At 42.3% G+C, this 144,179-nt stretch overlaps 1 pseudogene; it reads left to right on the top strand.

Annotated features, from left to right (window-relative positions):
* The first annotated feature begins 8,998 nt into the window (after window positions 1-8,998).
* LOC138847923 (high mobility group protein B2 pseudogene) lies at window positions 8,999-9,969 on the top strand (annotated as a pseudogene).
* The last annotated feature ends 134,210 nt before the right edge of the window (window positions 9,970-144,179 follow it).

Genomic DNA, 144,179 nt, shown 5'->3' with positions numbered 1-144,179 from the left:
GAACCAATGGAAGGAAGACCTTTCTGATTTCTCACTGTATATAACTCTACCTGTCAAATAAAAAAATTATTAGTTTTTCATAAAAACTGCAGTATTGAAAAAGTTCTAAAATCCCTCTAATTCTAAATCTCTGTGACTGCTAACTCATTAGCACATATTGCATTCCTTACATCTGGGTAATCATGACAATTCACTTTTAAATGATTAACAGATCTGCTGTTATATATAAATACATGCTTTTCCGAAAATCATACAATAAGCAGGCTACATACTTTACTTCAAGTAAAACTGCCATATCCAGTCCTACAATTGTAAATAAGACAGTTTCAATTGTTCAGCATTATCAATTATAAATTCCAATCGTGTAGCAATACTCATAAGAATTTAGGGGGCCGATGATGTGGAGTAGCAAGTAGAGCTGTGGCTTGCAGTGCTGACATTCCAATTGGGTGCCAGTTCAAGTCCTGGCTACTCAAATTACTATCCATCTTTTTAGGCAAGTAAGACTTACTATCCAGCAGTAGAGGATGGCCCAGGCCCTTGGGCTCCTGCACCTGCATAGGAGACCCAAAAGAAGCTGCTGGCTCCTGGCTTTGGATTGGCAGAGCTCCAGCCATTGTGGCCAAATGGGGAGTGAACCAGCGGTTGGAAGACTGCTCTCTCTCTCTCTCTCTCCTTCTCTGTGTAACTCTGATTTTCAAGTAAAATAAATGAATCTTTTTTTAAAAAGGATGAAATAAAAAGGAAGATGAAGATTACAAAATTGTTTAATTTTTTTAATAAATATAAATTTCCAAAGTACAGCTTTTGGATTACAGTGGCTTCCCCTCCCCCAAAACATCCCTCCCACCCATAATCCTCCTATTTCCTGCTTCCTCTCCCATCCCAGAAGATTACAAAATTGTATGAAGGACATTTGTACAGTAAACAAATATACTGATTTCCAATGCAATATTTGAATACTTGAAGCAGGAAGGCTAAGTACTTCTTTGCCAAAATAACATGTTTTCTCCAGTGTAAAACCCATTTGCCATCCCAATACACAAAGGGATTTGGGGCAAGAAGGAAAAAAGAAGTCCACACATGCAGAAATTTTAAGCAAAACGAAATAGAGAATGTATTTAGTTTCGTGTAAATTACATGAGAATTAATAGTATTCTACCAATTTGCAACAAATATTTTTAACTTTAATGAATGAATGAATTTTCAGTTACATAGCAGAAAACTTCTACCCTCTCCCATAAAACTGAAAAAGAAACTTTTTAAAAGTAAAAACTGATGAAAGAATTCTGCAATACATGTTAATGTTAAGTAGCCCAGCAGAGTTTGTTTAGAAATACAAACACACACACAGAAAATAAATACATTAAAATCTTACTGAATAGTCCAGTAATAGTTCAGGATCCAATATGTGTGCAAAAGATTCTGGATTTCCCAGTCACTTTGTATAGGAAATGATGTGCTTTGCTATGTAGCATGTACCTTTAGATTCCTGAACACCTCCACTTTGCTTCTTACCCTGAGTCCCAGCAAATACAGGAACACAGCTGTTGAGACATTCATTTTCTGGATTTGGGAATATCAAAGAATTAATGAGTATAGAAAGTTGTACAGCAAAGACCAAGAATATCCAAGGGAGGTCAGGAAAATCAATTGAACAAGTCAAAATACTATGAATGTATACTGAATGCTCTGTTTTTAATATGTCTTACTTACCTAAAAAGACATGAGGACTATTGCTCTCTCTCTTAATACAACTAAGGAGAAGATATCACCAATGCTCAAGAAAAATGAATACACAGCAGAGCTAATACAAAATCCCAAAATTCCAAAATAGAAAAACTGGATATGCACTCCTTACACACACCCTGAAGTGGCAATGAAGTAGAACAAATCTAAAATTAGAAAAAAATTCTTTTTTTAAAAGATTTATTTATTTATTTGAAAGTCAGAGTTGCACAGAGAGAGGCAGAGAAGAGAGAGGGGTCTTCCATCCACTGGTTCACTCCCCAGTTGGCTGCAATGGCCAGAGTTGTGCCAATCCAAAGCCAGGAGCAAGGAGCTTCTTCCAGGTCTCCCACATGGGTGCAGGGGCCCAGGACTTGGGCCATCTTCTACTGCTTTCCCAGGCTTTAGCAGAGATCTGGATCCATATGAGCTGCCAGCACTGCAAGTGGTGGCTCTACCCACTATGCCACACCACTGGCCCCGAAAATTCTTGTCAAATTAAGAACATTTAACCTTTGTTTTACAGTGCATTATTAAAATATCTAAACTGGGGGAATACATAATTTCTTTCTTTAGAAATCAGAAGAGAAAAAGAACACTTCAATCCTACTGTGACACCACACAGAAGGAATGGAGAATCATGATCTCAATTAGCCTAGGGACAGAATAAAAGGGAGGGAAATAGGAACAACAGAATTAAGATGAATAAGCTTTGACAGCTGAGGGAATCTGAATGTAAAGAAAAGGCATGCAGTTAACTGAAACAATAGAGATAAGTCTGAGAGGAAAAAACATTGTTAAGTCATATTAATGGGGCCAGAGCTGTGACTTAGAAAAGTCAAAAAAAATCTAAAATTTGTTTTTAAATTATATAATTAAAAAAGATAAAAAGATGTTCAATCTTAAGTCTCTACAGCATAAGATATACATCAATTTTCCCAGGTTCTATTTGCATTTATTAACAAAGTTTCATGGGTATAATCACTAAAGTGGCTCCAATAAGTCTTTTTATAAAAATTATTTTTTATTTTGACAGGCAGAGTGGACAGTGAGAGAGACAGAGAGAAAGGTCTTCCTTTTTCTGTTGGTTTACCCCCTAGTGACCGCTGCCGCCAGTGTGCTGCGGCTGGCACATGGCGCTGATCCAAAGCCAGGAGCCAAGTGCTTCCTCCTGGTCTCCCATGCAGGTACGGGGCCCAAGCACTTTGGCCATCCTCCATTGCACTCCTGGGCCATAGCAGAGAGCTGGACTGGAAGTGGAGCAACTGGGACAGAATCTGGCTCTCCCACCAGGACTAGAACTTGGTGTGCCTGCACTGCAGGTGGAGGATTAGCTTATTGAGCCATGGAGCCTGCCTCCAATAAGTCTTAACCTGGGATGCAACTAAATTTAACAAGGATACTCAATAGGAATTTTAGAAGAATTCCAAAATATGTATCAGAATAAAAATAAATACTTTACTTGGTACATCTCATTTTAACTATACTATTGTCTAAATTTCCAAATGTCAGATGTACTAAAAAAATCCCCAAAGCAGCAGAGTTGGTCCGACATGATGAGGAATAAAATAAAGAAAATGAGAATTCGCAGATCCCAGATTAAAATAGCCAAGAAGGCCCAATAAAGAAAACTCAATGTCTTCATACACTAACACTTATTACCTCAGATTTATTTAACAAAAAGGTGATTATTCCAGCTACATCCCATTAGGTAGCCCAATTTTACCTGCTAAATCCATTTAAAAAAAGCACCTCATGATATATTACTAAAATCATATTGCTATATGTCATCCACCATGTCCACTGTACCTTATACCTAATGTTAACAGATCTGATGAAAATAAGTAGATAAATGATGTGTCTTAACCAAGTGTGGGAAATGTCTTTTGTTCAACGTTTTTCCAAAAAACCCTCAGTCTCAGTTTGCCTTCACATTGAAAAGACACTTCTGAGGTTTACTAATCAGTCCAGCTTCTTTGGGCCTCCCTCCAATGAAAGGGGCTAAAATCCATCAAAATAAACTCTAGGCACTGTCCTTGTGCTCCCAGTGACTTTTTCACTCTAGGGGCTCACAAACCTTCTAAATTCTTTAGATCACCTGTGATGTCCATTAGTTCTCAAAGACTATGATGCAAGTAATTTCCCCTCTTGGAACCTTGTTATTAACTGTGCTGTATGAGAAATGAAGTCTCCTACACACCTTGTGCTTACGATTCTGCAAACCATGTTGCCTGCTAGGACTTTGGCCATGAATATAGGACAGCAATACCTGAACATGATTACTGAGATCTCCTTAATAAAGGATAGACTGGGGCCAGCACTGTGGTGCAGTGGTGTAATCCTTTACCTGCAGTGCTGGCACCCCATATGAGCACCAGTTCTAGTCCCCATTTCTCCTTTTCCCATCCAGCTCTCTGCAATAGCCTGGGAAAGCAGTAGAAGCTGTTCCAAGTGCTTTGGTCCCTGCCAAAATGTGGGAGACCTGGAAGCTCCTAGCTCAGATTGGCCCAGCTGCAGACATTGCAGTCATTAGGGGAGTAAATGAGCATATGGAAGACCTTTCTCTCTGTCTCTTCCTCTCACTGTCTGTACGTACACCTGTCAAATACGTAAATAAATTCTATATATATATATTTACATTTATTTATATATATTTATGTATATAAATATATTCATATATAAAATATATTATGCTTTATCATATAATATATTATATAATATATAATAATTATAAACAGATAATATTATATAATTTATTATAACTATTATATATATTATACATATATATATATATTATTGAGATCACTTTAATAGCCAGAGTGTGGCCAGGTTGAAGCCAGGAGCTCCTCCTCCAATGTGTGTGGCAGCAACCCAGGCACTTGGACCATCTTTCATGGCTTTTTCAATCCATTGGTATGGAGCTGGATCAGAAATAATTATATATTTATATATAAATAAATTCATATATAATATGTATATATAATTATATATTATATATTTATGATAATTATATGTAATTCTATATTATGTATAGAAATTTATAATATATAAATATATATATGATGGATCAAAATGCGGCATTCTCCATTTGGCAAAAGAGACAGGCTCCAATATCTACTGTCTATGTCAGTATGTCAGTATAATGCAGGAGGTAACCCCTCTACCAAATAAGAAAAGCTATTTCAGTTCAGCTGGACATCATTCTGCTGACTGTTGACCTTATTACTGTTAGTCTGGATGCTTTCATTGGTTGCAATCCAGAGACCCAATTTTCCCATAGATATAAACATCAGCAAACATGAAAATTTGGTAAGAAAAGCTTAAACTGAGAGTTATGATTAATAACTATTTTAACAAAATTTCTCAGAACCCATCTAATCCAAACCTTGGACAATTGGAAGGCATTGTACTTGGCCCACCCATAATTGAAATGGATTCTAAATCCTTCAACTGCAAGGAGAGTATCATAGACATTAATGCTCCAAACGGATCCAGTTCCCTGCTAATGTGTCTGGAAAAGCAGCACAGGGTGACTCAAATATTGGGGCTCCTGCACCCATGTGAGAGACCTGGAAGAAGCCCCTGGCTCCTGATATCAGTCTGGCCTAGCCACAGTCATTGCAGCCATTTGAGGAGTGAACAAACCAGGAGGAAGATCCATCTCTCCCACTCTCTCTTTCTAGTGCTGCCTTTCAAATTCATAAATAGACCTTTAAGAAAGTCGATCACTTCAATAAATTTGTCATTGCTCAGTCATGATGACTTTTACTACCTTAAGTTCTTTTTCAAAAGATTTATTTATTGGAAAGGCAGAAAGAGGAGCTGGTGGTTGTGGTGCAGTGGACAAATCCGCAATCTGTTATATTGGCATCCTGTATGTGCACCAGTTCAAGTACCAGCTATTCCATTTCTGATCCAGCTCCTTACCAATGGACTGAAAAAGCAGGGAAAGTTGGCCCAAGTGCTGGGATGCTGCCACGCACATCGGAGGAAAAGCTCCTGGCTTCAACCTGGCCACACTCTGGCTATTAAAGTCATCTCAAAAATGAATTAGGTGGTGGAAGATTTCTGTCTCTCCCTCTCTCTGTAACTCTTTCAAATAAGTAATTAAATATTTTAATATGATAAAAAATGGCAGAGAGACACAGAGACAAAGAGAGAAGGAAAGAGAAGCAGAGAGATATCCCATCTGCTGGTTCACTTTCTATGTGGCTACAACTGTGCAAGACCAGGTTTCAAGTCCCCATTGAGGTTACAGTTCTCCAAATTAGATGACAAGAAGGAAAGAATTTGAGCTATTATCCATTTCTTCCCAGGGATATTAACATGAAACTGATTTGGAAGTGGAGTACCCAAAACTCAGATTAGCACTGCAATATATGATGCGGGCATCTGTTGTGATGGTTAACAAATTGGAAAACCTAGAGGAAAAATCAACAGATTCCTGGACATACACAATATACCAAAATTGAGTCATGAAGACACATAGAAAAGCTAAACAAATCAAAAACCAAGACAGAGATTGGATGAGTAATAAAGACCCTCCCAAGAAAGAAAAGTCCAGGATCAGACAGCCTCACTATTGAATTCTACAAGTCTTTTAAAGAACTAATGCTTCTCAAACTATTCAACACAATTGAAAGAGAGACAATCCTCTCAAACTCCTTCTATTAATCTGACAATGACTCATTCTATCATTTATTTATACATAATGTTGAGAAAATCAGAAGTATTTGTTAGGACTTCTGCTAAAATGCACTAGATTTATAATTTTTAAATACATCTTTCCTAGATGTAATGCAGTCCTTTGCTACTTTAGAGTATCAGAAATTTAAAATGTTGGACTGGTGCTGTGGTGGAGCAGGTTAACACCCTGGCCTGAAGCTCCAGCATCCCATATGGGGGCCGGTTCAATACTCAGCTGCTCCACTTCTGATCCTGCTCTCTGCTATGGCCTGGCAAAGTAGTAGAAGATGGCCCAAGTCCTTGGGCCCCTGTACCGATCTGGGAGACCTGGAACTAGCTCCTGGCTCCTGGCTTCGGATCAGCACAGCTCTGGCAGTTGCAATCAATTAGGGAGTGAACATCACATGGAAGACCTCTCTCTTTCTCTCTGGCTCTCCTCTCTGTCTGTAACTCGACTTGTAAATAAATAAATAAATAAATCTTTAAAACAATTAAGAAATTTAAAAAGGGAAAGGTTTTTAAAAAATGTATTTATTTATTGTGAGGCAGAGTGACAGATATAGAGAGGAAGAGAAAGAGAGGTCTGCTATCCACTGGTTCACCCCTAAATGGCCAGAATGGCTGGAGCTAGGCCAATCTGAAGCCAGGTGCCAGAAGCCAGGAGTCAGCAGCTTCCTCCAGGTCTCTCACATGGGTGCAGGGGCCCAAGCACTCAGGGCATATTCCACTGCATTCCTAGGCCATTAGCAAAGAGCTGGATTGGAAGTGCAGGAGCAGGGACTCAAACTTTTGCCCATGTGGGATGCTGGTGCTGCAGGTGGATGCTTAATCTACTATGCCACAGGGTGGGCCCAGGGAAAGGTTTTAGGAAGACATCTTTCATGTAGACTAGGCTGCAATATTGCAAGGTAAGGTTTAGCTTTTATTTCCACACATCAGTTTTCATCTTTTAGCAACTATAAATACTGAATATCATACATATAGACATAAATATAGGTAACTGCAGATTTTGTTGTCATTCTTTCTAATTCTCTTTTTAATGTCTGCTAATAGGCCATCTTATGGATTATTATATTGATGTTACCTGTACACAACCATCAGGCATTTCCACTGTTGAATGTGTTTATGTGTACAGGTAGTTTTGTTTGTGTGTACATGAATGCACATTTGATGGAGATAGCACTGACAGTAATAATGTGAGAAATCCTAATGCTGATTTCAAACTTTCTATCCTCCGCAGAGATGGCTGTCATTGAAGTAGACCACAGGGCCCCATTGCTGTTGTGGACTGAAATATGCCTCCCTAAAACTCAAACACTGAAGTGCTAACCACCAACATAACTCTACCTGAAGAAAGTGCTTTTAAGCAGATCAAATGATAGATGTGTCTGTCACATCAGAGAAGGGCTTCTGGAAAAATCGAGCCTATTAGCACCTTGATCTGATATTTTCAAGCTCTACAACTCTGAGAAGTAAAATTCCATGATTTACATCATATTCTCTGTGGTATTTTCTTAGCAAATTAATATATCCTCATTTCTGCTAGCATTTTCTGCTGTCATCTAGAAGGTCCTCGTGATTAGCAGAGAAATATAGAAAGTAAAAACTATGATTTTAGATTACCAAGTATCTACTAACATAAAAAAGATATCCCAGAAGCAACCTAATACCATCCTGCAGGACCCAGAAAAAAAAAAAAAAAAGGAATGAGTCAAGATGCAGGGCAGTAGAAAAGTGAATAATGAAAGATCACAGCAGAAGTAAATAAGGAAGGGTTTGATGCTGTGGTGTAGTAGGTTAATGCCTTGTCCTGCTGTGCATGCATCCCATATGTTGTTGCTAGAAGACCAGGTTCTCCACTTCCAATCCAGCTCCCTACTAATGCACCTGGGAAATTGGTGGAAGATGGACCATGTTCTTGGGTGCTGGCACCCACATGAGAGACTTGGAAGAAGCATCTGGCCTTTCAAATAAAGAAATCTTAAAAAAAATAGAAGCAGTGTTAGCACTGTTGGAAAAACAGACACATAGTTCAATGGAAAAAATAGGCAGCTGAAATAAACTGACTTTTTTACAGCCAACCCCTATTTAATAAAGGAAAGAAAACAAACAGGAGAAAGAAGAATCCCCTTAGCAAATGGTTTAAAGGAAAGTGATTATCCATATGTAGAAGCCTGAAAAGATACCCCAACACCTCATACACTATGTAAAAGCAACTCAAGGTTAATTAAAAGTCTAAATATAAAACCAAAACCTTGAGAGCTTGTTTTGAGGTTCTAGCAGGGGAGCGCAGCTACTCATATACCCTTGACCGAAGACCGGTCCTCCTCTAGCGGGGAAGGTCGTCCTCTTCGACCCAGCACGCAGCTTCGGGAGGGACGCACATGGAGTGGTGAGGGAGGAAGGGGACACCCGCCTAGCCAGCCAGATCAGCCGAAGCAACCCTGGCGATCAATGGGGTGACAGATGTCGCAGCCAGATCGCCCTCACATCCTGAGTTCACGCCGGAGCTGAGGAAAGGAAGCAATGCTGTCGGATCTGGCCGCTCTGCGGGAGTCTGAGGAACAACTCACACCAGGTGGCCACCGTTCCGTCGTCATGGGTAAAGGAGACCCCAACAAGCCGAGGGGCAAAATGTCCTCCTATGCCTTCTTCGTGCAGACGTGCCGGGAAGAGCACAAGAAGAAACACCCTGACTCTTTGGTCAATTTCGCAGAATTCTCTAAGAAATGCTCGGAGAGATGGAAGACCATGTCTGCAAAGGAAAAGTCCAAGTTTGAAGATATGGCAAAAAGTGATAAAGCTCGTTATGACAGGGAGATGAAAAATTACGTTCCTCCCAAGGGTGATAAGAAGGGAAAGAAAAAGGATCCCAATGCTCCTAAAAGACCACCATCTGCCTTCTTTCTCTTTTGCTCTGAACATCGCCCAAAGATCAAAAGTGAACACCCTGGCCTGTCCATTGGGGACACTGCAAAAAAATTGGGTGAGATGTGGTCTGAACACTCAGCCAAAGATAAACAACCATATGAACAGAAAGCAGCTAAGCTAAAGGAGAAATATGAAAAGGATATTGCTGCATACCGTGCCAAGGGCAAAAGTGAAGCGGGAAAGAAGGGCCCTGGTAGGCCCACAGGCTCAAAGAAGAAGAATGAACCCGAAGATGTGGAGGAAGAAGAGGAAGAAGAAGAAGAAGATGATGAGGAAGAGGATGAAGATGAAGAATAAATGGCTATCCTGTAATGATGAGTGTGGAGTGTGCGTGTGTGCTCAGGCAGTTGTTTTGCTAAGAATGTGAATTCAAGTGCAGCTCAATATTAGCTTCAGTATAAAAAAACTGTACAGATTTTTGTATAGCTGATAAGATTCTTTGTAGAGAAAATACTTTTTTTAAAAAATGCAGGTTGTAGCTTTTTGAGGGGCTACTACATACAGTTAGATTTTAAAGCTTCTGATGTTGAATGTTCCTAAATATTTAATGGTTTCTTTAATTTCTTGACTTGTGTATGGTAGCACAGCAAAGTTGTAGGAATTAGTATCATTTGTAAATTTGGATTTTTTGTTAGGATGTTGCATTCTGTGTTGTTTTTTTAAAAAAAAATTTGTAATAAAATTATGTATGTTAAAAAAAAAACCCAAAACCTAAGTAAACATATGAGAAACTGTAAAACATTAGCAGAGACAACAGTTTGCGTAAGATTCCAAAAGCACAAGTAACAAAAATAAAATATACAAATTTGAGCATATCAAATTAAGATACATCTTCACAACAAAGTAATCAACAGAGTGAAGATACAATGGACGGAATGGCAGGAAACATTGAAAACTCTGACTATGACAAAAGATTGATAGCCAGAACATACATATATAGAACTGGAAAAACTCCAAACAAGAAGCAAAATGTACACGTAAGAAATGGGCAATGATCAGAATAGATGTTTCTCAGAAGAAGAAATCTCAATTGTCAAGACATAGATGAGCATGCCCAATATCACTAGCCATTAGGGAAATGTAAATCAAAACCAATAGCAGACTCCATCTGTGGGAGAAGACAATGCTTGGGTTTTCATTTGTGCAACAAGTGGGTTTAGAGGACCCTGTTCACCATTAGAGGGCAGAGTCTACATGGAAGTAAAGAATCCTTAATACTTTCCTAATGGGCTTGTTGAATTCTTGACTAGTGCCTATTACCTTTGCCACAACCTTTCCAGTCTCACTACTTTCCTTCTTCTTCCTCTTCTCTATAGCTTGCAAAAACAGTATATCTTCTATATACGGAGGATACTTTTGTTTTGTTTTATTCCTTCTGTCTCATGATGTTCCTCTAAGAAATCACAACCCTCCAAATATTCATTCATTTATGCAGTCTGCAGTTTTCATGGGCTACTACATGGCAAAGTACTAGGTTAAAGGAAAGGTATAGGTCAGGAACTGAGCAAAGTTCACAATTATGTAGTATTATCTGGGGAAATGAACCTGATGGAAGACATCTCTCTCTCTCTCTCTCTCTCTCTCTCTCTCTGTCTCTCCTTCTCTCTCTGTGTAGCTCTGATTTTCAAATAAATAAATAAATTTTTAAAAACTAACTAAATAAATATACTAATAACCTGGTGGCAACACCTTTCTATCAGAACATGTGAAGCACTCAAACACAGTTTGTCCCAGAAAGTCAGCCATAGTTTTCAAGGGCACATCTTCTACTCCATTTGTGGACATCTCTGTGTGGAGTAAGGGGCACTTATTTCTTCCCCTCTTCTTTCTTACCACTCTCACAGTTATAACTTCTATTGATGCTTCCACAGAGCAGTCTTTATGAAATTTCAGAACTAATATCCTCCCATTTCAAAAATGTCATGGGTTTAACCACAGAACCCAAAATAAGACAAGTAACTGGCCTTCTTAATTACACAGTGTGGAAAGTAAGATTCTCAGTGGATCACTGGGTAACTGTAAAGTACTGGGCAGAGAAAAAGATGTTACTTATCTGTATTTATGATGTTGTAATTCTCCACTTTATGCAAACTCAGATTAAAAGGGCTCCAGTTAGTGGGCAACACTGTTGCATAGTGGGTAAAGCTACTGCCTGCAGTGTCAGCATCCTATATGGGTGCCGGTTGGGATCCTGGCTGCTGCACTTCCCATCCAGCTCTCTGCTGTGGCCTGGGAAAACAGTAGAAGATGGCCCAAATCCCTCATCTCCTGCACCCACCTATGAGACCTGGACAAAGCTCCTGGCTTCTGGTTTTGGATCCAAACAGCTCCAGCCATTGATTTCTGTTTCTACCACTCTGTAACTCTGCCTTTCAAATAAATAAATAATTATTTTAAAAAACAGCTTCATCCCAGAAGAAGCTCCTGGCTTCAGACTGGCACAGCTCCAGCTGTTGCTGCCAATTGGGGAGTGAACCATCGGACAGAAGACGTCTCTCTCTCTTTCTCTCTCTCTCCTCTCTCTGTGTAACTCTTTCAAATGAATAAATAAATCTTTAAAAAAGTAGCTCCAGTTATTGACAACACAGTAGACTTGCATTAATTTTAGTTCCCTTCTTATTTTGCAAAGGGATCAGTGGCAGGTCAAAACAGTTGACAGCCTTGCTAACAGGAGAAGAAATAGCTGAAGACAGAAAATGAAAAGCAGCCAAATACATCATCAAAGAAAGAGAAGTGGACCCCATCCAACACAAACCTTTAAAAGTGGATGCTCACAATTAACGAGTGAAACAGCTGCCCACTGAAATCTTATCTAGGGAGGGAAGATGTCCTAAGTTCTGCTTCTGTAAACTCCAGTCATAAATCTATCCTAATAAATCTGTCCCCGGCATCTCTTTTACAAACATACTGGACCCACTGACCATTGGAAATGTGGACCTAAGTCATGAAGGCTGCCATTTAAACCCACCAATGCTGTAACAGCTAAGAAACTTGAATTTGATGCACAATTCTCAGGAAATCATTCCAGCTGAGCCTAGGGCCATTAATAGAAACTCCTTGGATCCTCCACTGTCTCTGTGCCTGTTTGAAAGAAGGGAGTTTTCCCACCCCAGGTTTCTGGAACAGCTTCAAATTCCACATTGGAAAAATCTGATAATTAATATGAGAGGGATCAATGCACACTTCACACTTCTCCCCACCAGGAAGATGAGGTGCAGGATGAGAGCAGTGGGGCAGATCCTAGTCAGATCCTCCTGCCCACCCCTCTGCTGCCCCAGGCTCCCTGCTGAAGGCCACCCAGCCCCACCCTGCAGGAACCAGCCCAGGAAACATCAAGAGGCCTGGCCAGACTGCATTCTGAGACCACCCACAGTGGGAACCCAGCTTATTTAACTGTGGAGAGCTGGAGTCTTTCTGCCTTCCTTCCCTGCGTGTGCATGTTCCCAGAATGCTGCCCCCTCTCTCCTGTAACCACTAAATAAAGCACATTAGGGACAGTTTGGGTGAGGTCCTGCAGGAGAGATTCCAGGCACTGGGAGCCTGGGAAGTGGAGGTGGGAGACAGAACAGCCCGGGTCCCAGTCCTGACCTCGGGGGAAGCTGCCATGATCTATGGCTCCCTGGCACCCACCCTTCTCCCACACGTGTCCCCGCCCCTTCCTGCATGCCAAACCTGCAGCAGAAAGTCACTGGAGCAGGTACCCTTTCTTCTGGACACACGGGGAGCGATTCGGGGAGTGGCGGGAAGAGACTCCCTGGTAAGTGGGACCCACAGGTGGAGGATGAAGAGGGAAGATGCAGCAGGAGGCAGGCTTGGGGTGAGCACTTGGAAACTCCCTGGGATCGCACGTGCAGAGCAGGAGATGCAGTAAATGCCAGAGAAGGAGAAGCACAGCCCCCAGGGCTGACCCTGATCAGGGAATGAACTCCCTCTGTTCCAACTCAGGCCCCAGGGAATGGCAGCAGCATGCGCATGTGCACAGGCATTCAGAAGGCATAATACATCCGAGCTCCTGGGAACTCTGGGAAATGGAGTACAGGCCGCAGCATCCCTAGAGACACCAGCTGACCCTCCCAAAGGCTGTAGTCAGGGGTGGGTGCCCACAACCAGAGGGCCTTTGCTTTTATTCAGTCACTCCTTCCTTTCCTTCCCCCCACCAAAATCTCAGGGATCAGTTGCTTTCTTCCTTTCCTGAATCAAATCTGAAAGAATGACACTCACTGCTGCTAACTGACCCCAAATCCTGGCTCCCTCATAACCTCTGTCTCTTCCAGAAAAATCTTATTTACTACTTTGGCCCTAGAAATCATAAATGACTATGATAGAATTTAGCTTTTAACAGAGGTGTAGAAGGCATGGTTTAATATCCAGTTTTGAGAATACAATTTTCATTTGTGTTTTATTGATGTTTATAGTTCTTTTAAGATTTATTGATTTATTTGGAAGTCAGAGTTACAGAGAAGGAGAGGCAGAGACAGAGAGAGAGTGAGAGGTTTACCATCTGCTGGTTCACTCCCCAATTGGCAGCAGCAGCACAGCACCAACCCCTTATAGTTCTTTTCAAATCATTTTAAACTGTCTTTTTATTCATCTAGTACAGAGACAGAAGAATGGACACAGAGCTAACATAGCTGTGTATTCAAAGAGACAGGTTAAGGGTTTAAATGCCTTATATCATAGCATTTATACCTTAGATTAATTCTGGGGACAGTATTATCTGGAATTTACAAAATAGAAACTGAATGGAAAGAGCTTAGAAAAGCATGGTGTTTTTTAATATCATAAAAAAGTCTAAGTTAAAGGCCAAACAAGGGGCCAGCACTGTGGCATAGCATGTAAAGCACTGACATTCCATATGGGTGGAGGTTGAACCCGGCTACTCTTCATTTGATCCAACTCTCTGCTATGGCCAGGGAAAGCGGTGGAAGATGGCCCAAGTCCTTGGGCAGCTGCATCTGTGTGGGAGACCCAGAAGAAGCTCCTGGCTGCTGGCATTGGAGCTGTACAGCTCCAGCCATTGTGACCAATTGGTGAGTGAACCAAAAGATGGAAGATGCTTCTCTCTCTCTCTCTCTCTCCCCTTCCTCTCTGTGTAACTGTGACTTTCAAATAAATAAATAACTGTTTTTTAGAATGTCAATCAATATATAATACTAGCTTAAAGATATTTCTTTTGTCTTGTGTCTCAGTTTTTAAAATCTGATTTATCAAATGGAAAAATGTGAGAGATGAAGAGTACCTACAAAAATAATTTACTGTAATTATTTACTGTAATAATTTACTGTAATGATGTACTGTAATTTACTGTAATAATTTACTGTAAACAACCACATAGGATTATAACTTGTCTAGAAAACAAAGGAGATTCAAAGTTGCTATTTTTCATGGTTATTTGTTCTTATTTTTAATATCAAGATAGTATACAAATATTATGCACTACTAGGTATTTGTGTGTTGTTTGATATGTTTTATTTTTTAATCAGAAATTCAAAGAGATAACTGGGTAACATGGAGTTCTGTGTTTCTGATTACTTCTCTCAATTAGAGATCATGGGATTAGAGTTAGTGCTAGATTAAGAATGCTTCAATCTTTATCCACTGACTTCACACCAGCATTTACTATGTTAAACAATATTCTTTGGGTAGATGGCTCTTTCTTGCCAGACTGTAAACTTCATGGGGTCTAGAAACATATTTGCTTTGACACTAAAACTCAGCATCTTGACAGTCAGTCTTTTAGTTGAATAAATACATGATATACAAAATAAATATTTCTGCCCCTCAAGAACTGCCTAAGAGAGAAGAAAATAGAAATCAATTTGATGACTCTCAGTATTAGGTGAATATATAATTTGTCATTCTGACATAAGCCTTGTCATAAAAAGGGCATATGAATAATCACACAGAGTTGAAATGTATGAACACCTAGGGCCAAGTGGATTAAAAGTTCAGCCTAGCTATGTAAGGCATTCCATGTCAACAGGAGAGGAAGGAGGAAGAGGGGAGGGAGTGTAGGTGGGAAGGTGGTTACGGTGGGAAGAATCACCATGCTCATTACTTAGCAGCAAAGAGAGAATCTGTGATCATTTGTTGCTTAAGAAAGGGTGATAGGCATTATTTAATTATAATGCAGGCATCAGTGTTCTTCTGTCTCTGAAATAGGAAGTCTATAACTCAGAATTCCTTGCTGTTTCATCAAAAACAATTCAAAACAAAAACCTAATTAAGCATAAGTGGAAGTTGTGCGTTAGAAGTCTATTCTAATCTCTAGGAGGTTCAGGGGTTGGAAAATTCATCTAAAATCTTGCTGAAAAATGTCCCACACATTTTCCATAAACACTACCCTTAAGCATAGGCTTTTTTTTTAAAAAAAAGATTTATTTATTTGAAAGTCAGAATTACAGAGAGAGGAGAGGCAGAGAGAGAGAGAGAGAGAATCTTCCATCTGCTGGTTTACTCCCCAATTGGATGCAATGGCCAGAGCTGAGCTGATCCAAAGCCAGGAGCTAGGAGCTTCTTCCAGGTCTCCCATGTGGGTTCAGGGGTCCAAGGATGTGGGCCATTTTCTACTGCTTTCTCAGGCCACAGCACACCTGGATTGGAAGTGGAGCAGGCTGGACTCCAACCGGCGACCATATGGGATGCTGGCACTGCAGGAGGCAGCCTTACCTGCTATACCACAGCACCAGCCCCCATAAGCCCTATCTTCTGCAGAACCAGCACCCCAGACACCAGCCACCACATGGCATCCCATGGCACATTCAACCCTGGCAATGTTCTGCAGCTCTTGCTCCTCTCCACTTTCACTGGAAGAATCTGCAACTCCTTTTTTCATGCAAGTAATTCTGATTCAGATGATGCCCCTGACACAATTGGCTGGCAAGTGCCATGGCATGTGTCCACGGCCTAGCTAAATGCAAAGCTGGAACATTTCACTGCCATGGTGAGACACGGACTCCATCTAATGAAGTAGGGGATTTTTCAGGGAGTCTAGAGAATCAAATATGACAAAATGACAAATCTTAACCAAAGAGTGCTGTGGTACAGATGAAGAGAACCCAAAATGTATTTTTCTATCTTTTCTTTTCTGAGTTAAGTGCCTAAAAACAAAGCCAATGAGGGTTAAACAGACCCATTCTGAAAATTCCTTAACATCTTCATTTTCATCCAAATTAATATATTACTTGAAGGAAATAAATTTTACATAAATGAAAATGCAGCACCACAGACAATTGTACAGAACATAGCCCTTCAGTTAGCTTCAAACCATCTGGGTCCATTAATGTGTTCTTCCAGAACCCAAGCTGCAGTACAATAGAACCACAGCCTCTGACATTCCTCCTCCACCCTGATGGATCTTGGGTTTTCCTCCCACCTCCCCTCTCCTGTGAATACATCAGTAGCAGGACAAATGGAATCCAAAGATACGATGATATTATTTAACATGGAATAAACATAGTGTTTTAGTCAGTACAATCCTCAATACTACAATAATAATTCCGAGTTCACTGACTATGAAACTAAGAATATGAAATCTATTCCTAAGTAATCACACCATCGAGAGCTGAATGTAGACTTTCAGAGGGAAAGAAACAAAGAATTGTGTAGACATTGTATCTCTATAATAGAGATTTACCGCTGTACTTTATAGACAGTACACCATGTTTGTATTTTCTTGTTTTTTTTTTTTTTTTCAGTCTGGAATAGTTTATTACATCCAGCTTGTCACTTTGGAAATTTTATGATTAGACACTAATATACAACAAATTTTGAATCCTTACAGACAATATACAGCACCCTAGGCCCTCCCAAGGGCAAAAAACAGACCAAGAGCTCATAGACTAGCTGCAACTGCAAGAAGCAGATGAAGATATCGTCAGAAAGATGCATATTCCTGCAGTGTGGCTGCTGAGCAGTTCTGCCCTTATGGATCTCATCTCTGTTTCAGATCATTAAAGAAAGTTACATGCTTTCTGACATTTCTAAAGATTTCAATAATGAGAATCTAATATATGTTCACTATGCTAAGAGCTTCAGAACAGCCCAAAGATGTGGGCCATCTATTGCTTTCCCAGGCCATAGCAGAGAGCTGGATCAGAAGAGGAGCAGCTGGGACTAGAACCGGAGCCCATATGGGATGCTGGCACTTCAGGCCAGTGCTTTAACCTGCTGTGCCACAGCACTGGCCACAACGTAGTATTTCTAATAGAAGAGATGGTTAAGTCATTAACTCCTCTAAAATACAAGTTAAGTATTAGCTTTGAAACTCTGATTCATTCATGAGAAAAACAAAAGGTTAATTTTCACTCTTTGCTTCTGGGTATGTAAATTTTCTTCTAAGAAATTAATCATGACTTTTACATCTCAGACCCTATTATGAGTAAGTAGAGAATATTGTGGGGTCATACGCTCATTCTATCAAAGGAACATTTCTCCAATTAAAGAAAACATTATGGGCATCCCATATGGGCACTGGTTTGAGTCCTTGCTGCTCCACTTCTGATCTAGCTCCTGGCTATGTCCTGGGAAAGCAGTAGAAAATGTCCCAAGTGCTTGGGCCCATGCACATGCATTGGAGAACTTGAAGCTCTTAGCTCCTGGCTTCAGATCAGCGCAGCTCCAGCCATTGCAACCATCAGATGGAAGACCTCTCTCTCTCTCTCTCTCTCTCTCTCTCTCTCTGTGTGTGTGTGTGTGTGTGTGTGGGTGTTTGTAACTCTTTCAAATAAATAAACAAATCTTTAAAAAAAAAAGCCAGGGGTCAGGGAAATTTCATCCAGGTCTCTCACTTGGGTGCAAGACTCAAGGATTTCTACCATATTCTACTGCTTTCCCAGTATGTTTTCAGAGGCCTGCATCAGAAGTAGAACATGCAATGGTGCCCATAGAGGATGCTAGTGCTGCAGGTGTTGCTATAACCCATTTTGCCACAGTGCTGGCCCCGTAACAATTTTTAATTCCTAGGAATTAACAGGGAAGAAAGAAGTATGGCAGGATACCTTTTTTAAAAAAAATATTTTATTCATTTGAAAAAGTTATATGGAGAGGTAGAGAGTGAGCTGATCAGAAGCCAGGAGCCAGGAGCTTTTTCTGGGTCTCCACATGAGCAAAAGGGCCCAAGGACTTGGGCCATCCTCTACTGTTTTCCCAGGTGCATTAGCAGGAGGCTGGACTGGAAGTGGAGCAGCTGGGACTCTACCAGCACTCATATGGGATGCCTGTATTTCAGGCCAGGGCTTTAACCTGATGTGCCACAGTGCTGGCTCCAACAGGTGACCTTTTACACTCAATAATCTCTTCTTGGTATTGGCAGCAGTTTGTAATTTTTTTTTATTTGCCTTCTTCTTAATCTATATTTTTAAAAAAATTAGAAAAATTTCCAGCATCCTGAGAACCTCCATCACAAGGGCATACAATCAGATGTTTGTCCAGAAAAGGGTGGTGTAGATGCAATGTGGAAAATGCAAGGTGAGTTGATTCATCTTTCTCAGGCTGTGGTTTCCATGGGCAACTTTTACAACCAACTGCCTTATTTGTTCCTCTTCCACAGAGTGGAAAACACGTTAAGTCATCCTATTTAGCCAAAAGCCAGTGGCAGCACTTCAATATGTCATCAATCCAGGGCCAGCATTGTGGCACAAAGGAGTAAGTTGCCAACTGCAACAGCAGCATGCCTTATGGCACTGCTTTGAGACTCACCTCCTTCACTTCTCGTCCAGCTCTTTGCTTGGGAAAGCAGCAAAGATTGCCCAAGAGTTTGGGTTCCTGCACCCCCATGGGGGACTGGGGCAGACTTCCAGGGTCCTGGCTTCGGCCTGGCTCACCCCAGCTATTGTGGCCATCTGGAAGTGAGCCAGCAGATGAAAGATAGATCTCTCTCTCTCTCTCTCTCCTTCCTTTTACATAAACATACATTACATACATAAATGAAGATGCATCAATGTAGCAACTTTTTGAGGAAAAGTCTTCTGATTATTGCAGGTACTGTCTCAATGCATAAAAATGTTCAGAAACAAAAATTATAAACTGATTTATATTTATATTTCTCAACCACATATTTTTCAGAAAAAATTGTCTGCCACTCAGCATCAGGTATCAGTCTGAAAGCATTCATTAAAAAATCAAGTAATTTAACTAAACACAAAAACCTCTAGTATAGGCTGCATATAAACCAGTGGCTTCCATGGGTATACACAGATTGATTTTTGTTAATTTACAGGGATCACTGCACTTCCCTGGCACGGAGCTGTCTGAAGAGTTTAAACACTGATGGGTGTGGCATTATTTCTGATATTTGCTTATTATCCAGAGTGCATTTATTCAATATCTATCATGAACTCCACACTCTATATATAAATCTATTTCAAATATGTTGATATTTAATGGTACTTACACACTTAAAAACTGAGCTAATCCTCCTAACTTCTCTCTGGAATAGCTATGCCTTTGACTTTGCCTTTTTTCACACATATGGAAATGCATAATATGCTTCTGTATGGTACTTCAGAATTTATAAAAGGCTTTTCAGGTAAAATTTACATAACATCATGTGAAAGTGGCCAAAGGACACAGTCTTCTCATTACAGAGGGGAGAGGTATGAAGTCACTCTCTGAACAGTTACTCAGATTCTGTCATTCAGGTTCAGAACCTTATTAGGTATCAGATACACATCTAGATTTTTTCCCTACTGTCTCTTTGTCACAATTCCCAGCTTATGAGTGAACTTCAGTCTGAATGAATGCTAATATTCAAGGTTCTAAGTGAAAAAATTACTGAGGTTTGTATTGGTGAGGAAAGCATGTATCTAAATGTTACTTGTATTTAATAATAAGTATTGAATCATGAAACTGAATATAAGATTATGCAAATTTTTAAGATGAAGAGCATATATTTAAAACCACATTCTTACATTTTGCAAACGTGTTGAAACAGCTTACTGGAGCATGTGTTTGGCATAGTGGTAAAGCCTTCCACATCCCAGTCAGAATGCTCAGGGCTCAAGCCCTAGCCCTGCTTCTGCTTCTGGCTTCCTGCTAACAGAACCCTGGGAGGCAGCAGCTGATGGCTCAAGTACTTGAGTCCCTGCCACCTGTGTGGGAGACCCACACTGAGTTCCTGGCTTCAGCCTGACCCAGCTCTGGTTGGTGCAGACATTTGAGGAATGAGCAATAAATGGAAGGGCTCTCTCTGCCTTGCAAATAAACAAAAATAAATATACAGACATTTACTTAAGGTGTCTTGCTCACTTTTAAATGATTTCCCTTTTCACAGTAAAATGCCTAACTGTCCTCTTTAGTTACAATGCATGTTTTGCTCTCCATGTCCACTCCTGAGCTCCAAGTACTGGCAGCTCACCCTAGCATGCTGACTGGTTCCAATGTTCAAGTACTCATCTCCCATTCTCTTTTGGTGGGTCTACCGGAACGAAAGGAGAGTATCTACAGTAGTTAATATCTTACTGTTGCTCTTGCTGTCCACCTGCAGGCCTGAAGGATGATCAGCTGAATACACACTGTGATGTTCTGGACGTAGTTTCCAAACTTCAGTCACTTTGCAGCAGAGGGACTCTGTCCTCGTCAATCACCTGAAAGCCTGCAGGAGTAGGGAGAAGCTGTGTTTGAAGAATTCACAAATACAGTGCATTGAAGCCAACCACTACCACCCCCACCACACCCCTACTTCAGGGTTCTGGCAAATCCCAAACCAGGAGTTTGGGACCAGCAGTGGTTCAGGAGGTGACCTCAACTCCTTACTCTGAACAGCTCCAAAGTGCCTGGTGCACCCAGTGGGAGCTCAGCGCCTCGACCTCCCGCCCTCCTGCCCTTGCCACCAGGACGCCCAGCTCCCAGAGCCTCCAGGAGGCCTGCAGCAGACCCGCAGGTCCAGGCGCACTGGGTTGTGCATCCAGAGCAAACCCAAAATACAGGCCCAGCTCAAGTGTCACCTCCCCACAAAGTCTCTGTATCCTACTCCCTCCCGGAAGGCTGCGGGCCAGCACTCAGAACTGGGAGTCGCGGCATTTGGGGTTCACCCATGCTCCCATGAAGGAAGATGCCCCCGTGGGAACCCCGCTCCACCTGTGGGCAGGGCTGGGGAAGGAGGGCTGAGTAAGCCTCCACCCTAGGACTGCAGCCTGGGAAAGTCCAGGGCCCCAGCGCCCTTGCCGGGCATGGGGTCTCACTAAGTGTGCTCTGAGCCAGGGCCTCAGCCATCAGCAGCTCTCTTGCTTCCAGAATCTGCTGCAGGACAGCTCAGGCTCTGCCCAGCGGGGAACCTCGGGCCAATCCTTCTTGCCCTGGGGCAGGACCAGTGCTGCCAGACCCGCCCCATGTAGGCTGGCTATAAAGGCAGTGGTCATTGTTGGGCAGCTGGTAGTTGCCACCTCTCCCGCTGGCCCTGCTGGCTGAGGCTTGCAGCACGTGCTGCACTTGGGGAAGTAATGAAGGCCAAGTCTCATCAGGAAAACCAAGTGCGCGGTGCTGATTTACTCACTGACACAGCATCTGTGTGGTCTGCATGGGCAGACAGGGGGAAGGGTTTCGTAGGAGGGCGCTGTTGGCACACTGGGCCGCATGCAGCTGCCTGCTATAGGCATCCAGGGCAGCAGAGTCCTGCAGGGTCCCTAGAGTCCTGGCCATGCTGTGCCTTCCATCATCCACCCTCCTGCACTGATGCTGGGGGAAGTGCTTCTGCGGTTGATATCTCATTTGAATCCATGGTCATTTTCTCATGATGGGATGATCTCACACAGTGACAATGATGGGACAAATCACTGTTCTGCAGCATCTTCCTACCAGGAGCATTGCAGGTAGACAGGGGGCCACGGGTGACCAATGGCACCTCCTGTGCATGGTCTCTGGCCCATCCAGGACTAAAGGTGGAAAGGGAAGGAGAGGAGCTGGCTCAAGGCAGTTCTGCTGTGGGTTCCATCAGGTGCAAAATGTCTCCCGATTGTGGTTAACCTTCCAGGGAAATTGTCTCCTTTTGTGGGCCAGAGACAGCATCTGCTTTATTAGCTGTGCAGTGTATTGATAATTAAAATTTGGGCAGTCCTATCTTTAGTCCTCACAGCGTAGTTACATTCTGAGGAACTGATGAAACTGCTCAGTACTTCGGGGCTGAGTGTAATATTAGGTGGGTAAGCCTGTTGTTGGCTTTTGGTTTATAGCTATTGGGTGACTTTATTTGGTAAAAATGCATTCAGGCTCAGTAGTGTATTCAAGGATGACCACTTAGTGAATTGTCTTTTTTTTAAGAATAAGAGTATTGAAGACTGGGTTGAGCTACCTATGGCAAAACTCCACCATTCCTGGGAAGGCCACAATTGGCAAGAAAAGCGGGTAGCAAGCTTTCATCAAGTAAGTTGAGATTCCTGTGTTTGCAATCTGAAGAGCTCACTGCTGAGCTGGGAGGGGGACTGCTCTGAGCACAACTCATTAGAGAACTGCTCTTGCAGACCTTCCCTGAAGGAGGCACTGTTGTGGTCAGAAGCATTCCAGGAGCTGCTGGCCAGCAATTGTGAATTAGGCTTGAATTGAATCCATTGCAAGTATCACAAGAGTGCAGAAAGGCTGTGTCCTCAAATGAGCAGCTCACCAAGGAGAATTTGACTTAACCTAGAAGGTCTGTTTATCTCCACTTATTTCGCAGCATATTCATACCAGGTGGGGAAGATAAATCAGCCTTCAGCTCTGCAATGGCAGTGCTCTTGGTTGAGGCTGAGGATGCTTTTCATTGCATGCAGTGTTTGCAAGAGACTTAGTTCCCTGAGGATTTATGCCTCTCCTGTAAATACATTTTTGGCACTAAAACAAACTGAAGTATTTCTGTTTTAGTAGTATGGAACCAATGAAGTATTTTGCCTACAGGCATCTTTGTCTTTAAAGAGCTAAATCCGCAGGATTACAGGATTGAGTAAAAACGAGAATAGCTAATCCTAGTACTAGAAAAGTACAAGGGATTATTTGATAATTAGCTTCCTCATATTCCTCATGTTTCTTTTTATTTTTCTACCTGCTCTTCCCTACATATAGATGGTCTGGCTGTATTGGAGGCTTTTCTAAAAACTGAATTCTGTGAAGAAAATATAGGCTACTGGCTGGCTTGTGAAAACTTCCAAGAAAGATCCACCCACCCCAGAAGCCATCCTTATATGCAAGAAAAATATATACACTCTTCTTAGAAAAAGGCCCAAAAGAGGTAAGACACAATTCCTCATTTCAGCATAAAGAGTACACTCTTGACATCAAGATGCAACAAAAGAAGTAAAGACATAAGACTAAAGCAAGGGCCAGGGAATCAGAAAAGCTTCCTCTCCTGGTGTCCTGTCTTTCAAATAAGTCTCCCCAGACCTGGCAGGTGGAGCTCATCACACATTACCGCTTCTAATTTTCACTTTCAAAGAGCAGACCCCCCTTCTCTAACAAAGGATAATGAGTGATCATTGTTTCAGATGAACATGCTTTCAAACCAAAACTCTTATTATCCAAAATATACAAGAAGCTATGACTCCCAGCTTTACAACTGCCTGGAAAAGGGTGTATTACTTGATGGAGAATAACTTTTTGAAGTTGTATTTATTTGCAAGGCAGAGTTACAGAGAGAAAAAGAGAGGGAAAGACAGAGGTCCATCTGCTGACTCACTCCCTAAATGGCCACAATGGCCAGGGCTGGGCCAGGCTGAAGCCAGCAGCTTCCTCCAGGTCTCACATGTGGGGGCAGAGGACCAAGTGCTTGGGCCATTCTCTGCTGCTTTACCCAGCAAGGAGCTAGGGAAGAAGTAGCGCAGCTGGGAGTCAAACTGGCATCCATGTGGGATGTTAGTGCTGCAGGCAGCAGTGTAACTTGCTATGCCACAACAGCAGCCCCCAGTAGTAACTCTTATCCCTGGTCTTTCTTTTGAGTCAGAATGCTACCAGGATTTGTGTTGAAAACCACAGATCACCACAGAACCCCATGAGAAGAAAAAGGAGCCGCAGAGTAGAGGACATGTTCTGTTTCCTAAGGCAGAAGTTTTTGACTGCCAGAGACGAACATTCAGTTCAGCCTGGGTGTTTGGGAAACATCCCTCACAACTGTTGATTCCAGTTCAGGTAGTAAATCAGGAAGCTGGTGACTATCCAGGAGATGCCTGTATGAGAACAGCTTCCACCACCGTGAAGACACAGGCAGGAAATACATGGTCTGAGTGGGGTGGGTCTCACTGGAAAAGCAGGACTCTGAGATGGAAGATAATGCAATGGAATGCTATTGTTCCAGACTCACTTAAAATCAATAGGTCTGGGATTCTGTGGCCTTAGCTACCTAGCTCTACATCTTTCCTTAAATCCATCCATATTACCACATGGTTTTAGTTCTAGGTTTTAAGTCCAAACTAATGTAACATGTTTATTATGTAGAATCATCCATTCTATTGTTGTGTATTGCTGAAGCTGAAGTGATGTTTGAATTGTTAAATGGTATATAAAATAGTGAGTGCTCATGTGTAGAAAACCACAGTGGCTGTTCCAGTGCCAAAAACTCTTGAAGGCAGTTAAGCTTTGAAGTGGTCTTTGAATATTTGAATACATTTATTTTGATAACTAATGTCATTGAATACTCAGAGTCCAGGTGTGAGTTGATTTGATTTTGGTAACTGGAAATATGACCAACATAAGATCTTTGTAGTAGAGAAGAAGCATGCATTACTGAATCTGTTCAGGGATCACAAAGTGACCTGAATTGACCAGTTTGGGGTGGAAATCCCTAAGGCACGACTGGGCCTGGGCCGGGCTGCTGTGGGTGGGGCAGAAGGAGAGGGGAGATGCCTGGGACCTGAGGGCCAAGGCTGCAGGTGTTCCTATTGGCCCCTGGTCACCCGTGGGGCCTCAGCCCCTCTCACAATGGAACCGCACATGCACCTCAGATCGTTTTTACCCCTAATTCCACTTTAAAGAAAAGTTTATCAAGGCTGGCACCATGGTTTGGGGGTGCAACCAGAACTGCAGGGCCTGCATCACAGTTGCTGATTCAAGTCCCTGCCGCCCAAATTCCTGTCCCACTCCAGCCAACAGGTGCAGTGGTGATGGACAGGTGCTTGGACCCCACACCACATGGGAGAACTGGAAGGGGGCTCATCGGCCTTCAGCCTCACCCAAACATTGGGGGATCAAACCAGCAGATGGAAGACCCCTGTCTCTATGCCTTTCAAATAAATCTCTTAAAATAAATAAAAAAGAAATGCAAAAATAAAAAAGAACCAGCTAAATAGAAGTGAACTGTATGGAGACAAACACCAATATTACATTACTCAACTCTCCACTGCTCCAATGAACAAAGAAGACAAATAAGAGGGATATAGGCCTCCCCTTTTTTGTTATGCTTCCCTTGGTTCTAACTAGCATGGGCTTCCAGAAAATGCACAAGGAATCCATTCTCTTCTGTGGTCAATACATGATTTCAGAATTTTCCTTATTCATTTGCCTAACAGATTTTGATTATGTTACTCTAAGGAAAGGGAAGGCAACACAACTGCCCTTTTCCCCCATTGTTAAAATCTATTATTTATTTGAAAGGCAGAGTTACAGAGAAGGGGTAGAGACAGATCTTCCATCTGCTGGTTCACTTCCCAAATTGACCTCAGCTGAGCCAATCTAAAGCCAGGTGCTTCTTCCAGGCCTCCCACATGAATGCAGTAGTTCAAGCACTTGGGCCACCTTCTGATGCTTTCCCAGGCACATTAGCAGGGAGCTAGATTGTAAGTGGAGCAGCTGGGACTTGAATCAGCACCCATATGGGATGCTGGCACAGCAGGCCATGGCTTTACCCACTGTGTTGGTACTGTGTGTGTTTGTGTGTGTGTATGTATTTTTATTTCAAAGACTCATTTATTTATTTGAAAGGCAAGGTTAGAGAGGGAGAGACATAAGAAAAGAGATCTTTCAACCTCTGGTTCACTCCGCAAATGTCCACAACAGCAGAGGCTGGGCCAAGCCAAAGCCTGGAGGCTGAACAGCAGATAATCTTTAGTTATTAATTTAAAATGAATAGGCTGTAGCTGGTGCTGTGGCATATAAGGTGAAGCCACCACCTGCAGTGCTGGCATCCCCTATGGGCACTGGTTCATATCCCAGCTGCTCTGCTTCTAATCTAGCTCCCTGCTAATGTGCCTGGGAAAGCAGCAGGAGATGGCCCAAATACTTGGGCCCCTAAATCCATGTGGGAGAACTGGAAGAAGCACCTGGCTTTGGATTAGCCCAGCTCCAGCTGCTTGCAGCCACGTGGGGAGTAAAACAGCAGACAGAACATCTCTGTCTATTTCTGTGTCTCTCTCTATAATTCTGTCTTTCAAATTAATAAATAAATCTTTAAAAAGGGTTTATTAACATATACTATAATCCAATCCAGGAACAGTAAGAGAAGCATTAAATATTGCTACCTACATTTTTATTTATTTTTTATTTTTTAATTTTTTAAACTTTTATTTAGTAAATATAATTTTCCAAAGTACAGTTTATGGATTACAAAGGCTTCCCCCCCATAACTTCCCTCCCAACAGCACCCCTCCCATCTCCCACTCCCTCTCCCATTCCATTCATATCAAGATTAATTTTCAATTATCTTTATACACAGAAGATCGATTTAGTTTATATTCAGTTAAGATTTCATCAGTTTGCAGAACACAGAACATAAAGTGTAAAATACTGTTTGAGTACTAGTTATAGCATTACTTCACATTGGACAACACATTAAGGACAGAGATCCCACATAAGGAGTAAGCACACAGTTGTTCCTGTTGTTGACTTAACAATCTGACACTCTTGTTTATGGCATCAGAAATCTCCCTGGGCTCTAGTCATGAGTTGCCAAGGCTATGGAAGCCTCTTGAGTTCACTGAGTTCGATCTTACTTAGACAAGGTCATAGTCAAAGTGGAAGTTCTCTCCTCCCTTCAGAGAAAGGTACCTCCTTCTTTGATGGCCTGTTCTTTCTACTGGGATCTCACTCACAGAGATCTTTTATTTAGGTCCTTTTTTTTTTCTTTTTTGCCAGAGTGGCTTTCTGCTGCTCCTCCGCACGCGGAGGAGCCACACCAGACCGGACGCTTGTTGTTCCCTTTTTTTACAAGTCCTTTCTATAGTAAAGTAAGAATAAGTAAACAGCAAACTCCCAAAGCAAGAATGAGTAGAGAGAAGTGAGAAAGAATGAAGTAACGAACTTCCCCGCGAACTCTCCAATGCACTCTCCAACCAACCCACACCACCATGCCGTCTCTCTCCTCCTATATAGTCCTCTCCACCAATCCGTGCTCTGCTACCCACACGCCGAGCGCGCCGCTCTCCTCCAATCAGGAGCGGCTCTTGCAGCTTATCAAGTTGGTAAGGGGCAGCTGGGTAGAAGCTGTACGCTCCTCTCCCAGCGCCACATTGTGGGAGAGCAGATGCATAGAATAAGTCTTAATTCCAGTAACAGTATAGTCCGAGTTGCTCCCCACAGATCCCCCTTTCTTTTTATTTTTTGGCGTTGATACGCGCCTGTGTAAAGTTCAGCGTGATCTTCATGCTATTGACTGTCTTGTTTGTCGTGCTACTTCAGAGTTCGTTGAAAAATGTCCCATATTCAAGATCCCAGGGATTGGTTATTCATTGTTTTTCTTCCTCAAATAGAGTTTTTTTCTTCTAGCTCTTCTGTTGGTAGGTTTACCAACCGAATTCTTCTCTCAGGGGTCCATATTGGTTGTGCCGCACCTTGTGGAAAAAAACAAATGGCGCCTCGTATTCTTCTGAGTAAGGGGAACGGGCCTTTCCATTGGTTGTCCTGTAAATCCTTCCACATTACCCACTGTATTGATTCCTTATCAGCTGATTGAGCATGCATTTCTGCAGGTGTTTTACCATTCTTTTTCTTGTTCAAAAAATTAATTGTATAAAGAGCTAGGGCCAAGGCATCCTTGTTGGATGTGGCCATTTCCCCTATTCCCCCTTTTTGTTTAATTATTAAATTTTTTAAATATAAGTGAGTGTGTTCTACCACAGCTTGCCCTTGTGGATTGTATGGAATACTGGTAATATGGGAGATTCTGAATTCTTTCAAAAATGCAGCAAAACGAGTTGATGTATACGCTGAGCTGTTATCCATTTTGATCACATGAGGAACTCCCCAGGCTGCAAAAGCCTGCAAGCAGTGTTGGATTACTTGTTGTACTCCTTCTTTATTCATGGCTGTGGCCATGACTACACCTGAATATGTATCTACAGTGACGTGAACACAGCTTTGTCGCCCAAAAGAGGGGATATGTGTAACGTCCATCTGCCAGATATGTCCTGGTTTAAGGCCACGGGGATTGGCTCCCGCAGGAATCTTTGGAACTATGATAACAACGCACTTTTCACAGGATCTAATAATATCTTCTGCTTGCTTGCGGGGAATATTAAATTTAAAACTTAAAGTGTGGGTGTTAACATGCCATTTAGAGTGATATTCTTTAGCTTGTTCCAAAGCGGTGCATGCAAGCAAGAATCTTGAATAATGATCTGCCATCATGTTTCCTCGAGTAAGTGGGCCAGGTAAATTAGAATGAGCTCTTATGTGGCCTATGTAAATAGCATGCTCTCTTTGATTTAATAACCCCTGAATTTCACTTAAATAAGAATAGACTGAGGAGGATTTAAGAATAAGGCACTGTGTAGCAAGCATCTGAACTGCATTCACCACATATGCACTATCAGACAAAATATTCATGGGTGCGCTCTCTCTCTGCGTAATACTGTTGTGATAATAGCTAATTCTGCATGTTGTGGAGAAGGGGATGCTGTTAAGACAAAATATCGTTGATTGTTAAATATAGCTGCTCCTGTTCCGCCTTTAGCTCCATCCGTAAATATGGTAACTGCCCCTTGAATTGGATCCCTTCGCACCTTCTGCACCCGTTTTATTGAAACCTGTGTGCAGAAGTTAACAAATGGATGGTGAGGGTAGTGATTGTCAATCTCTATTTGTAGAATGAGAACTATGTATGCCCATTGCCAGCATTCCCTTGTAAAGGCTTCTACTGCCTCTTGAGCAAAGGGAACTACACATCACTTTGGAGTCTTCCCCGCCATTTCTGTCGCCTTTTTTATTGCTGTTAATATCAAATCAGCCACCGCTATGCCTTGGGTGTATAGTACACGCGGTGCATGTGAATGTGGGTATACAAACAACAAGGGTCCTCCTTGCCAAATGACTGCGAAGGGATACAGCTGTTCCATAAAAATTAATATTTCTAGGGCTTGTTGTGGATCACATCTTTCCATCTGCATTGCTTTAATTTGTTTTTCGATTTTCTGTAACGCCAAGCGGGCTTCTTTTGTCAATCTACGAGGGGAATCAAGCTGGGCATCTCCTTCTAAAATATTGAATAATGGCATCATATCTTCGGTGGTTAATTTACAATAGGGCCTCAACCAATTTAAATTGCCACATAATTTTTGGAAGTCATTAAGGGTCTGCAACCCATCTATTGCAATTTCAAATTCTAATGGGGTCACCTTTTCAGAAGTTACTTTAAGCCCTAAGTACTGTACTACTTCCCCTTTTTGTATCTTCTCTGGCGCTACTTGTAACCCAACTTTTTCCAAATATAATAGCAGCAGCTTATATGCTTCCATAAGGTGACTTTCACTTTCAGCCGTTATTAACAAGTCATCCATGTAGTGTAAAATTTGTACTTTTGGGCACTGTTGTCGAACCAGCTCTACTGCCTGGTCAACATATAGCTGGCATATGGCAGGACTGTTAGTCATTCCTTGGGGAAGCACCTTCCATTCGTATCTTTTGTCGGGACCTTGATGATTAATGGAAGGTACAGTGAAAGCAAACCTCTGAATGTCTTGTTCATGTAGAGGTATGCTAAAAAAGCAGTCCTTCAGATCGAGTACTATTAATGGCCAATGCTTTGGGATCATAGTAGGAACCAGGAGTCCGGGTTGTAACGCCCCCATGGGTTGCATCTGCTGATTAACAGCCCGTAAATCATGCAACAACCGGTATTTCCCCGATTTTTTCTTTATCACGAATATTGGCGTATTCCATGGGGAGGTTGATGGTTGCAAATGGCCTGCCTCTAATTGTTGTAACACTATATCATTTACCGCAGCCAACTTTTCCTGGGTAAGGGGCCACTGTGGTATCCACTTTGGCTTGTTGTCCAGCCATGACAATGGTAGCGGCTGCATCTCAGTGGCCCCCACGAAAAACCCGTGTCCTGTCTTTTAAAATCGCCTTTGGGCTGGGCTAGGTCCCTTCTGCCTTCTCTGGAGCCTAATCCTCTCTCCTGATATCCCTTTTTATACATAATACGCCGTCCTGTAGAACTCTCCAATTGGCCCTCATTTGTTAATGTCAGTCCCAATTGTTCTAAAATGTCTCTTCCCCATAATGTGATGGGGAGTGCACTAACATAAGGTTGCACATTTCCCTTGTTCCCTTTTTGATCCTGCCAATGAAGCACCTGAGCACTTCTTGATGGTGTCATGGCCGCACCTAGGCCTACTAAAGTATTATCTCCTGGCTGAAGGGGCCATGACTTCGGCCAATCATTTTCTGAAATTATACTTACATCTGCACCTGTATCTAGCAGGCCCTGAATCGACTTTCCTCTAATGGTTAAGGTCCACAGAGGTCGATCTGCTAAAGATAGGGACAAGGCTGCAAATTTCTCCCTTTGGGGTCCATGAACATCCTGCGCTCCAATCATGATCAGCATTTGAGCCACAGGTTCTTCTGGCTTGATTTGAATAATACCCTTTGAAGATTGTATTAGCACTTTTAACTTATCAAAAGGTAATTGAATGACTCTGGTAATGACCATTAGGCTTCTTAAAGCATTTGTTTCTTTTCCTATGATTATTCCAAGTCCCTTATGCTCCGCTGAAATTGTTTCTGCCCTCACCTCTATGGCTTGTGGCCCCATTTGAGGTGTTAGTACCGAATATTCGGTGGCTCATAACTCTGCGCAGTAAATATTTGGTTTTTGTATTGTTGGTACCGTGGCACCCACCGATTGTTTTGGCCCCAGGGTGCAGGGGCCCACATTCCGTTTTTTTGCTGTTGTCCATATACACCTGATCTTCTTATGGGGCCCGGCTCATTTGGCATCCTCAGGGGATTGCCTGCGCTATTCATTTTAAAGTAACATTCACTGACCCAATGATTCCCTCTTCTACAGCGTGGGCAAAGGCCTGGTCTTCTCGAGTTCTCTATGCCCTGCCGATCTCGGGCTGGAAATTTCGCCCTACATTCCCTCATTAGATGCCCTTCTCGACCACATCTAAAGCATATTCGTCCCCTCATGTTCTGTCTAAATTGTCGGGTTACAGCTACTGCAGCATGTGATCCAGAAGCTACATCATCCATGACATCCCTACAGATTTTCAAAAAGGTAGGGATGTCTTTATGCTGCCATGGTCTAAGAGCTTCATGACATGTTTTATTGGCCTGTTCATACGCCAATCTTCTGACTAAGGGCATTGCTTCTTCCACAGTTTCAAAAATGTTTCCTGCTGCTTCCATTAATCTGTTCACGAAGTCAGTGTAAGGTTCAGTAGGGCCCTGTACTATCTTAGTTAGGCTGTGTCTTATTTCTCCTTTTCTGGGTATCACCTTCCAGGCTCTTCTTGCTATCTCTCTCACGTGTAAGAGGACAGCTGTTGGTAATCGGGCCTGCTCATCGGGATTGGCAAATCGCCCTTCTCCATTTAACATTTCCTCATCCCATGCTTGATTCCCTGCTTGATAGTTCTGCTTTGAATATTCTCGCGCGAATTCTTTATAAGCAGCTAACCATAAGAGGAAGTCACCCCCGCCCAACACCGCCTTTACTAAGTTTCTCCAATCCTCGGGTATTAGGCCTTGCTGCCCAATGTTATCAAGGATTGCCTGAGTGTAACTTGCATGGGGCCCATACAATTGTACTGATTGTTGCAACTCTTTAAGTAATTTATGGTCAAGAGGCGTCCAACCACTGTTTCCCTGTTGATCCTGAATTACAGGAAACACCTGGCCTGGTTCCTGGTACTGCTCCCAAGCAGGTTTTCTATAAACAGCTCCCCTTTGCTTGCTTTTGGTTCTCGGCCTTTCTATCTCCTCCTGCATACCTACTCCCTCCATCACTCCTTTTTCCTCCTCCCACTCTTCTTCAATCTCATGTGGAAAAAAGGGACTTTTCTTTACAGGAGGAAACTTTGGTAGTACTAATGGGCGATACCGGGGTGGTGATTCATCCTTTATGGTTGAATTTGCCAGCCTTGTAGGGCCAGGATATATTCTTGGCATCTCTCTCGGGGGCGAGGTTCCCTCTTCAGCTTCCTTCTCCCCCACGTAAGCTTCCTGGCTCTCTAAATTCTTCTTTGATTTTCTTCTCACCTGTTCGTTACAATAGCTGCTCGCCTGGCTGCCCTGCCATAATTCTTCCTGCAATTCACTCCCCTCATTAAGCAACAACTCGATCCCTTCCGTGGGGTCCTGAAGCACCTGATCAACGAGTTGCCACAGCTTCAGCACTTCTATCGAATCCCCAGCCTCGCGTAATTTCCGTCCCACCTGCCTCCACTGCTGTAGAAACCAGGGGGACATCTCCACAACTGCTCTTACGAATGCATGAATTTTCCTCCCCCCTCGTTTCCCTCGCTTAGAAGAAAAGCTGCGAGGAGGTGGGGAGTAGGAAGAGAGAGAAACCACATTCAGCCCACAATGGATGATCTTTAGGGAGAAATAGAGAATGGTGCCTAGCAGGAGGAAGAGGTAGCCAGTGGGCAAAGAGTAGCCAAAGAACTCCATTGTCTGTACCGTCTGTGACATGTTGGAGCGGTGGGCGTAATGGAAGACTGAATCTCCCAGACGTTCCCAGTTAATACCTCTTTCCTAGCTTCTAATTTTCTTCCCCGACGACTTTTTTCCTGGGTTCTAACTAGCTTTTCACCGGCACTCTTTCCGTCTGGCCTTCCCCTAGGCTCTTTGCTAGTCTCTCTCTCCAGTAATTTCCCACTTCTTCCCGTTTTTTCCCTCCTAGGTTTCCTATCTGAGTCACGGCACCATTTGCTGCTCCTCCGCATGCGGAGGAGCTGCACCGGACCGGACGCTTGTTGTTCCCTTTTTTTACAAGTCCTTTCTAGAGTAAAGTAAGAATAAGTAAACAGCAGACTCCCAAAGCAAGAATGAGTAGAGAGAAGTGAGAAAGAATGAAGTAACGAACTTCCCCGCGAACTCTCCAACGCACTCTCCAACCAACCCACACCACCATGCCATCTCTCTCCTCCTATATAGTCCTCTCCACCAATCCATGCTCTGCTACTCACATGCTGAGCCTGCCGCTCTCCTCCAATCAGGAGCGGCTCTTGCAGCTTATCAAGTTGGTAAGGGGCAGCTGGGTAGAAGCTGTACGCTCCTCTCCCAGCGCCACATTGTGGGAGAGCAGATGCATAGAATAAGTCTTAATTCCAGTAACAGTATAGTCCGAGTTGCTCCCCACAGCTTTCCATACCTAAAATACTCTCATGGGCTCTTCAGCCAGATCTGAGTGCCTTAAGGGCTGATTCTGAGGCCAGAGTGCTGTTTAGGACATCTGCCATTCTACGAGACTGCTGTGTATCGCACTTCCCATGCTACCTATATTTTATATAGTCTAAGTATTGTATAAACTAAAATATACAACACTAGGAGTATGCTATCAGTAATTACACTACCAATCTCAGTGATTATAAATAAGAATTTTAGCAACTATACTGATTCTGAACAGTGATTCAATGTTTCTGTTTTTAAATTTAAAAATGCCCATGAACTTCAATGTTTCTGTGTAGCTCCTAATAGAACTACAAGCCTTAGAAGTTCTATGCTGTTTAATATTTCATCTTCAGTGCCAACTTGATTATTACACTGCCAGTTTATAAAACACTTCACAGTCATGTGAACCTTACCATAAGATAGGACTGTGTAGAATAAATCCTTTAACTACAAAGACAATCTTATCTCACAAGGGAGGAAGATCCAGAGGGGTCAAATGACTTGCTAATGTCACTTAGCTCTGTTGGCACAGAAACAAGGAAAGCTCTCAGCTTCCTGCCACCTCCCCTTACACCACCTGCCTCAACTAGACGAGCCTGTAATTTTAAGGATGCTCAGGTCCCATGAGTTTAAATGAATTTTTCAAGGTTACATGACAAGTACCAAAGCCAGAAGTAAAAATTATTGCTTCCATCTTTCTCTTCCTTGTCCACAATGGAAGTTTGATGTACACTTATGCATTATTCAAATATCATTTACAACCAAGAAGCATTATTTTTCCCCAAAAATAACAATGACACTACTTTTTCCATTGAGGAAGTTATTTTAATGGATGATGCAAACATGCTTGTTTTGTTTTTTACTTTGAGATGCAAAGAAATGAACAAGTAGACAGAGAAGTGGTATTCACCCTCTAGTTAACTGCTGAAATGTCCACAGCGGTCAGGGCTGGCCCAGGAGCAGGGAACCTAATCATCTGAACCATCACTTGCTAGCTACCAGGGTCTACATTATCTGAAAGTTGGAGTCAGGGGCTGGAACCGGGAATCAAACCCAAAAAGTCCAATGTGGGACACAGACATCTGAACCATAAGGCTGCACCCTGGCTTCCAGACTTGTTTTTTCACCAGTCCTCTGAAAATTAAAGTTAATTGCAACCTGAAATCCAAGACTAAGTAGTCCTCAAGTGTGTGTGTCTATGCAAGTTTATGCATGAGAGTTACTTAGGTTGCCCAAGAGTCTGCAGTTTAGAAAGAACAAAAGAGTGAAACATGTGTCAGAGGATGTCAGCATTGGAGAGGTGGCTGTGCTCTAGTCAGAGGCTGAGGAGGACAAGTCCACTGAGAGCAGCAGCACCAAGGGAGAATGCTATACTAGCAAGTAAGGAGAAAAAATGTTGAAAAATAAATATGTGAAAAGGATTTATTTATCTGGAAGATGGAGTTATAAAGAAGGAGAGACAGGGAGGGGGAGGGAGAGATCTTCCATCTGCAGGTCAACCCACCAAATACTCACAATGGCTGGGACTGGGTCAGATCAAAGCCAGGATCTGGAACTCCACCCAAGTCTCCCTCATGGGTGGCAGGGACTCAAGAACTTGGGTTGTCTGCTGCTTTCTCAGATGCATTGGCAGAGAGCTGGATGGGAAGTACAGCAGCTGAGACACAAACAGTGGCCATATGGGATGCCAGCATCAGTGGCAACAGATTATCCTAATTCATCACAACACTGGCTCCAACAAATGAACTTAGGTAAACAAGTCCAAATGCCAGGGAAACATCAGATAAAATGCCAAGGATGAGCATTTTGGTGCAGCAGGGTAAACCACTACTTAGGAGGCATACCTCATTCTTAAGTATGAGGATGTCTTTTAACCACTTTTGTACAAGAGAGTACAAGCCAGAACACCATAGCATCTTCCAGATTCGGCACTGCCTGTTCTCAGGGGGCCCCCCACAAACTCCTGTGCTTCCCCTGGTCAGTTTGTTTTGGCTGAAGCCAGCCAGAACCCTGGGGTCATTGGAGTAGGAAATGGGATTAAAGGATTTCATGCTGCAAAACTGCTCCAAGCCAGTTTTTTCACTGAGAGACAGAGGCCCAGAATGACCTCCCCGGAGCTCACAAGACCATGCCTGGACACCTGGCAGGGAAAAAGTAGGAAAAAAAATATCCAGATTCTGGAATCTTCTGGAACATTCTAGAATATTCTAGAATTTTCCCAGAATGTCCTAGAGATTTTGTAGGATGTTCCAGAATGTTCCAAAATGCCACCTAGTGATCCTAGGGGGATTCTGGGATGCAGGTCTGAGTGGAAATTCCCCAGCCAGGTGCAGCGGGTGTCCTGGTGCTGTGCCCAGCCCGGCTGACATTTACACAGCGCACATAGCCTAAGCACCTGCACACATGGGAGGAGAGTCAAGGGGGTGTGGCCACTCCAGGACATCCTGTGCTGATCTCTGGGGGCCGTAGTAATTTCCAGCCCATCAGAAGAGGTTCTCGGCCCCCCAAGATGGTCACCGGGCAATCTGGAATGTTCTAGGACATTCTACAAAAATCTAGAAATACTGAGAACATTCTAAAAAATTCCAGGACCCCCAAAGACTTTCACTGCATGTTCTGGGAACATTCTAGAAAATTCTGAGAATATTCACCATTGTTTCTAGAACATTTCTAAAACCCCAATGATGTCTACCTGGTGTTCAGGAAAAATTCCAAGAACATTCTGGAAACATTCTGGAAAAATTTCTGAGAGCATTCTTGAAAATTCTGAGTGTATTCTAGAACGTTTTAGTAAATTCTATGACCCCCGAAGACACTCAGCAGGTATTCTAGAAAAAGTTCTAAGAACATTCTAGAAAGTTCTAAAAAAAACTCCATAAAATTCTAGAATATTCTAAGACCTGAGAAACACTCGCCTAGTGTCCTTGAAACATTCTAGAAAATTCTGGAAAATCCCTAGCCCCAGAGAATCCATAATGGAAGCTCATGGAAGCTCCTGGAACATTCTGGAATGCCCCGGGACCTCATCCCATCCCAGTGCCAACCTGGATGTTTGCACAACCTCAGCCCTGCCCCTTCTCCCAAGCCCTGGCTATAAAGAGATGCCTGGTAGCAGCCGGTTCCAGACGACGAAAAGACGATGATGATGAAGGCTCTCATTCTTGCCCTTGTGGTGGGCATGGCCTGTGCCCAGGTATCAATCACTCGCATCATTTGTGCAATGTTCCATAATGTCCTAGAATGTTCCAGAATGTTCCAGATGATTGCAATAGACTCTCTAGCAGGCCCTACGGGAGCAACTGGAATGTTCCAGAATATTCCAGGATGTTCTAGAACACATCCAGACAATTCCACAATGTTCTAGAATGTTCCAGAATCTTTCCAATTTTGTTTCTAACAATTCTAGGATGTTCTGGAATGTTCTAGAATCTCTCCCCCAGAATATTACAGAACATTCCGAAATGTTACAGACAGTCCCAGTAGACTCTAACAGGCCCTAGGGAAGCATCCAGAGTGTTCCAGAAAAATTCCATAATGTTCTAGAATGTTCCAGAATGTTCTAGAAAATGCTTCTGGAACGTCCCAGCTTGCCCCAGGATGTCCCAGCATGCTCCACAATGCCCTGAAACATTCCACCATGTTCCAGCATGCCCTGGCACACCCTGAATGCCCACCTCTCCCCCTGAAGTTGAAGGCCAGAACTACTTCAAGTTCCTGGTGCAGGAGAATGGCCACATCTTCCTTCTCAATCAGAATGTGGGCACCGATGGCACTGCCACCTGCATCACCCTTACTGCTGGTGAGCCCCCTGCACACACATGTGGATACAGCCAGCACCTGCTAGAAAGAGAGTCTGACCCTGACTGTATACACAGACCCTGAGTGTATGCAACCAGTCCAGAGCTTGACCCTGACTGTATACATGGATCCTGAGTGTATACAGTCGGCTCCTACTAGGGACACACATTGCAACCTGAAAGCCTGACCCTGCTGTATACAGTTAGCACCCACTAGAGAGAGATACATTCTGACCGTGACCATATACAATCAGTGCCTACTATGCAGAATAACTTTGACCCTGGTGCATCCTAGAGGGGCTTGGCCAGCTGTATACTGGTGGCACACACTAGAGAGAGAGCCTGACCCTGGCTGTGTTCAGGCAGCACCTACTAAATACAAGATCCTCAACCCCAGCACACCCTAGAGGGGGGCTCGGCCAGCTGTATACAGTCAGTGCATACTAAGTAGATCCCATCCTGTCCGGGGTGGGCTTGGCTGACTGTATACAGTCAGCACCCACTAGATGGGGCAAGCACATACAGTCAGCACCTACTAGATATCTGGGGCAGGTTTTGCTGAATGTATACAGTCAGTGCTTACTGAACAGAACCATCCCAGCCCCATCCTATCCTGGGTGATTTTGGTTGACTGTATACAGTCAGCACACACTAGAAGGAGCCATCCTGACTGTGACTGTATACAGTTGGTGCAGACCCAGTGGTAGTTAGTGGGCACCCTCTAGACAGAGGCACCCTCGGTGTACACAGCACGGAGCCCATGCTGCCTGCGGTGCGTCTGGCTGGCTGTATACACTCAGCGCCCACTAGACAGGGCACCCACCCACAGCCCAGGACCAGGAGCTGAGCGATGAGCACCTGGCACAGTTCTTGGTGTTAATGGAGGAGAACGGGATCCCCGGGAGAACATGGAGTGTGTGGCCAGCACGGGTGAGCTGGGGGTGTGGCCAGTGTGGAGGGTTCATGGCCAGGATGGGCATGGCTGTCACGAGTGAGCCAGGGGTGTGGCCAGGGTGGAGGCATGGCTGTGAGCTGGGGGCATGGCTGACATGGATGAGAATCAGGTGTGGTCTGGGTGGAGGGGAATGAACTGGTGGGTGTGGCCTGGGTGGAACATTCCAGGGGGTTCCAGAAAAATCTAGAAAACTCTAGAACGTTCCATGGAGCCACCAGGCCATCCCGTGCTGACTCAGCCAATTTCTCCTCCCTGACAGACACCTGTCCCCAGTGATGATGCTGACACCCAGGTGAGCAGTGTGGTGCCAGCCAGTCCTCACACATTCCCAGGGGAACATTCTAGAGTGTTTCCGAAATATCCCAGAATGTTCTAGATGTTCAGGCAACAGGAATATTCTGGAACATTCCAGAGCATTCTGCGACATTTCCAGAATGCTCCACATTTTTTTTCTCATCCCCAACAGGTAAAAAGCCAACGTCTCCCTGCCCCTCACTTGCAATCTCTGCTGGAAGCTTCTGGAATGTTCTGGGATGTTTTCAGAATGTTCCAGAATGTTCTGGAATGTCCCATAAGCCTCTGTCCCCAGCTCGCTCTCAGTTTCTCTTTCTCATTGATGTCATAAACTGATTGTACACGACTGTGGATTCTGTGGTCTCTCTGGAATGCTCCCACATCTGGCTCCCAGAGGCCCTTGGGGCCCCCATGTCTGGCTCAGAATCCCCTGGGAGAAGCCACGCCCTCACTTCTGGCTCCCAGAAACCCCTAGGTCCCCTACTCCAGCGCCATCTTCCCCACCACCCACACCTTGTGGGAACATGGGGTTGGGGATCAGGACTATCAATCACCATAGCCCTGCCCATTTCCAGGCCCCAAGCCTGCACCAGGGGCTGCATTGGTGTCTCTAAAGCTCCATACAGGTCTCCATCTGGGTCTCAAAGGCTCCATATGGGTCCCCAGGGGCTCCATACGGGTCTCTAGGGCTTCATCCGGGTCTCCAGAGCTCTATCCAAGTCCCCATGGCTCCATCCATATCTCCAGGGGCTCCATCCAGATCTCTAATGCTCCATCCAGGTCTCTAGCAGGTGCATGGGCCCACCAGGAGCTCCATCCAGGTCTCTAGGGCTCCATCTGGGTCTCGGGGGCTACAACCAGTTCTCTAACAGGTGCACAGGGCTCCATCCGGGTCCCCATGGCTCCATCCATATCTCTAGAGGCTCCATCTGAATCTCTAGCAGGTGCCTGGGGCTCCCAGGAGCCCCATCTGGGTCTTTAGGGCTCCATCTGGGTCTCCAGGGGCTGCATCTGGGTCTCTAACAAGTGCACAGGGGCTCCATCTGAGTCTCTAGGGGCTCCATCTGGGTCTCCAGGGATCCATCCAGGTCTCTAAGGCTCCATCTGGGTCCCCAAGGCTCTACCCATATCTCTAGGGGCTCGATCTGGGTCTCTAGGGGCTCCATCCAGATCTCTAACAGGTGCATTGGGCCCCAAGGAGCTCCATCCAGGTCTCTAGGGCTCCATCTGGGTCTTTAGGGGCTCCATCCAGATCTCTAACAGGTGCATTGTGCCCCAAGGAGCTCCATCCAGGTCTCTAGGGCTCCATCTGGGTCTCTAGCAAGTGCCTGGGGCTCCCAGGAGCTCCATCCAGGTCTTTAAGGCTCCATCCGAGTCTGCAGGAGCTCCATCTGGGTCTCCAGGGATTCATCCAGGTCTCTAAGGCTCCATCTGGGTCCCCAAGGCTCTACCCATATCTCTAGGGGCTCCATCTGGGTCTCTAGAGGCTCCATCTGGGTCTCTAGCAGGTGCCGGGGGCTCCCAGGAGCTCCTTCCAGGTCTTTAGGGCTCCATCCAGGTCTCCAGGGGCTCCATCTGGGTATCTAGGGGCTCCATACAGGTCTCCAGGGCTCCATTGGGTCTCCAGGGGTTGCATCCAGGTCTCTAGCAAGTGCACCGGGCCTCCATCTGGGTCCCCAGGGCTTCAACCAGGTCTCCAGCAGGTGCCCAGGGCCCCCAGGAGCTCCATTTCCAGTCCAGCTGGAACCCTCCCCCCAAAGCTGGTGACCCCCAAGGCCCCTGGGCCAGAACCGTGGAAAATGCAGAGACTGGGGGAACATGGCTAGGCAACTCCATGAAGGCATCCTCCACGCCTCTGGCTTTCTTTCGTTGCTAGGCAACCCCGTGCAGGCTTGCCCGGGGCTGCGGGGCTTAACCCAGTTGCTAGGCAATCCCTCAAAGGTGCGTTCAGGGCCTCTGGCTTAAGCAAGTTGCTAGGCAATCCCACTCATGCACACTAATTATTTAATTATTTTTTAAATTAATTTTAAAAGAATTTTAATGAATTTTTTTTTTTGGACAGGCAGAGTGGGCAGTGAGAGAGCGAGACAGAGAGAAAGGTCTTCCTTTGCCATTGGTTCACCCTCCAATGGCTGCTGCCGCCAGCGCGCTGCGGCCGGCGCACCACGCTGATCCGATGGCAGGCGCCAGGTACTTCTCCTGGTCTCCCATGGGGTGCAGGGCCCAAGCACTTGGGCCATCCTCCACTGCACTCCTGGGCCACAGCAGAGAGCTGGCCTGGAAGAGGGGCAACTGGGACAGAATCCGGTGCCCCGACTGGGACTAGAACCCGGTGTGCTGGTGCTGAAAGGCGGAGGATCAGCCTAGTGTGCCGCGGCGCCAGCCAATTTTAATGAATTTTTAAATGGAATTTGAATGTCTTTTTACATTTTTAATTTTTACTTAATTTTTAATTTTTAATGAATTTTTAAATGAAATTTTTAAGAAATGTATTTTTAGATTTTCTGATGACAGCCATATTGGAGTCTGGCAAATTCTCGTTCTGACATCAGCAGCAGAATGTTGGATCCTGGCAAATTCTCATTATGACAGGAATGACAGGCATCTTGGAGGCTGGCAAATTTTTCTGACAGGAGTGGCAGCCATGTTGGAGTCTGGCAGTGTGTTTTCTGATGTCAGTGGTGGCCATCTTGGATTCTGGCAATTGTTTTGACAGGAGCTATAGCCATATTGGATCCTGACAAAATTTCTCTGACAAAAACTCAAGGGAGTCCCTGTAAGAAAAGGTGTCTTTCGGACCCAGGACCAATTTGCTGACAGAAACTTGTATGAGAATTAAAATGTTTTTCCTGAGTGACAGGTCTATTCTGAGTGATGGACAGGTTTCTGAGTGATGGACAAGGGTGACTGGGTGATGGACAGGTGTCCCTGCCAAGAGCCCTGGGTCCCCCAGAGACCCTCAGAGACCCCCAGAGATGCTGAAAGACCCTGAGAGAACCCCAGAGACAACTGGGACCCACAGAGACCCCCAGGGACCAACAGAGACCCTCTGGGAAGTGACTATAAGAACCTGGAAGTACACCAGAAGTACCCAAAAATGGGTATAAACAGAACCAAAGTGACTGAAAATGGGTATACAATGGCCGGAAGTGGACCGGAAGTGACTTAGGAACCCAGAAGTAGACTAAAGTGAGTCTGAGAACCCCGAAGTGACATAAATTAGCTGGAAGTTAGTGACTGTAGGAATCGGGAAGTTGACTGGAATTGACTCTGGGAATGCAGAAGTGGACTGGAAGTGGGTCTAGAATGACCAGAAGTGGGTTTAGGAAATTGAAAGTGGACCAGAAATGAATGCAAAGAGGGGAGGGAAGGAAGGAAGGGATGAGTCATGCTGAGACTCCTGCTGAGTCATCAGGAAATTCTGCTGAATCATCACTAGCACACACCTTGTGAGCCATCATTATACATACCCACTTAATCCTCATTATCCCAGACCTGGTGAGTCATTGAGAAACTTCTGCTGAGTCACCATTTTATACCTGCTGAGTCATTATTACCTACCAGGCATCCTTACCCACAAAGGTAGACAACTACACCTGCCAAGTCATACTCTTAGGCCAGTGAGTCGCACTTCTAAAATTGCCGAATCATGCTTCCAGACCTCCTGAGTTGTGCTTCTAAACTTGGTGAGTCATGCTTCAAACATGAACCCTAACCCAAATCCCATCCCCACCCTAACCTTGACATCAAACCTAACCTGCTGAGTCATGGCACCAGGCCAGCTGAGTCATGCTTCTACCCCTAAATCTAACCCAAGGTTGCAAGGAAGGAAGGAGGGGCCCCTTGCACCTGCTGGGACTAGATGGAGGTCCTGAGGACCCCATGCACCTGCTGGAAACCAGGATGGAGCCCCTGGGGACCCAAATTGAGCTCTGGAGACCCAGATGGAACACTGAAGAACCAGATGGAGCCATGGAAACCCAGATGAGGCTCCTAGAGACTGTATGGATCCCTGTGCACCTGCTAGAGACCCAGATGGAGCCCTAGAGACCTGGATGGAGGCCCCAGCACTTGGATGGAGGACCTGGGGACTTGGCTGGTGGCCTGGAGACCCGGATGGAGACCAGGAGATCTGTATGAAGGCCCTAGAGACTGAATGGAGCCCTGGGGACCCAGATGGGGCAATGTATACCTGCTAGAGACTAGGATGGAGCTGCTGGGGACCACCCTATCTCTCAGGACCCCTTGACAGGGCTCAGGTCTCTAAAGAGAACATGTGGGGACCAGGTAGGTGGTAATGATGAGTCAGCAGAAATTTCATGATGACTCAGAAGGTATGGTAATGATGACCCAGCAGAAATTTCATGATGACTCAGCATAAATGGATGGTGCTGACTCAGGAGCGAGGAAATGGATGGACAGGAGGAAGTGGTGGCCCTTTGTGAACTTCTGGCTGTGGGAGACCCTGAGGAAGTGTGCTCCCAGCACTGAAGGATGCAGGATCTCTGTACTTGTGAACTCCAGATAGCTGGGTCTGGGGAGAGTGCAGGGGTGACCTGCGCAGGCCCTGCTGCAGCCACCCTGGGACCTTGAGGCCAACCCATGGGTGCCACAGGGCCCCTCAGGGTCTCTCCCAGCCAGTTCTGTGCCAATCCTCCCTTCTTATCTCTGGCTCTCAACTGATTCTGGGATTTTTCCAACCCGGAGGTGGGGGCACCAGACCAGAGGTCAGGGAATGGTGGGGGGTGAGGGCCACCAGGTGCCCCATGCACCCTGTGGGAGCCAACCCATGACCCCACCACATGGCTGTGGAGGAAGGCTGGCTGCAGGGTTTCTGGAGGCCCCAGGGCTGGGAGTGAACCCTAGTACACATGCCTGCTGGAGGGCACAGAGAATGCAGCTACTCCCCCTCAGTGTGGGGTGACCCTGGCACTTCCCTGCCAAGGGTGGAAGCAGATGCTGAGCTAGTCTTAGAGCACTGCTCTCTCCAGTCCTGTTATCCATGGGTTCTCAGTCTGGGAAGACAGGTTTCAAAGTGTTTTCAGAAGACTTGGCATCCTAAGAACTGCTGGAAACTCACAGTCAGCAGTCAGTGTCATTCTAGAGCAAAGGTGCATTCGATGTGAATAACCAGGTTTGTGTTTTGAGTCTGCAATCCTTTCAGTCTATATGTTAGGTCCCTATGTTGTTACCTGTTTCCAAGTGATTGCAAGACATTGCTGTGAAAATTAAAAAAAAAAAAGAAGTGATAGGAAATAAATTGAGATATTAAATTTTGTGTTTTTTATTTTTATTTTTTGGCAAAGTTAGACAGTGAGAGACAGAAAGATCTTCCTTCCATTGGTTCACCCCCCAAATGGCTGCTATGGCCAGTGTGCAGCACTGATCCAAATCCAGCTGCCAGATACCTCCTCATGGTCTCTCATATGGGTGCAGGGCCCAGGCAGTTCGGCCATGTTCCACTGCCTTCCCAGGCCACAGCAGAGAGCTGGACTGCAAGAGGAGCAGCCAGGACTAGAACCCGGTGCCCATATAAGATGCTGGCACTACATGTGGAGGATTAACCAAGTGAGCCACGGCACTGGCCCCAATTTTGTGTTTTTCCACACCCCCTGGTCCCTCAGTCTTCCAGAAGCAGTCACAGATTTTGTTATGATTATCTGTACTTCTTACTTCTAAAGTAGGCTTTACGGACACATATTAGCCTCAGAGACAAGGAGTCTGTCACGTGGCATCTTTAAATGGTGGTTGCTCAAAGGGAGGCTTTATCATGACAGACAGTGGAGAAGTAGAATTCTGATGCATGAATGGCCTCCCTAGACACAGTCTTATTCCATGTGCCTTCATAAGTCTCCATCCCCTGTGTCTCCAGCACCTCTTTTTAAAAAAGATTTATTTGAAAATTACATAGAGGGCCAGTGCCATGGCTCACTAGGCTAATCCTCTGGCTGTGGCACTGGCACTCTAGGTTCTAGTCCTGGTTGCTCCACTTCCAGTCCAGTTCTCTGCTGTGGCCCGGGAAGGCAGTGGAGGATGGCTCAACTTACTTGGACCCTGCACCCGCATGGAGACCAGGAGGGAACACCTGGCTCCTGGCTTTGGATTGCCACTATGCACTGGCCGTGGCAACCATTTGGGGTGTGAATCAATGGAAGGAAGATCTTTATCTCTCTCTCGCTGCCTAACTCTGTCCAAAAAAACCCCATGAAATTTAATATCTCAAGTTATTTCCTTATCACATAGAGGGAGAGACAGAGGCATAGAGAGACAGAAAGAGCTTCCATCCTCTGGCTCACTCCCCAATTGGTTGCAATGGCCAGGGTTGGGCCCATCTGAAGCCAGGAGTCAGGCCTTTGGAGCTTCTTCTGGGTCTCCTACGTGGGTGGCAGAGGACAAAACAGTAAGGCCATCTTCCACTGCTTTCCCAGGTCTTTGGCAGGGAGCTGGATCTGAACGGGAACAGCCAGCATACAAACCAGCACCCATATGGAATGCCAACATTATAGGTAGTGGTGTAACCCACTGCACCACAATGCCAGACCCTCCATCACATCTTTCCTTGAGTGTCCATCTGTGCCTGCATCCCAAGCCAGCTGTCAGGTCCGCCAGCCCCTCTGCATGAAGCCGTGATCTCCCATCAGTTATCTGCATCTCTACTCCGGAGTATTATCCTGCTACCCTGGAGTGACTTCATAGCCTGAGCTTTCAGCTCATGGCAGCCTTCAGATACCTCTCTGCCCTTTGCTTGAAGTCATTGTCTTCCTTGGGCTTCTAGATCCCCTATGACTTCAGCCTCGGCTTTTTTCTTGTGTCCCCATGCTAAATGCCTGCACCCTAAACATTTCATGTGTCTTCATCTCCTGTTCTCTTCCCAGGGTCTCCACACACTTTGAAGGTTTGGTTATGTGGTTAACTGTTGAGGAACAATGTGGTTTTCTATGAGCTTTAGCCATTGTGAATAAAGCTGCTATATATATTTTCATGTCAGCTTTTATCAAGGCATACATTTTCACACCAGCTCTGTAAATATATTAGAACATGTATGGTGTATGACACGGTGTTGGATTCCTAATAACATGCCAAGATGTCTGATAAAGCATCTACCCCATGATGCATTCTCACCAGGAATGAATGAGATGTCCTGCTACTCTATCCTTGAAAGCATTTGTAATGTGTGTTTTTAAGTGTAACCATCCTGATACACAGTGTATCCATCTTGTTGCTGTCTAAATGTGCTCTTCCTTTATGTACAGTACATTTCTTTTTCTCAGAATTCTCTAATATTCAGATTGGTTTATATGCTTTTTTATTTATTTGACAGATAGAGTTAGACAGTGAGAAAGAAAGAGAGAGACAGAGAGAAAGGTCTTCCTTCCATTGGTGCATCCCCCAATGGCCACTATGGCTGGAACTATGCTGATCCGAAGCCAGGAGCCAGGTGCTTCCTCCTGGTCTCTGATGTGGGTGCAGAGCCCAAGCACTTGGGCCATCCTCCACTGCACTCCCAGGCCACAACAGAGAGCTGGACTGGAAGAGGAGCAACTGGGACTAGAACCCTGTGCCCATATGGGATGCCAGCACTACAAGTGGAGGATTAACCAAGTGAGCCATGGTGCCAGCCCCGTATATGTTTATTTTATTATGCATTTTACGTGTGTCTCTATGTATTCTGGCAGTATTTAAATTTGAAGGCATTTATTTTCCTGTTACTGAGTTCTCCAAGTTTTTGTTAAATTTGCATACAATTCCTTCAAGTGTGTATTTTTCTTTTTTATACGATTAATTTATTTATTTGAAAGGAACAGTTACAAAGAGGGAGACACATAGTGAGACAGAGAGACAGATCTTTCATCACTGGTTCACTCTAAAAATGACCACAATGGCTGGTTCTGTGCCAGACTGAAGCCAGAAGCCTGGAACTCCATTTGGGTCTCCCATGTGGATGACAGGGGCCCAAGCACTTGGGTCACCTTCTGCTGCTTCCCCAGACACATTAGCAGGGAGCTGGATGGGATGTGGAGTTGAACTAGTGCTCATATGGGATGCCAGTGTCACAGAGCATGGCTTAACCTGCTGTGTGACAATACCAGCCACTGTTTTGCCTTTGATAATAGGCATTCTAACTGGAGTAACTTGGTGTCTAATTGTGGTTTTGATTTGTATTTGTATTTCCCTGTTAATTAGTGATGCTGAACATTTTTCATGTACTTCTTGGCCATTTGTATGCCTTTCTTTGACAAATGAGCATTTAGATCTAATGCCAATTTTAAAATCTGTTCATTTTTCATTGAGTTTTTAAAATGTCTTAAAGGGTGTATACACCTTAATAGGTGTATATTTTCTAAATATTTTCTCCAATTTCATATTGTCTCTTTGTTATGTTGATTATTTTGTTTGCTTTGCAGAAGTTTTTTAATTTGGTAAAATTCCAGGGCCAGTGCCGTGGCTCACTTGCTGCAGTGCCGGCATTCCATATGGGCACTGGGTTCTAGTCCCAGTTGCTCCTCTTCCAGTCCAGCTCTCTGCTGCATCCCAGAATGGCAGTGGAGGATGGCCCAAGTGCTTGGGCCCTGCACCCATATGGGAGACCACAAGGAAGCAGCTTGCTCCTGGCTTTGCTCCTGGCACAGCGCCAGCCATAGTGGCCATTTGGGGAGTGAACCAATGGAAGGAAGATCTTTCTCTTTGTCTCTGTCTCTCACTGTCTATAACTCTACCTGTTAAATAAATAAAAAAGTGCATTTGACTATTTTTGCTTTTTTCTTCTAGTGCTTTGTTGTCGTATCCTTCAAATACTTACTCAATCCAATGTCCTGAAGCATTTTTTTCCTAGTACTTTCAGATCTTACATTTAAGTCTTTAAATAATTTTGAATTGAGTGTAAAATTATTTATTTGAGAGCAGATAAACAAAAAGAGAGAGCTCTCATGTTGATTGACTCCACAAATGCCCACAAAGGACAGGACTGGGCCAAACAGAAGCCAATAGTGTGGAATTCAACCCAGCTTTCCTGCATGGTGGAAGGAACCCAGTACTTGAGTTATCCCTACTCCCTCCCAGTATCTGCATTAGCAGGAAACTGGAGTCAGGAGTCAGAGCTGGGTATCTACTAGGTACTTTGATATGAGACACTAGCATCTTAACTGACATCTTAATGCCTAGGGTAAATGAACACCTTTGAGTTCAGTTTTGTATATGATGAGAGATAAAGTTTAAATCTTCTATGTGTGAATATTCAATATTCAAAGCACCATTCATTGAAAAGACTGTCCTTTCTGCAGTGAATATTCTTAGCATTTCTGCTGAAGATCAGCTCGTAGGAGATGTTTACCTTTAGGCTCTCCAAAATTTTTTATTAATATAAAGAGAACAGATATCATGTATTTTATAAATACAATGCTAAGAAGATATCCATAGTCCCCTCACTCCCTCCATCAATCCCCACTCACCTTTCCTTTTTCTCTATAAGTTTTGCAAAAACATAAATTAAAAAAAAAAACATGATTTCACAATTTTCTTTTGAACCTTGGGTTTAGTGCACCACTAACCATACTATTCAACAAATAAAAAAAAAAATCCAAAACCACAGTTTGACTAGAGTATTCACAAGGGCTAAAAACAATAATCAAATCATAAATCCATTTCATTCTTATTTATTCTTGTATCCTATATTAATCAGAACTTATCAGGGAAGAAATGACATTTATCTTTCTTGAATTGCTCATTTCAATAAGCATAATGGTTTGCAGTTGCATTCATGTATTGCAAAGACAGGGTTTCATTCTTTTTTATGACTGAGCAGTATTCCATACTACTCATTTTCTTTTTCCAGACATCAGTTAATGGGAATCTGATTTGATTGCTTATCTTAATTATTGCCAATTGAGGTGCAGTAAACATGGGGGTTATAAATAACTCTTCCAAAGCCTGATTTCATCTTGTTTGGGTAAATTCCCATGGGTGGGATTGCTGGGTCATATAGTAGATCTATTTTCAGATTTCTGAGGAATATCCTTACTGTCTTCCATAATGGTTGTACTACTTTACATTCCTATGAACAGCGTATAAGTGTGCCTTTTCTCCAACATCCTTACCAGCATTTATTATTTTTTTTCATTTTTGGATGATAGACATTCTAACTGGGATGAGATGAAACTTTATGGTGTTTTTGCATTTCCCTGATGGTTAGTGATGCTGAGTATCTTTTCATGTGTCTGTAGGCCATTTGTATTGATTGCATCCTTTGAAAATTTTCTGTGCATGTCCTTTGCCCATTTCTTAACTGCATTATTTTATTGAAGTTGAGTCTCTTAAGATCTTTATGAACATCAGATTGTTGTACCTGAGTGAGTGCAAACAAAAGAGCTCCACAGATTGATAAAATTTGGTGGTCCTTTATTGCGGGTGGTGGAGAGTGGGCTCATGCCCTAAAGAACTCTCGACCCTGAAGCCCAAAGCAACAGGGTTTACAAAGGCAAAAACCACAAAATCGGGAGGGGAATTCATGCTTGCTAGGAATAGGGGGGAATACATGGTTACTGGTTACTGGTTACTGACCTAAAACCTATGTGAAACTAGTATCAATTATAATCTAGTATCAATAAGCTAGTATCAATAAGCTAGTATCAATTATAATATTGACAATACCAGTTACAATCTTAACAATTCCAATTATAATCTTGACATTAATCCAGGTATTGGTTTTAATCATACGTAGGACTTAGACAAATTACATTTTTTATCATTAACCCAGGTGTAGTCTATCCACTTCCAAGCTTGAGCGATCATGCTAGGGGGTTTCTGTGCTCTGCCAAGTGAGATGTAGTGGACTGCTATTATTCAACTGTTTTAGATCATAGTCTCAGACCAGAGTCTCATGGTGTGGGGGGGGCACCTTCCCAGAATGGAGTCTCAAGTGCTCCAAAATGGAGTCCCTACTGTCAAGGTGTTACTTCAAGATATTAACCCTTTATCAGTTATATAGTTTGCAAATATTTTCTACCACTCTTCACTTTGCTTAGTGTTTCCTTTGCAGCACAAATCTTCTAAGCTTGATGTAATCCCTTTTGTCTCTTTCTGCTTTCATTGCCTGTGCTTCTGGGGTCTTTACCAAGAAGTCTTTCCTATGCTAATATCTTGCAGTTTTCCCAATATTTTCCTCTAGTAATTTGTTGATATCAGGCCATAGATTTAGAGTCATGATCAGTTGTGAGTTGATTTTTGTCTGGGTGTAAGTACAGGTTTTGTTTCATATGTCTGCATGTTGAGATCCAATTTTCCCAACACTATTTGTTGAAGAGACTGTCCTTTCTCCAGGGATTGATTTTAGCTCATTTGTCAAAGACTAGTTGGTTGTAGCTGCATGGATTAATTTTTTTGGTTTATATTTTGTTTCATTGGTATACATGTCTTTTTCTGTTCCAGTCCCAGGCTGTTTTGTTTGTAACTGCCCTGTAGTATGTCTTGAAATCTGGTCTTCTGATACTTCCAACTTTTTCTTGTTTAATGTTGCTTTAGTTATTTGGGGGTCTCTTGTGTTTCTACACAAATTTAAGCATTCTTTTTTTCTAGATCTGAGAAGAATGTTCTTGGAGTTTTGATTGGGGTCTCATTGAATCTATAAATCGCTTTGGGTAGTATGAACATTTTGATGATATTATTTTTTCCAGTGCACAAACATGAAATATTTTTCCATTTTTGTGTGTGTTCTTCTATTTCTTCCTTTAATGTTTTGTAATTTTCATTGTGAAGATCTTTCAAATTCTTAGTTAAATTTATTCCAAGGTATTTAATTTTTTAGTAGGTATTATGGTTGGTATTGTACTTACAAGTTCTCAGCCTGAATTCATCAAATACAAATATATTTAGCTTATCCAATTCCCAAAGGATTCAAAGTTCACTTTTTTGGTACATTATAAAAATTGTATAAGGAGTTGTTAATTATCCATCCCAGATAATAATTCCTGTCAGATCCTTCATAGAAAGATACAATTATAAATGTGGATGTTAGTTATAAGTGTAGGTGTTGATGAATCTGCCATAGTTTACTGTGGTATTTTTGGTTAAATTTTAAGTCATTCCTGATTACAAACTGATGAGTATCATAACATTTGTGGCAGTGAAGTGTGCTCATAACTTACATTCCTACTTTCTCTGAATTCTGAATGGTTCAAGCTGGACATGGAAAGAAGTCAAAATGTAAGCTTTCTAGCCCACAGAGTTGTTGGTCTTGGTGCTTAGCAACAAAGATTTCTTTCCATTGCCCTAGTACATTACATTGCATCCTTACCTAGTCACTTACAGAGCACAGGTTTTTTGCTAAATTTACAGTATAAAAAAGGGCAGACAAGAACCCATGTTCTCATAGGCATCCTAGAAAAGTGCTAAATAAAGAAAAAGGGGGGTGGTAGCTCATTGCCTCTTTCATCTCTCCATTCATGCAAGTCATTCATAAATCCCACATAGAGGAACAAGTGAGCAGGGGTCAGGAGCAGTGCTCTAATGTTTAGGCATTTTACTTTGTGGAGGGGGTTGTATCCTTGTCAGCCTACATTCAAAAAAGATACTCTGTCCCAGGAAAACAAGAAGACTAGGAAAGTCAGCATACCCAAATTGTTTCTTTTAATTTTAAAGACTCTCTTGTGTCCAACTGTGGTCACTATGTTAAAAGGAATAGTTAGAAGACTGTGAACATTTTGAATGTTGAGCAAGGAGTTGCTCTCCTATGACATGGATGAATCTATTGTAAGAACAATATGCATGAGTACATTCTTATAGAATATTTCTGCAGTGGTTTTTGAGTTCTTACAGATTTGAGTTTTATAAAATGATGCCAAATCATTATATTTACTTGTTTACTCAAGAGACACAAATATTTTTCTTTAAAGTGAAGAAACAAATTGTAAATGTTGAGAAGCAATTAATTTTGGGATGTGGTAATTTGCAATAACCAGTAAGGATGGCTAATATATATATATATATATATATATATATATATATGTACAAATTTAAAATGCAAACCAAGAAGTGAAAAATGTTTTTGTTACTTTAAAAATGAACATTATAAATTCTCTCCTTAAACTATATTTCACCGGGTACGTGGCTCACAAGGCTAATCCTCCGTCAGCAGTGCTGGCACCCCAGGTTCTAGTCCTGGTTGCTCCTCTTCCAGTCCATCTCTCTGCTGTGGCCCAGGAGAGCAATGGAGGATGGCCCAAGTGCTTGGGCCCTGCACCCACATGGGAGATCAGGAGGCCATGGTGGCCATTTGGTGGGTGAACCAATGGAAGGAAGACCTTTCTCTCTGTCTCTCTCACTGTCTAACTCTGCCTGGCAAAAAATAAATAAATAAATAAATAAATAAATAAATAAATTTTGCCTTGTACACTCTCAGTTCTTATTCTGAAGATGTTAAAGTGTATCACATTTTTATTGAGAAGCAAAGAAAAATGTTCCATTTTAGAATATTAAAAACATACAATTTAAATTTTGCTGAACAGTTTGTAATAGTTGAATTTGTATTTTTAGGCATAAATATGTTTTCTTCTTGATGTATTATGACAGATATATTATTTTCATGGTAGTGGAATGTATGAGGTAAATGATCCAACAGATTTGTTTTCATTAGATCAAACTTTCCATGGGGTACCTAAACTTAGAATGAGTTTGATATCACGACACTATTTACATTCTCTGTAAGAAAAATAAAGGACATTTGTCCCTAGATTTCAAATCACAGAATGAGATAGTCCAATTTATTTTTGGTTCTCAGTGAGGTATTGCTGTGTTTTATAACACCATGCTTTCATGAAAAATAGATTTTTATTCAAAAGTTCACATTTGTACCACATTTTTTTTCTGTAGGTCTAAAATTTTTCTAAAGGTCAATCTTTCTATAAAAAAGTTCATATGTGTTGCCTGATGTAATCAATTTCTTTTTTTCTAGATTTATTTTTATTTATTTGAAAGACAGAGTTATATAGAGAGGTAGAGACAGAGAGAAAAGTCTTCAATCTGCTGGTTCACTTCCCAATTGGCTGCAAAAGCCGGCGCTGAGCTGATCTGAAGCCCGGAGCCAGGAGCTTTTCTCAGGTCTCCCACATGGGTGCAGGGGCCCAAGGACTTGAGCCATCCTCTGATGCTTTCCCAGGTGCATTAGCAAGGAGCCAGATCAGAAGTGGAGCAACTGGAACTCAAACCAGCACCCATATGGGATGCTGGCACCCTAGGTTGGGGTTTTAACATGCTGTGCCCTGTAATCAATTTCTAAAGTGTATACACTGACAAGAAGAATTACACAAAGTACACTCATCTAACAAGGCATATCTTTGCTAAATTTAAAGACAATGGCTTTACCTGCTACACGTAATGCTAGCCTCAAGTATTTGCTTTGGAGCAATACTCATCTGCAGTTTTCATAGGTTTTATCAGAAAGTATCATTTGATAGTAAATCCTTTTAGTGAATATATGAAATAGATCAAACATTGAATTTGTGAAAAAAAATGGCTGCCATTCAGATCATGCCAAGTCTAAGGCTTTGCCACTTCATGATTACATATCCTTGGGCAAACCAGTTACTTACCTCTTCATGCCTCAGTTGCATTTTCTTTAAAGTTAAAATAACAGGAGCTACCTCCATTTTTCTGGAAACATAAAATTCAGGAAACATCACCTGGTATAAAATAAATGTTAGCAATTATTATTATTATCTATTCACATTTTCCTAAATAAAGGTATTTAAATATCTGTGCCTTTATGCTTAATGTTGTAGTGTACACATTTAGATACAACTCAAAATTTATTTGAAATTATATACATTCAAGTTTTGTAAAACTTCATATTTTGCTTGACATGGTAACTCAAACTAGATTCAATTCCTTTTAATTTGATGAGTGAGCCATTTCTTATCTAATTCCCTGGATAATGTAACTTATTCACTCATTTGTGCTTTGTGATGATACCTGCCTCTTTGTCAAAACAGTAACTAAACTGCATCATTTTTGGTCAAAAATAAATCAATAGAGTAAATTGGTATTTAAAGAAAGGGACTATTCTTTGGCAGTAATCTTAAACTAGCACATTGATGCACTTTGGTAAATGCATTGGAGACTTGCTGATTGTGTATGTACATTTGTGAATGTATGTATGGTACATGGGTGTGTGTGTGTGTGTGTGTGTGTGTGCTCAATTTAAAGCTACAATAAAATTGTAGCATTATCCAAAGAAATAATTCTAGAAAATCATAGTTTGCAATGATTTTTGCTCTTTGGAGATTATGATGTTTAGATGATGCCTAAAGTTTCTGTGAATTTTTTTCAGAATTCTAGTAATATACAACACTGAAATTCATAAAGAAGGGGAAAATAGTTGGGTTCAAAGATATCATTAGACTACAGAACCAATCAGCAATAATTCAGGCCTCCAAATTAAACTACTTGTATGAGAAAATTTAAGTAGTTGTATTGATGTCACATATTGTTTGCAAACAAACGTATCTTTTTAAAAATTATTTATCTATTTACTTATTTATTTGAAAGCCAGAGTTACACAGAGAGAGAAGAAGAGGCAGAAAGAAGAGAGAGAGGTCTTCCATCTGCTGGTTCACTCCCCAATTGGCTGCAATGACTAGAGCTGCACTGACCCAAAGCCAGGAGCCAGGAGCATCTTCTGGGTCCCCCATGCGAGTTCTGGGGCTCATGGACTTAGACCATCTTCCATTGCTTTCCCAGGCCTTAGCAGAGAGCTGGCTCAGAAATGGAGCAGCCGGGACTCAAACCGGCATCCATTTGGGATGCTAGCACTGCCAGGCTGCAGCTTTACCCGCTATGCCACAGTGCCAACCCCAAATGTATATTAATATTACTGTATTTGGTAAACACATAACATTAGTGTTGAAAGAATAAATAATTATAAACCTCAGTGAAGGCAATTTGTCATTAGGTAACAAAACCATGCAACGCATTCAATTGATTTCTAGTCTAGATATTTTTTCATAAAGAAATTTTAAACAAAATTATATTGATGCCAAAATATTCACAATAGAATGATTCCCTGAAGTGCAAACATATTGTAATCATTTACATTGGATGATTGCTTGATAAAATACATCAATAAATTTCATGTAGTCTATCATTTAATAAATCCTTTAAATTAATTGAATTAGTTTGAGGATATGCTTTGAAGAGTGTCTATAAAAAGTGTAGGGCAATAATTTATGCTGACAATCATAACTTCCCCCCCACCCATAACCCTCCTATTTCCTGCTCCCTCTCACATCCCAGAATATTACAAAATTGTATGAAGGACATTTGTACAGTAAACAAATATACTGATTTCTAATGCAATATTTGAATACTTGAAGCAGGAAGGCTAAGTACTTCTTTGCCAAAATAACATGTTTTCTCCAGTGTAAAACCCATTTGCCATCCCAATACACAAAGGGATTTGGGGCAAGAAGGAAAAAAGAAGTCCACACATGCAGAAATTTTAAGCAAAACGAAATAGAGAATGTATTTAGTTTCATGAAAATCACACAAGAATTAATAGTATTCCACCCATTTCCAACAAATATTTTTACTTTAATGAATGAATGAATTTTCTGTTACATAGCAGAAAGCTTCTACCCTCTCCCATAAAACTGAAAGAGAAATTTTTTAAAAGTAAAAACTGATGAAAGAATTCTGCAATACATGTTAATGTTAAGTAGCCCAGCAGAGTTTATTTAGAAATACAAACACACACACAGAAAATAAATACATTAAAATCTTACTGAATAGGTCAGTAATAGTTCAGGATCCAATATAGTATGCAAAAGATTCTGGATTTCCCAGTCACTTTGTATAGGAAATGATGTGCTTTGCTATGTAGCATGTACCTTTAGATTCCTGAACACCTCCACTTTGCTTCTTACCCTGAGTCCCAGCAAATACAGGAACACCGCTGTTGAATCATTCATTTTCTGGATTTGGGAATATCAAAGAATTAATGAGTATAGAAAGTTGTACAGCAAAGACCAAGAATGTCCAAGGGAGGTCATGTAAATCAATTGAACAAGTCAAACTACTATGAATGTATACTGAATGCTCTGTTTTTAATATGTCTTACTTACCTAAAAAGACATGAGGACTATTGCTCTCTCTCTTAATACAACTAAGGAGAAGATATCACCAATGCTCAAGAAAAATGAATACACAGCAGAGCTAATAGAAAATCCCAAAATTCCAAAATAGAAAAACTGGATATGCACTCTTTACACACAGCCTGAAGTGACAATGAAGGAGAACAAATCTAAAATTAGAAAAAATTCTTTTTTTTAAAGATTTATTTATTTATTTTAAAGTCAGAATTACACAGAGAGAGGCAGAGAAGAGAGAGGGGTCTTCCATCCACTGGTTCACTCCCCAGTTGGCTGCAATGGCCAGAGTTGTGCCAATCCAAAGCCAGGAGCAAGGAGCTTCTTCCAGGTCTCCCACATGGGTGCAGGGGCCCAGGACTTGGGCCATCTTCTACTGCTTTCCCAGGCTTTAGCAGAGATCTGGATCCATATGAGCTGCCAGCACTGCAAGTGGTGGCTCTACCCACTATGCCACACCACTGGCCCCGAAAATTCTTGTCAAATTAAGAACATTTAACCTTTGTTTTACAGTGCATTATTAAAATATCTAAACTGGGGGAATACATAATTTCTTTCTTTAGAAATCAGAAGAGAAAAAGAACACTTCAATCCTACTGTGACACCACACAGAAGGAATGGAGAATCATGACCTCAATTAGCCTAGGGACAGAATAAAAGGGAGGGAAATAGGAACAACAGAATTAAGATGAATAAGCTTTGACAGCTGAGAGAATCTGAATCTAAAGAAAAGACATGCAGTTAACTGAAACAATAGAGATAAGTCTGAGAGGAAAAGACATTGTTAAGACATATTAATGGGGCCAGAGCTGTGGCTTAGTAAAGTCAAAAAAAATCTAAAATTTGTTTTTAAATTATATAATTAAAAAAGATAAAAAGATGTTCAATCTTAAGTCTCTACAGCATAAGATATACATCAATTTTCCCAGGTTCTATTTGCATTAATTAACAAAGTTTCATGGGTATAATCACTAGAGTGGCTCCAATAAGTCTTTTTTATAAAAATTATTTTTTATTTTGACAGGCAGAGTGGACAGTGAGAGAGAGAGACAGAGAGAAAGGTCTTCCTTTTTCTGTTGGTTTACCCCCCAGTGGCTGCTGCGGCCAGTGTGCTGCAGCCGGCACACTGCGCTGATCCAAAAGCAAGAGCCAGGTGCTTCCTCCTGATCTCCTATACAGGTGCAGGGCCCAAGCACTTGGGCCATCCTCCACTGCACTCCTGGGCCATAGCAGAGAGCTGGACTGGAAGAGGAGCAACTGGGACAGAATCTGGCTCTCCCAGCAGGACTAGAACTCGGTGTGCCTGCACCACTGGTGGAGGATTAGCCTATTGAGCCATGGCGCCTGTCTCCAATAAGTCTTAACCTGGGATGCAACTAAATTTAACAAGGATACTCAATAGGAATTTTAGAAGAATTCCAAAATATGTATCAGAATAAAAATAAATACTTTACTTGGTACATCTCATTTTAACTATACTATTGTCTAAATTTCCAAATGTCAGATGTACTAAAAAAATCCCCAAAGCAGCAGAGTTGGTCCGACATGATGAGGAATAAAATAAAGAAAATGAGAATTCGCAGATCCCAGATTAAAATAACCAAGAAGGCCCAATAAAAGAAAACTCAATGTCTTCATACACTAACATTTATTACCTCAGATTTATTTAACAAAAAGGTGATTATTCCAGCTACATCCCATTAGGTAGCCCAATTTTACCTGTTAAATCCACTAAAAAAAAAAGCACCTCATGATATATTACTAAAATCATATTGCTATATGCCATCCACCATGTCCCCTGTACCTTATACTTAATGTTAACAGATCTGATGAAATCAATAGATAAATGATGTGTCTTAAGCAAGTGTGGCAAATGCATTTTGTTCCAAGTTTTTCCAAAAACCCCTCAGTCTCAGTTTGCCTTCACCTTGAAAAGACACTTCTGAGGTTTACAAATCAGTCCAGCTTCATTGGGCTTCCCTCCAATGAAAGGGGCCAAAATCCATCAAAATAAACTCTAGGGACTGTCCTTGTGCTCCCAGCAGTCATTAGAGGAGTAAATAAGCATATGGAAGACCTTTCTCTGTCTCTTCCTCTCACTGTCTGTAAGTACACCTGTCAAATACATAAATAAATAATTTATATATATACATTAATTTATATATTTATGTATATAAATATATTCAATATATAATATATTATAATTTAACATACAATATATTATATAATATATAATAATTATAAACAGATATTATATAATTTATTATTAATATTATATATAATATACATATATATTATTGAGAAGACTTCAAAAGCCAGCGTGTGGCCAGTTTGAAACCAGGAGCTTCTCCTCCGCTCTGTGTCACAGTAACCCAGGCACTTGGACCATCTTTCATGGCTTTTTCAATCCATTGGTAAGGAGCTGGATCAGAAATAATTATACATTTATATATAAAGAATAAATTCATATATAATTATATATTTATAATAATTATATGTAATTCTATATTATGTATAGAAATATATAATATAATATATATTATAATATATTAATATATATATGATGGACCAAAATGTAGTATTCTCCTTTTGGCAGAAGGGACAGACTCCAACATCTACTGTCTATGTCATTATGTCAGCATAGTGCAGGAGGTAACCCCTCTACCAAATAAGAAAAGCTATTTCAGTTCAGCTGGACATCATTCTGCTGACTGTTGACCTTATTACTGTTAGTCTGGATGCTTTCATTGGTTGCAATCCAGAGACCCAATTTTCCCATAGATATAAACATCAGCAAATATGAAAATTTGGTAAGAAAAGCTTAAGCTCAGAGTTATGATTAATAACTATTTTAACAAAATTTCTCAGAACCCATCTAATCCACATCTTGGACAATTGGAAGCTGTTGTACTTGGCCCACCCATAATTGAAATGGATTCTAAATCCTTCAACTGCAAGGAGAGTATCATAGACATTAATGCTCCAAACGGATCCAGTTCCCTGCTAATGTGTCTGGAAAAGCAGCACAGGGTGACTCAAATATTGGGGCTCCTGCACCCATGTGAGAGACCTGGAAGAAGCCCCTGGCTCCTGATATCAGTCTGGCCTAGCCACAGTCATTGCAGCCATTTGAGGAGTGAACAAACCAGGAGGAAGATCCATCTCTCCCACTCTCTCTTTCTAGTGCTGCCTTTCAAATTCATAAATAGACCTTTAAGAAAGTCGATCACTTCAATAAATTTGCCATTGCTCAGTCATGATGACTTTTACTACCTTAAGTTCTTTTTCAAAAGATTTATTTATTGGAAAGGCAGAAAGAGGAGCTGGTGGTTGTGGTGCAGTGGACAAATCCGCAATCTGTTACATTGGCATCCTGTATGTGCACCAGTTCAAGTACCAGCTATTCCATTTCTGATCCAGCTCCTTACCAATGGACTGAAAAAGCAGGGAAAGATGGCCCAAGTGCCTGGGATGCTGCCACGCACATCGGAGGAAAAGCTCCTGGCTTCAACCTGGCCACACTCTGGCTATTAAAGTCATCTCAAAAATGAATTAGGTGGTGGAAGATTTCTGTCTCTCCCTCTTTCTGTAACTCTTTCAAATAAGTAATTAAATATTTTAATATGATAAAAAATGCAGAGAGACACAGAGACAAAGAGAGAAGGAAAGAGAAGCAGAGAGGTCTCCCATCTGCTAGTTCACTTTCTATATGGCTACAACTGTGCAAGACCAGGTTCTCAAGTCCCCATTGAGGTTACAGTTCTCCAAATTAGATGACAGGAAGGAAAGAATTTGAGCTATTATCCATTGCTTCCTAGGGGTATTAAGATGAAATTGGTTTGGAAGTGGAGTACCCAAAACTCAGATTAGCACTGCAATATAGGATGTGGGTATCTGTTGTGATGGCTAACAAATTGGAAATCCTAGAGGAAAAATCAACAGATTCCTGGACATACAAAATATACCAAAATTAAGTCATGAAGACACATAGAAAAGCTAAACAAATCAAAAACCAAGACAGAGACTGGATGAGTAATAAAGACTCTCCCAACAAGGAAAAGTCCAGAATCAGACAGCCTCACTATTGAATTCTACAGGACTTTTAAAGAACTAATTCCAGTATTTCTCAAACTATTCAACTCAATTGAAAGAGAGACAATCCTCTCAAACTCCTTCGATTAATCCTGCATCACCTTAATTCTTCAACTAGAAAAAGATACAGTGGAGAGAGAGTACTATAGAAAAATATCCCTGATGGGGGCCAGTGCTGTGGCACACTGGGTTGATCCTCCACCCATTGAGCTGGCATCCCCTATGGGTGCCAGTTGTGGTCCCGGTTGCTCCTCTTCCAGTCCAGCTTTCTGCTCTGGACTGGGAAGGCAGTGGAGGATGGCCCAAGTGCCTGGGTCCCTGCACCCACTTGGGTGACCAGGGAGATGCTCCTAACTCTGGCTTCCGATTGGACCAGCACCACCTGTTGGGCCATATGGAGAATAAACAAGCAGATAAAATACTTATGTCTCTCTGCCTCTGCCTCTGCCTCTCCCTATAAGTAACTCTACCTTTCAAATAAATAATTCTTTGGAAAAAGTCAACAAACAATAAAGGCTGGTGGAGAGGGAGAGAAAAAGGTACCCTAACCCACTGTTGGTGGGAATGAAGCTAGTACAACCATTATGGAAGGCAGTATCAAAGTTCCTCAGAAATCTGAAAACAAACATACCATATGATCCTGCCATCTGACTCCTAGGAATTTATCCACATGAAATGAAATAGAATATGCATAGGCATGAGTTATCTGTACCTCATGTTTATTACAATTCAATTCACAATAGCTAACATGGAATCAACCCAGAAGTCCATGAACTGGTGACTGGAAAAAGAATATGAGCTATAAATACAGTATAAAATACTATTCAGCCATAATTGAGAATGAAATCCTATCTTTTGTAACTAAATGGATGAACTGGAAATAAGTATGCTTCATGAAAGAAGCCAGTCCCCAAAAGACAAATACCATATGTTTTCTCTGACTGGTGGTAATTAATATATAGACAACAAAAAGTAGCATATGAGTTAATATGGCATTTTGAGATTTGAGTATTGTTCATAGCACTTTTCTGTACTCTTTGATAGAGTATACAACATATACTCATTGATATTTCTGCTACTACTTGCTGAATTCTTTATTTTGTAGAGGGTTAAAGCTTGTGATTCTAAAATAAAATCAAAGCATGCAGCTGTCAAAATTAAAAGAAAATAAAACGAGAAGGAGGGAGTTGGAAATATGAGACCAAGGGAAGATAGGATAGGATGTTATCAGTTTGCTCTTCAAACTGTATATATAAATTACATGAAATTTGTTCACTTAATATGCATTTAAAAATATAAACTTAACACTGGAAGAAAAAGACCTGAGATCAGTGTTTTCTGGATCACCACTAATAAAATTTAGTCTTCATTTATGTCTGACCATATTTAATTTCTTATTTATTTATTTTATAAGAAAATTAACATCACCATTCCTAACAAGTCCATCCTGCTTCATCCATATCTATCAGTTCCCACTATGCTAATAATTTCTCATGAACTTAAATCCAAATCATCTTAAAGAGATGCAATGTGGGGCTGGTTCTGTGGCATAGCAGATAAAGTTGCTGCCTGCAGTGCTGGCAAGCCATATGGGTGCCAGTTCAAGTCGTGGCTGCTCCACTTCTGAACCAGCTCTCTGCTATGGCCTGGGAAAGCAGTAGAAGGTGGCCCAAGACCTTGGGGCCTTGCACACATGAGAGATCCGGAAGTAGCTCCTGGCTTCGGATTGACACAGACCACCCATTGCGGCCAACTGGGAGTAAACCAGCAGATGGAAGACCTCTCTGTCTCTGTCTGTCTGTCTCTCTCTCTCTACCTCTCCTCTATTTGTGCAACTCTTTCAAATAAATAAATTAATATTTAAGAAAAAAGCCTGATTCATGTTATTATTTATGTGTTTTTGAGGCTTTGCAGATGTTGATTACATGTGCCATGAAAACCCATTAAAATGCAAATCCTATAAGAGGCAACTCCATGTGCACTAAAGTGGTAAAATCCAGTGCATGTGTTGAGAAAAACACACTAGCAATACATTTCAAAAAGCTGTGAAATATTATAAGTGGCTGTCAAAAGCTAAAAATCTGACAATGACTCATTCTGTCATTTATTTATACATAATGCTGAGAAAATCAGAAGTATTTGTTAAAACTTCTGCTAAAATGCACTAGATTTATAATTTTTAAATGCATCTTTCCTAGATATAATGCAGTCCTGTGCTACTTTAGAGTATCAGAAATTTAAAATGTTGGACTGGTGCTGTGGTGGAGCAGGTTAACACCCTGGACTGAAGTGCCAGCATCCCATATGGGGGCCGGTTCAGTACTCAGCTGCTCCACTTCTGATCCTGCTCTCTGCCATTGCCTGGCAAAGTAGTAGAAGATGGCCTTGGGCCTTGGGCCCCTGTACCCATTTGGGAGACCTAGAACTAGCTCCTGGCTCCTGGCTTCAGATCAGCACAGCTCTGGCAGTTGCAATCAATTAGGGAGTGAACATCACATGGAAGACCTCTCTCTTTCTCTCTGGCTCTCCTCTCTGTAACTCGACTTGTAAATAAATAAATAAATGAATCTCTAAAACAATTAAGAAATTTAAAATGTGAAAGTTTTTTTAAAAATGCATTTATTTATTGTGAGGCAGAGTGACAGATATAGAGAGGAAGAGAAAGAGAGGTCTGCTATCCACTGGTTCACCCCTAAATGGCCAGAATGGCTGGAGCTGGGCTGATCTGAAGCCAGGTGCCAGAAGCCAGGAGTCAGCAGCTTCCTCCAGGTCTCTCACATGGGTGCAGGGGCCAAGCACTCATGGCATATTCCACAGCTTTCCTAGGCCATTAGCAAAGAGCTGAATTGGAAATGCAGGAGCAGGGACTCAAACTTTTGCCCATGTGGGATGCTGGTGCTGCAGGTGGATGCTTAATCTACTATGCCACAGGGTGGGCCCAGGGAAAGGTTTTAGGAAGACATCTTTCATGTAGACTAGGCTGCAATATTGCAAGGTAAGGTTTAGCTTTTATTTCCACACATCAGTTTTCATCTTTTAGCAACTATAAATACTGAATATCATACATATAGACATAAATATAGGTAACTGCAGATTTTGATGTCATTCTTTCTAATTCTCTTTTTAATGTCTGCTAATAGGCCCTCTTATGGATTATTATATTGATGTTACCTGTACACAACCATCAGGCATTTCCACTGTTGAATATGTTTATGTGTACAGGTAGTTTTGTTTGTGTGTACATGAATGCACATTTGATGGAGATAGCACTGACACTAATACTGTGAGAAATCCTAACGCTGATTTTAAACTTTCTGTCCTCCGCAGAGATGGCTGTCATTGAAGTAGACCACAAGGCCCCTTTTGCTGTTGTGGACTGAAATGTGCCTCCCTAAAACTCAAACACTGAAGTGCTAACCACCAACATGACTCTACCTGAAGAAAGTACTTTTAAGTAGATCAAATGATAGATGTGTCTGTCACATCGGAGAAACGCTTCTGGAAAAATCGAGCCTATTTAAGCACCTTGATCTGATATTTTCAAGCTCTACAACTCTGAGAAGTAAAATTCCATGATTTACATCATATTCTCTGTGGTATTTTCTTAGCAAATTAATATATCCTCATTTCTGCCAGCATTTTCTGCTGTCATCTAGAAGGTCCTTGTGATAGCAGAGAAATATAGAAACTACAATCTGTGATTTTAGATTACCAAGTATCTACTAACACAAAAAAAGATATCCCAGAAGCAACCTAATACCATCCTCCAGGACCCAGAAAAAAACAGGAATGAGTCAAGATGCAGGGCAGTAGAAAAAAGTGAATAATGAAAGATCACAGCAGAAGTAAATAAGGAAAGGTTTGGTTCTGTGGTGTAGTGGGTTAAAGCCTTGACCTGCTGTGCATGCATCCCATATGTTGCTGCTAGGAGACCAGGTGCTCCACTTCCAATCCAGCTCCCTACTAATGCACCTGGGAAATTGGTGGAAGATGGAGTGTGTTCTACGGTTTTGGCACCCACATGAGAGACTTGGAAGAAGCATCTGGCCATGCAAATAAATAAATAAATCTTAAAAAAAAAATAGAAGCAGTGTTAGCACTGTTGGAAAAAAAGACACATAGTTCAATGGAAAAGAATAGGCATCTGAAATAAACCAACTTTTCTACAGGCAACTCCTATTTAACAAAGGAAAGAAAACAAACAGGAAAAAGAAAAATCCCTTTAGCAAATGGTTTAAAGGAAAGTGATTATCCATATGTAGAAGCCTGAAAAGATACCCCAACACCTCATACACTATGTAAAAGCAACTCAAGGTGAATTAAAAGTCTAAATATAAAACCAAAAACTAAGTAAACATATGAGAAACTGTAAAACATTAGCATAGACAACAGTTTTGGGTCAGATTCCAAAAGCACAAGTAACAAAATAAAATATACAAATTTGAGCATATCAAATTAAGATACACCTTCACAACAAAGTAATCAACAGAGTGAAGATACAATGGACGGAATGGCAGGAAACATTGAAAACTCTGATTATGACAAAAGATTGATAGCCAAAACATACTTATATAGAACTGGAAAAACTCCAAACAAGAAGCAAAATGTACAGTTCAGAAATGGAGAATGATCTGAATAGATGTTTCTCAGAAGAGGAAATCTCAATGGTCAAGACATAGATGAACATGCCCAATATCACTAGCCATTAGGGAAATGTAAATCAAAACCAATAGCAGACTCCATCTGTGGGAGAAGACAATGCTTGGGTTTTCATTTGTGCAACAAGTGGGTTTAGAGGACGCCGTTTAACATTATAGTGCAGAGTCTACATGGAAGTAAGGAAACCTTAATATTTCCTAATGGGCTTGTTAAATTCTTGACCAGTGCCTATTTCCTTTGCCGCAAACTTTCCAGTCTCACTACTTTCCTGCTTCTTCCTCTTCTCTGTGGCTTGTAAAAACAGTATACCTTCTATACGCGGAGGATACTTTTGTTTTGTTTTATTCCTTCTGTCTCATGATGTTCCTCTAAGAAATCACAACCCTCCAAGTATTCATTCATTTATGCAGTCTGCAGCTTTCATAAGCATGGCAAAGTACTAGGTTAAAGGAAAGGTATAGGTCAGGAACTGAGCAAAGTTCAAATGATGAAGCCATTGGGGAAATGAACCTGATGGAAGACCTCTCTCTCTCTCTCTGCCTCTCCTTCTCTCTCTGTGAAACTTTGATTTTCAAATACATAAATAAATCTTTAAAAACTAAATATACTAATAACCTGGTGGCAACACCTTTCTATCAGAACATGTGAAGCACTCAAACACAGTTTGTCCCAGAAAGTCAGCCATAGTTTTCAAGGGCACATCTTCTATTCCATTTGTGGACACCTCTGTGTGGCGTAAGGGGTACTTATTTCTTCCCCTCTTCTTTCTTACCACTCTCACAGTTATAACTTCTATCGATGCTTCCACAGACCAGTCTCTATGAAATTGTAGAACTAATATCCTCCCATTTCAAAAATGTCATGGGTTTAAACACAGAACCCAAAATAAGACAATTAACTGACCTTCTTAATTACACAGTGTGGAAAGTAAGATTCTCAGTGGATCACTGGGTAACTGTAAAGTACTGGGCAGAGAAAAACTGTAACTTATCTGTATTTATGATGCTGTAATTCTCCACTTTATGCATACTCAGATTAAAAGAGCTCCAGTTAGTGGGCAGCACTGTTGCATAGTGGGTAAAGCTACGGCCTGCAGTGTCAGCATCCTATATGGGTGCCGGTTGGGATCCTGGCTGCTGCACTTCCCATCCAGCTCTCTGCTGTGGCCTGGGGAAACAGTAGAAGATGGCCCAAATCCCTCATCTCCTGCACCCACCTATGAGACCTGGACAAAGCTCCTGGCTTCTGGTTTTGGATCCAAACAGCTCCAGCCATTGATTTCTGTTTCTACCACTCTGTAACTCTGCCTTTCAAATAAATAAATAATTATTTTAAGAAACAGCTTCATCCCAGAAGAAGCTCCTGGCTACTGGCTTCAGACTGGCACAGCTCCAACTGTTGCTACCAATTGGGGAGGGAACAATCGGATGGAAGATGTCTCTCACTTTCTCTCTCTCTCTCTCTCCTCTCTCTGTGTAACTCTTTCAAATGAATAAATAAATCTTTAAAAAAGTAGCTCCAGTTATTGACAACACAGTAGACTTGCATTAATTTTAGTTCCCTTCTCACTTTGCAAAGGGATCAGCGTCAGGTAAAAACAGTTGAGAGCCTTGCTAACAGGAGAAGAAATAGCTGAAGACAGAAAATGAAAAGCAGCCAAATACATCATCAAAGAAAGAGAAGTGGACCTCATCCAACACAAACCTTTAAAAGTGGATGCTCACAATTAATGAGTGAAACAGCTGCCCACTGAAATCTTATCTAGGGAGGGAAGATGTCCTAAGTTCTGCTTCTGTAAACTCCAGTCATAAATCTGTCCTAATAAATCTGTCCCCGGCATCTCTTCTACAAACATACTGGACCCACTGACCATTGGAAATGTGGTCCTGAAGGGTTAAAAAGTTAAAAGCCGCTCCCCCCACCAACCTCCTCTGGTGAACTTTCCTGACCTCATTAGACTTGCTCTGCATAGCCATTCTCTATAAAGTTAATTAGTCAGTAAATTACCCCAATGTGAGCGTAACCTTAGTTTCACCTAAGTAAGATAGAAGAAATCACCATATATCTCTTTGCCTCCTGGACCCCTGACCCTACCATGTGTCCCTTATCGCCATTCAGCTGCATTCCTAGGTATCATCAAGGGAGTTCCTGCAACATTGTTATGTTTGTTGTGTGGCCCTCCCTTTTGGCAATAGGAGGCTTTTTGATACTCCCTGTATAGGCCATATGGTTCTCTGAGGTCTAATCAGGCCCTTACTCGATATCCTGTACTCCCTGTATTCATAAATCAACTGGTTGTAAAATCACTTAACTTGTATCAATTGTTTACTCTATACCTCTGTCTGATCTATGCAATGATTGATTTTCTTTGTTTAAACATGTATAAAAACCCTAACCCAAGACTATTTGGGGCTGCTCGCCTGTACTGGGACGGGGGCCCCGACATGTCAGATCATCAATAAACCTTACCCTTTGTTAATTGCATGAGAGAAGGTCTCTTGGAGCGTTTTGGGGGTGGCAAGAGCAATCCAACTCTAACAGTCCTAAGTCATGTAGGCTGCCATTTAAACCCACCAATGCTGTAACAGCTAAGAAACTTGAATTTGATGCTAAGTTCTCAGGAAATCATTCCAGCAGAGCCTAGGGCCATTAATAGAGACTCCTTGGATCCTCCCCTGTCTCTGTGCCTGTTTGAAAGAAGGGAGTTTTCCCACCCCAGGTTTCTGGAACAGCTTCAAATTCCACATTGGAAAAGTCTGATAATTAATACTTGAGAGGGATCAATGCACAAAGCAGCTATTCACACTTCACACTGCTCCCCACCAGGAAGATGAGGTGCAGGATGAGAGCAGTGGGGCAGATCCTAGTCAGATCCTCCTGCCCACCCCTCTGCTGCCCCAGGCTCCCTGCTGAAGGCCATACAGCCCCACCCTGCAGGAACCAACAGCCCAGGAAACATCAAGAGGCCCAGCCCGACTGCATTCTGAGACCACCCACAGTGGGAACCCAGCTTATTTAACTGTGGAGAGTGGGAGTCTTTCCGCCTTCCTTCTCTGCATGTGCAGGTTCCCAGAACGCTGCCCTCTCTCTCCTGTAACCACTAAATAAAGCACATTAGGGACAGTTTGGGTGAGGTTCTGCAGGAGAGAGTCCAGGCACTGGGAGCCTGGGAAGCAGAGGTGGGAGACAGAACAGCCCAGGTCCCAGCCCTGACCTCGGGAGAAACTGCCAAGATCTCTGGTGCCCTGGCACCCACCCTTCTCCCACACATGTTGCCACCCCTTCCTGCATTCCAAACCTGCAGCAGAAAGTCCCAGAGCAGGTACACTTTCTCCAGAAACACGAGGAGCAAAGCAGGGAGTGTGGGGAACAGAGTCCCTGGTAACTGGGACCCACAGGTGGACAATGAAGAGGGAAGAAGCAGCAGGAGGCAGGCTCGGGGTGAGCACTCAGAAACTGCCTGGGATTGCACGTGCAGAGCAGGAGATGCAGTAAATGCCAGAGAAGGAGCAGCACAGCCCCCAGGGCTGACCCTAATCAGGGAATGAACTCCCTCTGGTCCAACTCAGAGCCCCAGGGACTGCCTGTAGCAGGCAAATGGGCACAGCCATTCAGAAGGCAGAATATGTTGGAGCTCCTGGGAACTCAGGGAAACTGAGTCCAGGCCACATCATCCATAGAGACACCAGCTGGCCCTCCCAAAGGCTGCAGTCAGGGGTGGGTGCCCACAACCAGAAGGCCTTTGCTTTTATTCAGTCACTCCTTCCTTTCCTTCCCAACCCAAAATGTCAGGGATCAGTTGCTGTTCTTCCTTTCCTGAATCAAATCTGAAAGAGTGACACTCACTTCTGCTAACTGACCCCAAATCCTGGCTCCCTCATAACCTCTGTCTCTTCCAGAAAAATCTTATTTACTACTTTGGCCCTAGAAATCATAAATGACTATGATAGAATGTAACTTTTAACAGAGGTGTAGAAGGCATGGTTTAATATCCAGTTTTGAGAATACAATTTTCATTTGTGTTTTATTGATGTTTATAGTTCTTTTAAGATTTATTGATTTATTTGGAAGTCAGAGTTACAGAGAAGGAGAGGCAGAGAGACAGAGAGAGAGAGGTGTTTTCCATCTGCTGGTTCACTCCCCAATTGGCAGCAGCACCACAGTACTGACCCCTTATAGTTCTTTTCAAATCATTTTACACTGTCTTTTTATTCATCTATTACAGAGACAGAAGAATGGACACAGAGCTAACATAGCTGAGTATTCAAGGAGACAGGTTAAGGGGTTAAATGCCTTATATCATGTCATTTATACCTTATATTAATTCTGGGGACAGTATTATCTGGAATTTACAAAGTAGAAACTAAATGGAAAGAGCTTAGAAAAATACGGTGTTTTTTAATATCATTAAAAAGTCTAAGATAAAGGCTAATCAAGGGGCCAGCACTGTGGCATAGCAGGTAAAGCTACTGCCAGCATGGACATTCCATATGGGTGGAGGTTGAGTCCCGGCTACTCTTCATTTGATCCAACTCTCTGCTATGGCCAGGGAAAGTGGTGGAAGATGGCCCAAGTCCTTGGGCAGCTGCACCTGTGTGGGAGACCTGGAAGAAGTTCCTGGCTGCTGGCATTGGAGCTGTACAGCTCCAGCCATTGTGACCAATTGGTGAGTGAACCAAAAGATGGAAGATGTCTCTCTCTCACTCTCTCTCGCCTTCTACTCTGTGTAACTGTGACTTTCAAATAAATAAATAAATCTTTTTTAGAGAGCCAATCAACATATAACACTAGCTTAAAAATCTTTCTTTTCTCTTGGGTCTCAGTTTTTAAAATCTGATTTATCAAATGGAAAAATGTGAGAGAGATGAAGTTTACCTACAAAGGTAATTTACTATAGTTATTTACTGTAATAATTTACTGTAATGATGTACTGTAATTTACTGTAATAATTTACTGTAAACAACCACATAGGATTATAACTTGTCTAGAAAACAAAGGAGATTCAAAGTTGCTATTTTTCATGGTTATTTGTTCTTATTTTTAATATCAAGATAGTATATAAATATTATGCACTCCTAGGTATTTGTGTGTTGTTTGATATGTTTTATTTTTTAATCAGAAATTCAAAGAGATAACTGGGTAACATGGAGTTCTGTGTTTCTGATTACTTCTCTCAATTAGAGATCATGGGATTAGAGTTGGTGCTAGATTAAGAATGCTTCAATCTTTATCCACTGGCTTCACACCAGCATTTACTATGTTAAACAATATTCTTTGGGTAGATTGCTCTTTCTTGTCAGACTTTAAACTTCATGGGGTCTAGAAACATATTTGCTTTGACACTAAAACTCAGCATCTTGACAGTCAGTCTTTTAGTTGAATAAATACATGATATACAAAATAAATATTTCTGCCCCTCAAGAACTGCCTAAGAGAGAAGAAAATAGAAATCAATTTGATGACTCTCAGTATTAGGTGAATATATAATTTGTCTTTCTGAAATAAGCTTGGTCATAAAAAGGGCATATGAATAATCACACAGAGTTGAAGTGTATGAACACCTAGGGCCAGCGGGTTAAATGTTCAGCCTAGCTATGTAAGGCATTCCATGTCAATAGGAGAGGAAGGAGGAAGAGGGGAGGGAGTGTAGGTGGGAAGATGGTTACGGAGGGAAGAATCACCATGCTCATTACTTAGCAGCAAAGAGAGAATCTGTGATCATTTGTTGCTTAAGAAAGGGTGATAGGCATTATTTAATTATAATGCAGGCATCAGTGTTCTTCTGTCTCTGAAATAGGAAGTCTATAACTCAGAATTCCTTGCTGTTTCATCAAAAACAATTCAAAACAAAAACCTAATTAAGCATAAGAGGAAGTTGTGCGTTAGAAGTCTATTCTAATCTCTAGGAGGTTCAGGGGTTGGAAAATTCATCCAAAATCTTGCTGAAAAATGTCCCATACATTTTCCATGACCACTATCCATCAGCATAAGCTCTTTTAAAAAAAAGAAAGATTTATTTATTTGAAAGTCAGAGTTACACAGAGAGAGGAGAGGCAGAGAGAGAGAGAGAGAGAGAGAGAGAGAATCTTCCATCTGCTGGTTTACTCCCCAATTGGATGCAATGGCCAGAGCTGAGCTGATCCAAAGCCAGGTGTTAGGAGCTTCTTCCAGGTCTCCCATGTGGGTTCAGGGGTCCAAGGATGTGGGCAATCTTCTAATGCTGTCTCAGGCCATAGTACAGCTGGATCAGAAATGGAGCAGCAGGACTTGAACCAGTGACCATATGGGATGCTGGCACTGCAGGCGGCAGACTTACCTGCTACACCACAGCACCAGCCCCCATAAGCCCTATCTTCTGCAGAACCAGCACCCCAGACACCAGCCACCACATGGCATCCCATGGCACATTCAACCCTGGCAATGTTCTGCAGCTCTTGCTCCTCTCCACTTTCACTGGAAGAATCTGCAACTCCTTGTTTTCATGCAAGTAATTCTGATTCAGATGATGCCCCTGACACAATTGGCTGGCAAGTGCCATGGCATGTGTCCACGGCCTAGCTAAATGCAAAGCTGGAACATTTGAAACTTTTCACTGCCATGGTGAGACACGGACTCCATCTAATGAAGTAGGGGATTTTTCAGGGAGTCTAGAGAATCAAATATGACAAAATGACAAATCTTAACCAAAGAGTGCCGTGGTACAGATGAAGAGAACCCAAAATGTATTTTTCTATCTTTTCTTTTCTGAGTTAAGTGCCTAAAAACAAAGCCAATGAGGGTTAAACAGACCCATTCTGAAAATTCCTTAACATCTTCATTTTCATCCAAATTAATATATTACTTGAAGAAAATAAATTTTACATAAATGAAAATGCAGTACCACAAACAAGTGTACAGAACATAGGCCCTCAGTTAGCTTCAAACCATCTGGGTGCATTAATGTGTTCTTCCAGAACCCAAGCTGCAGTACAATAGAACCACAGCCTCTGACATTCCTCCTCCACCCTGATGGATCTTGGGTTTTCCTCCCACCTCCCCTCTCCTGTGAATACATCAGTAGCAGGACAAATGGAATCCAAAGATACGATGATGTTATTTAACATGGAATAAACATAGTGTTTTAGTCAGTACAATCCTCAATACTACAATAATAATTCCGAGTTCACTGATTATGAAAGTAAGTATATGAAATCTATTCCTAAGTAATCACACCATCGAGAGCTGAATGTAGACTTTCAGAGGGAAAGAAACAGAGAATTGTGTAGAGATGTGTATCTCTATAATACAGATTTACCACTGTACTTTATAGACAGTACACCATGTTTGTATTTTTTTTTTGCAGTCTGGCATAGTTTATTACATCCAGCTTTTCACTTTGGAAATTTTATGATTAGACACTAATATACAACAAATTTTGAATCCTAACAGACAATATACAGCACCCTAGGCCCTCCCAAGGGCAGAAAACAGACCAAGAGCTCACAGATTGGCTGCAACTGCAAGAAGCAGATGAAGATATCATCAGAAAGATACATATTCCTGCATTGTGGCTGCTGAGCAGTTCTGCCCTTATGGATCTCATCTCTGTTTCAGATCGTTAAAGAAAGTTACATGCTTTCTGACATTTCTAAAGATTTCACTAATGAGAATCTAAGATATCTTCACTACGTTAAGAGCCTCAGAACAGCCCAAAGACTTGGGCCATCTTCTACTGCTTTCCCAGGCCATAGCAGAGAGCTGGATCAGAAGAGGAGCAGCTGGGACTAGAACCGGAGCCCATATGGGATGCTGGCACTTCAGGCCAGTGCTTTAACCTACTGTGCCACAGCACTGGCCACAACATAGTATTTCTAATAGAAGAGATGGTTAAGTCATTAACTCCTCTAAAATACAAGTTAAGTATTAGTTTTGAAACTCTGATTCAATCATGAGAAAAACAAAAGGTTAATTTTCTCTCTTTGCTTCTGGGTATGTAAATTTTCTTCTAAGAAATTAATCATGACTTTTACATCTCAGACCCTATTATGAGTAAGTAGAGAATATTGTGGGGTCATACACTCATTTTATCAAAGGAACATTTCTCCAATTAAAGAAAACATTATGGGCATCCCATATGGGCACTGGTTTGAGTCCTTGCTGCTCCACTTCTGATCCAGCTCCTTGCTATGGCCTGGGAAAGCAGTAGAAAATGTCCCAAGTGCTTGGGCCCATGCACATGCATGGGAGGCCAGAGCTATGGCCCAGCAGATTTACAACCTGGCCTGAAGCACTTGCATCCCATAAGGGTGCTGGTTCAAGACCGGGCTGCTCCACTTGTGATCAAGCTTTCAGCTTATGGCCTGGGAAAGCAGTAGGAGATGGCCCAAGTCCTTGGGCCCCTGCCTAAGTGGGAGACGTGGAAGAAGCTCCTCATTCCTGGCTTCAGATCAGTGTAGCTCCAGCTATTACAACCAGTTGGGGAGTAAACCATCAGATGGAAGACTTCCCTCCCTCCCTCTCTCTCTCTCTCTCTCTGTGTGTGTGTGTGTGTGTGTAACTCTTTCAAAGAAATAAGCAAATCTTCAAAAAAAAAAAAAAAGGCCAAGAGTCAGGGAAATTTCATCCAGGTCCCTCGCTTGGGTGCAGGACCCAAGGATTTGTACCATATTCTGCTGCTTTCCCAGGTATGTTAGCAGGGAGCTGGATCAGAAGTAGAACATGCAATTGGTGCCCATAGAGGATGCTAGTGCTGCAGCTGTTGGTATAACCCATTTTGCCACAGTGCTGGCACCATAACAATTTATAATTCCTAGTAATTAACAGGGAAGAAAGAAGTATGTCAGGATACCTTTTTTTAGAAAAAATTATTTTATTTATTTGAAAAAGTTATATAGATAGGGACAGAGAGAGAGAGAGAGAGAGAGAGAGAGAGAGAATCTTCTGTCTGCTGGTTCACTGCCCAAATGGCTACAATGGACAGAGCTGAGCTGATCAGAAGCCAGGAGCCAGGAGCTTCTTCTGGGTCTCCCACATGAGCAAAATGGTCCTTGGGCCATCCTCTACTGTTTTCCCAGGTGCATTAGCAGGAGGCTGGACTGGAAGTGGAGCAGCCGGAACTCTACCAGCACTCATATGGGATGCCTGTATTTCAGGCCAGGGCTTTAACCTGATGTGCCACAGTGCTGGCTCCAACAGGTGACCTTTTACGCTCAATAATCTCTTCTTGGTATTGGCAGCAGTTTGTAATTTTTTGTTTATTTGCCTTCTTCTTAATCTATATTTTTAAAAAATTACAAAAGGTTCCAGCACCCTGAGAACCTCCATCACAAGGGCATACAATCAGATGTTTGTCCAGAAAAGGGTGGTGTAGATGCGAGGTGGAAAATGCAAGGTGAGTTGATTCATCTTTCTCAGGCTGTGGTTTCCATGGGCAACTTTTACAACCAACTGCCATATTTGTTCCTATTCCACAGAATGGAAAACATGTTAAGTCATCCTATTTAGCCAAAAGCCAGTGGCAGCACTTAAATATGTCATCAATCTAGGGCCAGCATTGCAGTACAAAGAGGTAAGTTGCCAACTGCAACAGCAGCATGCCTTATGGCACTGCTTTGAGACTCACCTGCTTCACTTCTCATCCAGCTCTTTGCTTGGGAAAGCAGCAAAGATTGCCCAAGTGTTTGGGTTCCTGCACCCACATGGGGGACTGGGACAGAGTTCCAGGGTCCTGGCTTCAGCCTGGCTCAGCCCCAGCTTTTGTGGCCATCTGGAAGTGAGCCAGCAGATGAAAGATAGAGATCTCTCTCTCTCTCTTCCTTTTACCTAAACATACATTACATACATAAATGAAGATGCATCAATATAGCAACTTTTTAAGGAAAAGTCTTCTGATTATTGCAGGTATTATCTCAATGCAGAAAAATCTTCAGACACAAAAATTATAAACTGATTTATATTTATATTTCTCAACCACATACTTTTCAGAAAAAATTGCCACTCAGCATCAGGTATCAGTCTGAAAGCATTCATTAAAAAATCAAGTAATTTTACTAAGCACAAAAACCTCTAGTATAGACTGCATATAAACCAGTGGCTTCCATGGGTATACACAGATTGATTTTTGTTAATTTACAGGGATCACTGCATTTCCCTGGCACGGAGCTGTCTGAAGAGTTTAAACACTGATGGGTGTGGCATTATTTCTGATATTTGCTTATTATCCAGAGTGCATTTATTCAATATCTATCATGAACTCCACACTCTATAAATCTATTTCAAATATGTAGATATTTAATGGTACTTACACATTTACAAACTGAGCCAATCCTCCTAACTTCTCTCTGGAATAGCTATGCCTTTGACATTGCCTTTTTTCACACATATGGAAATGCAAAATATGCTTCTGTATGGTACTTCAGAATTTATAAAAGGCTTTTCAGGTTAGATTTACATAACATCATGTGAAAGTGGCCGAAAGACACAGTCTTCTCATTACAGAGGGGAGAGGTATGAAGTGACTCTCTGAACAGTTACTGAGATTCTATCAGTCAGGTTCAGAATCTTACTAGGTATCAGATACACATCTAGATTTTTTTCCCTACTGTCTGTCAGAATTCCCAGCCTATGAGTGAACTTCAGTCTGAATGAATGCTAATGTTCAAGGTTCTAAGTGAAAAAATTACTGAGGTTTGTATTGGTGAGGAAAGCATGTGTCTAAATGTTACTTGTATTTAATAATAAGTATTGAATCATATGAAACTGAATATAAGATTATGCAAATTTTTAAGATGAAGAGCATATATTTAAAACCACATTCTTACATTTTGCAAACGTGTTGAAACACCTTACTGGAGCATGTGTTTGGCATAGTGGTAAAGCCTTCCACATCCCAGTCAGAATTCTCAGGGCTCAAGCCCTAGCCCTGCTTCTGCTTCTGGCTTCCTGCTAACAGAACCCTGGGAGGCAGCAGCTGATGGCTCAAGTACTTGAGTCCCTGCCACCTGTGTGGGGGACCCACACTGAGTTCCTGGCTTCAGCCTGACCCAGCTCTGGTTGGTGCAGACATTTGAGGAATGAGCAGTAAATGGAAGGGCTCTCTCTGCCTTGCAAATAAACAAAAATAAATATACAGACATTTACTTAAGGTGTCTTGCTCACATCTAAATGATTTCCCTTTTCACAGTAAAATGCCTTACTGTCCTTTTTAGTAACAATGCATGTTTTGCTCTCCATGTCCACTCCTGAGCTCCAAGTACTGGCAGCTCACCCTAGCATGCTGACTGGTTCCAATGTTCAAGTACTCATCTCCCATTCTCTTTTGGTGGGTCTACTGGAGAGAAAGGAGAGTATCTACAGTAATTAATATCTTACTGTTGCTCTTGCTGTCCACCTGCAGGCCTCAAGGATGACCACCTGAATACACATTGTGAAGTTCTGGACGTAGTTTCCAAACTTCAGTCACTTTGCAGCAGAGGGACTCTGTCCTCGTCAATCACCTGAAAGCCTGCAGGAGTAGGGAGAAGCTGTGTTTGAAGAATTCACAAATACAGTGCATTGAAGCCAACCACTACCACCCCCACCACACCCCTACTTCAGGGTTCTGGCAAATCCCAAACCAGGAGTTTGGGACCAGCAGTGGTTCAGGAGGTGACCTCAACTCCTTACTCTGAACAGCTCCAAAGTGCCTGGTGCACCCAGTGGGAGCTCAGCGCCTCGACCTCCCACCCTCCTGCCCTTGCCACCAGGATGCCTGGCTCCCAGAGCCTCCAGGAGGCCTGTAGCAGACCCGCAGGTCCAGGTGACTGGGATGTGCGTCTAGAACTAACCCAAAATACAGGCCCAGCTCAAGTGTCACCTCCCCACAAAGTCACTGTCTCCTACTCCCTCCTGGAAGGCTGCAGGCCAGCACCCGGCACCGGAAGTCATGGCATTTGGGGTTTACCCGCTCTCCCACGAAGGAAGATGCCCCCGTGGGAACCCTGCTCCACCTGCGGGCAGGGCTGGGGAAGGAAGGGCCGAGCCAGCCTCCACCTTAGGACTGCAGCCTGGGAAAGTCCAGGGCCCCGGTGCCCTTGCCAGGCATAGGGGCTCTCTAAGTGTACTCTGAGCCAGGGCCTCAGCCATCAGCAGCTCTCTTGCTTCCAGAATCTGCTGCAGGGCAGTTCAGGGTCAGTCCAGCAGGGGGCCTCAGGACAATCATTGCTGCCCTGAGGCAGGACCAGTGCTGCAAGACCCGCCCCATGCCAGGCTGGCTATAAAGTCGGTGGTCATTGGTGGGCAGCTGGTAGTTGCAGTGTGTGCGCGTGACATGGGTGGTGTTAGGTTCTTGGCCGTCCCATTTCGTGCCTTGGGGCTAAAATGCCGATGGTGGCCCCTGAGTCAGGAGGGGCAGGAGAAGAAGAGACAGACCTGGTGAGTGAGACTGCTCACCTCTCCTGCCAGCCCTGCTGGCTGAGGCTTGCAGCACGTGCTGCACTTGGGGAAGTAATGAAGGCCAACTCTCAGCAGGAAAACCAAGTGCGCGGTGCTGATTTACTCACTGACACAGCATCTGTGTGGTCTGCATGGGCAGACAGGGGGAAGGGTTTGGTAGAAGGGTGCTGGAGGTGCACTGGGCCCTCGTGCAGCCGCCTGCTGTAGGCATCCAGGGCAGCAGAGTCCTGCGGGGTCCCTAGGGATCCTGGCCATGCTGTGCCTTCCATCATCCACCCTCCTGCACTGCTGTTGGTGGCAGTGCTTCTGTGGTTGGTATCTCATTGGAGTCCATGGTCATTTTCTCATGGTGGGCTGATCTCACACCGTGACAATCATGGAACAAATCACTGTTCTGCGGCATCTGCCTCCCAGGAGCATTGCAGGTGGACAGGGGGAAATGGGTGACTGGTGGCACCTCCTGTGCATGGTCTCTGTCCCATCCTGGACCGAAAGTGGAAAGGGAAGGAGAGGAGCTGGCTCAAAGCAGTCCCACTGAGGGTTCCATCAGGTGCAAAATGTCTTCCGATTGCGGTTAACCTTGCAGGGAAACTGTCTCCTTTTGTGGGCCAGAGACAGCATCTGCTTTATTAGCTGTGCAGTGTATTGATAATTAAAATTTGGGTATCCCTATCTGTAGTCCTCACAGCGTAGTTACATTCTGAGGAACTGATGAAACTGCTCAGTACTTCGGGGCTGAGTGTAATATTAGGTGGACAAGCCTGTTGTTGGCTTTTGGTTTATAGCTATTGGGCAACTTTATTTGGTAAAAATGCATTCAGGCTCAGTAGTGTATTCAAGGATGACCATTTAGTAAATTGTCTTTTTTTTTTGTAAGAATAAGAGTATTGAAGACTGGGTTGAGCTACCTATGGCAAAACTCCACCATTCCTGGGAAGGCCACAATTGGCAAGAAAAGCGGGTAGCAAGCTTTCATCAAGTAAGTTGAGATTCCTGTGTTTGCAATCTGAAGAGCTCACTGCTGAGCTGGGAGGGGGACTGCTCTGAGCACAACTCATTAGAGAACTGCTCTTGCAGACCTTCCCTGAAGGAGGCACTGTTGTGGTCAGAAGCATTCCAGGAGCTGCTGGCCAGCAATTGTGAATTAGGCTTGAATTGAATCCATTGCAAGTATCACAAGAGTGCAGAAAGGCTGTGTCCTCAAATGAGCAGCTCACCAAGGAGAATTTGACTTAACCTAGAAGGTCTGTTTATCTCCACTTATTTCGCAGCATATTCATACCAGGTGGGGAAGATAAATCAGCCTTCAGCTCTGCAATGGCAGTGCTCTTGGTTGAGGCTGAGGATGCTTTTCATTGCATGCAGTGTTTGCAAGAGACTTAGTTCCCTGAGGATTTATGCCTCTCCTGTAAATACATTTTTGGCACTAAAACAAACTGAAGTATTTCTGTTTTAGTAGTATGGAACCAACTTAAGTATTTTGCCTACAGACATCTTTGTTTTAAAAGCTAAATCCGCAGGATTACAGGATTCAATAAAAACAAGAGAATAGCTAATCCTAGTACTAGAAAAGCAAAAGGGATTATTTGATCATTAGCTTCCTCATATTCCTCATGGTTCTTTTTATTTTTCTGCCTGCTCTTCCCTACCTACAGATGGTCTGGCTGTATTGGAGGCTTTTCTAAAAACTGAATTCTGTGAAGAAAATATAGGCTACTGGCTAGCTTGTGAAAACTTCCAAAAAAATCCACCCACCCCAGAAGCTATCCTTATATTCAAGAAAAATATATACACTCTGCTTAGAAAAAGGCCCAAAAGAGGTTAGACACAATTCCTCATTTCAGCATAAAGTGTAGACGCTTGACATCAAGATGCAGCAAAAGAAGTAAAGACATAAGACTAAAGCAAGGGCCAGGGAATCAGAAAAGCTTCCTCTCCTGGTGCCCTGTCTTTCAAATAAGTCTCCCCAGACCTGGCAGGTGGAGCTCATCACACATTACAGCTTCTGATTTTCACTTTCAAAGAGCAGAGCCCCCTTCTCTAACAAAGGATAATGAGTGATCTTTGTTTCAGATGAACATGCTTTCAAACCAAAACTCTTATTATCCAAAATATACAAGAAGCTATGACTCCCAGCTTTACAACTGCCTGGAAAAGGGTGTATTGCTTGATGGAGAATAACTTTCTGAAGTTGTATTTTTTTTGCAAGGCAGAGTTACAGAGAGAAAAAGAGAGGGAAACACAGAGGTCCATCTGCTGGCTCACTCCCTAAATGGCCACAATGGCCAGGGCTGGGCCAGGCTGAAGCCAGCAGCTTCCTCCAGGTCTCCCATGTGGGGGCAGAGGACCAAGCGCTTGGGCCATTCTCTGCTGCTTTACCCAGCAAGTTGTTGTGGAAGAAGAAGAGCAGCTGGGAGTCAAACTGGCATCCATGTGGGTTGTTAGTGCTGCAGGCAGCAGTGTAACTTGCTATGCCACAACACCAGCCCCCAGAAAGAACTCTTATCCCTGGTCTTTCTTTTGAGTCAGAATGCTCCCAGACTTGTGTTGAAAACCACAGATCACCACAGAACCCCATGAGAAGAAAAAGGAGCCGCAGAGTAGAGGACATGTTCTGTTTCCTAAGGCAGAAGTTTTTGACTGCCAGAGACGAACATTCAATTCAGCCTGCGTGTTTGGGCAATATACCTCGCAACTGGGGATTCCAGTTCAGGTAGTAAATCAGGAAGCTGGTGACTGTCCAGGAGATGCCTGTATGAGAACAGCTTCCACCATCGTGAAGACACAGGCAGGAAATACATGGTCTGAGTGGGGTGGGTCTCACTGGAAAAGCAGGACTCTGAGATGGAAGATAATGCAATGGAATGCTGTTGTTCCAGACTCACTTAAAATCAATAGGTCTGGGATTCTGTAGCCTTAGCTACCTAGCTCTACATCTTTCCTTAAATCCATCCAGGTTACCACATGGTTTTAGTTCTTGGTTTTAAGTCCAAACTAATGTAACTTGTTTATTATATAGAATCATCCATTCTATTGTTGTGTATTGCTGAAGCTGAAGTGATGTTTGAATTGTTAAATGGTATATAAAATAGTGAGTGCTCATGTGTAGAAAACCACAGTGGCTGTTCCAAGTGCCAAACACTCTTGAAGGCAGTTAAGCTTTGAAGTGGTCTTTGAATATTTGAATACATTTATTTTGATAACTAATGTCATTGAATACTCAGAGTCCAGGTGTGAGTTGATTTGATTTTGGTAACTGGAAATATGACCAACATAAGATCTTTGTAGTAGAGAAGAAGCATGCATTACTGAATCTGTGCAGGGAGAACAGACAGCCCCCTGAGCTGAGATGAGGGTGGCAAGGAAGATGCTCTTTTCTAAACCTAAGTCACAGCACATCTTTAGAATGACCCAGGGTTAAAATTACTAATAGAATCTTTAATTAAACATTAAGGTATTTGATGAGAATAGAACATTGACCTAAATCCCTTCTTGAGGATTAAGAACCAGCTAAATAGGAGGCTGCGGTGGTGACCTCAAAGGGGTTGGAGCCTGGGGTCAGGGGTCGTGGGTCCCAATGGCTGGTCCAGAATCATCACGGGCTCCCTGGGTCATGGGCCGGCACCATGGCTCGGGGCTCCAGAGGTTGGGGGAAGCCTGCTGGGCCCCTTCTTGCTTCCTTCTTTGGGCAGAAGTCAGGGATCACAAAGTGACCTAAAGTGACCAGTTTGGTGCCGAAATCCCTGAGGCACCACTGGAGCCTGGGCCAGGCCTGCAGGCAGGGTAGAAGGAGAGGGGAGACACCGGGACCTGGGGGCCAAGGCTGCAGGTGTTCCTGTTGGCCCCCAGGCACCCGCGGGGCCTCAGCCTCTCTCACAACAGAAACGTGCATGCACCTCAGACCATCTTTACCCCTAATTCCACTTTAAAGAAATGTTTATTGAGGACGGCACCATGGCATGAGGGTGCAACCACAGCCTGCATGGCCCGCATCACGGGCACCAGTTCCATTCCCTGACGCCCTACTTCCTCTCCCACTCCAGCCAACGAGTGCAGTGGTGATGGACAGGTGCTTGGACCCCACCCGACATGGGAGATGGGAGGGGGCTCATGGGCCTTCAGCCTCACCCAAAAATTTGGGAATCAAACCAGCAGATCGAAGACCCCTGTCTCTATGCCTTTCAAATAAATCTCTTAAAATAAATAAAAAAGAAATGCAAATAAAAAGAACCAGCTAAATAGACGTGAACTGTATGGAGACAAACACCAATATTACATTACTCAACTCTCCACTGCTCCAATGAACAAAGAAGACAAATAAGACGGATATAGGCCTCCCCTTTTTTGTTATCCTTCCCTTGGTTCCAACTAGCATGGGCTTCCAGAAAATGCGCAAGGAATCCATTATCTTCTGTGGTCAATACATGATCTCAGAATTTCCCTTATTCATTTGCCTAACAGATTTTGATTATGTTACTCTAGGGAAAGGGAAGGCAACAAAACTACCCTTTTACCCCATTGTTAAAATCTATTATTTATTTGAAAGGCAGAGTTACAGAGAAGGGGTAGAGACAGATCTTCCATCTGCTGGTTCACTTCCCAAATTGGCCTCAGCTGAGCCAATCTAAAGCCAGGCGCTTGTGCCAGGCCTCCCACAAGAATGCAGTGGTTCAAGCACTTGGGCCACCTTCTGATGCTTTCCCAGGCACATTAGCAGGGAGCTAGATTGTAAGTGGAACAGCTGGGACTTGAATCAGCACCCATATGGGATGCTGGCACAGCAGGCCATGGGTTTACCCACTGAGTTGGTACCGTGTGTGTGTGTGTGTGTGTGTGTGTGTGTCTGTGTATGTATGCATGTATTTTTATTTCAAAGACTCATTTATTTATTTGAAAGGCAACGTTAGAGAGGGAGAGACATAAGAAAAGAGATCTTTCAACCTCTGGTTCACTCCGCAAATGTCCACAACAGCAGAGGCTGGGCCAAGCCAAAGCCTGGAGGCTGAACAGCAGATAATCTTTAGTTATTAATTTAAAATGAATAGGCTGTAGCTGGTGCTGTGGCATACAAGGTAAAGCCACCACCTGCAGTGCTGGCATTCCCTATGGGCACTGGTTCATGTCCCAGCTGCTCAGCTTCTAATCTAGCTCCCTGCTAATGTGCCTGGGAAAGCAGCAGGAGATGGCCCAAATACTTGGGCGCCTGAATCCATGTGGGAGACCTGGAAGAAGCACCTGGCTTTGGATTAGCCCAGCTCCAGCTGCTTGCAGCCACTTGGGGATTAAAATAGCAGACAGATCATCTCTATTTATGTGTCTCTCTATAATGCTGTCTTTCAAATAAATAAATAAATAAAAAAGGTTTATTAATGTATGCTATAATCCAATCCAGGAACAGTAAGAGAAGCCTTAAATATTGCTACCTATATTTTTATTTATTTTTATTTTTTAATTTTTTTAAACTTTTATTTAGTGAATATAATTTTCCAAAGTACAGTGTATGGATTACAAAGGGTTCCCCCCATAACTCCCCTCCCACCAGCACCCTGCCCATCTCCCACTCCCTCTCCCATTCCATTTACTTTAAGATTCTTTTTCAATTATCAGGATACACAGAAGATCGATTTAGTTTATATTAAGTTAAGTTTTCATCAGTTTGCAGCACACAGAACATAAAGTGTAAAATACTGCTTGAGTACTAGTTATAGCATTACTTCACATTGGACAACACATTAAAGACAGAGATCCCACATAAGGAGTAAGCACACAGTGATTCCTGTTGTTGACTTAACAATCTGACACTCTTGTTTATGGCATCAGAAATCTCCCTGGGCTCTAGTCATGAGTTGCCAAGGCTATGGAAGCCTCTTGAGTTCACTGACTTTGATCTTATTAGACAAGGTCATAGTCAAAGTGGAAGTTCTCTGCTGCCTTCAGAGAAAGGTACCTCCTTCTTTGATGGCCCGTTCTTTCTGCTGGGATCTCACTCACAGATATCTTTTATTTAGGTCATTTTTTTTCTTTTTTTCTTTTTTGCCAGAGTGGCTTTCCATACCTAAAATACTCTCATGGGCTCTTCAGCCAGATCTGAGTGCCTTAAGGGCTGATTCTGAGGCCAGAGTGCTGTTTAGGACATCTGCCATTCTACAAGACTACTGTGTATCACACTTCCCATGCTACCTATACTTTATATAGTCTAAGTATTGTATAAACTAAAATATACAACACTGGAGTATGCTATCAGTAATTACACTACCAATCTCAGTGATTATAAATAAGAATTTTAGCAACTATACTGATTCTGAACCGTGATTCAATGATTCTGCTATTAAATTTAAAATGCCCATGAACTTCAATGTTTCTGTGTAGCTCCTCATAAAACTACAAGCTTTAGAATTTCTATGCTGTTTAGCATTTCATCTTCAGTGCGAACTTGATTATTACACTGCCAGTTTATAAAACACTTCACAGTCATGTGAACCTTACCATAAGATAGGACTGTGTAGAATAAATCCTTTAACTATAAAGAGAATCTTATCTCACAAGGGAGGAAGATCCAGAGGGGTCAAATGACTTGCTAATGTCACTTAGCTCTGTTGGCACAGAAACAAGGCAATCTCTCAGCTTCCTGCCACCTCCCCTTACACCACCTGCCTCAACTAGATGAGCCTGTAATTTTAAGGACACTCAGGCCCCATGAGTTTAAATGAATTTTTCAAGGTTACATGACAAGTACCAAAGCCAGAAGCAAAAATTATTGCTTCCATCTTTCTCTTCCTTGTCCACAATGGAAGTCTGATGTACAGTTATGCATTATTCTAATATCACAATGAAGAAGCATTATTTTTCCCCAAATTTAACAATGAAACTCTTTTTTTCCATTGAGGGAGTTATTTTGATGGATGATACAAACATACTTGTTTTGTTTTTTAATTTGAGATGCAAAGAAATGAACAAGTAGACAGAGAAGTGGTATTCACCCTCTAGTTCACTGCTGAAATGTCCCCAGTGGCCAGGGCTGTCCCAGGAGTAGGGAACCCAATCATCTGAGCCATTACTTGCTAGCTCCCAGGGTCTACATTATCAGGAATTTGGAGGCAGGTACTGGAACCAGGAATCAAACCACGAAACTCCCAAGTGGGATATAGGCATTTGAACCACAAGGCTACACCCTGGCTTCCAGACTTGTTTTTCACCAGTCCTCTGAAAAGGAAAGTTAATTATAACCTGAAATCCAAGACTCTGGATTCCTCAGGTGTGTGTGTCTATGCAAGTTGATGCATTAGAGTTACATATGTTGCCCAAGAGTCTGCAGTTTAGAGAGAACAGAAGAGTGAAACATGTGTCAGAGGATGTCAGCATTGGAGAGGTGGCTGTGCTCTAGTCAGAGGCTGAGGAGAAGTCCACAGGGAGCAGCAGCTTGATTTAGTCACAAGGAAACCGGCTGTTTCTGGATTCATCCACCCCTCCCAGCTGACTGGATGTGGAATTCTGATTGAATTCACCTGAAAATCCCACTCCCACTCGATTTGGAGGGAATTAATATCTGTCCCCTCAGTAAAAGGGTTCCATTTCTTTTTCCAAACCACAAAAACTCATGTTGGTTGCGTTGCCTGTAAATTTCTAAGCATGAAACACCAATTTGTTTGTTTTTTTATTATTTCATAATAGCTACTCTGTCTGAACTCTTGTTTGTATTGCATCAGAATACAAAATTTCGGGAGGAAGAAGGCAAAACCAACTGAGACCCAGAAACCATTTAGAAAATTGCTGCTTAAGAAACCAAAATTAGCAGAGGCACACAAAACAGTGACAGAAAGCCAGAATTGGAGCAAGCCAACAGCTGTGCCCTGATTCAAAAAGACGATTCCAGCTGTACCCTGAACTCCTTATTCCAGCCTCAAAACCAAAGCTAACATCAGAAAATTCATTACAAACCATGATAAATAAGAAAACTGTGAAAAAAGCCAAAGAAATGCAAGAGTCCTTAGTGATATTGGGCTTGATTTAGTCACAAGGAAACCGGCTGTTTCTGGATACATCCACCCCTCCCAGCTGACTGGCTGTGGAATTCTGATTGAATTAACCTGAAAATTACAGTCAAACTCGATTTGGAGGGAATTAATATCTGTCCCCACAGCAAATTGGTTCCATTTCATTTTCCAAAACACAAAAATTCATCTTGGTCATTCTGCCTGTAGATTTCTAATCCTGAAAGGCCAATTTATTGTGTTTTTTATTTCATAATGGATCCTCTGTCCGAACTCTTGTTTGTACTGCGTCAGAATGCAAAATTTGGGATGGAAGAAGGCAAAAGAAACTCAGACCAAGAAAACATTTAGAAAATTGCTGCTCAAAACCAAAAATTGGCTGAGGCACCCAAAACAATGACAGCAAGCCAGAATTGGAGCAAGCCAACTTCTGTGCCCTGATTGAAAAAGACCATTCCTCCCGTGCCCTGAACTCCATATTCCAGTCTCAAAACTAAAGCTCACATCATAAAATTCATTACAAATCATGATAAATAAGACAAATGTGAAAAAAGCCAAAGAAATGCAAGAGTCCTTTGTGATATTAGGGTTGATTTAGTCCCATGTAAACTGGCTGTTTCTGGATTCATCCACCCCTGCCAGCTGAATGGCTGTGGAATTCTGATTGAATTCACCTGAAAATCGCACTCACACCTGATTTGGTGGGAATTAATATCTGGTGCTGGTTCTGCGGGCTGGGGCTTTAACCCACTGTGCGATAGCAATGGCCCCTGTAAGTGGTTTTCTTAATTATTCCCAGCTTTCTGTCTGGTTTTTTTTTTTTAGATTTATAATAATTTATTAATGAAAATGGATGTAGGAAGGTAAATTTTATTCTCAGGATATATATAGAAACAAGATGTATGATGAATTTATCATGACTATCAATCATTGCATTTATCCAAGAAAAGGCAATGTCATCTCTCATTTTCTGTTGCCATAGCAAAATATATATTTGTTATATGATTTCAATTGAAGTCAAGGACAATATTCTGAATTTTGGGGTCATAATGTCCAACATATTCTTTAGTGTTATACAGATGATGTAGTGGGCAGTGTTTTAGTTCCACCCTGGAAATAAACACTTAGCATTCTGCAAGAGAATTACTTACCTAGGGCTAAACCACAAATCAGTTACATTTATTATTTTTTTTGACAGGCAGAGTGGACAGTGAGAGAGAGAGAGACAGAGAGAAAGGTCTTCCTTTGCCATTGGTTCACCCTCCAATGGCCACCATGGCTGGTGCACTGCAGCTGGCCCACTGTACTAATCTGATGGCAGGAACCAGGTACTTATCCTGGTTTCCCATGGGGTGCAGGGTCCAAGGACTTGGGTCATCCTCCACTGCACTCCCTGGCCACAGCAGAGAGCTGGCCTGGAAGAGGGGCAACTGAGACAGAATCCGGCACCCCGACCGGGACTAGAACCGTGTATGTCCCGGCACCACAAGGTGGAGGATTAGCCTAGTGAGCTGCGGTGCTGGCTGCATTTATTTTTTTAATTGTTAGAGTAATGCAGTCCTTAATAGTTTGAGGAGATGAACTTGATTCCCAGCTAGAGTAAGAACCCTGTGGGGAAAATAATCTACTGCATGTTCTTTTACATGTTAAGATTGTATTTAACAATTTATTTATTTGAAAGAGTTACACAGAGAGAGGAGAGGCAGAGAGAAAGAGAGAGAGGAAAGATCTTTCATTCAACATTTCACTCTCCAATTGGCTGCACTGGCCGGGCTGCACCCATCTAAAGCCAGGAGCCAGGAGGTTTTTCTGGGTCTCCCACACAGCTTCAAAGGCCCAAATCCTTGGGCCTTCTTCTACTGCTTTCCCAGGTCATAGCAGAGAGCTGGATCAAAAGTAGAGCAGCTGGGTCTTGAAACGGTGCCCATATGGGATGCTGGTGCTTTAGGCCAGGGCATTAGACTGCTGTGCCACAGTGCCAGCCCCAAGGTTTATTTATTAACTTATTTGAAAGGCAGAGTAATAGAGATAGGGAGAGATGGGTAGTGAGAAAGAGATATCTTCCATCTGCTGGTTCATTCAAGAAATGGCGACAATGGTTGGCCAGGCCAAAGCCAGGAGTCTGGAACTCTATCTGAGTCTCCCATATTTGTGGAATTGGCCCAAATACTCAGGCCATCTTTCACTGCTCTTTCAGCCACTTTAGCAGGGAACTCAATTGGAAGTGGAGCGCCAAGGACTCAAATTGTCTGTCCACATGGGATGCCTGAATTGCAGGTGGAGACTTACCTGCTGTACCACAATGCTGGTGCCTACTGCAGGTTCTCAAACAAAGCTCTCTGTATTTCCCTCAGTCACAAATGCAGATTATAGTACAGAATTTCTCAGGTTCTGTTCTTGGGTAAATAACTCCATAGCTTTTACTTTAATTTGTTATCATGTTATTTCAGTTCTTTAAATGTTTATGAGTAGAATAATTATAGAAAAAGCAAAAGCTACTTTCTATTCTTTCTTGAATCTCCTCCCTTACTTAAAATATTTATGAGCCTGATAGAGAAAGAAATTGATGGAGTGAGAGAAAGCTAGAAAGCTCCCATGCACTTCTTCACTGCCTAAATAAAAATATCAAGCAGAGGTGGGGCACAACTGAAGCCAAGAGTCAGGAATGAAATCTAGGCCTCCCTCTTGGTTGGCATCACCATTGCTTCCCCTGGTCTGCATTAGCTGGGAGCTGGAAACTGGAGCTGGCACTGAAATCCAACTTTGGAAATTTGATGCAGAGAGTATCTGAGCTGGCATCATAAACACTAAGTTAAATGCCTACTGTCTCTTTTAAAAAATTTTTTCTCTGCCATAATTGCATTGACTGTGTATAGTGTTTTTCTGGAAATTCTTCACTGTTCAATCCCTTCATAACTTCCCTGATGGTTTCTTGTCTTTTTCCCTGAAAACTTCTACATTCTTCTGAACATTGCTCATTCCAGAGTGACTCTTGTCCCCCTTTCAGCCTACTGTGCAATTGCCCTTGACATAGTCTGGCCTTTGTGAACAGAAATTCCTGTTTTCCTCCAGCTTGGGCAATTTTCACAGCCTTTATACCATAGGTTTGATCCCCTGTTGAATGCTTCTGTGTGGCTGCCCAAATGCTCACAAATCTGAAATGAAATGGCATTCTTGCTTCTTCATCCATACCCATGTAGAAGATATACAACTGCCATTGTTTGTTAGGTGACAGAGTTGACATGTTGACCAGGAGTGTTCTGTCACAGACCTGGCTGTGTACTTTACCTGGGAGGAATGGCAGAACATGAACCAAGCTCAGAAAATCCTGTACAGGGATGTGATGCTGGAGACCTACAGTGGCCTGTTCTCCCTGGGTGAGTGACACTCATCGCATGCCCAATGGTAACATTTTCTTGCTATTTGACAAATAAGTGAGCACTATTCATAAAGTTGAATGAGGGACAGGTATAGAATTTGAGTCCATGAAGAATCTGAATATCTACCACCTGGGAAGGATTTCACATTGGAACATTTGTTGCATAGCTCCTGGACCAAGCTGTACTCCTTTCATTAAACCAAAATAGTGATTTCACAAAGTCTATATTGTTTCCATTAATAGGGCACTGCATGACCAAACCTGACTTGATCTTCAAGTTGGAGCAAGGAGCAGAGCCATGGATGGGGAAATAATGCCTACATCAGAGCCTTCCATGTCATTGTGTACATAACGGGCAGGGAGGCCAAAGCAGAAGCAGTGCAACAGATGTTGACTGGTGTTCTTTCCACGAGTTTTTCCCAAGTCTTACTCCTGAAGACAGCTGGTCCTGTGATTCAGACACAGACATTCTACAGTATCTATGGAGATCAGTATCTCTGGTAAAGGCAAAGGAAATGAAGTTTTCTGTGAAAATCAACAAACCTCCAGAAACTCAAATTATCACAGAGGAGTGTTTATAGAAAGAAACAAGAGGAGGTAACCAGGGCTGACGTCTTCACAATGAGTTAGAAATCAATTTTCAATAATTGAGCAGACTCTGGGTTGCAGGAATAAATTATTTCAACTGGTGGGAATGTATAGCCAAGGTGGTATATTGGAACTTTCTGTAACTGTTGTAGTTATTAGAAGATTAGGATGTCAGGTTTCCTTAGAAATATGGGGAAACTATAATAGTGCAGATAAAACAGAGATTTTCATTAGAAAAATCCCACAAATGCTGTTTGCCTGGGAAGACAGAACACAAGACAACCACATATTCAAATCTTGTCCCATGAATGTGATCCTGCTTAGAGTATAGACACATTTCACTCTTTACCTTCAAGGAAATGATCTAGTAAAACTTCCCCATATTTATGGTTGACATATCACAGAAGTACAAAACCCACAATTTTTCTAAAAATGAATTGAAAAAGGGGCTGGGCCATGGCTCACATGGTTAATCCTCCCCCTGCAGCACCAGCATCCCATATGGGCCCCGGGTTCTAGTCCTGGTTGCTCCTCTTCCAGTACAGCTCTCTGCTGTGGCCCGGGAGGGCAGTGGAGGATGGCCCAAATGCTTGGGCCCCTACACCTACAATGGAGATAAGGAGGAAGCACCTGGCTCCTGGATTTGGACTGGCATAGATCCAAATGTATTTGCCATTTGAGGGGTGAGCCAATGGAAGGAAGATCTTTGTCTCTGTCTCTCGCTGTCTAACTCTCACAAATAAATAAAGAAATAAAAATACATTAAAAATGAACTGAAAAAATGGACAGGGAAAAATTGGTTTCTAGATTACAGGTGAATATATTTATTAAATATTAGTCCATTCTGTGAAGTCTTATTCATTTTTGTGAAAGTAGAAAGTCAGAGAGAAACAGTGAAGAATAGATTTTCTATTAACTCTCTCCCCAAATACTATCAACAGTTATGACTAATCTGAAGCCAGAAGCCTGGAATTTCACCTACTCATCTCTATCACAGGGTCCCAAGCACATGAACCATTATCTGCTGCTTTCCAGTATCTATTATCTCAGAGCTGTATTGGAAGCAGAGTAGCCTCGGCTTAAACTGGCACTGTTTTGAGATACAGGCATCCCAAGCAGTGACTTAAGACATCTTACCACAAAAACCATTCAATCATACTTGGAAAAAATTCTGGTAGTAAACAGGATCATGGATGAACATTGGAAAATCTATGGATACAATTCAATATATTAATGTATAATGGAGAAAACCTGTATATTCATAAATATGTATCTTCTAATCATTTTTTGAAAATCTTATGATGGAACGAGGATATAAGCCTGAGCCATTCTCCCTCATTGCCCAAAGTAGATAAACTTTGGAATGTATTCCTTGCCCTTGAAACTCAATTGGGTCTCACAGCCTATTGCCTTCATACCCCAGCCTGCATTATTTTCCAGGTTTCTAAGGCCCCCACCCAGTTCCTGGAATTCCCCTCCACTGCTGCACCCTACCCTCATGCCCAGCCTTAGCCCTCCTCAAAAAGGTCTGGCCCCTGGGAATTGGAGCCTTCATGCTCCATCTTGTACAGACAGGCAGTTGGTCACCCACCTCTGTGGATTAATTTTCTCTGAATAAATTCTGTTTGGCTGTAAATTCATACATTTTCTCCTCTATTCTACATCTCTTTTCCTAACATTTTGGTGCCCTGTGTGAGGAGGCACAAATGCAGAACTTTTCCTAACATCTTATCCCTCTTAAATACAAGTAACTTCATTCCTTTTACACGAGTATGCTAGAAGAAACAATTATATTTGATGTAGTGACATCATTTTTTTTTCTCACTTCAGTTGCCATGAAACTGGATGAACTGATTAAGACCAACCAGAAAAGTCTGGAGAAAAATCTGCATCAGGATGTTATGACAAATAATAAGACATTAACTCCCAAGGGAGTTGAATTCAGAAAAACACTTAATTTAAGTATAAGCCATATTCCAAAACTGAGTATCAAAAAGAGAAACTATTCAGGAATAAAACCTGAACAATGCAGTATATGTCACAATATGTGTCCCCATTGTGGGCCTGATCAACTACAAGCTGGAGAGAAATTTTGTGCTACTAAGGTACCTGGGAACACTCTCCAGTTCTGTGAACCTCTTAATCAACAGCACAATATTCAGATCAAGGAGCAGGCACTTGAACAAATTGGACAAGGGAAAGTCTTCAAAAGCAAGAATATATTCTGTGAATCTGAGAAGCTTTTTATGGTAGAAACCTGTAATAAGTCAATTGCCACTATTGGCAAGACAACTCAAATAGTACAAGATTTCCATAAGAATTCTAACCTCAGTATACATCAACAAAGTCCCAAAAGAGAGAACGTTTATAAGTATATTGGGCCTGTGGAACCTGTTATTTACCAATCACATGTTAGACTGAATCATAGACCAAATATAGGGAAGAAATCCTATGCATGTAAACCTTGTGGGAAGTCATTCAGTATTAAATTCTGCCATACCCTCCATCACAGCACTCCTATAAGTGGAAAACCCTCATGTGTGTAATGATTGTGGAGAAACCACTCACCAGAAGTCAGATCTCATTAGACATCAGAGAATTCACACAGGGTTGAAATCTTATAAATGTAATGACTGTGAGAAGTTCTTTGGCCAGAAGAAACACCTCATAAATCATCAGAGAATTCACACAGGTAAGAAACCTTATGAATGTAATGACTGTGGAAAATCCTTTGGCCAGAAGGCAAACCTCCTAAATCATCAGAGAATTCACACAGGGGAGAAACCTTATGAATGTAATCATTGTGGAAAAGCTTTTGGCCAGAAATCAACACTCACAAATCATCAGAGAAGTCACACAGGGGAGAAACCTTATAAATGCAATGACTGTGGAAAAACCTTGGGCCAGAATTCAAACCTCATAAATCATCAGAGAATTCACACAGGTGAGAAACCTTATGAATGTAATGACTATGGAAAACTCTTTGGCCAGAAGGAATACCTCCTAAATCATCAGAGAATTCACACAGGGGAGAAACCTTATGAATGTAATCATTGTGGAAAAGCTTTTGGCCAGAAATCAACACTCACAAATCATCAGAGAAGTCACACAGGGGAGAAACCTTATAAATGCAATGACTGTGGAAAAACCTTGGGCCAGAAGTCAAACCTCATAAATCATCAGAGAAGTGACACAGGGGATAAGCGTTTATGAGTGCAATGACTATGGAAAACTCTTTGGCCAGAAGCCACACCTCATAATCAGAGAATTCACACAGGGGATATGCCTTATGAATGCAATGACTGCAGAAAAGCCTTTGGCCAGAAGGCAAACCTCAGAAAGCATCTGAGAATTCACACAGAAGACAAGCATTATGAATGCAATGACTATGGAAAATCCTTTGGCCAGAAATCACAACTCAAAATGCATTAGAGAAGTCACACAGGGGAGAAACCTTATGAATGCAATAATTGTGGAAAAGCCTTTTCTGAGAAGTCAAAGCTCACAAAGCATCAGACAATTTGTACTGGGGGGAAACCTTATGAGTGTAATGACTGTGGAAAAACCTTTGCTGAGAAGTCAAACCTCAGAAAGTATCAGAGCCTTCACACCATGGAGAAAGCTTATAAATGAAATGACTGTGGAAAAGCCTTTGGTCCCATCCTTGCATACCAAGGATAAATCCCACTTGGTCTGGGTGGATGATCTTTCTGATGCATTGTTGGATTCAATTGGCCAGAATTCTGTTGCAGATCTTTGCATGTATGTTCATCAGGGAAGTTGGTCTATAATTACTTTCTTTGTTGCACTTTTTTCAGGTTTAGGAATGAAGGTGATGCTGGCTTCATAGAAAGAATTTGGGAGAATCACCTCTCTCTCAATTGTTTTGAATAACTTGAGAAGAATTGCAGTTAGTGCTTTAAATGTCTGTTAGAATTCAGCAGTGAAGCCATCCAGTCCTGGGGTTTTCTTGGCGGCGAGGGTATTTATTACTGATATCATTTCCATACAGTTATGTGTGTGTTTACGTTTTCTATATCTCTGTTGCTCAATTTAGGTAGGTTTTATGGATGGAAGGATGGTGGAAAGCCTCTTTGCTGTACTTCATAACTCATAAGATATCAGAGAATCCACACAAGGAATTTTCTACATGACCTTTTTGTTCAAGTTATATCTCATGAAATATTAGAGAATTCACCAAGGGGAGAAATGCATGAATGTAATACATGTGAATAAGCCTTTGTGGTGCAAATCAGACCTCATCAAACATAAAAGAATTCTCATGGGGAGCAATTTTATGAATGTAATGACTCAGAGCCTTTTACCATAATTCAGCCCTCATTGTACATCATCAAATTCATATAGGGAAAAACTCCTTTGAAAGTAAAATCCCTTTAATTAGAAGCCATACCTCATAAGACAACAGGGAATTCACGTGGGAGAGAAACCTTATGGGTGTAATGAGTGTTGGAAAGCTCTGCCCAAATCTCTCCTTATATCAGAATGCACAACATATATATCTAATGAATGAAATAAATGTGAGAAAGTCATTTCACATAGGTAATGCCTCATAATCCATCATGGAATTTGAAGAAGGGAGAGACCTTAACAATATAATGAATGTGGAAGAGCTTTTCTCCAAAATTCATGTAAGTATTGTGACAAAACCTTTTGCTGGAAATCACATCCTATCCAACAGAGACTCATGTAAAGGGGAAAGCTTATAAATATTATTAGTGTGAAAAGGTTGTTTGTCAGAAGTCAATGGTACATCAGAGAATTGACACAGGTGGTTTCTTAGGAGTATACTGATTGTGTAAAAACATTTTCTTTATTTCAGGCTTGTATAGGTACAGAATTCACAAAAGGTGATAGTCTTTGCATGCTGTAAATACGATAAAACCTTTAGCCAGAAATTAGACATCAACAGACTTCAGAGAATTCATAAGGAACAAAAGTCTATGCAATGAATTTGGAAAATGTATTTCTGCTATAAATCAGTCTTTAATTCCCATGAATAGACTCACAAATGAGAAAACATGCATGCATAGAAAAGTTTTGTACCATAAATTATCTCTAGATGGTAAACTAATAACTCACACAAAAGAAAAATCATGAGTGTAATGGAATTGGGAATCGCTTTGCTATAAGGCAGATTTCCAGAAAGCTTAGCAAGATTACAGAAAAGTCTCTGAAAATGTAACATGTCTGAAAGATTTGTTGGCATCACAAACTGGAGGATAGCTCAAGTGCATGTGTTTTTGTGACCTGGCATCCAAATTGATATCTCTTTTTCTTTGATGAATTCCTTGTTTATTTATTTAACAGATATAGAGACAAAGGATTCCTGTCCATTGATTTACTACTATATGCCCACAATTGCCATGGTAAGGTCTATGGCAAAAACAGTGCTGAGGGCTGTGAATCTGATTCATCACTGATAACATTGAAGACATTGGTTCCTGGTTGTTATGCTGCTATGCATGGAAATGTTTTTCTAATTTCATTTTCAAATAGTTCATTGTTAATATAAAGAAATGTTTCTAATTTTTAAAATTTCATTGAAATAATTTGTGATTAATGTGTACTAGTCATGAATTATTACAGGGTGTAGTGCAATATTTGCACACATTTATGCAGTAAAAAGTGATCAAGCTAAGCAACTACAATTTTATTAATTTTTTAAAGATTTATTTATTTGAAAGACAGAGTTACAGAAAGAAGTAGCAGCAGAGAGAGAGAGAGGTCTTCCTCTGCTGGTTCACTTCCCAGGTGGCCCCAGTGGCCGGAGCTCTGCCAATCTGATGCCAGGAACCAGGAGCTTCTTCCAGATCTCCCACTTGGGTGCAGGGACCCAAGGACTTGGGCCATCTTCTACTGTTTTCCCAGGCCATAGCAGAGAGTTGGATCAGAAGAGGAGCAGCCAAGACTAGAACTGGTACCCACATGGGATGCTTGTGCTTCAGGCCAGGGCATCAGCCCACTGTGCCATAATGCTGGCCCCCAAGCAACTACAGTTTCTAATTCTTCTCCATGATTTGAGACTACCAGCTCCTCTCTTTCAGTTCTTTACACAGAACCTAATATGGTTGAATGTAGTCATCTCATTATATTATGGAACACCAGAAGTTCTTTCTGCCTCTTTGTATTTTGATACCTATTATCCAATCCCCCTCTATCCCTAGCTGCTTCCCTTCTCAGCCTCTAGTAATCACAGTTCTGTGTTCAGATCCATTATTTTCTCTCACTTCCACATGTGACAAGGACCAGGTGACATTTGTGTTCCTGCTTCTGGCTTATTTCAATTAATTTAATAATATTTTGTTCTTTTTTGAATCTAAATGAAGTTGCCCTGTCCATATTTTTCATTGATGGATAGCTAGATTGGTTTCAAATCCTGGCTGCAGTGAACTGTGTTATAGTGGCTGTGTTATGGCAAAATTGCTGTATCTTTGATATGCTCTTCTCCTTTCCTTCTAATAAAATTTCCTTATTCTATATAGCCAAGAGCAAGATAACTCTCAAATGGTAGGTCAATTTTTATCTTATTTTAAATTTTTGTTATTTATTTGAAAGAGTTACAATAGAGGTAGGGACACAGAGAGGTCCTCCATTAGCTGGTTCACTCTACAGATGACTACAAAGGCCAGAGCTATGCCATTCCGAAACCTGGAGACAGGAGCTTCCTCTGGGTCTCCCACATGGGTGCATGGGCCCAAGGACTTGGGCCATCTTCTACTGCTATCCCAGGAGATAGCAGAGAGCTGGATTGGAAGAAGAGCAGCTGGAACTAGAACTGGCACCCAAATGGGATGCTGGCCCCTCAGGCGCTGCACAACAGCGCCAGCCGAATTTTTATCCTTTTTAAGGAATGTCCATACTGTTCTGCATAACATCTGTACTAATTTGTGTTTTCACCCACCATATATGATGGTTTTCTTTTCCCATATGCTCTCTAGCATTTGTTATTTTTGATCATTTTGGCATAAAGATGATAGAGTATTGTTCATGTTTTTGTGTATTTTGAAATGAGTTAATTTGTTTATTAAATCTTTGTTTATTTGAAAAGTGGATTTAGAGAGAGGGGGAAAGACAGAGATAGCTTTTATCTGCTGGCTCACACCCCAGAGAGTTTCAACAGTTGAGCCTGGGGCATGCTGAAGTCAGGAGCTTCATCCAAGTCTCCCACATCAGTGGCAAGGACCAAAGTCCTTCGTCCATCTTCTGCTGGTTTCCCAGGTGTTTAGCAGTGAGCTAAATTGGAAGTGGAGATTCCTAAACTCAAAGTGGAACTCACATGATATGCTGGCCTCACAGATTGCAGCTTACCCCACTTGGCCACAATGCCAGCCCCTCTATCAATTTAATTCCTCAAAAATAGCTCAGTAATGTTGGCATCTATCTCATTTTGTGTTTTCTCTGTTATTATTCAACTTATTGATGTCTTATTTGTCTTCACATTATTCCTCTCAATTGCTCTACCTGAGGTGAGTAGGGCTGCTGTGTTGCTTCAATGCAGTGCATGCTTTAGATTACTCATTTACTGAGTGTATGTCATTCACATAGCACTTCACCAAAATTCTACTATGTCCCAAATCCTCTTCTAGGCACAGAATTCAGACCACTTTTCTCTTAGGCCTAGATCTTGCCTTTAACATACTATTTGGAATTTAGTAGCTCATGAAATCTGCAGACTGCATAAATGAATGAATATTTTGAGGGCTGTGTTTTTGTGGAGGAACTTCATAGGAGACCGAAGGAATAAAATAAATCTAAAGTATCCACAGTATACAGAATGTATACTATTTTACAAGCCACAGAGAAGAGGAAGAAGAAGGAAAGTAGTGAGACTAGAAAGTTTGTGGCAAGACTAACAGGCACTGGTCAAGAACTTAATAAGCCCATTAGGAAAGCAGTAAGGTTTCTTTGTCTCCCCGTAGGCTCTGTTCTCCAGAGGTGAACAGGGTCCTCTAAACCCACTTGCTGCACACACAAACACCTGAGTGTTGTATTCTCCCACAGGTGTTGGAGACTGATATGGTGTTCTGATTTATATTTACATAATGGCTAGTGACATCGGGCATATTCACATGTTTTGACCATTTACATTTCTTCTGAGAAATGTCTATTCAGATCCTTGCCTGTTTCTTCACTGTATTTTTTGGAGATTTTACAATTCATGTAAATGTTCTGGAAATCTGTAAACATTCAGAGTTTTAATTTTTCCTGCCATCTGTTCATTGTATCTACACTCTGATGTTTACTTTGTTGTGAAAAGTATCTTAGTTGGATATACTCAAATGTCTCTGTTTTTATTTTTGTGACTATTGCTATTGGAATCTTACCCAAAAGCTATTGTCTGTTGACAATATTTAGAGTTTCCCTATGTTTACTTGGGTTTGGATCTTATGATTAGATTTTTCATTCACTGTGAGTTCACTTTTACATAGTGTAAGAGATGTTGGAGTCTATTTTCAGGCTTCTACATTTGGATCATCAAGTTCCTCTGCACCACTTGTGAAAGAGATTCTTCTTTCTCCAGTTCATTTTAGTTCCTTTGTTAAATATGAGTTGCTGGTAGAAATTTGGGTTTATTTCTATGCTACCTAGTTTTTTCCATTGAACTATGTGTCTGTTATTATATCAGTGCTAACACTTCTTCTTTTTGTGTTTTTTTTTTTTTGCAGTTTATTTATTTATTTGAAAGGCAGAGTCACAGAGAGGTAGAGGCAGAGAGAGAGAGAGGTCTTCCATCCACTGGTTTACTCCCCAAATGGCCACAATGGCTGGAGCTGTGTTGATCTGAATCCAAGTGTCAGGAGCTTCTTCCAGGTCTCTATGCAGGTGCAGGGGCCCAAAGACTTTGGCCATTTTCTACCTTTTTCTCAGGCTATACCAGAGAGGGGTATAAGAAGCGGAGCAGCTGGGAAACATACTGGCACCCATATGAGATGCCGGCACTGCAGACGGTGACTTTACCTGCTTTGTCATAGTGCTGACCCCTGTAATATGTCTTAAAATATGGTGTGATGTCTCCAGCTTTTTTTTGTTTTATAATATTGCTTTAGATGTTAAGCATCTCTCATGTTTCTATATGAATTTTAGCATCATTTTTTCTAGCTCTGAGAAGAACATCGTTGGTATGTTGATTGGAATTGCATTGAATTTGCAAATTGCTTTTGGTAGTATGGATATTTTGATATTATTCTTCCCATTCACAAACATAAGTTTTCTGAGAGACTGTCAAAAAGCCTTGACAAAAATTGGACTTTATTACACAAAAATTCATCACTTTTTGGGATCATTTAAATCCATATTTTTGCACTAATATTTGATAAATAATGAAAAACTTTCTCTGAGAATTTTAGTAGGAGAAATTAAAATATTTATTTTATCAATTTCTTCAAATATTGTTTGGATGTGATATTCAAATATTGTTTAGAGCCATTGTCTGTATTCCCTCTAAATTACGATCTTTTTGCTTTTTGCCTGTTAAACTTGTTCCTTGATTCAACAACCCTTTTTAATGTAATGTAAGCTGAAAATGTCATTCCATAAGCTAAAAAAAATGACAAAGAAGGAAAAAGAAGGGAGGGAGGTTGAGTATATAATTATGTTCTCCGAATTTTTTCTATAAACCATATTGAATCTTTTAAAAGCTAATTAAAATTAAAACTCTAAATTGGACCATTATGACCAATATTTAAAACAAGGGATTAAAAACTGTAGATGTCTTCAATTTTAATTATCATTCTTCTTTAGAATATCTGAAAGAAATCCAGTTTCTCACTTTGAAATATACCAGTGTGTTAGAATTCAGTATTAAATGACTTTGTTTAAAAGTGTTATTTAATCTATTGCTTTAAGTGGTAATACTATGGCGATTGTAAAACAAAATCCTTATCATTTTCCATAAAACAGAAAGGGCCTTTAAAACATCATCACTACAAATATTAAGAGACCTAAAATATAACATTCTTAAAACCCAAGTGATACCATTCAAAATTTTCAAATATGCAGGGATAGTTCATGTCAAGTAACTAAATAATTTTTAAGTGTATATATGGAATAGCTTCTATAAATTCTTTTGGCAAGGGCTGGCACTGTGGCATAGTGGGTGAGGCTGCCACCTGCAGTGCTGGTATTCCATAGGGGCATCAGTTCAAGACCTGGCTGCTCCACTTCCTATCCAGCTCTCTGCTATGGCCTGGGAAACACTATAAAATGGTACAAGTCCTTGGGCCCCTGCACCTGCATAGGAGACCAGGAAGAGGCTCCTGGTTCCTGCCTTCCAGTCAGCACAGCTCCAGCCATGGAGGCCAACTCTGGAGTGAACCAGTGAATGGAAGACCACTCTCTCTGCCTGTCCTTCTCTCTCTGTGTAATTCTGACTTTCAAATAATATAAATAAATCTTTAAAAAATTCTTTTGGCAAATAGATGAAGCTATTTGTTATACATTTCAAATAAATAGCAAACATACTAGAAAAATATATTGAATAAAATTTAAGCAACTCATAGCTATACACAGAAATTTCTCACCATAACAACATAGCAACCACTAAATTTCCAAACTTAATTTTCCACAACTTAGAATCTTTAACTCCAGAAGGAGTATGAAATTGACAGAACAGTGGCCTATGTATCAGGATACCTAATGCTAATATAGAATTATCCCTGCTACAACTTACCCATGTGGCCTTGAAGAATTCACTTTACTTCTCTGGGCCTTGGTATTTAGCATCCTCATGTGATAAAGGAGGCTTGGATAAGATCAGTTGTACTCTATCTTGAGACTTCAATTATCTCTCAGTTTCCAAACAGGCACCTTAGGGGAAAGTAAAATTTTAGATCAAAGCTTGCATTTTTAAATATAAATATATTTTAAACTGTTTCTACAACTAGTACAAAACAACACATTCAAATGTGTACCATGCCACTTTTCAATATTTGGGAATAATTAATGCATCATTTTAGAGCATTGTCTTGAGGCCAGTGCTGTGGTGTAGCCAGTATAACCACTGCATGCAGTGTGGGCATCCCATATGGAGGCTGGTTCAAGTCCAGGCTGCTCCACTTTCCATCCAGCTGTCTGCTATAGCATGGGAGAGCAGTAGGAAATTGGCCCAAGTCCTTGGGCCCCTGAATCTGCATGGAAGACCCTGAAGAGGTCCTGGCTCCTGGCTTCAGATTGGCATATCTCTCATGTGTTAGGCCATCTGGGGAGAGAACCAGCAGATGGAGAACCTCTCGCTCTCTCTCTTCCTCTTGTTCACTATCTGTGTAACTCTGACTTCCAAATAAATAAATAAATCAGAAAAGAAACCTGTTAAAGTGAAATGAACACTATAAGAAACAGTGACTTGATCAGCCCTCACCCTGACTGTTGATGAGCAGCTTAATATGTTATCCCTCTTAGTATTTTTTTGTTTGTTCTACTTAATACTTTTGGTTGAATACTGTAATCAATACACAATTCTTCTTAAGTGCTGTAACTTAACTGAAAAGTGATTGCTGTTAAATATAAGAGTGGGAATAAGAGAGGGAAGAGATGTGCAATTCTGGACATGCTCAAGCTGACTTACCTCAAACAGTAGAGTTAGAAACATACCAGGGGATTCGAATTCAATCCCATCGAGGTGGCATGTACCAATGCCATCTCACTAGTCTCAGTGATCAATTTCTGTTCACAATTGATCGTAATGATAGGACTAAGAACCAAAGGGATCACATAAACAAGAATAGTGTCTGCAAATACTAGCTGATGGAATCAAAAAGGGAGAGAATGATTCAACATGGGAAGTGAGATACACAGCAGAACCATAGAATGGCAGATGTCCTAAACAGCACACTGCACTGATCCAAAGCCAGGAGCCAGGTGCTTCCTCCTGGTCTCCCATGCAGGTGCAAGGCCCAAGCACTTGAGCCATCCTCCACTGCACTCCTGGGCCATAGCAGAGAGCTGGACTGGAAGAGGAGCAACTGGGACAGAATCTGGCGCTCCCACCAGGACTAGAACTCGATGTGCCTGCGTCGCAGGTGGAGGATTAGCCTATTGAGCCATGGGTCCTGCCTCCAATACGTCTTAACCTAGGATGCAACTAAATTTAACAAGGATACTCAATAGGAATTTTAGAAGAATTCCAAAATATATATCAGAATAAAAATAAATACTTTACTTGGTACATCTCTTTTTAACTATACTATTGTCTAAATTTCCAATTGTCAGATGTACTAAAAAAATCCCAGAAGCAGCAGAGTTGGTCCAACATGATGAAGAATAAAATAAAGATTTTCAGTTACAACTTGCCTAGAGAAAATGAGAATTCGCAGATCCCAGATTAAAATAGCCAAGAAGGCCCAATAAAGAAAACTCAATGTCTTCATACACTAACATTTATTACCTCAGATTTATTTAACAAAAAGGTGATTATTCCTGCTATATCCCATTAGGTAGCCCAATTTTACCTGCTAAATCCAGTAAAAAAAAAAAAAAGCACCTCATGATATATTACTAAAATCATATTGCTGTATACCATCCACCATGTCCACTGTACCTTATACCTAATGTTAACAGATCTGATGAAAATCAGTAGATAAATGATGTGTCTTAACCAAGTGTGGGAAATGTGTTTTGTTCCAAGTTTTTCCAAAAACCCCTGAGTCTCAGTTTGCCTTCACCTTGAAAAGACACTTCTGAGGTTTACAAATCAGTCCAGCTTCTTTGGGCCTCCCTCCAATGAAAGGGGCCAAAATCCATCAAAATAAACTCTAGGCACTGTCCTTGTACTCCCAGTGACTTTATCACTCTAGGGGCTCACAAACCTTCTAAATTCTTTAGATCACCTGTGATGTTCATTAGTTCTCAAAGACTATGATGCAAGTAATTTCCCCTCTTGGAACCTTGTTATTAACTGTGCTGTATGAGAAATGAAGTCTCCTACACACCTTGTGCTTATGATTCTCCAAACCATGTTGCCTGCTAGGACTTTGGCCATGAATATAGGATAGCAATACCTGAACATGATTACTGAGATCTCCTTAATAAAGGATAGGCTGGGGCCAGCACTGTGGTGCAGTGGTGTAATCCTTTACCTGCAGTGCTGGCACCCCATATGAGCACCAGTTCTAGTCCCCATTTCTCCTTTTCCTATCCAGCTCTCTGCAATAGCCTGGGAAAGCAGTAGAAGCTGTTCCAAGTGCTTTGGTCCCTGCCAAAATGTGGGAGACCTGGAAGCTCCTAGCTCAGATTGGCCCAGCTGCAGACATTGCAGTCATTAGGGGAGTAAATGAGCATATGGAAGACCTTTCTCTCTGTCTCTTCCTCTCACTGTCTGTAAGTACACCTGTCAAATACATAAATAAAAACTTTATACATATATTTACATTTATTTACATATATTTATGTATATAAATATATTCATATATAAAATATATTATAATTTATCATATAATATATTATATAATTCATTATAATTATTATATATATAATTATATATATATATACTATTGAGATGACTTCAGTAGCCAGAGTGTGGCCGTGTTGAAGCCAGGAGCTTCATCTCCGATGTGTGTTGCAGCATCCCAGGCACTTAGACCATCTTTCACTGCTTGTTCAATCCATTGGTAAGGAGCTGGATCAGAAATAAATATGTACTTATTTATAAAAAATAAATTTATATATAATAATTATATATTATATATTTATAATAATTATATGTAATTATATACTATGTATAGAAATATATAATATATTATATATCATAATATATAAATATATATATGATGGACCAAAATGTGGCATTCTCCATTTGGCAGAAGGGACAGGCTCCAATATCTATTGTCTGTGTCAGTATGTCAGTATAATGCAGGAGGTAACCCCTCTACCAAATAAGAAAAGCTATTTCAGTTCAGCTGGACATCATTCTGCTGACTGTTGGCCTTATTACTGTTAGTCTGGATGCTTTCATTGGTTGCAATCCAGAGACCCAATTTTCACATAGATATAAACATCAGCAAATATGAAAATTTGGTAAGAAAAGCTTAAACTGAGAGTTATGATTAATAACTATTTTAACAAAATTTCTCAGAACCCATCTAATCCAAACCTTGGACAATTGGAAGCTGTTGTACTTGGCCCACCCATAATTGAAATGGATTCTAAATCCTTCAACTGCAAGGAGAGTATCATAGACATTAATGCTCCAAACGGATCCAGTTCTCTGCTAATGTGTCTGGAAAAGCAGCACAGGGTGACTCAAATATTGGGGCTCCTGCACCCATGTGAGAGACCTGGAAGAAGCCCCTGGCTCCTGATATCAGTCTGGCCTACCCACAGTCATTGCAGCCATTTCAGGAGTGAACAAACCAGGAGGAAGATCCATCTCTCCCACTCTCTCTTTCTAGTGCTGCCTTTCAAATTCATAAATAGATCTTTAAGAAAATAGATCACTTCAATAAATTTGTCATTGCTGTCATGATGACTTTTACTACCTTAAGTTCTTTTTCAAAAGATTTATTTATTGGAAAGGCAGAAAGAGGAGCTGGTGGTTGTGGTGCAGTGGACAAATCCGCAATCTGTTACATTGGCATCCTGTATGTGCACCAGTTCAAGTACCAGCTATTCCATTTCTGATCCAGCTCCTTACCAATGGACTGAAAAAGCAGGGAAAGATGGTCCAAGTGCCTGGGATGCTGCCACGCACATCAGAGGAAAAGCTCCTGGCTTCAACCTGGCCACACTCTGGCTATTAAAGTCATCTCAAAAATGAATTAGGTGGTGGAAGATTTCTGCCTCTCCCTCTCTCTGTAACTCTTTCAAATAAGTAATTAAATATTTTAATATGATAAAAAAGGCAGAGAGACACAGAGACAAAGAGAGAAGGAAAGAGAAGCAGAGAGATATCCTATCTGCTGGTTCACTTTCTATATGGCTACAACTGTGCAAGACCAGGTTCTCAAGTCCCCATTGAGGTTACAGTTTTCCAAATTAGATGACAGGAAGGAAAGAATTTGAGCTATTATCCATTTCTTCCCAGGGATATTAACAAGAAATTGATTTGGAAGTGGAGTACCCAAAACTCAGATTAGCACTGCAATATAGGATGTGGGCATCTGTTGTGACTGCTAACAAATTGGAAATCCTAGAGGAAAAATCAACAGATTCCTGGACATACACAATATACCAAAATTGAGTCATGAAGACACATAGAAAAGCTAAACAAATCAAAAATCAAGACAGAGATTGGATAAGTAATAAAGACCCTCCCAACAAAGAAAATCCAGGATCAGACAGCCTCACTATTGAATTCTACAGGACGTTTAAAGAACTAATTCCAATTATTCTCAAACTATTCAACACAATTGAACGAGAGACCATCCTCTCAAACTCCTTCTATTAATCCTGCATCACCTTAATTCTTCAACTAGAAAAAGATACAGTGGAGAGAGAGTACTATAGAAAAATATCCCTGATGGGGGCCAGTGCCATAGCACACTGGGTTGATCCTCCACCCGTGGAGCCGGCATCACATATGGGTGCCATTTCTAGTCCCGGTTGCTCCTCTTCCAGTCCAGCTTTCTGCTCTGGACTGGGAGGGCAGTGGAGGATGGCCCAAGTGCCTGGGTCCCTGCACCCACTTGGGTGACCAGGGAGATGCTCCTAACTCTGGCTTCCGATTGGGCAAGCACCACCTGTTGGGCCATATGGAGAATAAACAAGCAGATAAAATACTTATGTCTCTCTGCCTCTGCCTCTGCCTCTGCCTCTCCCTATAAGTAACTCTACCTTTCAAATAAATAATTCTTTGGAAAAAGTCAACAAACAATAAAGGCTGGTGGAGAGGGAGAGAAAAAGGTCCCCTAACCCACTGTTGGTGGGAACGAAGCTAGTACAGCCATTATGGAAGGCAGTATCAAAGTTCCTCAGAAATCTGAAAACAAACATACCATATGATCCTGCCACCTGACTCCCGCGAATTTATCCACATGAAATGAAAAAGAATATACATAGTCATGAGTTATCTGTACCCTCATGGTTAATATAGTTCAATTCACAATAGCTAACATGGAATCAACCCAGATGTACATCAACTGGTGACTGTAAAAAGAATATGAGCTATATATGCAGTGTAAAATACTATTCAGCCATAATTGAGAATGAAATCCTATCTTTTGTAACTAAATGGATGAATTGGAAACAAGTATGCTTCATGAAAGAAGCCAGTCCCCAAAAGACAAATACCATATGTTTTCTCTGACTGGTGGTAATTAATATATATAGACAACAAAAAGTAGCATATGAGTTAAATTGACATTTTGAGATTTGAGCATTGTTCATAGCACTTTTCTGTACTCTTCGATAGAGTATACAACATATACTCATTGATATTTCTGCTGCTACTTGCTGAATTCTTTATTTTGTAGAGGGTTAAAGCTTGTGATTCTAAAATAAAATCAAAGCATGCAGCTGTCAATATTAAAAGAAAATAAGGCCGGCGCCGCGGCTCACTAGGCTAATCCTCCGCCTAGCGGCGACGGCACACCAGGTTCTAGTCCTGGTCAGGGCGCCGGATTCTGTCCCGGTTGCCCCTCTTCCAGGCCAGCTCTATGCTGTGGCCAGGGAGTGCAGTGGAGGATGGCCGAAGTGCTTGGACCCTGCACCCCATGGGAGACCAGGATAAGTACCTGGCTCTTGCCATCCAATCAGTGCAGTGCACTGGCCGCAGCGCGCTGGCTGTGGCGGCCATTTGAGGGTGAACCAACGGCAAAGGAAGACCTTTCTCTCTGTATCTTTCTCTCACTGTCCACTCTGCCTGTCAAAAAAATAAATAAAAATAAAAAAAATAAAAGAAAATAAAACAAGAAGGAGGGAGTTGGAGATATGAGACCAAGGGAATATAGGATAGGAAATTATCAGTTTGCTCTTCAATCTGTATATATAAATTACATGAAATTTGTTCACTTAATATGCATTTAAAAAGATAATCTTAACATTGGAAGAAAAAGACCTGAGATCAGTGTTTTCTGGATTACCACTAATAAAATTTAGTCTTCATTTATGTCTGACCATATTTAATTTCTTATTTATTTATTTTATAAGAAAATAAACATCACCATTCCTAACAAGTCCATCCTGCTTCATCCATATCTATCAGTTTCACTATATTACTAATTTCTCATGAACTTAAATCCATATCATCTTAAAGAGATGCAATGTGGGGCTGGCGCTGTGGCATAGCAGATAAAGTTGCTGCCTGCAGTGCTGGCAAGCCATACGGGTGCCAGTTCAAGTTGCGGCTGCTCCACTTCTGAACCAGCTCTCTGCTGTGGCCTGGGAAAGCAGTAGAAGGTGGCCCAAGTCCTTGGGGCCTTGCACACATGTGAAAGACCCTGAAGAAGCTCCTGGCTTTGGATCAACACAGACCAGCCATTGCGGCCAACTGGGAGTAAACCAGCAGATGGAAGACCTCTCTGTCTCTGTCTGTCTGTCTCTCTCTCTCTACCTTTCCTCTATTTGTGCAACTCTTTCAAATAAATAAATAAATCTTTAAGAAAAAAACCTGATTCATGTTATTATTTATGTGTTTTTGAGGCTTTGCAGATGTTGATTACATGTGCCATGAAAACCCATCAAAATGCAAATCCTATAAGAGGCAACTCTATGTGCACTAAAGTGGTAAAATCCAGTGCATGTGTTGAGAAAAACACACTAGCAATACATTTCAAAAAGCTGTGAAATATTATAAGTGGCTGTCAAAGAGCTAAAAATCTGACAATGACTCATTCTGTCATTTATTTATACATAATGCTGAGAAAATCAGAAGTATTTGTTAAAACTTCTGCTAAAATGCACTAGATTTATAATTTTTAAATGCATCTTTCCTAGATGTAATGCAGTCCTGTGCTACTTTAGAGTATCAGAAATTTAAAATGTTGGACTGGTGCTGTGGTGGAGCAGGTTAACACCCTGGCCTGAGGCACCAGCATCCCATATGGGGGCCGGTTCAATACTCAGCTGCTCCACTTCTGATCCTGCTCTCTGCTATGGCCTGGGAAAGTAGAAGATGGCCCAAGTCCTTGAGCCCCTGTACCCATCTGGGAGACCTGGAACTAACTCCTGGCTCCTGGCTTTGGATCAGCACAGCTCTGGCAGTTGCAATCAATTAGGGAGTGAACATCAGATGGAAGACCTCTCTCTTTCTCTCTGGCTCTCCTCTCTGTCTGTAACTTGACTTGTACATAAATGAATAAATAAATCTTCAAAAAATTAAGAAATTTAAAATATGAAAGGTTTTTAAAAAATGTATTTCTTTATTGTGAGGCAGAGTTACAGATATAGAGAGGAAGAGAAAGAGAGGTCTTCTATCGACTGGTTCACCCCTAAATGGCCAGAATGGCTGGAGCTGGGCCAATCTGAAGCCAGAAGTCAGAAGTCAGCAGCTTCCTCCAGGTCTCTCACATGGGTGCAGGGGCCCAAGCACTCAGGGCATATTCCACTGCTTTCCTGGGCCATTAGAAAAGAGCTGGATTGGAAGTGCAGGAGCAGGGACTCAAACTTTTGCCCATGTGGGATGCTGGTGCTGCAGGTGGATGCTTAATCTACTATGCCACAGGGTGGGCCCAGGGAAAGGTTTTAGGAAGACATCTTTCATGTAGACTAGGCTGCAATATTGCAAGGTAAGGTTTAGCTTTAATTCGCACACATCAGTATTCATCTTTTAGCAACTATAAATACTGAATATCATACATATAGACATAAATATAGGTAACTGCAGATTTTGTTGTCATTCTTTCTAATTCTCTTTTTAATGTCTGCTAATAGGCCCTCTTATGGATTATTATATTGATGTTACCTGTACACAACCATCAGGCATTTCCACTGTTGAATGTGTTTATGTGTACAGGTAGTTTTGTTTGTGTGTACATGAATGCACATTTGATGGAGATAGCACTGACACTAATAATGTGAGAAATCATAACGCTGATTTCAAACTTTCTGTCCTCCACAGAGATGGCTGTCACTGAAGCAGACCACAAGGCCCCTTTTGCTGTTGTGGACTGAAATGTGCCACCCTAAAACTCAAACACTGAAGTGCTAACCACCAACATGACTCTACCTGAAGAAAGTGCTTTTAAGCAGATCAAATGATAGATGTGTCTGTCACATCGGAGAAAGACTTCTGGAAAAATCGAGCCTATTAGCACCTTGATCTGATATTTTCAAGCTCTACAACTCTGAGAAGTAAAATTCCATGATTTACATCATATTCTCTGTGGTATTTTCTTAGCAAATTAATATATCCTCATTTCTGCCAGCATTTTCTGCTGTCATTTAGAAGGTCCTAGTGATTAGCAGAGAAATATAGAAAATAAAAACTATGATTTTATATTACCAAGTATCTACTAACACAAAAAGATATCCCAGAAGCCACCTACTACCATCCTCCAGGACCCAGAAAAAAAACAGGAATGAGTCAAGTTGCAGGGCAGTAGAAAAAAGTGAATAATGAAAGATCACAGCAGAAGTAAATAAGGAAGGGTTTGGTGCTGTGGTGTAGTGGGTTAAAGCCTTGTCCTGCTGTGCATGCATCCCATATGTTGCTGCTAGAAGACCAGGTGCTCCACTTCCAATCCAGCTCCCTACTAATGCACCTGGGAAATCATTGGAAGATGGCCTATGTTCTTGGGTGCTGGCACCCACATGAGAGACTTGGAAGAAGCATCTGGCCTTTCAAATAAATAAATAAATCTTATAAAAAGTAGAAGCAGTGTTAGCACTGTTGGAAAAACAGACACATAGTTCAATGGAAAAGAATAGGCATCTGAAATAAACCAACTTTTCTACAGGCAACTCCTATTTAACAAAGGAAAGAAAACAAACAGGAGAAAGAAGAACCCCTTTAGCAAATGGTTTAAAGGAAAGTGATTATCCATATGTAGAAGCCTGAAAAGATACCCCAACACCTCATACACTATGTAAAAGCAACTCAAGGTGAATTAAAAGTCTAAATATAAAACCAAAAACTAAGTAAACATATGAGAAACTGTAAAACATTAGCAGAGACAACAGTTTTGGGTAAGATTCCAAAAGCACAAGTCACAAAAATAAAATATACAAAGTTGAGCATATCAAATTAAGATACATCTTCACAACAAGGTAATCAACAGAGTGAGGATACAATGGACAGAATAGCAGGAAACATTGAAAACTCTGACTATGACAAAAGATTGATAGCCAGAACATACATATATAGAACTGGAAAAACTCCAAACAAGAAGCAAAATGTACAGTTCAGAAATGGAGAATGATCTGAATAGATGTTTCTCAGAAGAGGAAATCTCAATGGTCAAGACATAGATGAACATGCCCAATATCACTAGCCATTAGGGAAATGTAAATCAAAACCAATAGCAGACTCCATCTGTGGGAGAAGACAATGCTTGGGTTTTCATTTGTGCAACAAGTGGGTTTAGAGGACCCTGTTCACCATTAGAGGGCAGAGTCTACATGGAAGTAAGGAAACCTTAATGTTTTCCTAATGGGCTTGTTAAATTCTTGTCCAGTGCCTATTTCCTTTGCCACAAACTTTGCAGTCTCACTATTTCCTTCTTCTTCCTCTTCTCTGTGGCTTGAAAAACAGTATACCTTCTATATACAGAGGATACTTTTGTTTTGTTTTATTCCTTCTGTCTCATGATGTTCCTCTAAGAAATCACAACCCTCCAAGTATTCATTCATTTATGCAGTCTGTAGTTTTCATGGGCTACTACATGGCAAAGTACTAGGTTAAAGGAAAGGTATAGGTCAGGGACTGAGCAAAGGTCACAATGATGTAGCCATTGGGGAAATGAACCTGATGGAAGATCTCTCTCTCTCTCTCTCTCTCTGCCTCTCCTTCTCTCTCTGTTTAACTCTGATTTTCAAATAAATAAATAAATCTTTAAAAACTAACTAAATAGATATACTAATAACTTGGTGGCAACACGTTTCTATCAGAACATGTGAAGCACTCAAACACAGTTTGTCCCAGAAAGTCAGCCATAGTTTTCAAGGGCACATCTTCTACTCCACTTGTGGACATCTCTGTGGGGGGTAAGGGGCACTTATTTCTTCCCCTCTTCTTTCTTACCACTCTCACAGTTATAACTTCTATCGATGCTTCCACAGACCAGTCTCTATGAAATTGTAGAACTAATATCCTCCCATGTCAAAAATGTATGGGTTTAAACACAGAACCCAAAATAAGACAAGGAACTGGCCTTCTTAATTACACAGTGTGGAAAGTAAGATTCTCAGTGGATCACTGGGTAACTGTAAAGTACTGGGCAGAGAAAAACTGTTACTTATCTGTATTTATGATGCTGTAATTCTCCACTTTATGCAAACTCATATTAAAAGAGCTACCGTTAGTGGGCAGCACTGTTGCATAGTGGGTAAAGCTACGGCCTGCAATGTCAGCATCCTATATGGGTGCCGGTTGGGATCCTGGCTGCTGCACTTCCCATCCAGCTCTCTGCTGTGGCCTGGGGAAACAGTAGAAGATGGCCCAAATCCCTCATCTCCTGCACCCACCTATGAGACCTGGACAAAGCTCCTGGCTTCTGGTTTTGGATCCACACAGCTCCAGCCATCTATCTCTGCTTCTACCACTCTGTAACTCTGCCTTTCAAATAAATAAATAATTATTTTAAGAAACAGCTTCATCCCAGAAGAAGCTCCTGGCTACAGGCTTCAGACTGGCACAGCTCCAGCTGTTGCTGCCATTTGGGGAGGGAACCATCGGATGGAAGACATCTCTCTCTTTCTCTCTCTCTCTTCTCTCCCTCTCTCTCTTTCTCTCCTCTCACTGTGTAACTCTTTCAAATGAATAAATAAATCTTTAAAAAAGTAGCTCCAGTTATTGACAACACAGTAGACTTGCATTAATTTTAGTTCCCTTCTTATTTTGCAAAGGGATCAGTGGCAGGTCAAAACAGTTGACAGCCTTGCTAACAGGAGAAGAGATAGCTGAAGACAGAAAATGAAAAGCAGCCAAATACATCATCAATGAAAGAGAAGTGGACCACATCCAACACAAACCTTTAAAAGTGGATGCTCACAATTAACGAGTGAAACAGCTGCCCACTGAAATCTTGTCTAGGGAGGGAAGATGTCCTAAGTTCTGCTTCTGTAAACTCCAGTCAAAAATCTGTCCTAATAAATCTGTCCCTGGCATCACTTTTACAAACATACTGGACCCACTGACCATTGGAAATGTGGTCCTAAGTCATGTAGGCTGCCATTTAAACCCACCAATGCTGTAACAGCTAAGAAACTTGAATTTGATGCACAATTCTCAGGAAATCATTCCAGCTGAGCCTAGGGCCATTAATAGAAACTCCTTGGATCCTCCACTGTCTCTGTGCCTGTTTGAAAGAAGGGAGTTTTCCCACCCCAGGTTTCTGGAACAGCTTCAAATTCCACATTGGAAAAGTCTGATAATTAATACTTGAGAGGGATCAATGCACAAAGCAGCTATTCACACTTCACACTTCTCCCCACCAGGAAGATGAGGTGCAGGATGAGAGCAGTGGGGCAGATCCTAGTCAGATCCTCCTTCCCACCCCTCTGCTGCCCCAGGCTCCTTGCTGAAGGCCATCCTGCCCCACCCTGCAGGAACCAGCCCAGGAAACATCAAGAGACCTGGCCAGACTGCATTCTGAGACCACCCACAGTGGGAACCCAGATTATTGACTGTGGAGATCAGGAGTCTTTCCACCTTCCTTCCCTGCGTGTGCAGGTTTCCAGAATGCTAACCTCTCTCTCTGGTAACCACTAAATAAAGCGCATTAGGGACAGTTTGGGTGAGGTTCTGCAGGAGAGAGTCCAGGCGCTGGGTGCCTGTGAAGCAGAGTTGGGAGACAGAACAGCCCGGGTCCCAGCCCTGACCTCAGGGGAAGCTGCCATGATCGCTGGTGCCCTGGCATGCACTGTCTCCCACATGGGTCCCTGCCCCTTCCTGCACGTCAAACCTACAGCAGAAAGTCCCTGGAGCATGTACCCTTTCTTCAGGACACACAGGGAGCGATGCTGGGAGTGCGGGTAGAGATTCCCTGGTACATGGGACCCACAGGTGAATGATAAAGAGGGAAGAAGCAGCAGGAGGCAGGCTCAGGGTGAGCACTCGGAAACTGCCTGGGATTGCACGTGCAGAGCAGGAGATGCAGTAAATACCAGAGAAGGAGCAGCACAGCCCCCAGGGCTGACCCTGATCAGGGAATGAACTCCCTCTGGTCCAACTCAGAGCCCCAGGGACTGGCTGTAGCAGGGGCATGTGCACAGGCATTCCGAAGGCAGAATAGGTCGGAGCTCCTGGGAACTCTGGGAAATGGAGTCCAGGCCACATCATCCATAGAGACACCAGCTGGCCCTCCCAAAGGCTGCAGTCAGGGGTGGGTGCCCACAACCAGAAGGCCTTTGCTTTTGTTAAGTCCCTCCTTCCTTTCCTTCCCCCCCAAAAAAAATGTCAGGGATCAGTTGCTGTTCTTCCTTTCCTGAATCAAATCTGAAAGAGTGACACTCACTTCTGCTAACTGACCCCAAATCCTGGCTCCCTCATAACCTCTGTCTCTTCCAGAAAAATCTTATTTACTACTTTGGCCCTAGAAATCATAAATGACTATGATAGAATGTAACTTTTAACAGAGGTGTAGAAGGCATGGTTTAATATCCAGTTTTGAGAATACAATTTTCATTTGTGTTTTATTGATGTTTATAGTTCTTTTAAGATTTATTGATTTATTTGGAAGTCAGAGTTACAGAGAAGGAGAGGCAGAGAGGGAGAGAGAGAGGTTTTCCATCTGCTGGTTCACTCCCCAATTGGCAGCAGTACCACAGCGCAGACCCCTTAAAGTTCTTTTCAAATCATTTTACACTGTCTTTTTATTCATCTATTACAGAGATAGAAGAATGGACACAGAGCTAACATAGCTGAGTATTCAAGGAGACAGGTTAAGGGGTTAAATGCCTTATATCATGTCATTTATACCTTAGATTAATTCTGGGGATAGTATTACATGGAGTTTACAAAGTAGAAACTGAATGGAAAGAGCTTAGAAAAACATGGTGTTTTTAATATCATTTAAAAGTCTATGTTATAGGCCAATCAAGGGGCCAGCACTGTGGCATAGCAGGTAAAGCTACTGCCAGCATGGACATTCCATATGGGTGGAGGTTGAGTCCCGGCTACTCTTCATTTGATCCAACTCTCTGCTATGGCCAGGGACAGCGGTGGAAGATGGCCCAAATCCTTGGGCAGCTGCATCTGTGTGGGAGACCCAGAAGAAGCTCCTGGCTCTAGCATCGGATCAGTATAGCTCCAGCCATTGTGACCAATTGGTGAGTGAACCAAAAGATGGAAGATGTCCCTCACTCTCTCTCTCTCTCCCCTTCTACTCTGTGTAACTCTGACTTTCAAATAAATAAATAAATATTTTTTGGAGAGCCAATCATCATATAATACTAGCTTAAAGATGTTTCTTTTGTCTTGGGTCTCAGTTTTTAAAATCTGATTTCTCAAAGAGAAAAAATGTGAGAAAGATGAAGAGTACCTACAAAAATAATTTACTGTAATTTTTTATTTTAATAATTTACTGTATGATGTACTGTAATTTACTGTAATAATGTACTGTAAAGAACCACATAGGATTATAACTTGTCTAGAAAACAAAGGAGATTCAAAGTTGCTATTATTTCATGGTTATTTCTTGTTATTTTTAATATCAAGATAGTATATAAATATTATGCACTTCTAGGTATTTGTGTGTTGTTTGGTATGTTTTATTTTTTAAGCACAAATTCAAAGAGATAACTAGATAACATGGAGTTCTGTGTTTCTGATTACTTCTCTCAATTAGAGATCATGGGATTAGAGTTGGTGCTAGATTAAGAATGCTTCAATCTTTATCCACTGGCTTCACACCAGCATTTACTATGTTAAACAATATTCTTTGGGTAGATGGCTCTTTCTTGCCAGACTATAAACTTCATGGGGTCTAGAAACATATTTGTTTTGACACTAAAACTCAGCATCTTGACAGTCAGTCTTTTAGTTGAATAAATACATGATACACAAAATAAATATTTCTGCCCCTCAAGAACTGCCTAAGAGAGAAGAAAATAGAAATCAATTTGATGACTCTCAGTATTAGGTGAATATATAATTTGTCGTTCTGACATAAGCTTGGTCATAAAAAGGGCATATGAATAATTACACACAGTTGAAGTGTATGAACACCTAGGGCCAGCGGGTTAAATGTTCAGCCTAGCTATGTAAGGCATTCCATGTCAATAGGAGAGGAAGGAGGAAGAGGGGAGGGAGTGTAGGTGGGAAGGTGGTTAGGGTGGGAAGAATCACCATGCTCATTAATTAGCAGCAAAGAGAGAATCTGTGATCATTTGATGCTTATGAAAGGGTGATAGGCATTATTTAATTAAAATGCAGGCATCAGTGTTTTCCTGTCTCTGAAATAGGAAGTCTATAACTCAGAATTCCTTGCTGTTTCATCAAAAACAATTCAAAACAAAAACCTAATTAAGCATAAGTGGAAGTTATGCATTAGAAGTCTATTCTAATCTCTAGGAGGTTCAGGGGTTGGAAAATTCATCGAAAATCTTCCTGAAAAATGTCCCATATATTTTCCATGACCACTACCCAGAAGCATAAGCTCTTTAAAAAAAAGATTTATTTATTTGAAAGTCAGAGTTACACAGAGAGAGGAGAGGCAGAGAGAGAGAGAGAGAGAGAGAATCTTCCATCTGCTGGTTTACTCCCCAATTGGATGCAATGGCCAGAGCTGAGCTGATCCAAAGCCAGGAGCTAGGAGCTTCTTCCAGGTCTTCCATGTGGGTTCAGGGGTCAAAGGACGTGGGCCATCTTCTACTGCTTTTGCAGGGCATATCACAGGTGGATCGGAAATGGAGCAGCCGGGACTTGAACTGGTGGCACTGCAGGTCGTAGCCTTATCTGCTACACCATAGCACCAGCCCCCATAAGCCCTATATTCTGCAGAACCAGCACCCCAGACACCAACCACCACATGACATCCCATGGCACACTCACCCCTGGCAATGTTCTGCAGCTCCTGCTCCTCTCCACTTTCACTGGAAGAATCTGCAACTCCTTTTTTCATACAAGTAATTCTGATTCAGATGATGCCCCTGACAGAATTGGCTGGCAAGTGCCATGGCATGTGTCCATGACCTAGCTGAATGCACAGCTGGAACATTTTAAACTTCTCACTGCCATGATGAGACACGGACTCCTTCTAATGAAGTAGGGGATTTTTCAGGGAGTCTAGAGAATCAAATATGACAAAATGACAAATCTTAACCAAAGAGTGCCGTGGTACAGATGAAGAGAACCCAAAATGTATTTTTCTATCTTTTCCTTTCTGAGTTAAGTGCCTAAAAACAAAGCCAATGAGGGTTAAACAGACCCATTCTGAAAATTCCTTAACATCTTCATTTTCATCCAAATTAATATATTACTTGAAGAAAATAAATTTTACATAAATGAAAATGCAGTACCACAGACAAGAGTACAGAACATAGGCCCTCAGTTAGCTTCAAACCATCTGGGTGCATTAATGTGTTCTTCCAGAACCAAAGCTTTAGTACAATAGAACCACAGCCTCTGACATTCCTCCTCCACCCTGATGGATCTTGGGTTGCTGGCACTTCAGGCCAGTGCTTTAATCCGCTGTGCCACAGCACTGGCCACAACGTAGTATTTCTAATAGAAGAGTTGGTTAAGTCATTAACTCCTCTAAAATACAAGTTAAGTATTAGTTTTGAAACTCTGATTCATTCATGAGAGAAACAAAAGGTTAATTTTCTCTTTTTGCTTCTGGGTATGAAAATTTTCTTCTAAGAAATTAATAATGACTTTTACATCTCAGACCCTATTATGAGTAAGTAGAGAATATTGTGGGGTCATATGCTCATTCTATCAAAGGAACATTTCTCCAATTAAAGAAAACATCATGGGCATCCCATATGGGCATTGGTTTGAGTCCTTGCTGCTCCACTTCTGATCCAGCTCCTTGCTATGGCCTGGGAAAGCAGTAGAAAATGTCCCAAGTGCTTGGGCCCATGCACAAGCATGGGAGACCTTGAAGCTCCTGGCTCCTGGCTTTGGATGAGCCTAGCTCCAGCCGTTGCAGCCAACTGGAAAGTGAACCAGCAGATGGAAGACTTCTCTCTCTGTATGCAACTCTGCCTTTCAAATAAATAAATGAATAAATCTTTGAAAAAAAAAAAGATCTCCGAGTCTTACATCAGAGTACTGGGGTTTAGTGCCTAGCTCTGGTTCCTAACTCCAGCTTCCTGCAAATACTGATCCTATAAGGCAGCACTGATGGCTCAAGTATTCAGGTTTCTGCACACACATGGGAGATTAAGATTGAGTTCATGGGCTGGCGCCATGGCTCACTTGCTTAATCCTCTGCCTGCAGCACCAGCATCCCATTGGGGTGCTGGTTCTAGTCCTGGTTATTCTTCTTCCAGTCCAGCTGTCTGCTGTGGCCCGGGAGGGGAGTGGAGGATGGCCCAAGTGCTTGGGCCCATGCACCTTCATGGGAGACCAGGAAGAAGCACCTGGCTCTGGGCTTTGAATTGGCATAGTGCCAGCTGTAGTAGCCATTTGGGGAATGAACCAGCAGATGGAAGACCTTTCTTTCTGTTTCTCTCACTATCTTTATCTCTACCTGTCAAATAAATAAAAAAAAAATTGAGTTCACACTCCTGGCTTCAGCCTGACCCAGTTCTGGCTGTTGCAGGCATTTGGGGGAGTAAAGCAGAGAATCAGAGTGCATTTTCATTCTCTCACCCTCTGCCTCCCAATTAAGTAAAAAAAAAAACTTAAAGAAAGTCAAATTGGACTAAAGGTAATAATATAGGTAAGTGTCCCACTTCTTTCATATGACCAACCACTAGGTACTAAAAGTTTTCATTTTTTCCACTCACCACATCCTTTCCCATGGCATTTAATTTCCTAGGTTTTAATTTTTATTTTCCCTAGGTAAAACATGACCACTTGGTGCCAGTGCTGTAGCATGAGGTAAGATGCTGCTGCATTGCCGGTATCCCATATGGGTGCTAGCTGAGTCCCAGCAGCTCCCCTTCCAATCTGGCTTCCTGCTAATGGTCCCAGAAAAGCAACAGAAGATAACTGGGGCCCTGCCACCCACATGGGACACCCAGATGAAGTTCCTGTCTTCAGTCTGGCCCAGCCCAGGCCACTGCAGCCAGCTGAGTAGTAAACCAGCAGATAGATAATCTGTCTCTTCCACTCTGCTACATTTTCAAATACATGCATCAATCTTCCTTTAAAAAATAAATATAGAAACCACTTAAGCTTTCAAAGTATACAAGAAAGAAGCTTACAGCACTGATAAATTCAGGACCTAAAACATCTTCATGATTTGCTCTTTGCTTTGCAGAATGATACTGAGTGTTTTTTTTTATCTTTTTTTTTTTGACAGGCAGAGTGGACAGTGAGAGAGACAGAGAGAAAGGTCTTCCTTTGCCGTTGGTTCACCCTCCAATGGCCGCCGCGGCTGGCGCACTGCGGCCGGCGCACCGCACTGATCCGATGGCAGGAACCAGGAGCCAGGTGCTTTTCCTGGTCTCCCATGGGGTGCAGGGCCCAAGCACTTGGCCATCCTCCACTGCACTCCCTGGCCACAGCAGAGGGCTGGCCTGGAAGAGGGGCAACCGGGACAGAATCCGGCGCCCCGACCGGGACTAGAACCCGGTGTGCCGGCGCCGCTAGGTGGAGGATTAGCCTAGTGAGCCGCGGCGCCGGCCACTGAGTGGGTTTTTAAAACATATATTTTGGTCCCTAAATTTCTAAACCATGAACATGATTATTACATAAATATATTTATATATTTTTAAGAATTGTTTTATTTACTTCAGAAAGGTCTTCCATCTGCCACTTCACTCCCCAAATTACTGAAAACCTGGGGCTTGGCCAGGGCAAAGCCAGGAGTAGGGGCCAGTGCTATGACACAGCAGATTAACACCCTGGCCTGAAGCACTGGCATCCCTTAAGGGTGCTGGTTCAAGACCTGGCTGCTCCACTGCTGATCAAGCTTTCAGCTTATGGCCTGGGAAAGCAGTAGGAGATGGCCCAAGTCCTTGTGCCCCTGCACCTGAGTGGGAGACCTCGAAGAAGCTCCTGGTTCTTGGCTTCAGATAAGCGCAGCTCCAGCCATTTCAACCTTTGGGGAGTAAACCATCGGATGGAAGATCTCCCTCCCTCTCTCTCTCTCTCTCTCTCTCTCTCTCTGTGTGTGTGTGTGTCTGTGTGTGTGTGTGTGTAACCCTTTCAAATAAATAAACAAATCTTTAAAAAAAAAGCCAGGAGTCAGGGAAATTTCATCCAGGTCTCTCGCTTGGGTGCAGGACCACAGGATTTGTACCATATTCTGCTGCTTTCACAGGTATGTTAACAGGGAGCTGGAACAGAAGTAGAACATGCAATTGGTGCCCATAGAGGATGCTAGTGCTGCAGCTGTTGGTATAACCCATTTTGCCACAGTGTTGGCCCTGTAACAATTTTTAATTCCTAGGAATTAACAGGGAAGAAAGAAGTATGGCAGGATATCTTTTTTTAGAAAAACTATTTTATTTATTTGAAAAAGTTATATAGATAGGGAGAGAGAGAGAGAGAGAGAGAGAGAGAGAGAGAGAGAGAATCTTCTGTCTGCTGGTTCACTCCCCAAATGGCTACAATGGACAGAGCTGAGCTGATCTGAAGCCAGGAGTTAGGAGCTTCTTCTGGGTCTCCCACATGAGCAAAAGGGCCCAAGGACTTGGGCCATCCTCTACTGCTTTCCCAGGTGCATTAGCAGGAGGCTGGACTGGAAGTGGAGCAGCCGGAACTCTACCAGCACTCATATGGGATGCCTGTATTTCAGGCCAGGGCTTTAACCTGATGTGCCACAGTGCTGGCTCCAACAGGTGACCTTTTACGCTCAATAATCTCTTCTTGGTATTGGCAGCAGTTTGTAATTTTTTGTTTATTTGCCTTCTTCTTAATCTATATTTTTAAAAAATTACAAAAGGTTCCAGCACCCTGAGAACCTCCATCACAAGGGCATACAATCAGATGTTTGTCCAGAAAAGGGTGGTGTAGATGCGAGGTGGAAAATGCAAGGTGAGTTGATTCATCTTTCTCAGGCTGTGGTTTCCATGGGCAACTTTTACAACCAACTGCCTTATTTGTTCCTATTCCACAGAGTGGAAGACATGTTAAGTCACCCTATTTAGCCAAAAGCCAGTGGCAGCACTTAAATATGTCATCAATCCAGGGCAGCATTTTTGCACAAATGGGGAAGTTGCCAACTGCAACAGCAGCATGCCTTATGGCACTGCTTTGAGACTCACATCCTTCACTTCACATCCAGCTCTTTGCTTGAGAAAGCAGCAAAGATTGCCCAAGAGTTTGGGTTCCTGCACCCACATGGGGGACTGGGACAGAGTTCCAGGGTCCTGGCTTCAGCCTGGCTCAGCCCCAGCTATTGTGGCCATCTGGAAGTGAGCCAGCAGATGAAAGATCTCTCTCTCTCTCTCTCTCTCTCTCTCTCTCTCTTTCTTTCTTTTACCTAAACATACATTACATAAATAAATGAAAATGAATCAATATAGCAACTTTTTAAGGAAAAGTCTTATGATTATTGCAGGTATTGTCTCAATGCAGAAAAATATTCACACACAAAAATTATAAACTGGTTTATATTTATATTTCTCAACCACATACCTTTCAGAAAAAATTGTCTGCCACTCAGCATCAGGTATCAGTCTGAAAGCATTCATTAAAAAATCAAGTAATTTTACTAAACACAAAAACCTCTAGTATAGGCTGCATAAACCAGTTGCTTCCATGGCTATACACAGATTTATTTTTGTTAATTTACAGGGATCACTGCACTTCCCTGGCATGGAGCTGTCTGAAGAGTTTAAACACTGATGGGTGTGGCATTATTTCTGATATTTGCTTATTATCCAGAGTGCATTTTTTAAATATCTATCATGAACTCCACACTCTATAAATCTATTTCAAATATGTTGATATTTAATGGTATTTACACACTTACAACTGAGCTAATCCTCCTAACTTCTCTCTGGAAAAGCTATGCCTTTGACATTGCCTTTTTTCACACATATGGAAATGCATAATATGCTTCTGTATGGTACTTCAGAATTTATAAAAGGCTTTTCAGGTAAGATTTACATAACATCATGTGAAAGTGGCCGAAAGACACAGTCTTCTCATTACAGAGGGGAGAGGTATGAAGTAACTCTCTGAAGAGTTACTCAGATTCTATCAGTCAGGTTCAGAATCTTACTAGGTATCAGATACACATCTAGATTTTTTTTCCCTACTGTCTGTTTGTCAGAATTCCCAGCCTATGAGTGAACTTCAGTCTGAATGAATGCTAATATTCAAGGTTCTAAGTGAAAAAATTACTGAGGTTTGTATTGGTGAGGAAAGCATGTGTCTAAATGTTACTTGTATTTAATAATAAGTATTGAATCACATGAAACTGAATATAAGATTATGCAAATTTTTAAGATGAAGAGCATATATTTAAAACCACATTCTTACATTTTGCAAATGTGTTGAAACAGCTTACTGGAGCATGTGTTTGGCATAGTGGTAAAGCCTTCCACATCCCAGTCAGCATGCCCAGGGCTCAAGCCCTTGCCCTGCTTCTGCTTCTGGCTTCCTGCTAACAGAACCCTGGGAGGCAGCAGCTGATGGCTCAAGTACTTGAGTCCCTGCCACCTGTGTGGGAGACCCACACTGAGTTCCTGGCTTCAGCCTGAACCAGCTCTGGTTGGTGCAGACATTTGAGGAATGAGCAGTAAATAGAAGGGCTCTCTCTGCCTTGCAAATAAACAAAAATAAATATACAGACTTTTCTTAAGGTGTCTTGCACACTTCTAAATGATTTACCTTTTCACAGTAAAATGCCTAACTGTCCTCTTTAGTAACAATGCATGTTTTGCTCTCCATGTCCACTCCTGAGCTCCAAGTACCGACACTCACCCTAGCAAACTGACTGGTTCCAATGTTCAAGTACTCATCTCCCATTCTCTTTTGGTGGGTCTACCGGAACGAAAGGAGAGTATCTACAGTAATTAATATCTTACTGTTGCTCTTGCTGTCCACCTGCAGGCCTGAAGGATGACCAGCTGAATACACACTGTGAAGTTCTGGACGTAGTTTCCAAACTTCAGTCACTTTACAGCTGAGGGACTCTGTCTTCGTCAATGACCTGAAAACCTGCAGGAGTAGGGAGAAGCTGTGTTTGAAGAACTCACAAATACAGTGCATTGAAGCCAACCACTACCTCCCCCACCACACCCCTACTTCAGGGTTCTGGCAAATCCCAAACCAGGAGTTTGGGACCAGGAGTGGTTCAGGAGGTGACCTCGACTCCTTACTCTGAACAGCTCCAAAGTGCCTGGTGCACCCAGCGGGAGCTCAGCACCTCGACCTCCCCACCAGGACGCCTGGCACTCAGAGCCTCCAGGAGGCCTGCAGCAGACCCGCTGGTCCAGGCGCACTGGGACGTGCATCCAGAGCTAACCCAAAGTACAGGGCCAGCTCAAGTGTCACCTCCCCACAAAGTCACTGTCTCCTACTCCCTCTCGGAAGGCTGCAGGCCAGCACCTGGCACTGGGAGTCATGACATTTGGGGTTCACCCACTCTCCCACGAAGGAAGATGCCCCCGTGGGAACCCCACTCCATCTGCAGTCAGGGCTCTGGGAAGAAGAGCCAAGCCAGACTCCACACTAGGATTGCAGCCTGGGAAAGTCCAGGGCCCCAGCACCCTTGCTGGGCATGGGGTCTCCCTAAGTGTGCTCTGAGCCAGGGCCTCAGCCATCAGCATCTTTCTTGCTTCCAGAATCTGCTGCAGGGCAGTTCAGGCTCAGCCCAGCAGGGGGCCTCAGGCCAATCCTTGCTGCCCTGGGGCAGGACCAGCGCTGCCAGACCCACCCCATGCCAGGCTGGCTATAAAGGAGATGGTCATTGGTGGGCAGCTGGTAGTTGCAGTGTGTGCAGGTGATGTGGGTGGTGTTAGATTCTTGGTCTTCCCATTTCATACCTTGGGGCTAGAATGCAGGTGGTGGCCCGAGAGTCAGGAGGGGCAGGAGAAGAAGAGACAGACCTGGTGAGTGCGACTGCCCACCTCTTCTGCCAGCCCTGCTGGCTGAGGCTTGCAGCATGTGCTGCACTTGGGGAAGCAATGAAGGCCGAGTCTCAGCAGGAAAACCAAGTGTGAGGTGCTGATTTGCTCACTGACACAGCATCTATGTGGTCTGCATGGGCAGACAGGGGGAAGGGTTTGGCAGGAGGGTGCTGGAGGCGCACTGGGCCTTCGTGCAGCTGCCTGCTGTAGGCATCCAGGGCAGCAGAGTCCTGCGGGATCCCTAGAGATCCTGGCCATGCTGTGCCTTCTGTCATCCACCCTCCTGCACTGCTGCTGGGGGCAGTGCTTCTGCGGTTGATATCTCATTGGAGTCCATGGTCATTTTCTCATACTGGGCTGATCTCACACAGTGACAATCATGGAACAAAGCACTGTCCTGCAGCATCTGCCTCCCTGGAGCATTGCAGGTGGAAAGGGGGACACGGGTGACTGGTGGCACCTCCTGTGCATGGTCTCTGGCCCATCCAGGACTAAAGGTGGAAAGGGAAGGAGAGGAGTAGGCTCAAGGCAGTACCGCTGCAGGTTCCATCAGGTGCAAAATGTCTCCCAATTTTGATTAACCTTGCAGGGAAACTGTCTCCTTTTGTGGGCCAGAGACAGCACCTGCCTTATTAGCTGTGCAGTGTATTGATAATTAAAATTTGGGCAGTCCTATCTTTAGTGCTCACAGCATAGTTACATTCTGAGGAACTGATGAAACTGCTCAGTACTTCGGGGCTGAGTGTAATATTAGGTGGGTAAGCCTGTTGTTGGCTTTTGGTTTATAGCTATTGGGCGACTTTATTTGGTAAAAATGCATTCAGGCTCAGTAGTGTATTCAAGGATGACCACTTACTGAATTGTCTTTTTTTTTTTGTAAGAATAAGAGTACTGAAGACCGGGTTGAGCTACCTATGGCAAAACTCCACCATTCCTGGGAAGGCCACAATTGGCAAGAAAAGCAGGTAGCAAGCTTTCATCAAGTAAGTTGAGATTCCTGTGTTTGCAATCTGAAGAGCTCACTGCTGAGCTGGGAGGGGAACTGCTCTGAGCACAACTCATTAGAGAACTGCTCTTGCAGATCTTCCCCGAAGGAAGCACTGTTGTGGTCAGAAGCATTCCAGGAGCTGCTGGCCAGCAATTGTGAATTAGGCTTGAATTGAATCCATTGCAAGTATCACAAGAGTGCAGAAAGGCTGTGTCCTCAAATGAGCAGCTCACCAAGGAGAATTCGACTTAACCTAGTAGAAGGTCTGTTTATCTCCGCTTATTTCTCAGCATATTCACACCAGGTGGGGAAGATAAATCAGCCTTCAGCTCTGCAATGGCAGTGCTCTTGGTTGAGGCTGAGGATGCTTTTCATTGCATGCAGTGTTTGTAAGAGACTTAGTTCCCTGAGGATTTATGCCTCTCCTGTAAATACATTTTTGGCATTAAAACAAACTGAAGTATTTCTGTTTTAGTAGTATGGAACCAACTTAAGTATTTTGCCTACAGGCATGTTTGTTTTAAAAGCTAAATCCGCAGGATTACAGGATTCAATAAAAACAAGAGAATAGCTAATCCTAGTACTAGAAAAGCACAAGGGATTATTTGATCATTAGCTTCCTCATATTCCTCATGTTTCTTTTTATTTTTCTACCTTCTCTTCCCTACCTACAGATGGTCTGGCTGTATTGGAGGCTTTTCTAAAAACTGAATTCTGTGAAGAAAATATAGGCTACTGGCTGGCTTGAGAAAACTTCCAAAAAAAAAATCCACCCACCCCAGAAGCTATCCTTATATCCAAGATAAATGTATACACTCTTCTTAGTGTGGGGAGCAACTCGGACTAGACTAAGTTACTGGAATTAAGACTTATTCTATGCATCTGCTCTCCCACAATATGGCGCTGAGAAGGGAGAAACAGCTTCTACACAGCTGCCTCCAGTTCAACCAATAAACTGTAGGACTTACTCCTGATTGGAGGAGAGCAGCGTACTCGGCATGTGGGCAGCCGAGTTAGGATTGGCAGAGGAGGACTATAAAGGAGGAGAGAGACGGCATGCACCAGGAACATCTAAGGGGAACATCTAAGGGAACACCTGTGCAGCCCCCGAGAGAGCCGGCTGGGGGTGTGCCGCTCCCCCGCGGAAGTGGGGAAAGTGGCAGGGGGAACCGCCCTTCCACAGAGGTGGAAGGGACGGTAGCCAACCCGGGAAGAACCAGCAGCAAACCCGGGGAGGGCCGAGAAGACAAAAGAACAACACAGGGTCCTGTGTCGTTCCTCCACGAAGAGTGGGAGCGACATAATGGTGCCATGACTCGGATAGGAAACTTAGGAGGGAAGAAACGGGAAGAAGTGGAAAATACCGGAGAGAGAGACTAGCAAAGAGCCTAGGGAAAGCCAGACGGAAAATGTGCCAGAAGAAGCTATCGAAAGCCTAGGCATAGACTCGGATATGGACTGTGGGAAAGAAGTTAGGATTGAAAGCAAAAGTGAAAGCTTTCATAGACTCGGATGCGGATTATGGCGGGGAAGCTAGGAGATTGAAAGCGAAAGTGAAACCTGGAGGAGGCTTGGACTCGGATGCGGACTGTGGGGAGAGGCCAGGAGAAATGAGGGAGGAATATTGTTGGAAGAAAACTTAGGGAAACATACCAGGTAGAGAAAAATGTTAGGGAGGATGTAGCCGCAGGGGCAGGCTGAGGCGGAGACGAAAGCTACCTTGGGATTCGTCGAGTCAGCTTGGGAATAAGGGGCAAAAAGTTAAAACCAGAAGCGGAAACATAAGCCAGGTTGGAATCCGTCAGATTAGCCCAGGGAGCAAAGGACGAGAAGCCAAATCGTGGGGCAGAAACGTGAGCTGGGTTGAATTCGCTAGGTTAGCCCGGGGAACTTGGATTGAATGCTAGTGGCAGAAACGTGAGCTGGGGCTGTGTGACTCGCGGAGGCTGCCACGCTCAGAGAGAGCGTGCGGGGCACAAGTAGATAGGGAACGCTGGGCTAGTGCGAGGCCGTGGTGCAGGCGTGAAGCCAGGAAGCCGCGCAGAGCCGTGAAGCTGCCGCGGGGCGAGGTGCGGAGAAGCAGCCTCGGGGCGGGCGCCGGGAAACCGCGGGGATAAGAGAAGCCGCGGGAAGTTTAGAAGTAAAATGAGAGAAATAGGAATGCTGGCAGATAGAAGTAAAATAGGAGAGATAGGAATGCCCGGAGATAGAGAAATAGAAAAAAAAAATAAGGCCTCCCCTCAACATGGCAATGAGAGAGCTTGGATTCGGTCTGCCTGATTAGGGAGGTGGTGAGCACCTGCGGGCAGCTAGCAGCTTATGCGCCGCAGGTCACCGAAGACAGGCACGAATTAACATCAATAAGTCTCCCCACAATACCGCAATGAGAAGGCTTGGATTCAGTTTGCCTGATTGTTAGGGCTTGTAACACCTGCAGGCAGTTCTAGCAGAGCAGAGCATGCGCTGCAGGGCACCGAACACAGGCACGCATCAGCACCTAAAAACCTCCTCACAACATGGCGAAGAGAGGACCCGGATTCGGTTTGCCTGATTGATAGGACTTGTAAGCACCTGTGGGCAACTCTAGCAAGCAGAGCAGAGTGTGTGCCATGGGGCACCGAAGACAGGTGCGTATCAACGCCAAAAAATAAAAAGAAAGGGGGATCTGTGGGGAGCAACTCGGACTGGACTGAGTTACTGGAATTAAGACTTATTCTATGCATCTGCTCTCCCACAATATGGCGCTGGGAGAGGAGAAAACAGCTTCTACGCAGCTGCCTATTGCCAACTTGAGTGATGACCTCCAGGAGCTGATCCTGCTCCTGATTGGAGGAGAGCAGCGTACTCGGCGTGTGGGCAGCCGAGTTGGGATTGGCGGAAGAGGACTATAAAGGAGGAGAGAGACAACATGCACCAGGAACATCTAACAGGAACATCTATCTGAAGGAACACCTGTGCAGCCCCTGAGAGAGCCGGCCAGCGGTGTGCCGCTCCCCTGCGGAAGTGGGGAATGTGGCAGGGGGAACCGCCCTTTCACGGAGGTGGAGGGACGGCAGCCAACCCGGGAAGAACCAGCAGCAAACCCGGGGAGGGCCGAGCAGACAAAAGAACAGCGCAGGGTCTTGTGTCGTTCGCCCACGAAGACGGGGAGCGACACTTAGAAAAAGGCCTAAAAGTGGTAAGACACAATTCCTCATTTCAGCATAAAGAGTACACTCTTGACATCAAGAAGCAACAAAAGAAGTAAAGACATAAGACTAAAGCAAGGGCCAGGGAATCAGAAAAGCTTCCTCTCCTGGTGCCCTGTCTTTCAAATAAGTCTCCCCAGACCTGACAGGTGGAGCTCATCACACATTACGGCTTCTGATTTTCACTTTCAAAGAGCAGAGCCCCCTTCTCTAACAAAGGATAATGAGTGATCATTGTTTCAGATGAACATGCTTTCAAACCAAAACTCTTATTATCCAAATTATACAAGAAGCTATGACTCCCAGCTTTACAACTGCCTGGAAAAGGGTGTATTACTTGATGGAGAATAACTTTCTGAAGTTCTATTTCTTTGCGAGCCATGGTTACAGAGAGAAAAAGAGAGGGAAACACAGAGGTCCATCTGCTGGCTCACTCCCTAAATGGCCGCAATGGCCAGGGCTGGGCCAGGCTGAAGCCAGCAGCTTCCTCCAGGTCTCCCATGTGGGGGCAGAGGACCAAGCGCTTGGGCCATTCTCTGCTGCTTTACCCAGCAAGGAGCTAGGGAAGAAGTAGCGCAGCTGGGAGTCAAACTGGCATCCATGTGGGATGTTAGTGCTGCAGGCAGCAGTGTAACTTGCTATGCCACAACAGCAGCCCCCAGTAGTAACTCTTATCCCTGGTCTTTCTTTTGAGTCAGAATGCTACCAGGACTTGTGTTGAAAACCACAGATCACCACAGAACCCCATGAGAAGAAAAAGGAGCCGCAGAGTAGAGGACATGTTCTGTTTCCTAAGGCAGAAGTTTTTGACTGCCAGAGACGAACATTCAATTCAGCCTGGGTGTTTGGGAAATATACCTCGCAACTGGGGATTCCAGTTCAGGTAGTAAATCAGGAAGCTGGTGACTATCCAGGAGATGCCTGTATCAGAACAGCTTGCACCACCGTGAAGACACAGGCAGGAAATACATGGTCTGAGTGGGGTGGGTCTCACTGGAAAAGCAGGACTCTGAGATGGAAGATAATGCAATGGAATGTTGTTGTTCCAGACTCACTTAAAATCAATAGGTCTGGGATTCTGTGGCCTTAGCTACCTAGCTCTACATCTTTCCTTAAATCCATCCAGGTTACCACATGGTTTTAGTTCTAGGTTTTAAGTCCAAACTAATGTAACGTGTTTATTATGTAGAATCATCCATGCTATTGCTGTGTATTGCTGAAGCTGAAGTGATGTTTGGATTGTTAAATGATATATAAAATAGTGAGTGCTCATGTGTAGAAAACCACAGTGGCTGTTCCAAGTGCCAAACACTCTTGAAGGCAGTTAAGCTTTGAAGTGGTCTTTGAATATTTGAATACATTTATTTTGATAACTAATGCCATGGAATACTCAGAGTCCAGGTGTGAGTTGATTTGATTTTGGTAACTGGAAATATGACCAACATAAGATCTTTGTAGTAGAGAAGAAGCAAGCATTACTGAATCTGTGCAGGGAGAACAGACAGCCCCCAGAGCTGAGATGAGGGTGGCAAGCAAGATGCTCTTTTCTAAACCTAAGTCACAGCACATCTTTAGAATGACCCAGCGTTAAAATTACTGGCAGAATCTTTTATTAAACTTCAAAGTCTTTGATGAGAATAGAACATTGACCTAACTCCCTTCTTGAGTATTAAGAGCCAGCTAAATAGGAGGCTGCAGTGGTGACCTCGAAGGGGTTGGGGACGAGGCTCAGGGGTCGTGGGTCCCAATGGCTGGCCCAGAATGGCTGCGGGATCCCCGGGGCATGGGCTGGCACCACGGCTCAGGGCTCCAGAGGTCGGGGGAAGCCTGCTGGGCTGCTTCCTGCTTCCTTACTTGGGTAGAGGTCAGGGATCACAAAGTGACTTAAAGTGACCAGTTTGAGGCAGATATTCCTGAGGTGCCACTGGGGCCTGGGCCAGGCCCACGGGCGGGGTGCAAGCAGAGGAGAGACACCTGGGACCTGCAGGCCAAGGCTGCAGGTGTTCCTGTTGGCCCCCGGGCACCCGCAGGGCCTCAGCCTGTCTCACAACGGAACCGCACATGCACCTCAGACCATTTTTACCCCTAATTCCACTTTAAAGAAAGGTTTATTGAGGCCTGCGCCGTGGCGTGGGGGTGCAACCACAGCCTGCAGGGCCCACATCACGGGCACTGGTTCCATTCCCTACCATCCTACTTCCTGTCTCACTCCAGCCAACGAGTGCAGTGGTGATGGACAGGTGCTTGGACTCCACACCACGTGGGAGATGGGTTGGGACTTGTGGGCCTTCAGCCTCACCCAAACATTCAGGAATCAAACCAGCAGATCGAAGACCCCTGTCTCTATGCCTTTCAAATAAATCTCTTAAAATAAATAAAAAGGAAAAGCAAAAAAAAAAAAAAGAACCAGCTAAATAGAAGCGAACTGTATGGAGACAAACACCAATGTTACATTACTCAACTCTCCGCTGCTCCAATGAACTAAGACAAATAAGAGGGATATAGGCCTCCCCTTTTTTGTTATCCTTCCCTTGGTTCCAACTAGCATGGGCTTCCAGAAAATGTACAGCGAATCCATTCTCTTCTGTGGTCAATACATGATCTCAGAATTTCCCTTATTCATTTGCCTAACAGATTTTGATTATGATACTCTAGGGAAAGGGAAGGCAACACAACTGCCCTTTTCCCCCATTGTTAAAATCTATTATTTATTTGAAAGGAAGAGTTACAGAGAAGGGGTAGAGACAGATCTTCCATCTGCTGGTTCACTTCCCAAATTGGCCTCAGCTGAGCCAATCTAAAGCCAGGCGCTTGTGCCAGACCTCCCACAAGAATGCAGTGGTTCAAGCACTTGGGCCACCTTCTGACGCTTTCTCAGGCACATTAGCAGGGAGCTAGATTGTAAGTGGAGCAGCTGGGACTTGAATCAGCACCCATATGGGATGCTGGCACAGCAGGCCATGGGTTTACCCACTGAGTTGGTAGTGTGTGTGTGTGTGTGTGTGTGTGTGTATGTATGTATGTATTTTTATTTCAAAGACTCATTTATTTATTTGAAAGGCAAGGTTAGAGAGGGAGAGACATAAGAAGAGAGATCTTTCAACCTCTGGTTCACTCCCCAAATGTCCACAACAGCAGAGGCTGGGCCAAGCCAAAGCCTGGAGGCTGAACAGTGGATAATCTTTAGTTATTAATTTAAAATGAATAGGCTGTAGCTGGTGCTGTGGCATACAAGGTAAAGCCACCACCTGCAGTGCTGGCATCCCTTATGGGCACTGGTTCATGTCCCAGCTGCTCAGCTTCTAATCTAGCTCCCTGCTAATGTGTCTGGGAAAGCAGCATGAGATGGCCCAAATACTTGGGCACCTGAATCCATGTGGGAGACCTGGAAGAAGCACCTGGCTTTGGATTAGCCCAGCTCCAGCTGCTTGCAGCCACTTGGGGAGTAAAACAGCAGAGAGAACATCTCTGTCTATGTGTCTCTCCCTATCATTCTGCCTTTCAAATAAATAAATAAATCTTTAAAAAAGGTTTATTAATGTATGCTATAATCCAATCCAGTGAAAGAGAAGCATTAACTATTGCTACCTATATTTTTATTTATTTTTATTTTTTAAATTTTTTAAACTTTTATTTAGTAAATATAATTTTCCAAAGTACAGTGTATGAATTACAAAGGCTTCCCCCTCTAATTTCCCTCCCACCAGCACCCTGCCCATCTCCCACTCCCTCTCCCATTCCATTCACATCAAGATTCATTTTCAATTATCTTTATATACAGAAGATTATTTTAGTATATATTAAGTAAAGATTTCATCAGTTTGCAGCACACAGAACATAAAATGTAAAATACTGCTTGAGTACTAGTTATAGCATTACTTCACATTGGACAACACCTTAAGGACAGAGATCCCACATAAGGAGTAAGCACACAGTGATTCCTGTTGTTGACTGAACAATCTGGCCCTCTTGTTTATGGCATCAGAAATCTCCCTGGGCTCTAGTCATGAATTGCCAAGGCTATGGAAGCCTCTTGAGTTAACTGACTTCAATCTCATTTAGACAAGGTCATAGTCAAATGGGAAGTTCTCTCCTCTCTTCAGAGAAAGGTACCTCATTCTTTAATGGCCCATTGTTCTACTGGGATCTCACTCACAGAGATCTTTTGTTTAGGTCATTTTTTTTTCTTTTTTGCCAGAGTGGCTTTCCATACCTAAAATACTCTCATGGGCTCTTCAGCCAGATCTGAGTGCCTTAAGGGCTGATTCTGAGGCCAGAGTGCTGTTTAGGACATCTGCCATTCTACGAGACTGCTGTGTATCGCACTTCCCATGCTACCTATACTTTATATAGTCTAAGTATTGTATAAACTAAAATATACAACACTAGGAGTATGCTATCAGTAATTACACTACCAATCTCAATGATTATAAATAAGAATTTTAGCAACTATACTGATTCTGAACCGTGATTCAATGATTCTGCTATTAAATTTAAAATGCCCATGAACTTCAATGTTTCTGTGTAGCTCCTAATAGAACTACAAGCCTTAGAAGTTCTATGCTGTTTAACATTTCATCTTCAGTGCCAACTTGATTATTACACTGCCAGTTTATAAAGCACTTCACAGTCATGTGAACCTTACCATAAGGTAGGACTGTGTAGAATAAATCCTTTAACTATAAAGACAATCTTATCTCACAAGGGAGGAAGATCCAGAGGGGTCAAATGACTTGCTAATGTCACTTAGCTCTGTTGGCACAGAAACAAGGCAATCTCTCAGCTTCCTGCCACCTCCCCTTACACCACCTGCCTCAACTAGATGAGCCTGTAATTTTAAGGACACTCAGGCCCCATGAGTTTAAATGAATTTTTCAAGGTTACATGACAAGTACCAAAACCAGAAGCAAAAATTATTGCTTCCATCTTTCTCTTCCTTGTCCACAATGGAAGTCTGATTTATAGTTATGCATTATTCTAATATCATTTACAACCAAGAAGCATTATTTTTCCCCAAATTTAACAATGAAACTACCTTTTTCCATTGAGGAAGTTATTTTAATGTATGATACAAACATACTTGTTTTGTTTTTTACTTTGAGATGCAAAGAAATGAACAAGTAGACAGAGAAGTGGTATTCACCCTCTAGTTCACTGCTGAAATATCCACAGTGGCCAGGGCTGGCCCAGGAGCAGGGAACCCAATCATCTGAGCCATCACTTGCTAGCTCCCAGGGTCTGCATTATCAGGAAGTTGGAGGCAGGGGCTGGAACCGGGAATCAAACACAGAAACTCCAATGTGGGACACAGGCATCTGAACCACAAGGCTGCACCCTGGCTTCCAGACTTGTTTTTTCACCAGTCCTCTGAAAAGGAAAGTTAATTACAACCTGAAATCCAAGACTCTGGAGTCCTCAGGTGTGTGTGTCTATGCATGAGAGTTAGTTGGGTAGATCAAGAGTCTGCAGTTTAGAGAGAACAGAAGAGTGAAACATGTGTCAGAGGATGTCAGCATTGGAGAGGTGGCTGTGCTCTAGTCAGAGGCTGAGGAGGACAAGTCCACAGAGAGCAGCAGCACCTAGGGAGTGTGCGAGAAAGTAGGGAAAAAATGTTGAAAAATAAATATGTGAAAAAGATTTATTTATCTGAAAGATGGAGTTATAAAGAAGGAGAGACAGGGAGGGGGAGGGAGAGATCTTCCATCTGCAGGTCAACCCACCAAATGGTCACAATGTCTGGGACTGGGTCAGATCAAAGCCAGGATCTGGAACCCCATCCAAGTCTCCCTCGTGGGTGCCAGGGACTTAAGAACTTGGGTTGTCTGCTGATTTCTCAGATGCATTGGCAGAGAGCTGGATGGGAAGTACAGCAGCTGAGACACAAACAGTGGCCATATGGGATGCCAGCATCAGTGGCAACAGATTATCCTAATTCATCACAACACTGGCTCCAACAAAAGAACTTAGGTAAACAATTCAAATTGCCAGGGAAACATCAAATAAAATGCCAGGGATAAGCATTGTGGTGCAGCAGGGTAAACCACTACTTAGGAGGCATACCTCATTCTTAAGTATGAGGATGTCTTTCAAACATTTTTGTACCAGAGAGTACAAACCAGAACACCATAGAATCTTCCAGATCTGGCACTGCCTGTTCTCAGGGCCCCTCACAAACACTCCTATGCTTCCCCTGGTCAGTTTGTTCTGGCTGGAACCAGCCAGAGCCCTGGGGTCATTAGAGCGGGAAATGGGATTAAAGGATTTCATGCTGCAGAATTGCTCCAAGCCAGTTTTTTTCACTGAGAGACAGAGACCCAGAATGACATGCCTGGAGCTCACAAGGCCATGCCTGGACACACTCACAATTGATTTGGAGGGAATTAATTACTGTACCCTCAGCAAAAGTGTAGCATTTTATTTTCCAAAACCAAAGACTCATCTTGGTCATGTTGCCTCTAGATTTCTAAGCATGAAACGCCCATATGATTTTTTTTTATTTCATAATGGCGACTCTATCTGAATGCTTGCTTGTATTGTGTAGGATTACAGAATTTGGGAAGAAAGAAGGCAAAACCAACTCAGACCCCGAAAACATTTAGGAAATTGCCGCTCAATAAACCAAAATTCAGCTGAGGCACCCAAAACAATGAGAGAAAGCCAGAATTGGAGCAAGCCAACAGCCGTGCCCTGATTCAAAAAGACCATTCATCCCGTGCCGTGAATTCCATATTCCAGCCTCAAAACAAGAGCTCACATCAGAAACTTCATTACAAACCATGATAATTAAGAAAAGTCAAAAAAACAAAGAGATGCAAGAGTCCCTAGTGAATTTGGCTTTGTCAGTCACATAGAAACCACCTGATTCTGGATTCATCCACCCCTCCCAGCTGACTGCTGTGCAATTCTGATTGAATTCACCAGAAAATCACAGGCAAACTCGATTGGTGGGTGTTAATATCTGTCCCCTCAGCAAAAGTGTTCCATTTCATTTCACAAAACACAAAAACTCACCTTGGTCGTGTTACCTGTAGATTTCTAAGCTTCAAACGCCCATTTGTTGTGTTTTTTATTTCATAATGGCTACTCTGTCCAAACTCTTGTTTGTATTGCGTCAGAATACAAAATGTGGGAAGGAAGAAGGCAAAACCAACTCAGACCCAGAAAACATTTAGAAAATTGCCGCTCAACAAACCAAAAGTCAGCTGAGGCACCCAAAACAATGACAGCAAGCCAGAATTGGAGCACGCCAACAGCTGTGCCCTGTTTGAAAAAGACCATTCCTCTGGTGCCCTAAACTCCATATTGCAGCCTCAAAACAAAAGCTCACATCAGAATATTCATTACAAACCATGAAAAATAAGGGAAATGTGAAAAAGCCAAAGAAATGCAAAAGTCCTTTGTGATATTTGGCTGGATTTAGACACAAGGAAACTGGCAGTTTCCAGATTCATCCCCCCCCCTTCCACAGACTCACTTTGGAAATCTGATTGAATTCACCTCAAAATCGCACTCACACTCAATGTGGAGGGAATTAGAATCTGTCCCCTCAGCAGAAGGGTTCCATGTCATTTTCCAAAACACAGAAACTCATTTTGGTCCTGTTGCCTATAGATTTCTAAACCTGAAAGGGCAATTTGCTGTGTTTTTTTTTCTTTCATTATGGCTACTCTGTCCAAAATCTTGCTTGTATTGCATCAGAATACAAAATTTGGGAATAAGAAGGCAAAACCAACTCAGACCCAGAAAACATTTAGAAAATTGCCGTTCAAGAAACCAAAATTCAACTGAGGCACCCAAACAATGACAGCAAGCCAGAATTGGAGCAAGCTAACAGCTGTGCCCTGATTGAAAAAGGACCTTCCTCTTGTGCCCTGAACTCAATATGCCAGCCTCAAAACCAAAGCTCACATCAGAAAATTCATTACAAACCATGCTAAATAAGAAAATTGAGAAAAAAGCCAAGGAAATGCAAGAATCCATAATGATATTGGGCTTGATTTAGTCGCAAGGAAACCGGGTGTTCCAGGATTCATCCACCCCTCCAGCTGACTGCCTGTGGAATTCTGACTGAATTAACCAGAAAATCGCAGTGAAACTCAGTATGGAGGCAATTAATTTCTGTCACCTCAGCCAAAGTGTTCCATTTGATTTTCCAAAACACAAAAACTCACCTTGGTCATGTTACCTGTAGATTTCTAAGCTTCAAAGGCCTATTTGTTGTGTTTTTTATTTCATAATGGCTACTCTGTCCAAACTCTTGTTTGTATTGCGTCAGAATACAAAATTTGGGAAGGAAGAAGGCAAAACCAACTCAGACCCCGAAAACAGTTAGGGAATTGCCGCTTAAGAAACCACAAATCAGCTGAGACACCCAAAACAATGACATCAAGGAAGAATTGGAGCAAGCCAACAGCTATGCCCTTATTGAAAAAGAACCTTCCTCTTGTGCCCTCAACTACATATTGCAGCTTCAAAAGCAAAGCTCACATCAGAAAATTCATTATAAACCATGATAAATAAGAAAAATGAGAAAAAAGCCAAAGAAATGCAAGAATCCATAATGATATTGGGCTTGATTTAGTCGCAAGGAGAACGGCTGTTCCCGGACTCATCCACGCCTCCAGCTGACTGCCTGTGGAATTCTGACTGAATTAACCTGAAAATCGCAGTGAAACTCAGTTTGGAGGCAATTAATATCTGTCACCTCAGCCAAAGTGTTCCATATTATTTTCCAAAACACAAAAACTCACCTTGGTCATGTTGCCTGTATTTTCTAAGCTTCAAACGCCTATTTGTTGTGTTTTTTATTTCATAATGGCTACTATGCCCAAACTCGTGTTTGTATTGCATCAGAATACAAAATTTGGGAAGGAAGAAGGCAAAACCAACTCAGACCCAGAAAACATTTAGGAAATTGCCACTCAAGAAACCAAAAGTCAGCTGAGGCACCCAAAACAATGACAGCAAGCCAGAATTGGAGCACGCCAACAGCTGTGCCCTGTTGAAAAAGACCATTTCTCCGGTGCCCTGAACTCCATATTGCAGCCTCAAAACCAAAGCTCACATCAGAAAATTCATTACAAACCATGAAAAATAAGGGAAATGTGAAAAAGCCAAAGAAATGCAAGAGTCCTTTGTGATATTTGCTGGATTTAGACAAAAGGAAACTGAATGTATCCAGATTCATCCACCCCTTCCACAGACTGACTTTGGAATTCAGATTGAATTCACCTCAAATTTGGACTACACTCCATTTGGAGGGAGTTAGAATCTGTCCCCTCACCAGCAGGCTTCCATGTCATTTTCCAAAATACAGAAACTCATCTTGGTCGTGTTACCTGTAGATTTCTAATCCTGAAAGGCCAATTTGCTGTGTTTTTTTTTCTTTCATAATGGCTACTCTGTCCAAAATCTTGCTTGCATTACATCAGAATGCAAAATTTGGGAATAAGAAGGCAAAACCAACTGAGACGCAGAAAACATTTGGGAAAATGCTGCTCAAGAAACCACAAATCGGCTGAGGCACCCAAAACAATGACAGCAAGCCAGAATTGGAGCAAGCCAACAGCTGTGCCCTGTTTGAAAAAGAACCATCCTCTTGTGTCCTGAAATCAATATGCCAGCCTCAAAACCAAAGTTCACATCAGAAAATTCATTACAAACCATGATAAATAAGAAATATGAGAAAAAAGCCAAAGAAATGCAAAAATCCAAAATGATATTAGGCTTGAATAGTCGCAAGGAGACTGGCTGTTCCCGGATTCATCCACCCCTCCAGCTGACAGCCTGTGCAATTCTGATTGAATGAATCTAAAAATCGCAGTGAAACTCAGTTTGGAGGCAATTAATATCTGTCACCTCAGCCAAAGTGTTCCATTTTATTTTACAAAACACAAAAACTCACCTTGGTCTTGTTATCTGTAGATTTCTAAGCTTCAAATGCCCATTTGTTGTGTTTTTTATTTCATAATGGCTACTCTCTCCAAACTGTTGTTTGTATTGCGTCAGAATACAAAATTTGGGAAGGAAGAAGGCAAAACCAACTCAGACCCAGAAAACATTTAGGAAATTGCCGCTCAACAAACCAAAAATCGGCTGAGGCACCCAAAATAATGACAGCACACCCGAATTGGAGCAAGCCAACAGCTGTGCCCTGATTGAAAAAGACCCTTCCTCTTATTCCCTGAACTCCATATGCCAGCCACAAAACCAAAGCTCACATCAGAAAATTCATTACAAACCATGATAAATAAGAAAAATGAGAAAAAAGCAAAGGAAATGCAAGAATCCATAATGATATTGGGCTTGATTTACTTGCAAGGAAACCGGCTGCTCAAGAAACCACAAATTGGCATTCAAATCCTCCACACATTAGTGTTTTCTAGGCAGAAGTCTTCAGAAACCCGATTAAACATGCTATCTGTGTTTGTAAACATGACATGGGATGCATTTGCCGAACAGAAAGATTGTGCTTTTCTCCAAAACCACTTTGACCATGATTTTTTAGTTAAATATAGCCCAAAAACCACAACAAATTTTCAGGATTTCCCGGGGTGAAAGCAGAAATATCTGGTGTGTTGTGGCTATCTCATTCCAAGATCTTGCTATAGCTTCTCTGTTTGTTTGTGTTTTCTGGACATTCTCTATGGACTTTACACTGTTGAATGCATTTTAGCATGACACTTTTTGTTTTCTTCTGGCAAACGCTAATTGGTTCCCCTTGGTGTCAAATCCTCCACACATTCGAGTTTTCTAGGCAGAAAGCTTCAGTATCCTGAGGAAACATGATATTTGTTTTTGTAAACATGACATTGGATGCATTTGCTCAATAGAATGATTGCGCTTTTCTCCAAAACCAGTTTCACGGTTATTTTTTGGTTAAATTTCACCCGAAAACCACAACAATTTGTCCAGATACTCCTGGATGAAAACAAAAATATCTGGTGTGTTGTGGCTATCTCTATCCCAGATTGTGCTACAGCCTCTCTGTTTGTTTGTGTTTTCTGGACATTCCTTACACACTTTGGTTTTGAATGCATTTTAGCATGTAATTTTTTGTTTTCTGCGGGCAAACGCTAATTGCTACCACATGGAGTCAAATCTTAAACACATTCGAGTTTTCTATGCAGAAAGCTTCAGAAACCCGATTAAACATGATATTTGTGTATGTAAACACAACGTTGGATGCATTTGCCAAACAGAAAAATTGTGCTTTTCTCCAAAACCAATTTCACGGTTATTTTTTGGTTAAATTTCACCCGAAAAGCACGACAATTTGTCCAGGTACTCCTTCATGAAAACAAAATTTCTGGTGTGTTGTTGCTATCTCAATCCCAGATCGTGCTACAGCCTCTCTGTTTGCTTGTGTTTTCTGGACATTTTCTCGGGACTTTACAGTTTTGAATGCATTTTAGCATGTAAGTTTTTGTTTCCTGCCGGCAAACGATAATTGCTTCCACATGGGGTCAAATCCCACACACGTTCGAGTTTTCTAGGCAGAAAGCTTCAGAAACCCGATTAAACATGATATTTGTGTTTGTAAACATGACATGGGATGCATTTGCCGAACAGGAAGATTGTGCTTTTCTCCAAAATCACTTTGACTGTGATTTTTTGGTTAAATTTCACCCGAAAACCACAACAATATTTCCGGATACTCCTGGATGAAAACAAAACTATCTGGTGTGTTGTGGCTATCTCAATCCCAGATCTTGCTACAGCCTCTGTGTTTGTTTGTGTTTTCTGGACATTCTCTATGGACTTTACAGTTTTGAATGCATTTTAGCATGTAAGTTTTTGTTTTCTCTCGGCAAATGCTAATTGGTTCCCCTTGGTATCAAAACCACCAGACATTCGAATTCTCTAGGCAGAAAGCTTCAGAAACCTGAGAAAACATATTTGTGTTTGTGAACATGACATCCAATGCATTAGCCTAACAGGAAGATTGTGCTTTTCTCCAAAACCACTTTCTTGGTGGTTTTTTGGTTAAATTTCACCCGAAAATCACAACAATTTGTCCAGATACTCCTGGATGAAAACAAAAATATCTGGTGTGTTGTGGCTATCTCAATCCCAGATCTTGCTACAGCCTCTATGTTTGTTTGTGTTTTCTGGACATTTTCTAGGGACTTTACGGTTTTGAATGCATTTTAGCATGTAAGTTTTTGTTTTCTGACGGCAAACGATAATTGGTTCCACATGGGGTCAAATCTCCCACACATTCGGTGTTCTAGGCAGAAAGCTCCAGAAACCCGATTAAACATGATATTTGTGTTTGTAAACATGACATGGGATGCATTTGCTCAACAGAAATATTGTGCTTTTCTCCAAAACCACTTTCAATGTCGTTTTTTGGTTAGATTTCACCCGAATTCCACAACATTTTGTCCGGATATACTGGGATGACCGCAGTAATTTCTGGTGCGTTGTGGTTATGTCAGTCCCAGATCTTGCTGCAGCCTCTGTGTTTGGATAAATTTCACCCGAAAACCACAACAAATCAGGATTTCCTGGGATGAAAGCAGAAATATATGGTGTGTTGTGACTATCTCAATCCCAGATCTTGGAACAGCCTCTGGGTTTGTTTGTGTTTTCTGGACAGTATCTAATGACTTTATGCTTTTGAATGCATTTTAGGAAGTAATGTTTTGTTTTCTGCTGGCAAATGCTAATTGGTTCCACATGGAGTCAAATCCTCCACACATCCGAGTTTTCCTGCAGAAAACTTCAGAAACCAGAGAAAACATGATATTTGTGTTTACAAACATGACGTTGGATGCATTTGCCAAACAGAATGATTGTGCTTTTCTCCAAAACCACTTTGACGGTTATTTTTTTGGTTAAATTTCAACCGAATTCCACACCAATTTGTCTGGATATGCCTGGAGGAAAGTAGAAATATCTGGTGTGTTGTGGCTATCTCAATCCCAGTTCTTGCTACAGCCTCTAGGTTTGTTTTTTGATTTTTCTGGACATTATGTAAGGCATTTATGGTTTTGAATGCATTTTGACATGTAACTTATTGTTTTCTGCTGGCAAGCATAAATTGATTTCACATGGAGTCACATCCTCCACACATTCAAGTTTTCTAGGCAGAAAACTTCAGAAACCCAAATAAACATGATAGTTGTGTTTGGAAACATGACATTAGAACCGCTTGTCAAAGAGAAAGATTGTGCCTTTCTCCAAAACCACTTTGACTGTTTTTTTTTTTTTTGGATAAATTTCACCCGAATTCCACACTGCTTTCTCCGAATATGCCTGGATGTAAGCAGAAATATCTGGTGTGTTGTGGCTATCGCAATCTCCGGTCCTCCTACACCCTCTGTATTTGAGTTTCCTGGACATTATCTCCTGACTTTGCGGTTTGTAGTGAACTTGAGGATGTAACATTTTGTTACATTTAACTGCTGGCAAGCGCTAATTGGTTCCACATGGAGTCAAATCCTCCACACATTCGAGTTTTCCTGGCAGAAAGCTTCAGAAACCCGAGAAAACATGATATTTGTGCTTGTAAACATGACATTGGATCCACTTGCTAAAGGGTAAGATAGTGCTTTTCTCCAAAAACACTTTGATGATGATTTTTTGGTTAAATTCACCTGAATTCCACACCACTTTGTCCGGATATGCCTGGAGAAAAATCAAATATCAGGTGTGTTGTGCTTATCTCAATCCCAGATCTTGCTACAGCCTCTGGTTTTATTTGGGTTTTCTGGACATTATCTACGGGATTCACCGTTTTGATTGAATTTGAGCATGTAGCTTTTTGTTTACACCTGGCAAACGCTAATTGGTTCCACATGGAGTCAAATCCTCGACACATTCAAATTTTCCTGGCAGAAAGCTTCAGAAACCTGAGAAAACATGATATTTGTTCTTGCAAACATCATATTGGATACACTTGCCGAAGAGTAAGATTGTGCATTTCTCCAGAACCACGTTGAAGGTGATTTTTTGGTTAATTTCACCTGAATTCCACACCACTTTGTCTGGATATGCCTGGAGGAAAGCAGAAATATCTGGTGTGTTGTGGCTATCTCAATCCCAGATCTTGCTACAGCCTATGTTTTTGTTTCTGTTTTCTGGACATTATCTCCTGACTTTGCGGTTTGGAGTGAATTTGAGCATGTAACTTTCTTGCCGAAGAGAAAGATTGTTGTTTTCTCCAAAACTACCTTGAGGGTGATTTTTGGTTTAAATTTCACACATATGACTTTACAATAGATCAATTCTGACATTATATAGAGTTAGTAGCCATAATGGATTAAGATTTTGTGTAAACACATCCCAGGCATAATCCAATGCAAAACATGTATTTGATTTTTGGCTCCAGTCAAAATTATTAAGTCATCCAGAGGTCCCCTCTAAGTTATCTTATTTGCATGAGTTAGCTATGGCCTGAAATTTGTGTATTAGACAGAATAATAGCCACTCATATTGCCCATGGAATATCTGAGTGTTAAAATCCAAGGTATAGGAATTGAGGAGAAAAGAATTTTTTTCTTCTACCAGTCACAAATGAACTCTCAAATTTATAAACCATTTTATAGCCAGCAGAATCTGATCTTCTGAGATATTCTCAAATGCTACAAGTTATCATTTGACTAAACCACATTTGGATGCATAATGCAACTACTGTGTGTTCAACAGTTTATTTGATTCTCAGTTCTCACACCAGTTAGCTTGGGGTTGGGGAGTGAAGAATGATTAGCCTTTACAAAGATTTTACTCTCCACACAAGGGTGTGAAGGCATTTAATCCCAATTAGAAGAGATTAATCATTGGGAACAGGTGGGACCCTAATGAAGTGATTAGGCTAAATCAATTCATGTGATTATTGAGTGACTGCTTATTCCCAGGTGTGTGCTATAGAAACTACTTCATATTTGAACTCCTGCAATTTCATTATTTGGTCATATGGTCTCTGTGCCACCCAAACCTCTGCCAACAAGATGACCATCAACAGATACTGCCCTCCAACCTTTGGCCCAAACCAAGAGACAAATACCATTTCTTTCTAAATGACTGAGTCTGTACCATTCTGTTATTAGCATCAAACAAAACCTGACTCAGAACCTAGGAAGAGCTGTGCTGACAGCACTGAATTGTAAACTAGTGACCTCGTTTCTCTGTGAACTTCCCTCACCACACTCAGGAGCCCTCAGGAGGATGCTGGGACTCATTGGAAGCTGGAAAGTGGTGAGTGTCAGAGACCAGTATTCTATGGGCACAGGAGGGGAGCTGGGCCAGTAGCCAGGACCCTGGTGTCCTGTCCTGTGTCTAAAAGGAAAAGGGTTTGTGTGAACCCTGGGGCCTCACAGCTTTCCAAATTGATGGTGATTACAGAATCCACATGTGGAAATGAACTTCCACATGGGATCTGATATCCTTTGGTTGAGAAACGAGGTCACTAGTTTACAATTCAGTGCTGTCAGCACAGCTCTTCCTAGGTTCTGAGTCAGGTTTTGTTTGATGCTAATAACAGAATGGTACAGACTCAGTCATTTAGAAAGAAATGGTATTTGTCTCTTGGTTTGGGCCAAAGGTCGGAGGGCAGTATCTGTTGATGGTCATCTTGTTGGCAGAGGTTTGGGTGGCACAGAGACCAAATGACCAAATAATGAAATTGCAGGAGGTTCAAATATGAAGTAGTTTCTATAGCACACACCTGGGAATAAGCAGTCACTCAATAATCACATGAATTGATTTAGCCTAATCACTTCATTAGGGTCCCACCTGTTCCCAATGATTAATCTCTCCTAATTGGGATTAAATGCCTTCACACCCTTGTGTGGAGAGTAAAATCTTTGTCAAAGCCAATCATTCACTCCCCAACCCCAAGCTAACTGGTGTGAGAACTGAGAATCAAATAAACTGTTGAACACACAGTAGTTGCATTATGCATCCAAATGTGGTTTAGTCAAATGATAACTTGTAGCATTTGAGAATATCTCAGAAGATCAGATTCTGCTGGCTATAAAATGGTTTATAAATTTGAGAGTTCATTTGTGAGTGTCAAATTGTTAAGTCAACAACAGGAGTCACTGTGTACTTACTTCTCATGTGGGATCTGTCCTTAGTGTGTTGTCCAATGTGAAGTAATGCTATAACTAGTATTGAAACTGTATTTTTACACTTTGTGTTTCTGTGTGGGTGTAAACTGATGAAACCTTTACTTAATATATACTGAATTGATCTTCTTATGTAAAGATAATTAAAAATGAATCTTGATGTGAATGGAATGGGAGAGGGAGTGGGGGATGGGAGGTGTGCATATGGGAGGGAAGTTAAGGGGTGAGCACATGTAATCCAAAATCTGTACTTTGGTAATTTATATTTACTAAATAAAAAAATAAAAAAAGGATTTTAATTTCATGAGAGATTTTCTTTCATGTTCTCCATGGATTTTAGTAGTCCATGCTTTTGCTTTTGATTACTTCTGTATAATCTTATCATTAATTTTTGGAATTCTATTTCTTGCATTTCTTCTATCTCATCATCTTCATAATCTTGTAATGAAGTGTTCTGTTCTTTTGGGAGCATGATGTTGTCTTCCTTATTCTTGTCCTTTGGGTTGTTGCATTTGTTGTTCAGCATTTGTGGAGGTACTCGTTGGTTTCTTCTTTTTTCCCCCCACTTTGGCGTCTTTTATCCTTGTACTCTATAGATAAGTGGAATGTCTGCTTTCAGTGAATGTCTAGAGGCTTGAAGTGGATGTAGCCAGAGAGCTCTGTTCAGTTCTCTAGAGTTAAGGGCATGCCTAAGTTGATACTCTCAGGTTTGACATGGTAAATCGTCACTCTCTTTTTTTAATCAGAATGGAATTATTTCTGCTCAGCTGAGCTCTTCTCCTTGATGGAGTCCAGTGCCTGAGCACTAGCCAAAGTGGATATAATATTCCTCTGCTCTGTCCCAAGGATCGCACAAAGGATCTGTGCAATCCTCAGTATAAGTTAAGATTTTCCAGCAATGTCTCTAACCAGGTGCCCAGGACTTCTGGAACTTGTGGTGTCCCACTGAGACTGCTCAAAGTCTCATGCACACCATGAGTTCTTCCACACACACTCATTTTTTTCCACAGTCACAGTTCTGAAGCTTCACACATTCACAAGCTCCTAACCTTCTGTTATTTCTCCCCACTGGAGTCAGTAATCTCCAGTCGGCTGATTGCTGGGCACAGAAATGAGTTGGTGCAGCTTTTATGTATGTCCAAATTGGTGCCTGCTCTATTGGCTTGTATGGCTTTGTAAGGTGATCAGAGAGAAATGTGTTCATACCCTCTTTTTTTTTTCTCTCTCCTCTAGTTAGGCTGGTGCACTTTCCCTCATATAGCTTCAAACCTCACTTCCTCTAGGGTCTTCCTTCTGCTTTTTCACCAGAGTCTCAGGCTACTGCCATCTTGTCTCACCTCACTTTGCAGCAATGGTGCATAGGCTCTTGGATATTGGAGTCCTGAGCCATGCGAGCCCATGCCCTCCATGTAATAGAGTTTCCTCTGCCTTTTTTTCATAACTCTTCCCCAAGACTACCACTTTTTTAAAACTATTTTCCCCTGGGCTAGAGAAATACGCTCCCTCCCTATTCTGCTATCTT

Source organism: Oryctolagus cuniculus, unplaced genomic scaffold (assembly GCF_964237555.1).
Source record: "Oryctolagus cuniculus unplaced genomic scaffold, mOryCun1.1 SCAFFOLD_43, whole genome shotgun sequence".
In the NCBI taxonomy this organism is placed as follows: Eukaryota; Metazoa; Chordata; class Mammalia; order Lagomorpha; family Leporidae; genus Oryctolagus; species Oryctolagus cuniculus.
The sequence above is the reverse complement of the archived record's forward strand: the minus strand, read 5'-3'. Positions and strand labels throughout refer to the sequence as shown.